We start from the raw sequence: 144179 nt of genomic DNA on the forward strand, positions 1-144179 counted from the left end.
GCTGCCATATATGGATATGAGGATTTGCTTTGTTGTTAATGAATAATGACTGACTTGAATGGACTTATTTTATTTTAGCAACTAACAGTTTCATTTGGCAGATTGAAGGAGCTTTTGTTCAAGGAATTGGGTTTTTCATGCTCGAAGAATACGCAGCAAATTCAGATGGGTTAGTGGTTTCAGAAGGCACATGGACTTACAAGATCCCTACACTAGACACCATACCTAAAAAGTTTAATGTTGAAATATTGAATAGTGGACATCACAAAAAACGTGTGCTCTCTTCGAAAGGTATGCCACAGATTTTCATCCAAAATCAGCATCAAATTGTATATGCACGGTAGCCAATTGCGTCGCATATTGAATGGTTTTTGCTGAGGGATGGTAAATCCTGTTTGTGCATTTACTGAATAAGATCTTCTGTACTATCAATGTCTAGATGTCTTCTAAACCGATCAGCCTCTTACTTTTTACAATCTCATTGCAAATGGCTGCGGTTCATTCTCATCATTACTTAACATGTTGTCCACCTCATCCTTGTTAGATTTACTAGCGCATGGACTAATTGGCATGATAAATAAGAGAATCTAACTTCAACTGCTCCAGAAAGGAACTTTCAATATTTTAGTTTATACTGCTTCCTCGTCGGAGCCACAGAGAGTTTTATCAGATGATAATATCATGCTTAAATTGTCAATTTGAATTTATCTTGTGCAGCGTCTGGTGAGCCACCATTACTTCTGGCAGTTTCAGTTCACTGTGCTACGAGAGCAGCCATTCGAGAAGCTCGGAAACAGCTTCTTTCATGGAGTCAGCTAAATGGGTCTGATTTCACAGTCAATTTGGAGGTTCCTGCCACCATGCCGGTAGTGAAGGAGCTCTGTGGACTGGACAGTGTCGAGAAATACTTACAGTGGAGAATGGCGGAAATGAAAGGGACTCAGCCCCAGCGCAATGCAATGGTCCATTCATAAAAAGTGTCTCTGTATTCACAGGGCAAATACATTTTCCTGTTTCTGTTTTGGCCTCTGGCCAGTTAAACAAAAACAAAAAATGGTAATATAGTTGCCATCTGTTGAATTATATAACATCTGTTTTATTGATTGGACAGTGTTTATAATGTTGAATCTGTTTGTATAGTACCAACAGGACAATGTAGATGAAGGCTTTGTCCTCTCCCCTGCAATTTTTCCTCATAATTCTTGTATTATACGCATTGAAACAAAATCTCTCACATTTAGAGGAACACAAAGAGTAATCATTTCAGTTGGGGTACTTATTTTTGATATGATGCTCCAGATGAGAAGAAAAGCAACGATGAACCTCTGAGAAATGAGGCATCATATTACTGCCGCAGGCTCCATAAATTTCACAATCAAACTTATTTTGCCATGTACGCAAGGAATTGAAGAAAAATATTGTTCTTTAACCCTGAAAATAAGGATACCATGCAAAGGAGTGATACTTATATAGCAAAAGAAAAGTCATTAATCCAACAACTAGACATCTCCAATTATCATCAAATTTACATGATTGTAGATAACCTTTAATGCATGATAAAAGTTAAAAAAGAAAAAAAAATCATTCAATATTGAACAATTCTGAAATAATAACTAATAACAATCATCCAAAATAAATCCAATTGTATCACTGCTATACTAATTGGAACTTCCATTTCTTCATAAACAGTCAAACATGGCAAACAAAATGTAATCAGATGCAAAGAATAAATAATCATCGTGATTTTGGTCGTACCTTTTAATAATAAAATTCAACTAATTTAAGAAAAATCAAAGAAATCAAGTTGGTTGCTTTCGTTTGTAGTCTATGGGTAAAATATAAAAGCAAGTAAAAGAACTCTTTGATTTATAAAATTTAAAAAAGTCTCCGGGCGTAGTCCAAGGTTTAACTGTACTAACAGAGCTAAAACCGTTGGGCTAAAAGAAAAAACAGAGATTTTTTAAATTTTATTAAGATTGCAGACTCTCATTTCTGGGCATAACTTTTAAATTTTATTTTGTATTAAATATAAATAGCAGTCAAAATGGATTTTTCTTTTCTTAATTGATTATTACCTTTTTTTTTTACCAAAGAGATATTCGATGTCGTTCTGATATAGTTTTGGCCAACATGTCTCAAATACAAGAAAAAAAAAATAGCTGAGAGAAAACATTAAAAAAAAAAAATCCTAAAGAGAATCTTAAATATTATTAATGAAAATTCGAGGATAATAACTAAAATAACAAATATATTTATACTAGTAGCTATTAAATTCTAATCTCTGATAGGAGAGATAATTAAAAATTTTGAAGAAAATTAGAATTACAAATATAACTCCAATAAGCATATAAAACAAGATAAATCCTAATATAATATTAAATGTTAAATTTACTCAAAATCTAGAACTCTTAATTTATCCTACCCCATATATTTCTTATGTCAAATTGAATTCAGTATTGAGCCGAGATTTGTCTTAGAATTTTTTTTTTTTAATAATTATAATCGATAGTAATGGAAAAAAAATTAAAAAAAAAAGTAATTCAATTTTAGCCGTACAATACTATAAGATAACGTTTACTTTTTGGATTGGATTGGGAATCATGAGGAGTGGGAATCCTAGGATTGGGAGTGTGGAGTGGGAGTGAGAGTAGGTTGTTTACTTACACTGGAATGGAAGCATGGAATAGAGATCAGAATCCAATTTATGTGTTTACTTTGTCTTGGATTGAGAGTAAATAGTTTCAAATTACAATTTTATCCTTATTTAAAGAATTATAGTTTTTAATTACAAAACTAATAAAAAATATATTTAATGAATAATATTTATTTTATTATATTTGTAAATTTATTATAATTATTAATATTCTTAATTATGAACAATAAATTATTAATTTTAATACAAAATGAAACCTTATTTTATTTTATTTAATATAATTATATTAAATTTATTATTATATAAAATAATAATATAATATTATTTAGTACAAAATTAATATTTTCTTAGAATAAACTATTTATTATTATTAATATTAAATAAATATAGTACTATTATTTTTAAAATAAATATAATAATATTATATTTATTAATTCTCTATTAATATAATAATATTATTTTAAAATAATTTTAACTTAGAATCAATGCACATTATTATTTAGTTAAATATAATATTATTATTCAAATAAATATAATAATATTTATTTTATTTTATTAATTATAAAATATTAAATTAAATTAAAAAAATAAAAGGGTAAAAAAGGAAGAGGTGGGAGTGGGAATGGGAGTCCCACTCCCACTCCCCACTCCAAAAATGGATGGGGCCCATGGAGTGGGATTCCCACTCCCTTCTCATTTAGAGGAAGTAAATGCTGGAGTGGAAAGAATCCACACTCTTCACTCCCACTCCAGCAAGTAAACACAGCATAAATACAGACATAACGAAAGATTAGGAAGAGCTCAACGTATACAGTTCAGCTTAATTGTCAATACTTGATCCAAATTTATTTTCCTTATGAATTCAGAAAAAGCAACACGATGAACAAAAATTAACAAAATGATAATGATCAATTTTCAATGTATACGAATTCTATATTCGATGAATTTTGTTATTTTATTTAAAGACAAAGAACTAACAGTCACCTTCTTCACTGGCTTTTTGTTCACAAAACTGCAATTAAAAGCGCGGGAATATCTTCAGATTGTTTAATGCATGCATTTGCCCTATGTGTTACATACTCAAAATTCTCTATAACCAAAGTGTTAAGATTACGTAAAGATAAAAACTAGTTTTTAAGTTATAATTGCGGTAAAAAGAATTATATAAATATATTTTTAGCTAATAATTTTAACAAAATAATATTTATCAAATATTTTAATAATTTTAACTTAAAAATTACAACTTCAATCCAATCATTAAGCGCATAGGAGCAGGTGATTGATTACTTTTTGTCGTTAAAAAAAAAAAAAGAAAAAAAATCACTCCTTACACTGCATCATTGCTGACAGCTGACTAGCCACAGTCCCCGGTCATTACTTTTTAAATGAAAAAGTGCAAGTCACTGGATGGCAAGATCATGGTCTTGGCAGCTTTCAGTGTTGCAACAGTATTTAGTTAGTGTTGCTTTATGAGTAATCCGTTTCACTGTGTGTATAGATTAGCTGTTAGTGATTATAGAAAATGGGTGAGCAGGAGCAGGATAGAGGAACAAGACACAGTGTTGTGTTTGCTGTTAATGGAGAGAAGTTTGAGGTCTCAGGCGTTGACCCTTCTACTACTTTGCTTGAGTTCTTGCGTTATCACACTCGCTTTAAGAGTGTCAAGCTCGGTTGTGGTGAAGGCAAGTTAGCTTTAATCCATTGAGAGTTGACTAATTTTAGCTAGTTCATTTTGTTTTGATTTACTTTCTTCAATCCTGTCCTGTGCAAGTTTAATGTTTAATTTGACTTTAATAATTGGCTTTTGACCCTTTTCTTAGTTTTCTAATTGTCCTTATTTATCAAAAATGGGAAATGGGTTATTCATAGGATTATTCTTACATGAGGCAGAAAAAAGAAAGTTATTTAAGCTTTTGGAAAAATTTTGAATTGTGAAGTTTCCTATTGAATTTCTTGGCCGCCAAACAGAGGATTCAGGAGGTTGTTTCAGTAATGTAAGCCTTTTTCAGATTCTACTTATGTCCAAGTATGTATCATCTAATTGTTTATCTTTTGAGTTCTTTGTTTTGTAATTGCAGGTGGTTGCGGTGCATGCGTTGTCCTACTGTCTAAATATAACCCTGAGCTTGACCAAGTTGAGGATTTTGCAGTAAGTTCATGTCTCACACTGCTTTGTAGTGTCAACGGATGTTCAATTACCACAAGCGAAGGTCTTGGAAATAGCAAGACAGGATTCCACCCAATTCACCAAAGGTTTGTTGGCTTCCATGCTTCTCAGTGTGGGTTTTGTACACCTGGGATGTGTATGTCGCTGTTTTCAGTTCTTGTTGATGCTGAAAAAACCCATCGGCCTGAGCCCCCACCAGGATTTTCCAAGTTGACAATTTCAGAAGCAGAGAAGGCTATTGCTGGCAATCTCTGTCGCTGTACCGGCTATCGACCCATTGCTGATGCCTGTAAAAGTTTTGCGGCTGATGTTGATATCGAGGATTTGGGGTTTAACTCTTTTTGGGGGAAAGGGGAGAGTAAAGAAGTCAAGATTAGTAGATTGCCTCCATATAAATGTAATGGTTAGTTTTATACTTTTCCGCAGTTTCTGAAGAAGGAAAGCTCCTCTGCAATGCTTTTGGATGTAAAAGAAAGTTGGCACAGTCCAGTTAGTGTTCAGGAACTTCAAAACCTGTTTGAGTCCAATGTGGGTAGTAGTCAGATCACAAGCAAATTAGTTGCAGGAAATACTGGAATGGGTTACTATAAGGAAGTAGAGCATTATGATCAATACATTGATATTAGGTACATTCCTGAGCTATCAGTGATTCGGAGGGGTCAGACAAGAATTGAAATTGGAGCAACAGTGACAATCTCCAAAGCCATTGAAGTTTTGAAGGAAGAAACCAAAGAATTTCACCCTGAGGCTGTGATGGTGTTCAAAAAGATTGCTGGACACATGGAAAAGATTGCTTCAAGATTCATTAGAAATTCTGCCAGTGTAGGTGGAAATTTGGTCATGGCACAGAGTAAACACTTTCCCTCAGATGTTGCTACAGTACTTCTTGGGGCAGGTGCAATGGTAAATATAATGACAGGTCAAAAGTGTGAAAAGCTTATGCTTGAGGAATTTTTGAAAAGGCCTCCATTGGATTCTAGAAGCGTACTCTTAAGTTTAGAAATACCATGTTGGGATCCAAATAGAAATGTTACTTCTAAAACCAATAGTGTGTTACTGTTTGAAACGTACCGAGCTGCACCACGACCCCTTGGAAATGCATTGCCCCATTTAAATGCTGTTTTCTTGGCTGAAGTTTCTCCCTGTAAAACTGGTGACGGAATTAGGGTAAATAACTGTCGGTTGGCTTTTGGTGCTTTCGGGACAAAACATGCAATTAGAGCAAGGAGGGTTGAGGAATTTTTAACGGGAAAAGTGCTTAATTTTGGTGTTCTGTACGAAGCTATAAAATTACTTAGAGACTCTGTGGTACCTGAAGATGGTACTTCAGTGCCTGCTTATAGATCAAGCTTGGCTGTTGGTTTTCTTTTTGAGTTCTTTAGCTCATTAGCTGAAATGAAAAATGGAATTTCTAGGGATCGGTTGTGTGGATACAGCAACAGTGTCTTGTTGAAGGATTCACTCATGCAACAGAATCATGAACAGTTTGATAAAAGTAAGGTCCTAACCTTGTTATCATCTGCCGAACAGGTTGTGCGGTTAAGTAGAGAATATTTTCCAGTTGGTGAGCCGATTCCTAAGTCTGGGGCTGCTTTACAAGCTTCTGGTTGATAACATCTTACTTGTTAATGAATGAAAACAAAAGTGTAGATTACTTGAATATTAAACTTTTATGTTAATTCAACAGAAAGTGTATGCTCATATAACAACTTCTGTAGGTGAGGCGATTTTTGTGGATGATATCCCTTCTCCAATAAATTGCCTTTATGGAGCATTTGTTTATAGCACAAAGCCTTTGGTACGGATAAGGAGCGTAGAAATCAAGTCTAAATCATTGCCGGGAGTCTCTGCATTTTTATCATATAAAGATATTCCAGAAGCCGGGCAGAATATAGGTTCTAGAACCAAATTTGGTCCTGAACCTTTATTTGCAGATGAGCTTACTCATTGTGCTGGTCAGCCTATTGCTTTTGTGGTAATCTATGACTTCAGACTTGTCTAGTCCAGTCAGTAGAAAACTGCCTGAGTTTTCATTAAGTGAATTCTGTGTTTAGTTTAATGCATTAAATTACTTTTTAGGTTGCAGATACGCAGAAAATTGCAAATAGGGCAGCAGATCTTGCAGTGGTTGATTATGATGTGGGAAATCTAGAACCCCCCGTACTATCTGTAGAAGAAGCCGTTGGAAAATCTAGCTTTTTTGAGGTCCCTTCTTTCTTATACCCCAAATCGGTTGTTGATATATCAAAAGGAATGAATGAAGCAGATCATAAAATTCTCTCTGCTAAGGTGATTTCATTTATTTCTGCTTCCTATTATGCCTTTTCTGTTAAAATACTGAAAAATTTCCTTGGTTGAATGCTGACATTGTTACATTGACTTATCATTTCTGTAAAGTCATCTGTTAATCCTTTTCATGCAAGCTAGCTCTCATAATTTTGCTAAATTGTTCCATCCAGTTAAAACTTGGGTCACAATATTATTTTTACATGGAGACTCAAACTGCCCTTGCTGTACCAGATGAAGACAACTGCTTGGTGGTTTACAGTTCAATTCAGTGCCCAGAGTATGCTCATGCCACAATTGCTAGATGTCTTGGTATTCCTGAACACAATGTTCGTGTGATTACAAGAAGGGTGGGAGGAGGTTTTGGTGGAAAGGCCATAAAAGCCATGCCTGTGAGTATGTTGCATGAAAATTTACATTTTAAATTGGTTGAGTAGATACTGAGAAATTATACATGCACTAACCAAACATCAATTTATGTACTTTAGCAATTGGTAACTTTATTTCTTAGATTGTTTTTATCCTTATTTAATATCCGTACCACTGTAGTACTTTCACTGTACTGTTTACAGGTTGCTACAGCATGTGCACTTGCTGCCTACAAATTATGCCGCCCGGTCAGGATATATGTCAATCGCAAAACTGATATGGTTATGGCAGGGGGAAGGCATCCAATGAAAATAGAGTACAATGTAGGGTTCAAATCCAATGGGAAGATTACAGCCTTACAACTTAACATATTAATTGATGCTGGACAATATCCAGATGTAAGTCCAAACATACCAGCATACATGATCGGTGCACTTAAAAAGTATGACTGGGGTGCTTTACATTTTGATATTAAGGTATGCCGAACAAACCTTCCAAGTAGAACAGCAATGCGAGCCCCTGGGGAGGTACAGGGGTCATTCATTGCTGAAGCTGTAATTGAACATGTAGCGTCTACCCTTTCGATGGAAGTGGATTTTGTCAGAAGTATCAACCTCCATACGCACAACAGCCTTAATTTGTTTTATGAGAGTAGTGCAGGTGAACTTGAGGAGTATACCATCCCCTTAATATGGGATAGATTGGCCCTGTCTTCGAGCTTCAACCAAAGGACTGAAGTGATAAAAGAGTTTAACAGGTCTAATTTATGGCGAAAAAAGGGCATTAGTCGCGTACCTATCGTGTATGATGTGCCACTTATGTCAACCCCTGGAAAAGTAAGCATTCTAAGTGGTGGGTCTGTTGTTGTTGAAGTTGGAGGGATTGAGCTGGGCCAGGGACTCTGGACAAAAGTGAAACAGATGGCTGCATTTGCTCTCAGTTCTATCCAATGTGGTGGAATGGGGGATCTGTTGGAGACAGTAAGGGTTATACAGGCGGATACCTTGAGTGTAATTCAGGGTGGATTAACTGCAGGAAGCACTAAATCTGAGGCCAGCTGTCAAGCAGTTAGAAATTGTTGCAAAATACTGGTTGAGCGCTTGACTCCTCTCAGGGAAAGGTTGCAGGCGCAAATGGGTTCTGTAAAATGGGAGACACTGATACAGCAGGTATGTATTTGCTCATTTAAAGCACCATCTACTGACTTGAGCCCGTTGTCTTAGATATTTTACCTGTAACCTATTAGAAATTTATGGAATTCTTTCAAAAGTCATCTCTTGTGCAGTTAGTACTTTTTCTTCAAATGATTCGGAGAGTCTTTCATTTCTATCTTTGTAGACAGTAACCACCATATTATCCCCTTTCAATCTCATTATTTTAAAATCATATTGCAGGCATATCTCCAATCTGTGAGTTTATCGGCAAGTTCTTTGTATTTGCCTGACTTTACTTCCATGAAATATCTAAACTATGGTGCTGCAGTAAGCGAGGTAAGTTTCTCTATCTCCATGGACTGCTTTAGTCACTTTTTTGCTTTTAAAATATTTTTACTTTCAAGCATACTTGAAAAGAGGTCCTTAAATCTAATTTATCACCTTGATCGCCAAATTATACTACCATATTGCAGTACTCTGAAATATATTTATGGAGCTCTGATGTCACAGGTGGAAATAAACCTTCTCACAGGAGAAACGACAATTGTGCAATCAGATATTATTTATGACTGTGGACAAAGCCTCAACCCTGCTGTGGATTTAGGACAGGTCAGCCTTACCCTGATTATATTTACAAAATAATGATTTTATGATAACCAAGCATTGGCATTTCTGCACTCCAGGCATGTGCTGTATCCTTGCTATGGACCTCAGCTTCTGTATATGGATTTGCGGATTTGCTTTGTTATCATTTGATTGATTTGAATGGACTTATTTTGTCTAAGAAACTAACAGTTTCATTTGTCAGATTGAAGGATCTTTTGTTCAGGGAATTGGGTTTTTCATGCTTGAAGAATACCCAACAAATTCAGATGGGTTAGTGGTTTCAGAAAGCACATGGACTTACAAGATCCCCACACTGGACACCATACCTAAACAGTTTAATGTCGAAATATTGAATAGTGGACACCACAAAAAACGTGTGCTCTCTTCGAAAGGTATGCCACAAGTTTTCATCCAAAATCAACGTTAAATTGTAGATGCATAGTTAGCTAATTGCTGAGGAATGGTAAATCCTGTTTGTACATTTACTTTTAAGCTTTTGCTACTTTACATGCAACGTAAGGTACAGCCTCTCACAAGACTGATGGGCCCAAGTGGGACCCACATTTAAGTTTGTGAGAAGCTGTACCTTACGTTGCATGTAAGGTAGCAGCTCCCTTACTTTTAATATCTGCCGTACTATCAATGTCTAGATGTCTTCTTAACTGATCAGTCGCTTAGTTTTTACAACCTCATTGCAAATGGTTGCAGTTCATTCCCATCATTACTTAACTTGCTCATCCACCTCATTGTTGTTAGATTTACTGATACATGGGACTAATTAGTTTAGAACTTTGATGGCATGATAAATAAGAGAATCTAGCTTCAGCTGGATATTTTAGTTAACGCTCCTTCATCAGAGCAAGAGACCGAGTTTTATCAGATGATAATATCAGGCTTAACGTGTCAGTTTGAATTTGTCTTGTGCAGCATCTGGCGAGCCACCATTACTTCTGGCAGTTTCGGTTCACTGTGCTACAAGAGCAGCCATTCGAGAAGCTTGGAAACAGCTTCTTTCATGGAGCCAGCTAGATCAGTCTGATTTAACATTTGATTTGGAGGTTCCTGCCACCATGCAGGTAGTGAAGGAGCTCTGTGGACTGGACAGCGTCGAGAAATACTTACAGTGGAGAATGGCAGAAAGTAAACGAGCTTGCCACCAGCGCGATGGACTCGTTCATTCGTAAAATGTGTCTCTGTATTCACAGACAAAAACTATTTTTCTGTTTCAGTATTGGCCTCTGTTCAGTTAATAAAAAATAAGACGAGATAATATAGTTGCCAGAACATTTTATACCAAAAGTTACATAATATTAAAAGTGCATTGTAAATTGAATCTATTCTATAGAATCTGTTTTTAGTACCAAAGTGATGGAAATCCTAGTACAAATTAGACTAAGGCTTTGTCTTCCTCCAGAATTTTTACTCATAATCATAATATTACACATTGAAACAAAATCTCTCACATTTAAGGAACAAAAAGAGTAATTGTTTCCATCACGTATTTTAGATATGACGTTCCAGATTAAAAGAAAAGCAATAAAATGTTCGCATGAAGGTATTAATCCACAGATAAGCTTATGCACGTACAAGACGAAGAACCTCTAAGAAATGAAACATCATATAAATACTGACTCAACAATCTTTAAATATCAAGCAGGCAAGTCTTCAACATGCAGATTAGCTAACACAAACAATGAATTTCCATGAGGTATGTAAAATAAAGAATATGTTAAATCCAATTATCATCAAATTTCTTTTGGCTGCAGCTCTGATTCAAGATCAGGCCTGAAAAAAAGCCAACTTGAATCATGAAAACCTGCAAAATAATCATCTGAAACTGTCTTGATACCAAATTCATGTGTGAATCTTCTAGCAGCTAAGATGTGCCTTGCAGTATCAACAACAATCGAGCCCTTAAATTCCAACACATGTTGGTGGTACATCTCAAAGCTATTTCCAAACAGTACCATCTGTTTTAACATCGCTCCCCAGTTTGCCTGTAAGAGATTGTTGTACAGCTCTGCCTCACAGTGTGGCATGTAGAAAAGAGTTGGCTTTATAGCACATCGGCGACCTTGCTCATTTACTGATAGAACAGAACAACCAAGGGCTTCTAAAACCCGAGCTTCTGTTGAAGAAAGAATTGGATCAAACACCTCAATGTCTCCAATCCAACTGAACTTTCTTTTCATCAAGATCGCAAGGCTAAGCTGTAATCTAGGAGGTCCATATGATTCAAGGCAGCCAATACCATAGATCACCATCTGCATATTTGACTCAGAGCCCAAAACATTATAGAATGAATTTAATACTTCTGGAGTTTGTATTTGATCCAACAAAGTTCGATAGAATTCAGAGCTCTCCATTTTTTTAATGGACATTTCTATCCTTTGCAATAATTTTGATACTCTGTGCGGATCAGATTCAATTTCAGTCGGGAACCAAGGTTTTTGTTGCTCTTCTGGAGATCTAATTCTGCGCAAATTTCTTCTTTGTTTGCCACGACGAGGTAAAACAATGGTCCAATCTTCATTTAGCATATGTGTTTCAGGGCCAATAACTTTTGAAGATGCAGCCATCGTTAAACAAAAATTATACCTTCCCTCCAATTAATCCTGCCCTCTCTTCATACAACAAAAATGATAAGGTCAACCGCTGCACATGGTTAATTCAAATTATAAACATATAAAATAGTACAATTTATTCTCTTAATGAAACAGTTGTAAGGTAGGGATGTAGAATTTATTAAATCCTACTTGCCATCCAATAATAAAAATCGCTTATTGGACAAATTATATCAATTATAAACAATCCAACGGCCAGCATTTCATAAATAATCGAATAAAAATATCTTTGAAGTCGATCACCGCAGGAACGTAGTAGAGCGCCGCCCCCGCCGGCAGATTTCGACGCTATCACCGCCGATTGTGAGCTCATTACTTCAAATTACTCTCATTTCTCTATGATGACGCACCAATTCCGGTTGATTTGCTTGCATATTTGCATTTGAGCTTATTTTGTTCTCTATTTTTTTATTCATTAATTTTGTTTAATTATTGAATTTGCTCTTCTGGGTAATTGGGTTGTAAGTTAATAGTTAATTGGGTTTACTGCTACAAACAGGGAAGTCAACTTTTTGCAGATTGGTTGAGAAATTTTTGTCTGTTTTTGCATTAGTCAATTTGAGATCAGTGTTAATTTCTTTTATTATTATTACTATTGTTTATTTATTTTTATCTTGTATTCAATTTAAATCTCTGGGAAAGTTGAAGCTTTGGTAAAATCTTTGGGTTTGAACTAGGCTCACATGTCTGGGAAGGGGCTTTAACTACCAGGATGCTATGCAAAAATCGGAAAAACAGTGTAGATTGACCATTTTAGAAAGAATCCTCCTCTAACATGCAGATTTTGTTGAGAACTTATAGTTTAAAAAAAAAATTAATTTAATTTTACGTAGCATTGGCCTGACAATTTGTGGAATGCTTAAAGTTGACAATCATTGTAAATATGAGTGAGCTCAAACGTTTCATGTTTGTGTACATGTAATTAAATATATCGATTTCTTTTTTATGGTGAGAGGAGGAGAGATTAAAAAACGAATTGTAAAATCTTCAACTTTCTTGCTAGTCTAAAAATGTGTTCTATTTTCATGAACTGCTTGATGCTTTGCATTAGTAATTCTCCCAAGTGCTGCTTGCAGTCTGACAGGAAGATTTTTTTCTAGACATTTACTGCATAACACTTCTGGAAACATTTCTTTCCCCTCCTATGGTTTTTTGGCTGATTTAAAGAACAGTTTGTGCATGGCTCAAATGTAATACTTTTTTTCCATTAGCATTTACAAAATTCAGTTGCTTATAAAAAAAGGAGTATGAAGAACTTTTAATCCTTTTTTTTCTTATTTTAACTGTTTCAAAGTTGTAATCCTATTTTGGTTACTCATCCTTGCAAACTTATTTTACAAAGCATTGACTAGCATTTAAAATCATCATTTTCATTTAATAAACAAAATTTCGAAAACACCATTCTGAGAGTCATAAGAAATGTGCCCTACTATCTAACTCTAATGTTACATATTTACATGTTTGTCACGTGGGGTGGGCCTTTTCTAATCTCCACCACTATTGTTTTTGGACAAGCAGGAGACCCATGGCCAAAGAACATGAAAATATCCTAATTGGTTCAACTCCTTAACTCGAAGTCCCCAGAGAACAAAAAAGAAAAATACGAAAAAAAAAAAGATTGTCATTCAACTATCAAACAAATCATGGATTGTACATTAATTCAGCAAACGCTGGTAGCTGGCGAGATAAGGAGAGCAAGACTGAGTGGTGGGAATGCAGACCCACTATTATGATACCTACAAATGAACCTCAATTGGTAAACTGAAGTTTGCTAAGGCTGCAGGTCTCAAAAGCGCACATCTCAGCCTCCCTGTGTAACTTTCACAACCCTCAGCTATTGCCCTCAGCAAATTTATGCAAACAGATTATCATCTAATTGATCTCTATATTGGCAGAAGTAACCCCAATAGAAAATGGAAGCCAAGTTCAAATGAAAACTTCTCTTAGACATGCTCAGACCCTTTATTCTACAAAGTTAAAAAGCCATTATAAAAGTTCCAGAATCAATCAAAAGTCGCCCAGTTCCTGAACACCCAGCAGCAAACACAAAGAACCCAGTACAGAACAGAACCTATGTTGCGACAAGATAGCATTATCACTTACTCAACAAAAAGGGCAGAAACAATCAAGTAACAACCCGGAAGCAAAAATAAAAATAATCTTCTGAAAAAGTTTAGCAGTTGTGCAAGCCACCTCAAGTGAATATGGAGAAGAAAACGAAAATGAAAAACACTATTATCATTTCATATAATCAAAGTTTCATATGCTCACATGGAATGCAAAGTTCTATCACAATTGAACCACATAGTTTCGTCGGTATTTTGAGAGACTACACTAAGAATCCATTATCAATTACCACAGATCAAACAAAATGAATCAAACAAATCGGGGAGTGCAAGTGAAGAAAAAGAGAGAGAGTTACATACACGCAGGTTCGCCTCCACTTGCTCCTTTTCCTCAGTGACAGAGAGAAAAGAGAAGAGAAGCGACGAGCGGCTGAGCGAGGAGCGGCCGATGAGCGACGAGCGGCTGGTGAGTGGTGACAATGTTAGGGTCTGCAAATCGATAACGTTTTTATTTTTTCATTTTAGTTGCACGGTCGGGTAAATTAATTGGATAAATATCCATATCCAACTAATTGGATATCTTTTAAAATATCTATATCCCTATTTAAAAAAATTTCAGATAGATATTACTCAACAGCGCTGCTATTTACCCTGAGTCAAACCTCGAAAATCTCCAAAACGACGCCGTTTTGCTGTGATATGTTTTCTTTTAATTTCCAACGAATCGTTTTGATTCAGCCGCGAGCCTCTCCAACCACAATTGCCATCACGCTAGCCATCACCCAACCACAAAGCTAACACGAAAACGGTTGTGCACCGTTACGTGCTTGCACACTCCTGCTTATATTCCTCATCCTAAAATTTTATTCGCACGCAATTATGAATTGATTTGCGTTTGGGATTTGTTTTCTGAATGATATTTTGTCACAAACGTAGATGGTTTTGTTCCTATATGATAATAATTTCTGTTGAAGGGTTTGTATGATGCAAACTAGGTGTAGAAGAATTTAGTCACGAATCTTGATCATTTACACCTTGTTTCCCGCATCTGTAAATCTTGTTCTATAACCTTTTGATTCTAATAATATTGTATGATCTGTGGCTGGAGAACTCAAGGATGCTAACATTTGTTGAAGAAGAAAGAAGAATTCGGCAGCAGTAATTTTAGAATGAAGAAAAAGGAAGAAAGAAGAATGAAGAAGATGATGCAGAAGTTGATCTTGACAAATGGTGGTTGGCACGCTGCAGCAACCATTTTTAACAGAGGAATGCTTCATGAAAACGGTTCGTTTTGGAGCTTCATTCGGGGCGTTTTCAATTTAGCTAAAGTCTTTCCAAACGAAGGAAAAAAGTTTCCAAACGGTGCGTTTCCAATTTTAGTAAAACGGTGAGTTTCATTGGGGGCGCAAGTTGGGGCGCAATTCAGGATAAATAACTTTTTCCATTACCCAATCCAATTAGATTGGATAGGTAATTATCCAATTTAGATAGACTAATTTACCATCCCTAATTCATCTTATATCCAAATTCAAAAATCTTTATAATCTATTATATGGAAGGGTAATAGGGATAGAGATTGGTAATTGATTAATGAATATCCATTACCATAAAAAATGAAAAAGGAGGATTAAACACAAAGTTATCATCGTTTCGTGATCCATAAAAAGTGGAAAAAGAAAAATGTAATAATTAGAAAAAAAAAAAAAAAGAGAGGGGGGTAGAGAGAGGGAGAGCGCTTCTCTCTTTGAAATTATTATATATTCAAACTTTCTTGTTTGACTACGGACAATTTTTCTAATAAAATCATCATTAAAAGCATGTGATTCTAATCTAATTTTTTAATTAGGAATTTGTGGGAATATGAACGCAAATTCTCTTTCAATTAAGCAGGATTGAGTAAAGTTAATTTGTAATTTTTTTTCTATACAAAATACAAGTGGATATATGCATCTCTCTAATATTTATAATGATTATTTTTCTTAACGAATGTTTCATAAAATTTAATGTAAAGTTATAATTTCAGTTATTTATTTGATTGTAAATATCAAAAATTATTATCAATTATCTAATTGTAAGATATAAATATCTAATGAAATATCAGATAAAAAGAAATCTAATTTTTTAAAATTTCAAATCCGTTTTTGACCACTAAAGAAGCCCTGCGTGGCGCCTTCGTGCCCTTGCTTAATATTGAACTCTCCACTTGCGATTTTCCAATAATTAATCATCTTCAGGCGCAGATCCATAAAATATAATTAATCCCACCATGTTCCTCAATTAATTGATTAAATGATTTTAATTAATGGATTTTAAGGCCAGCGACGGCCCATGCACTCATCTCTCATTAGAGAGTTGGGGGTTCCGTTGTACGGGTCTCGTAATGAGAGCTCTTTCTCACTTCCCTCTAATTAATTAATTTCTTATAAGTTCAATTATAATTTTGCAACAAACCTTGACTAAATTTTACCTAAAATTTAATACTTCATGATTTGAAGTAGTTAGATAGTATTTTGACCATCAATCAACTTTGCAAGAAAATTAGCTCAAAATCATGCGCTGAATCAATTTTTTTTTTCTCTTTTAGATTATGTTTGGAAAGTGTTACATGCATAGCATGTAATTAACATTTACATTATTTCAATTATTTCAATCTCCGTAGGAGATTTGTCACTGTACGAGTTAATACGATGTACTCAAGTGACAGAACAGAAGATAATGCAAAAATACTAATTAAAGAGTACATATTCTTACCCATCTACGTACTATAATAAATCTTAAATCATATGTAATGTTTTTTTATTTATTCTAATTCCTTTTTGTTTAAACAAAAATAATTTCTTAAACAAAAACTGTTCAAATAACAAGTTTCTATTAATCGGATTCATCAATTCATCGTACGGAGATAATTTAGTGTGCTGACCCATCTAAATTTGTCGTCTCTTCTTGAAATTTTTTGAACTGTCTGGTACTAACATGATTAATTATCCTAACATAATCAAACACAAAAAAAAAAAAAAAAAAAATTGTTTTAATAAAATCTCTATCATACGCATTCGTAACGGCACAATTTTAAAATTTTGAAAGTTTAAGCCCGTCTGTCGAATAAAGGAGCTGCACATGTCGGCAATGTGCCCACCAAGGTTTTATTATAATTTACCAATAAAAATTATTATTAATCTTCTATGTGGGTAAATGCTTACATAGTCCTTGTATTTTGGATTAAATGATTGTTTAGTCCTCATATTTTATAAAAAATCTAAAAATATTTTTATTATTAAATACATGTCAGTCATGCCCTTATATATATATATATATATTTACTTTTATTATACTACCCTTACTACAGTTCTAAAGCAATATTTGATAAATTTACAATAATCTTGCTAATAATTATTTATAAAAAAATAATTTACTAAATTAATCCTGAAAGTAAAATAATAACAAAAAATTTTATATTTATATTTCTTTTATTTTTGGGGTTAATTTTTTGAATAATTTTTTATAGGTAAATTTATTAATGTTTCTAAGAATATTGTTGTAAATGTATAATTATAAAAACAAATAAAAAAGAGTGATGATATAACCACAAATTTTTATACAAACTTATCTTATATAAACTAATTTGGTATTAATTCATTAATTAAATAAAAATATAAAATAATAAAAATATATTACGTGGGTTAATAGATATTTAATTCAAGTAATTTTATCGTGCCATATCAGTTTGTACAAAATAAATTTGTATAAGAATTTATAACTATATTATTACTTAATAAAAAAATATGAATGTCACAAATTCAATTATAAAAATATTTTGAAATATTTTTTAAAATATAAAAACTAAACAAATAATTAACTTAAAATATAAGAACTAAATAAATTTTTATATTTTTTTGTAATTACTTTTAGTAAACGTGATTTTGTTTTGTGATTTTTTTATTTTATTTTGACTTTGGCTACTAAAAGTGCCTGCATTTGTGCATTAAATTATGTACACATGTGAGACTTCTAATTGAATAATTTGTTTGTTTATTTATTTTTGTTCAATTCTTTTTCTTTTAAATTAGAAAAATAACACTATCGCTTCTGCTTTGCCTGCGCAGATGATGCAATCTACAAATCTACCCACGTGAAAGATGATAAGAAAATATGGGAAGTCATAATCAGGGTCCCTATTCTTTATGTTTTCTCAATTAGGACATGATTTCTACATTTGTATTAAACAAGTCCTCAAACCTAACCTTTGTTTTGAAATTAGGTAGGTAACCTTCATTGAAACTGAATATTAAGGATGACGAAAATCTTGAAAAGGTCCTCAAGGACCCTTCCCATAGGATCAGAGATCGAAGGATGAAAAACTCAAAATACTAACATAAAAAAATAATTAAAAAGATTACTTTAACGTCTATTTTTTATTTAGAAAAGGAATAAGATTATGTATTAATTCTCATTTTCTCTTCACTTTTATTTTTTAATTTTTATGAAATTTTTTTCTATTATTTAAGATTCATATATCCTTCTCTTAAATAATTACGAAGAAGACGGAAAGGTACGGAAATATAAATAAAACTTCAAAGATAAATAAAAGGGAGTCTCTATATTGATATTCCTACTATATTATTTACTATGAGCATGTCACTATTGACTATTCCCACTCAAAATTCAACAACCTGACTACCTGAGGGTGCTTTGGCCATTTCTACGTCGGACATAGGCATATTTCATACAAATGATAAACTATATACCATATACCATTCGAAACATTATAAAACATTAGGGACCCATATGGTATTTACCACATCAGAAATCTTAAAGCAGTTTCTATAAATAGTGGCCCAATGCGCTTGAATTTTCTGAGCTTACCCTGTCCCAATCCCATATTCTCGAAGAAAGAGACTTGTAAACCAGCTGCAGTTCCCGCAGCATTTATTTTAAATATATAAATTTAATCTATTTATCTCTTTCAAGTCTCTTTTTCGCCCAGTTATTAGTTTCCCACTTCACAGTTCACACTTCACTGCTTCTGGTAACGTACATTTTTCTTCATAAGTTCCATTGTAATGCTCTGTTTTCTCCTCTGTTTTCATTGTAGTACATGCTTGAATTCTTTAAGTAATATACACTTCTGACTGTTTTTGAAAATATGCAGATTACAAACCAAAATGGGGAGATTTTCAGTACCCATGTTGGGGTTTCTGCTGTTGTGCTTCTTGGCAGCGGTTACAGAAGCCACTTACATCAAATACAAGGACCCAAAACAGCCATTGGGTGCTAGGATCAGGGACTTGATGAGCAGAATGACTCTAGCTGAAAAGATTGGCCAGATGACTCAGATCGAGCGCGCTGTTGCTACCCCAGATGTTATGAAGCAGTTCTTCATTGGTATGAATATGAACCAACTTCATTAGTATTTATGTGTTTGTTTATGAGGTCATTATGTTAAAATGTGGCGAATGGGGGATTTGGTGTAGGGAGTGTGTTGAGTGGAGGAGGGAGTGTGCCTGCTCCTAAAGCAACTGCTGAGACGTGGGTGAACATGGTGAATGGGTTGCAAAAGGGGGCTCTTTCGACCCGTCTTGGGATTCCTATGATTTATGGGATTGATGCTGTTCATGGCCACAACAATGTGTATAAGGCCACGATTTTCCCTCACAATGTAGGGCTTGGAGTGACCAGGCAAGTGTGTCAACTTTTTTGCGAACTCGTGCTTATCAAATATTTTGTTCAATCTATGTGGTAGAATGTTGATTTCTTGAATTTGCGATTACTATTTTGCTCAAATACTCTCTCTGTTTGATTACTGGAGATGAAATTTCTGTTCGTTAATACTAACATACTGGTCACTATTAGATCAGATAATTGATCATTTGATTTGTTTTCTTGTTGAATAAATGGTGGTGCTGGGATCTTTCTGTGCGCGTAATTTTGACTATTATTGTTGACCAGGGATCCTGCCCTTGTCAAGAAGATCGGCGATGCAACTGCTCTTGAAGTGAGAGCTACAGGAATCCCTTATGTTTTTGCTCCGTGCATTGCGGTAACTAAAGACTGATATTCTTTGATGTCTCATGTTGTATGTTTAACAAAGTGTGCTCTAACCAACTGTTTCTGCTGTCATAGGTTTGTAGAGACCCGAGATGGGGACGGTGCTATGAGAGCTACAGTGAAGATCATAAGATTGTTCAAGCAATGACTGAGATTATACCCGGTTTACAGGGAGACCTTCCAGCCAATTCTAAAAAGGGAGTTCCCTTTGTCGCTGGAAAGTAAGATCCCTTGTTACTAATAGCTTATTTGACCCATTACTTATTTCTTCTTTGTGACCCAGTTGTGATGCTTATCACTTTTGTTGCCGTGAACAAATTTGTTTCTGATACTTTTCCAATCTGACTAGGTTTGGTCCCCCGTCTAATAGTTATGTTTCCTTGTAAATTTTCTAATTAGGTGCTAGTTATTCTGAAGTTATGTTCTAAAAGCTCCGATTATCCAATTTGCCATTATTAAAGTGTCAAAATTCGGCGAGTATTATCTGTATAGTTTCGATGAGAGGATAAACTTCTTTTGGACATCTTTATGTGATGTTACTCAAGAGCTAAGACCTGATGATGGGCCATTTTAGTCTCTATATTTTAATAATAAGTTGATTATAGAAATGAAATATCTAGTTCAGCAAGCCCTTTCCCTTTTTCTAGCTTTACCTGTAAATGAGATCACATTATTTGGTCTGCAGTATGGTTATTACCTAGACAGCATCAGCATTTCATTTGTTTTTTTTATCCTCTTAGTTTCAGATTCATATGGAAATATAACTTCTTTTGGAATTTTTTGGATAAAAAATTCATTGTGGTGGGCCTTATTGCATTAGTGGCCGGCCAAGTTGTCCTCTAGATTAAAAGCTGATTTAAATGGTACAATTCAAAATCCCCCTAACCTTTTCCCATGTGATGCTTTCATATATGTAAAGTTATTGCTGATGTAGGACTAAAATATCAGTAGACTATTATCTGATTCAGCCTAGTGTTGGTCCAACATCAATGATTATGCAAGGCAAGCTGAGATTGTTTTGCTTCTTCCCCACTATTTTTAGTGGAATTAAGGCAGTGATTGATGATTACCGGTCCACTGCCAGTGATAGGCAGATCCTGCTGTAATAGTTGCTCCAGTGTGTAATGTTTGTTAGATCTGTCAGTTGTGTTACCTTATCATGTGATATATCTTATCTTAGAATTAATTGGACGGGAAAACTCTTTTGATCAAATGAGTTTAGATATTTTGGTTGTGATTATGAAACTTAATTATGGAAGACATAAGATAGCACTAATCTGCCTAACCAAGATTATGGAAGATGTTTCGATGGATTGTGAGTCACATCTGAGGTTGAGAGCAGGCCAGACCATCCATGATCCAAGTTAGTGATTAAACGACTCCATGTATCTGTATTTTATGACACAGCTGCTGTGAACTGAAGACAATTTTCATTGCTGAATCATTGTTACTTTTCTACCGATTTTTACATATTAGGAAGCATTTTATGGTTAAATCTTTAATACATTGTAAATGAAAATTTAATTAGTAACCACGAATGTATGATGAAAACCTTGGCAGTGACAATTTTTTTTCCTAATTCCTTGATTACTTTGTTTAGAAAAAAGGTGGCGGCCTGCGCCAAGCACTATGTGGGAGATGGTGGCACGACCAAGGGCATCAATGAGAACAATACTGTAATTAATTTAAATGGATTGCTCAGCATCCACATGCCTGCTTACTATAATTCCATTAGCAAGGGTGTCGCAACAGTTATGGTTTCCTACTCAAGCTGGAATGGCAAGAAGATGCATGCTAATCATGAACTTGTCACCGGATTCCTCAAGAACAAGCTTAAGTTTAGGGTAACAAAATTTATATGAAAATTCTAGTAACTTGCTTACCTTTTACCAATTTTAAGGTAACAAGGATAGAATTAATGTGTTTGTTGGGTAATTTCAGGGTTTTGTCATATCAGATTGGGAGGGTATTGACAGGATTACCGCTCCTCCCCATGCTAATTATTCATATTCTGTCCAAGCCGGAGTTAGCGCTGGAATTGACATGGTGAGTAAAATTTTCGTCATTTCAAAATATAATATTACAAATTTACTAGGACGTAGTATATGGAAGTTATTGCTTCCCTGCAGTGAGCATCTAAGATCTTACTATTTTATTTCTTTTTCCATTTTTTCTAACAAATCCCTGTGTTCCAGGTAATGGTTCCCAATAACTACAAAGAGTTCATTGATGACTTAACTGATCAAGTAAAGAAAAATATTATCCCCATGAGCAGGATTGATGATGCAGTTAAGAGAATCTTGAGAGTTAAATTTGTCATGGGACTCTTTGATAGCCCTCTGGCTGATACCAGCCTGGTCAATGAACTTGGGAGTCAGGTATTTTGTTGTAGAAGGCTGTAATTTCTCTCACATGTTTTCAAATTCGGCTAATGTCAATTTAATAATGCAATTGGACAGGAACATAGAGAATTAGCTAGGGAAGCTGTAAGGAAATCACTAGTGCTGCTGAAAAATGGAGAAGCTGCTGATAAGCCTTTGGTTCCCCTTCCTAAGAAAGCTTCAAAGATACTGGTTGCAGGAAGTCATGCTGACAATTTGGGCTATCAATGTGGTGGCTGGACAATCACATGGCAGGGTCTAGGCGGCAATGATCTCACAGCTGGTAAATTAAATCAGCCAAAATTTGAATATAATTAGTTAAAGTTTTATCATGCAGTAGATTCATCTACTACGCTGCACTTTTAATGAAATGATATCTGTACAAACAGGTACCACGATCCTCCATGCGGTGAGTAATACAGTTGATCCTACTACCCAAGTTGTCTTCAATGAAAACCCTGATGCAAACTTTGTGAAATCCAACAAGTTCTCCCATGCCATTGTTGTTGTTGGTGAGCAACCCTATGCAGAAACATATGGTGATAGCTTAAACCTGACCATATCCGAGCCTGGTCTGAGCACCATAACCAATGTGTGCGGAGCTGTCAAATGCGTTGTTGTTGTCATATCTGGTCGCCCTGTTGTGATCCAGCCCTATCTAGCACAGATAGATGCACTCGTCGCTGCTTGGCTTCCAGGAACTGAAGGCCAAGGTGTTGCTGATGTCCTTTTTGGAGATTACGGGTTCACAGGCAAGCTTGCGCGTACATGGTTCAAGACAGTTGATCAGCTTCCAATGAACGTTGGAGATCCACATTATGATCCTCTCTTTCCATTTGGATTTGGTCTGACAACTAAACCTACCAAGGGCAACTAAAATACCCACCGCGGCAATTTATCCTTCTACATGAGATGTATTGTTCAAAAGATTGCTTGTGATAAGATTTAAACGTAGTTTTGGTTTCTATTACTTCAAAACTAGTGTTAAGGAATGTCAATTCTAAACCTCAGAATCTATTGAATTGAATGAATCACCTATTGAATCACGCAATAAGAGAGCCGATAATTGTGGATACCACAAGGGGAAAAAACACTCACCGTTGTAGAGATCGATGGCTAAACTGCCATAAATTTATCCCTCTATTTCTCTCGGAATTCAAAGACGGGTGGATTCTGCTATCCAGAGCAATGCATTCAAATAGATAAAATTTACTAATGAAATAGGTTTGTATATATATTTCTAGAAATTTTTCTAAAACGGTGGGGTCTATCTAATTGTTTGAGTTATAAACGAGGGTAATTTTCAAGATATTGCAAATGAATCATACGTCCGGGCATTGGGCTGTATTTATCAATTTTTATATTTTATTTACTCAAAATTAAAAAATAAAATTTGATGCATTTATAATTCTAAAATTTTGAAGCTTTCTCCCCTCAATCTAACGGCTATTGGATTTTTTTTTCATTTGTTGTACTCTACTCTCCCGACCTAACCCGTCGTGGAAAGTCAGAATCTAAGTCCGTGTAGGACTAACTATATTGTTACGACTCAGAATTCTGATTCCTAACACAGTTCCGTCCTAAACCAAATAGAACAGTAACTATTCTATACAACTCTGAACAAAATTCCGTCCAAATCCAAATGAGACAATAACTATAATATCCGACTCCGGACAGAATTCCTCGTGCACATTAATGCCCCTTCTCAAGGCGTTTTGGTTCAAGCAAGAAAATAATGACAGAGCTCTTTCTTTCTCTCCCGCAACTCTTTTTTCTACACTATCAACTCCGAAGCACCAAAAGGCTACACGGCACTGTCCCAAGGAGATTTTGGTCTCAACATCATTAATTATATTTTCATACGTAAGAGCCGTTACGTAAGAGACGTTAGTTTCTGAATAGAAGCTGATTCATGATATATGAAGTGAAAAAAAAATAAAAATCAAACGCATAATTTTGACGTGTTTAAAAATTAATACACAATGAAATGAAAATCTATCTATTAATTCCATTCAAATAAATGTATGGAAGAATATTCTCCAATATTTGAGTCCTAATTAATGTGGCATTCAAATAAATGTATGGAAGAATATTTTATGAGCAGTACTAGGTATTCTAATATTTAAGTAATTTTACCATATATGGAATCCAATCATCCAATGAGTGAAACATAGTATTAGGACTCAAATTGAGACTCAAATGTTGGGATCCATAGCACATTTTATAGACTGAAAAGATTAATGGAATATTTACCTATTTAAATATGATTTTTTGGTTTATCAGTATTTTGTTTTTCAACAAACTTTGAAGTAGTTTGATCTTGACCGGATTTCTTCCAATTATATAAATATTTGACATCCCGCATAATCCATAATAATTCAAATTTGTTCTTATCTAGAATTACTTATCTGTAATCTTTATCTTATGCAATTAACGTTGTTAATTTCCTATTTCAGAAACTTACTTATCCAATTAAAACTGTGCACGTATACTTGACATATTCGATTATAAATAAAATAAAACTCCATGAACTTCAAGATATCTCTGACACATGCACATAATATTCTTGCCTAATATAAACTTACAATAATACCCATCTTTTCAAACTATATATAGTTGCTTGATTCTTTTCGTTTTTACTCACTTTTCAGTGTTAAAGTTTCTGTGCTAAGCTGGTATGATTTCAAATTTTTTATCATCTTGCTTCTTCTTTCTCCCCCTGATTTCTATACTTTCACATGTTCTTCTTATGTAATTCTTGTAGTATTTGTCAAAATATATTACAATCTATATATTCGAATATTACCATTATTGTTACTAAATTTTTTGTTACTATTTCATCATATAATTTATGTAAACTAATTGTATTCTTCTAATTTGTTTTACAGAAACAATACAAAGATGAGGATGACTTCACTTGCTACATTAGGGTTTCTCCTATTATGCTGCATGGCATTCGCAATTCATGCATCAGACCCAGGTTACATGAAATTCAGAGACCCACAACAGCCATTGAGCAAAAGAATCAGAGACCTCATGAACAGAATGACTCTAGAAGAGAAAATTGGTCAGATGGTGCAATTAGACCGCGCGGCCGCAACCGCAGAGATCATGAGGGATTATTCTATCGGCAGCTTACTTAGCGGTGGTGGGAGCGTGCCGCGCCTTCAGGCCACGCCGCAGGAATGGATTGACATGGTCAACGATTTTCAGAAAGGTTCATTGTCAAGCCGGCTAGGGATTCCTATGATTTATGGCATTGATGCGGTTCATGGCCACAACAATGTTTATAAGGCCACGATATTTCCCCACAATGTTGGCCTGGGAGCTACAAGGTACTTAAATAACTACTAAGCGTGTCATATTTACATCGATAATTTATTAGAGCTAATGTTGGTACATGTATTTGAACTTTTTAATTAATTGTGACATATGATCAATGTTTGGGAGAAATTTTCAATTAATATATCGTAAGGTCTTGTATTGAGATCAACTTCTTTATTGTAGGGACCCTGACCTTGTGAGGAGGATTGGAGCTGCAACCGCTCTTGAAGTTAGAGCTACAGGCATCAATTATGCATTTGCTCCATGCATTGCGGTAATTACATACATATATACTTCCGATTCCTGAAAGCATTTTCATGTAATATTTTTAATTTTTTATGTATTGAAACTTAAAAGATTAAAAGAAAATCATTGTACAACGTCAATAATAACAGGTCTGTAGAGATCCGAGATGGGGGAGATGTTTCGAGAGCTACAGTGAGGATCCTAAAATTGTTAAACTGATGACAGAAATTATACCTGGTTTACAAGGAGATATTCCCAGTGACTTACCAAAGGGCATTCCTTATGTCGCCGGAAGGTATGCTATTGGCTGCATTTATGATGATTTTGAATTTAATTATGAGTGTCAAGTATTTTGGTGTTATGACCTGTTTCAAGTTATCTTTTCTCCATTATGGACCTGCCAGAACCCAAAATTCTGTTTCCGTCACTATTTGAGGATATTTAATACATTAAATATGATGTCATACAACGAACAGGGATAAGGTTGCTGCTTGTGCAAAACACTATGTTGGGGATGGAGGTACAACGAGAGGCATCAATGAGAACAATACGGTGATTGATAGGCATGGATTGATGAGCATTCACATGCCAGCTTACAACGACGCAATCATCAAAGGCGTGTCCACAGTCATGGTATCTTACTCTAGCTGGAATGGCCTGAAGATGCACGCCAATCGCGATCTTGTTACCAATTTTCTCAAGGGCACCCTCAAGTTCAGGGTACTAATTATATAGCTTTCAGATCATAGTACTGAAATTATGCAGATGATTTATTTATTATTATTTTTTGGTGGTTGGCAGGGTTTTGTAATCTCGGATTGGCAGGGAATTGATAGAATTACTACACCGGAACATGCAAATTACTCTTACTCAGTTCTGGCTGGTGTTAATGCTGGTATTGATATGGTCAGTGTAGCTTCAATTAAATGGTTTCAGTTTTGTTTATTTGTTCATTGTTTTTAATTTAAATTCTGAATCCTTAAAATAAATTGGTGTGTTTGATCAGTTCATGCTTCCATTCAACCACACCGACTTCATAGATATTCTGACTGATTTCGTGGAGAGAAAGATTGTCCCAATGAGTCGTATAGATGATGCTGTGAGAAGGATATTGAGAGTGAAGTTCACAATGGGTTTGTTTGAGAAACCAATGGCTGATCAGACTTTCATCGATAAACTTGGAAGCCAGGTATAAAACCGAACTTTCACTATTTAATGGTTTTTCACAGATGGATTTGAATTCAGTGTTGATTTGAGCTTTGGTGAACTAACAGGCTCACAGAGATTTAGCCAGGGAAGCAGTTAGAAAATCTCTGGTATTACTGAAAAATGGAGAGAATGCAGATGGTGCAGCGCTTCCTCTTCCGAAAAATGCAGCCAGGATTTTAGTTGCCGGAACCCATGCCAATAATTTGGGCTACCAATGTGGTGGCTGGACTATCGCTTGGCAGGGACTTAGCGGCAATAATAACACTGTTGGTAAGATAGAAAAAAGAATTAATCACTACCTTATCCGAAATTGCAGATCTTTCTAATTTTTCAATTTTTTTACATAGTTCAAATTGATGTGACAATATTATACTGCAGGGACTACTATCTTGAATGGTATCTCAGCCACAGTCGACAGTGACACAGAGATTATTTTCAGTGAGAATCCGTCAATGGATTATGTCAAGGCCAGCAACGTTTCCTACGCCATTGTTGTCGTGGGAGAGCAGCCGTATGCTGAGACACAAGGTGACAGTTTGAACTTGACGATAAGCGAGCCAGGGCCGAGCACGCTCACCAATGTATGTGCGGCTGTTAAATGTGTCGTTGTGTTAGTTTCTGGCCGGCCTGTTACAGTTGGACCTTATCTTCCCCAAGTAGATGCTCTTGTTGCTGCTTGGCTTCCGGGGACTGAAGGCCAGGGAGTTGCTGATGTGCTTTTCGGAGACTATGGATTTACTGGGAGGCTGCCTCGTACTTGGTTCAAGACTGTTGATCAGCTGCCCATGAACTTCGGTGACGAGCAATATGACCCGCTTTTTCCCTTGGGGTTTGGCCTCACTACTGAGCCTGTTGGTTCAAGTTAGAAATTTGTTCATAGAATTGTTTTAAATTTCTTTTATTGATTCATAAAGTGTGAAGACAATGGATTTATTAAGAGTAGTTTCTTCAGTAAAGTGCGGTTTAGATCAGCATAAAATCTTTTTAGTAGAGTAAGTTTTGAAGCAAAAACTTTTATCTGATACAAATATTTTTAATTGATATTGGGCAGATAGGGATAGTAATTGGGATTGTTAAAAAATTCACGTTTGGTTAAAAAAAAAAAACTTCAGAAAATCAACGGCAAATCTTTGGAAGCATTAAAGAAGTTGAATTTCAAAATAATTTTTTTTTTGAGAATCACACTTGATTTCCCAAATCTTTATAATTAATGTAAAAAAGTTAGAATACAAATTTACGTGAATGCGTAAATGAATGAGCAAGGGATTCTCAACCATATTTGGGGCTTAGACAATGATTTTTATTAAAGTTTCTTAATATTTGAGGTAAAAAATTTATATTAGTTATATTATAACTTTTTTTATTTAAAATCAATTCTTCTAACTTTCTAAGATGTAAAATTATATGTGGTTCAAATTAGACAATGAAATTTTCATTAAATGTTTCATGATCTTTTAAGGTTCAGCTATGTTGCAACAGTTGAAAGGAGGTGCCCCACTTTTTGTCTTTTGTGATTTGACATCTTTAACTGATGTCAAATTTAATGGAATATCTTATACTCTATTTTATTCATAAGATATTAAGAAATATTATGATACTTTTTATTTACATGCACTATTAAAATTCTATTTAGCACCTTATACTCTTTTTATTTATTTATTTATATAAATATGAAAGTACTTATTTGTTTACATCCAATACTAATATCAATGGAAAGACCAACACCCCTAAATTTATAAATTAAAAATAAAATTTTAGATTTTTTTTCTCTTCCTCTCACTTTCATCTCTATCATCATCAGTCAATAACAATTAAAAAAGAAAAAGAAAAACAAAATTTGAAAGACTCACCCATCACCTTTATTCTCTCAACGATTCATGAACAATACGCAATACCAATACCAATACTAATACCAAATAAAACATAAGAACACATTTTGATTCTTGTTTCACTAACAATATCACCGCAAATTCCGACTTTAAAAGGTTTCATTAATACTCTTTCAAAACTTGACATTCTATCATGGTAAAAGAGTTTACTGTTAATTTCTACAAACTCTTTAAAGTAATTAGTAATTACGTTTGAACGATATCTTACCTGGCGGTTCTTCTCCTTGATGTTGATAACTTAACTATAAAATACTCTCTTCATGTTGGTACAAAACAAAACCAGTGCAGCCATCACAAATTCCAAAGGCCTCACATCCTTTGTACCAAATATTCCAAACTATCATAATTATATCAAGGAAAATGAGATTCACACCACATTTAGCACCACAAGTAGCACCAAACGGTGCGTTTCGAGGTAACTATAAATTACCACTGTTAATTGACAATTGCAACACACACGCTGTTCACAACACACGCGCTCTATCCCCACACTCCGTTCTTCCGTTCTTCTCATTATCGGCTCTCTCTCTCTCCTGCCCCCTTCAAATCCAGTAGCCGTGTATCACTTTCTCTCTACCGGCTAAATCCAGCAACCCAGGTCACTCTCTCTGTCGCCCCTCCAAATCCAGCACCGGTGGGTCACTCTTTCTCCCTCCCAAATTCACAGCAGTCGTGGGTCACAGCTGTAGTTGTCTCGTCATCGACAGCTGCCGTAATCGACTCATGGAGGTAATTTGCTTCATTAGAATATCCTTATTTTAATAATTTACTGGTTAGAAACTTAAGTCTAACCAGGTATTTTCCTAAACTAATTTTTTATGCACCAATGTAAATAGCTATCTCAATTCTATATTCTGAGTAAAATGCTGGATCTGATATATTGTTTGCTTTTGTGGTGAAAATTTTGCAGCCAGAAGAAGCAACAATAATTGAAATTAATGAGCCAGTGTCATTGACTTTGGCTCTAAGATACATAAATTCATTCACAAGGGCTACTCCATTGTCGAATACTGTTACCATCAACCTGTCTTCAGAACTGCCTGTTGTGGTCGAGTACAAGATTGCGGAGATGGGTTATATTAGATTCTACTTGACACCAAGATACAAGAAGATGAGGATGAGACCAAGCCTCTAGCTTAAGTGTCATTTGGTACATATGCTATGGCATTTTAAGTTTGCTTTTAGAATATTTCTCGTAAATTTTCATGTTGAAAAACCAATCATTTGTAGTTCAGTAGATTGATAAGAATTCGTTTCTTGTGCTTGGTTTTTTATCCTACTGTTGTACATGTAATTGATTCATTTGTAATCTTTGTTGCTTTCAAAGGTAGGCTTCAATTGAGTTGAAACTTTCAAAAATTTATAAAAAAATGAACCGTAAATAAAAGATAGCATCATATTGGGTGACATAATGTTTTCGTGGATGATCCTGATTAATGCTGTGTATTTCGCATTGTAATTACTTGTTGATCAATTTAATTGAATTGATTAACACATTGGTTTGAGTTTTGATATTGCTGCTCTGTTTTTGGGTTAATTGAAGATCGCATTTTTGCAGGAACTGGTAAATTGGACACGTTAACAAAAAACTCTCACGTATTACTGAAATAATAACTGTTATACTTCAGCCCTTATGGACAGTACACAATGGTTGCAAGCAAATCAACTCATAACTTACACAATGGTTGCAAGCAAATCAATTTATAACTTGTAAATAAATAAACCCCAAAAAAATTTTAAATGATGGGTAATATGAAGAAATCAAATTCAAATTTTTTCTGCAATGAACTTCCCTGAAACAAAATTTGGTGATATTCCTCAAAACCGAGAACACAACCTAGTGCTATTTTCTTTGTTTGAGGTTTCTTTTTTTCAACATTGATCTAGGTATCTTGTTGCTTTTGTCAATGTGGATAAAATGAATTAATATTGTTTAAATTAATTCCTACATATATATTGGCGAAAATCATTTGCTCTGTTTCTTGGCTTCTTTGTAGAGGATGACCCCATAACCAGACATCCCAGTTATATATACCAGATTTCTGAATATAAGAATTGATACAACCACTGCAATAGCTCCTTTGCATTTCCAAGAACTTGAAAGCCAAACACACATGGTATGTCTTAAAATGATGTACTCGATTGAACTCAATTTACAAAAATATTAGCTGAAGAGTTAAGGCATTGGTGTGCTTGGTGACAAAAAATTGGTCAATTTGACAAAATATGCAAGCGAGGAATTGAAGATCAGATACCATACGAACTCCACATCTTGTTTAGCAAGTGCAATTGTGATTCCAACTACATCTTTTTCCATTATTAGTACAGCAGGAATAAGGAAAATAGCAGCTACTGGAGCCATGTACATGAGAAGGTTCATAGAATTAACTTTTCTCTGAGATATCAACCAAAGTACACAACTATAGGTAACAAAATTACATGTGAAAAATGTTCATATTTCAAGTGGGTAAGCTCAAAGAAATCTGATATCCTTCAGACGAGAGCAAAATCCCTTGCAGGACTGTCCTGAGTGCCCAAGCTGGGATGTCTGGTTATAAGTCTTACCCTACTGGCAATAATAATGCCAATAACAACAGGAATGAGGGTCACATAAGTAAGTCAACCCTTTTTCTTGAGGATCATCAGATAAGAAAAAACCGCTGTGAAAAACAATGTTGCAGACCCCACACAACAGGAGAGTGAAGCAGCAAGTCAAATTTTTGAGACAGCCGCGAGACTGAGGTGCCATGAGAGATGCAATCGACGGAGAAGAGAGAGAGGGAGCCGACGGTGAGAATGGTGAGGAAGGACGGAGCGTGGTAAGATTGGTGGCTTGGTGAGATTCGTGGCGTGAGGGAGAGAGCGTGAAAGCGTGTGTGTTGGAAACGGTGCGTGTGTGTTGCAATTGTCAATCCACAGTGACAATTTATACTTATCTCAAAACGCACCGTTCGGTGCTATCTGTGGTGCTGAGTGTTGTGTGAATATCGCTACTGTTATATCAAATATGGGTTTGGCTACAATGCCGGGCTCTCAAAAAGAGAGCCCGGCTGTCTTTGGCAGCCAAAGACTTGGTGCAGCCGGTTAACAAACCGGTTGCACCATATTTTTTTTAAAAAAATATATAAAAAATAAAATATAAAAATTAAAAAATTAAAAAAAAGTTAAAATAATTTTTTATAATATAATTAATAGCAAAAGATAAATAAATTAAATAATATAATACAAACCCTATAATACAATATAATATAATGAAATAAAATGGCAAAAAATAAAGAAATTGAAAATGAAAAAAATAGTATTTTAGGTTTAACGTCAGTTGTTGCATGTCTGACGTCTCGATTGCATGTTTGACGTAAGATGTTGCATGTGTTAAATAAAGCCAAAATAAAGAATATTCTCAAATATTCTCGTCTGTTTCATGTTTGACGTCGAAGTTGCGAACTTTACGTGATAAGTTGCATATTTCATGTCAAGTGTTGCAAGTTTCATGTTTAACGTCAGTTTTTGCATGTTCGAGGGTTGGATTTCATATTTGACGTACGATGTAGCATGTTTGAATAAAGCCAAAATAAAGAATATTCCCGAGTATTCTCGTCCGTTACATGTTTGACGTCGAAGTTGCGAACTTTACGTGATAAGTTGCATATTTCGCGTGAAGTGTTGTAAGTTTCATGTTTAACGTCCGTTGTTGCATGTCGGACGTCACGGTTGCATGTTTGACGTAAGTTGTTGCATGTGTTGAATAAAGCCAAAATAAAGAATATTCCCGAATATTCTCGTCCGTTTCATGTTTGACGTCGAAGTTGCGAAATTTACATGATAAGTTACATATTTCTCGTCAAGTATTGCAAGTTTCATGTTTAACATCAGTTGTTGCATGTTCGACGGATGGAGTTTATATTTGACGTAAGGTGTTGCATGTTTTGAATAAAGCCAAAATAAAGAATATTCCCGAATATTCTCATCTGTTTCATGTTTGACGTCGAGGTTGCAAACTTTACGTGATAAGTTGCATATTCCGCGTGAGGTGTTGCAAGTTTCATGTTTAACATCAGTTGTTGCATGTTCGACGGTTGGATTTCATGTTTGACGTACAATGTTGCATATTTTGAATATAGCCAAAATAAAAAATATTCCCGAATATTCTCGTCCGTTTCATGTTTGACGTCGATGTTGTGAACTTTACGTGATAAGTTGCATATTCCGCGTGAGGTGTTGCAAGTTTCATGTTTAACGTCAGTTGTTGCATGTTCGACGGTTGGATTTCATGTTTGACGTACGATGTTGCATGTTTTGAATAAAGCCAAAATAAAAAATATTCCTGAATATTCTCGTTCGTTTCATGTTTGACGTCGAAGTTGCGAACTTTACGTGATAAGTTGCATATTTCGCGTAAAGTGTTGCAATTTTCATGTTCAACGTTAGTTGTTGCATGTGTGACGGGAGGATTTCATGTTTGACGTACGATGTAGCATGTTTTGGATAAAGCCAAAATAAAGAATATTCTCTAATATTCTCCCCCGTTTCATGTTTGACGTTAATGTTGCAAACTTGACGTGATAAGTCGTATATTTCACGTGAAGTGTTGCAAGTTTCATGTTTAACGTCAGTTGTTGCATGTCTGACAGTAGGATTTCATGTTTGACGTATGATGTTGCATGTTTTGGATAAAGCCAAAATAAAGAATATTCTGGAATATTCTTGTCCGTTTCATGTTTGACGTCGAAGTTGCGAACTTTACGTGATAAGTTGCATATTTCGCGTGAAGTGTTGCAAGTTTCATATTTAATGTCTGTTGTTGCATGTTCGACGGTTGGATTTCATGTTTGATGTACGATGTTGCATGTTTTGAATAAAGCCAAAATAAAGAATATTCCTGAATATTCTCGTCCGTTTCATGTTTGACGTCAAAGTTGCATTATTTACGTGAGAAATTGCATATTTAACGTGACTTGTTGCGGGTTTCATGTTTTACGTCTATTGTTGCATGTTGGACATCGCGGTTGCATGTTTGACATTAGATGTTGCATGTCTTGGATCAAGCCAAAATAAAGAATATTTCCGAATATTCTTGCTTGTTTTATATTTAACATCAAAGTTTTGCATACTTCACGTGATAGGTTGCATGTTTGACGTAAAATATGGTAGGGTAGGTTTATATAAAATAACTAATTATAAAATGAGAGTGCATTTCAAAATTCCTTGACAAATCAAGTGATAATTTATAACTAAACTTATTTTTTTCAAATTTTTTATTATTAATTAAGTTTAATTAAGCCAATCTTTTAAGAAACAAATGAAAATATATTAAAATTAAATTAAATTCAACTTTTACCCAATAAATATATTTAGGAATATATCTAATTAAATTGGTACACAAATTACAAATGTTTTCATGAAATTACACACATAAGTTTAATAGTCTAACTATTTTTACATGATTGATAAAATGATGGCTTTGGAAAGAACTTGTGATTTGAAAAGAAAAATCTAGTTAATTATAATAAAATTACATATCTAATCCAACCTTTTTTTCCTTATTTTAGTCAGATAATAGTTTTGAAAATAATTTGATAATTCAAGTGATAATGTCTATTCTTATTTGTTGTATAATATTTTTTTAGGTGCATTTCATTTTATTTTTATTTTTTTAGAGAATCTAATCATGGTGGATATTTTAAATTACTAAGTCATGAAAATTTTGAATTCAATTGAAATTTACAATCTTTTATGAATGAAAATATACGGCAAGACAAAAAAATTGAGAGATAAAAAGAAAATGTGGTAGAAAGAAAAGGCAACATCAATATGATCATTTTCTAAGAAATATTAAGGCAAAATCTTCCAAGTAATATGGTTAATTTCAATAAAATTACAACTTACTAGAGTAAATCCATCTACTAAACATCCAAAGTTCACAACATAATATTTGAATATCACTAATAACATCCCCAATCCGATGAGTTGAGCATTGGAGGGTTTATGTTAGAAAAATCTCCGACATCCCCTAACTAGTTGTTATGAACGCAAGCATCCTTGGAGAAAGAGCTTGAGGTCCCAAGAGCTTATTCGATAAGAAAGATAGAAGTACAAACCGACTCCCCAACAACTACTAATTTAAGTGTTGGCGTGGTTGTCTGGTCGCTTCACAGCTCGACGAGAATTCAACATCAACAAATATTTTAGAACCTAGTGTATCTTCAATCATTTTGGATTAAATTGTATGACACTTTTTTCTTTTCTTCTCTTTTTTTGTGAAAACAAATTTTAATACACTTATTTTAAAAGAAATTTGTTAATGAAAAACAAAATAATGACAATGAAGAACACTCATTTATAAAAATAAGCTACAAATAGAAAAACAAAATTCATATAAGTAGAATCTCCCAAAAAATAAAAGCATTGTCGAATTGAGTTACAAACTAATAATAATTTCATCAAAGTTTGTAAACCAAAGATTGTTCTAATATCAAAAAGTTTCCAATAAAACACTTATGCCAGATAATTTATAGAACCTAGTCATATCCAACTGAATTCTCCCCTGCAAATAATTAAAATTTTCAAGTTAGTCAATAAGAAAAAACAGCCATCAATCATAATAAGAAGCAACAACAAATTACACTAATAAAAGGCAGAAAAAAGCACCAAAACAACAAATATAAACAAGAAACAACAATAAAAAAAAACCCAAAAATGGCATAAAAAGATGCTCAAAGCAGCAATAAATTTATAAAAAATACCCTAAAATAGCAGTGAAAAGTGCTTTAAAAAGCATTAAAAAAATCCAAAAACAATAGTAAACATGCCTAGAAACAGTAGAAAAAAAACCCCCTAAAATAGCAAGAAAACTGCCTAAAACTAGAAAAAAATTCTAGTAGCAAAATCATCCATTGCCAGATAAAGCTATGAAAAAAAAGAAATAAAATTCATAGAGTCAAAGCTAACATACTGACCACTTGCTAGAAATTAAGCTATAAATCCCAAATTTTTACACAAATTAGTATCTGAAACAAGATTGGTTTGATATATGATAGTCAAGTAAAATACCTATAAAGTAGTACAAATTCAGCAAACCTAATGGCTTCACTCCACTCATTTGCTTAAGACTCCAGTGATGAGAAGCTGCCAACAGAATGATAAATTGAGGTTTGACATGAAGCACTCAAACTAAACAAGATACATAACAACTTTGTTATCCATGTTACACCCTAGAACCATTTCTAGGAATATTTGTTAGAATAGCCACCATAACAGTTGATGAGCAACATAAAACAGAGACAACAATAAAACCAGCAACCTGCAAAGTGCCAAATCTTCCATAATTAAATCAGATACACAATATAAATAATTTACTATTAAAATCCCAAATTCATTTTATCTTCTTCCTGCATTTTCTCATCAATCAAACAGAAAAGAGAGCTCCTATCGACACATGCAAACAGCACCCACCATCTTGTCACATTCAAACACAACCCAAGATCACAAAAGTTAATTTTCCAGATTTAGTTAACCAAAGAAAATATACCATCAACTGGATCACCTTATAAATCAAATACAATTCCACGATATTACCAACCTCCCAAAAAAAAAAAGGCACAAACTTTAAAATGCAAACAACAAGACCGTGAAAAATAAGCAAAAGTGGGTATTTAAATCAAACATGATAGAATGCAACAAAAGCAAAAAAGCTTTCGATAGAAGCCAGAGCCAGATGGGGTACAAGCAAGCTAGGAGGTACCAATTAAAGATGCTTCATTCAAGAACAGAAAAGCTACCAGAATGATAAAAGTAGATAAAATGAAACAATAAACAGAAAATTGGGTGAAAGCTGCAACAATAGTTTCAATCACTTAACAGTACCAGCAAACTTATAGTAAACTTTAAGAACTAGATGTTTAAGCCACAGATAACGGGGACGTACCCATGAGGATAAAGACACAAGCGTGAGACCAGCAAAGCCGCCCATCCTTAACTTGTGCAGCAGACAAAGTCGAATGAAAAAGGAGGCAACGACGGTAGCGACGAAAACAACGGGATCGGAAGCGAACAGCTCAAGATGAAAGCAACAAGTTAATGGATTGGATTGTGTGCGCGAGATGTGGCTTCGATTTTATTTGATTAGTCAAGAAATCGAAGAGAGAAATTAGAGAGAAATTTGTGATTTCTGAGAGAGAGGCAAGAAATTGAGAGAGATTGGGCACGGTTGAAACACCTAAATTATAAAAATATAAATTTTGCAGCCTTTGGGAACTGGTTGCTTCGGTTGCCCTTTTTTTTATTTTTATTTCTTTTCAATGTCAGCCGTTGGATTCATTTTACTTGAATCCAACGGCTGCGTTTACAAGCCGGCACGATGCGGGGCCTCAATGCCCGGCATTGTAACTTTAGCCATCCAATATAACTTAAGAACCTGTAATTCATTTTTCACAAGATGGGTCTCCTGTAAGAATGTTGCAAAAGACAGCTTCAAACTTCTTTATCGAAGTTCCGTCCTTGACGACCAAAATTCGTTGATAATCGGTGTTGGAAACCACCTTAGTCTTGCCCTTCTCCATGCTCTCGAACTCCAACTCATTCTTTGACTATTTGTTGTACTCTGTTACCGCAAATTGTCCGATCTCTATCCTGTGCGGCTCCTTGGGGTCTTCTATCGACTTCTATCCCCCACCCAAGACGACCAGGAGAGGGATTGTTGCCATGACTTTTCATAACCTGAAATACATCACTTTACCCATTTTCTTCAACCTTTGTCAAGAATGATAATTTTGTTCTTTTAAGAAGGAGTGCAAGATGCTTAAGGCTCTGTTTAGTACAGCTTATTAAATAGAGCTTATAACAGTAGAGCTTATAGCAGTAGAGCTTATACCAATAGAGCTTTTGGACAAAAAGTCATTGGGTGTTTGGTTGTCAATAAAAAAACAGCACCGATATTCTCACAAAGCTAAGCACAAAGCTTTGCACAAAACAGTTCGTTTTGTGCAAAGTATAAAAGCCATTTACACTTGCAAGCAGCAACACCACACACGCACAGAACAAAGAGTGCAGCAATGTTTCTCCCATCTCTGTCTCTCTCATTCTCCCTCTTTTATCCCCCACCACACCGTAGTGCAGCAACCATACTAATGCTCATGATGTTGCGAATGATACAAAGCTTCCCATTTAGAGGAACAATTGCTGTAGCCCTTGGCAATCATAAGCAATTTTGAAGAACCCAATCAAACCAAATTGAGAAGGTCCCTCATGTAAGAACAAAATTCAAGCAACCATAAGCAAAGTAATCAACATTAATCACCAAATTAATATATGCTCTGTAAAATAATTTGGTTGTCAATAAAAAAACAGCACCGATATTCTCACAAAGCTAAGCACAAAGCTTTGCACAAAACAGTTCGTTTTGTGCAAAGTATAAAAGCCATTTACACTTGCAAGCAGCAACACCACACACGCACAGAACAAAGAGTGCAGCAATGTTTCTCCCATCTCTGTCTCTCTCATTCTCCCTCTTTTATCCCCCACCACACCGTAGTGCAGCAACCATACTAATGCTCATGATGTTGCGAATGATACAAAGCTTCCCATTTAGAGGAACAATTGCTGTAGCCCTTGGCAATCATAAGCAATTTTGAAGAACCCAATCAAACCAAATTGAGAAGGTCCCTTATGTAAGAACAAAATTCAAGCAACCATAAGCAAAGTAATCAACATTAATCACCAAATTAATATATGCTCTGTAAAATAATTTGAAGACCATGATATCCTTAACAAGAACAATAACCATTCAAAATCTATGAGACCTCAAAAACATATTAATTAATCTTTAGCAATTAAGCAGTCTGTATCTTTAATTACAAATTAATCTTTAAGCAATTAAGCCGATTGTGTTGGGTGTTAAAGAGCGATGCAGCTGAGATCGACAAAATGAAGACAACGGAGCCGAGAGAGTGAGGGAGATCGAAGCCCAGGGAGCCAGCTAGATGCTTCAAGCGAGAGACGAGAGAGCTGTTACTGTTGCTACGTCGTGAGGGAGAACGGAGCTGATATCGAGCTTGTGTGCACATGGGAGAGAGAGAAAGATATTGCTGTGTGGTGGGGGAGAAAAGAGGGAGACGGGAGAGAGAGATGGGAGGAACATTGCTGCAGGATTTGTTGCGTGCGTGTGTGGTGTTGTTGCTTGCACGTGTGAATGACTTTTATACTTTGCACAAAACGAACCGTTTTGTGCAAAACTTTGTGCTGAGCTTTGTGAGAACATCATTTTCCATAAAAAAACACTTTTGAACCATTAAACTGTGTGATATTTTTTATATTATATATTTTTAGAAAAGCTCTATAGCCTCTACTCCCAAAAGCTCAAATTTTGGGCTTTTACTAGTAGAGGTAAATTAGCTTATTTAAGCTAAAAAAACTCTATTAAAAAAATAACCAAACACCATAAAAAATTTTAAAAAGTGCTTATACGATTAAATAAGCACTTATGGCTCTTAAATAAGCCATACCAAACAGGCACTAAGTAAATTTGATAATATTTAAATCATAAAAGATAAAAGTTGGGGTACAGTACAACAGTTGCAATATAGCAGGATCCATTGTAAGATTTTCACTTATTAATTCTTCATTTGAATTACATTTTTTTTACCATTCCATTTTTTAGATTAAACTACCTTTTCTATTCTTCTATGTTATTAAACTTTTTTGATACAACTTTCCTTTTTTCCTTATTGAAATAGATATAAAGCAAGCACACACAAAAAAAATTAATAAATGAAAACAATAATATTCTAAAAGGAATAAAAACAAATAAATAACACAATTATTTAAGAAAAGAATTAAAAGATAAAACTTGGAATTTGAGATGAAATCACAAAATAAGTGTTGGGAGGACTTAGCATAAGATTTATAGGTATCCAACCCAAAAGACTAGCCTTTTAGGTGGAGTGACCTACTACCTTATAAACCCAAGCATCTCCCATTTACTAGCCAATGTGGGACACAACTCAACAATCCCCTCCTCGGACGAAACCACCACCGGACTCCGATCCTTTCGTCTGACACACCTAAGTTGTTCCACCACCACATTTCGGCTACTAGGGTCTAGCTCTGATACCACTTGTTGGGGGGACTAAGCATAAGATTTCTAGGTATCCAACCCAAAAGGCTAGCCTTTTAGGTGGAGTGACCTACCATCTTATAAACCCAAGCATCTCCCCTTTACTAGCCAATGTGGGACACAACTCAACAATAAGCTTATCTTTAATTGTTTGAGGATTTGATATGTAACCAACAACCTTGGAGAATAGAGAAAACTATAGGATTTTGATTTTTGAACGGAAAGTAGAGGAAACATTTTTTTTTTCCTTAAGCGCCAACCATATCTTGTCTTGGTTGTTGGAGAAAAATATTTAATGGATAAGTAACAAAATGTGGGACATTTATGGTGTAATTTTTTTAATTACAACATATTAATTTTAACGATGAAATAGAGATTTTGTAGGACTAAAACTATTAATTTCAATGGTATTGTAGAAAATTAAAATTAAATACACATTATAAGAATTTAAAAATTTATTTAGGAAAAGATAATTACAAAATAATAATAAATTAAATGAATAAATAGTGAATTTAAAGTTCACATTCATTTTTTATATACAAAATAATTGTTTAATAGAAATATAAGGGCCCTTCACATATAACCGGCCTTAGGCGACCATCTAAATTACCTAAGGGTTTAGCTGCTGTTGTTAATGAGTGTGCTATATATATATATAGATATATACATACATACATACATATATATATATATATATATATAAATCAACATTATAAGTGTAGCATTATTTATAACAATCATCATTCTTAGGTGTGGACTTATAAAGAATGGACTCAGGCACTTTACAGGTAAAACCCCCTTAGAATTATTATGGCAACCTCTATATAATTTTAAAATTCTTTAACTACTCTACAAAGAGTGGACGTCCACATGAGAACGCAACCTAATAATTAAAAAGATTATATAAACTTTAATTTTTCTTTTGTCTTTAACTATTTTATCCAATAATCAAAGTTGTAATATATATATATATATTGATAATTTTTTTTGACACTTCACACATTCTTAATTTACCTCCATAGGTCATTTAGTTCCTCTATTTCAGATTAAGTGTCTGCTTAAGCCGGCCGGGGATTTGACCAATCTGCTTTGAAACATAAACATGCAAGTAGCTTCCAATAACTCTGTGGATTTTCTATATACGTGCTTTTCTCACGTATATCAGCCTATAAATCCCTCATTTTCTTAAATTGATAATAATGACTGTTTAATCCTAGATTTGAATACACTTCTTATTTATTTATTTGTATTTGTGGCTTTTGGTCCCCACATTCAAGTCCAGCTATATTTGATAATAGGTGTTATATTATACAAAATTGAACGAGACGACAGTCTCACCTAATAGTATCTCATAAAATTTGTAAAGTGGCTTTCACATACCTGCAAGTAGGCAAATTGTCAAGTTGTCCCAAGTTATGGGAAAGGTTATGAAATACGAATCGAGCTTCTGATTGCATGAATAAAATTTCTTTAATACTTAATTGACAAGTATTACTATAGTTTGAATTGCATCGTTGGAGAAACTAGAGGTGGTGACTATACAATTAGGGAAAATGCAAACTAAATAAAAATTGGGTTTTTATTCAGTTTGGTTTGATTTAGAGATGGTAATGGGGTGGGTTGGGGGTGGGGAGACCTCCTTCACTCCTTACCCCATTTAGAATTTGGTCCTATCTCTCAGTAAATTTTGTGGGGGAGAAGATGGAGTATCCTTACTTGGGAACCAGTTTACCCGTCACCATCCTATTTCCTATTTAACTATTTTATAGTAAATTTTTATATATAATTTGATGAAATAAAATTTAAAATGGCTCAAATAAAACTGTCACTAACATATTGTGAAGTTTTAAATTATTAAAAATTAAAAAAATATCTCTAACATATTGGAACGATATCTTGAATCGTATAAAAATGTAAAATCTTTGGACAAATAATAACTAAAAAGTTTACATATTTATGTATATGGGGTTTGGGTTGGGGGGTGGACTATGTAGGGAGACAAAACTAAACCCCACTTGACGTGAGATGGTTGTGTAGGATGATCCTAGGGTACCTTTTTGGGATTATAACTTGAGGTATATCTGCTAGTTTGGAGCGTATAATATATTTTCGATTCATAGCTTGCAATAGACAAATCTAATCCAATATTCATATGCCATATTGCCCCATGGTTCGGCTCAAAATTCCACTTCTTTCATGGTCATTTTGTAATTTAATTTTATTTACTTTTTTATTTTTCCTATTACTTTTAGAATTTTTATATTTTTCTCTATCTTTCAAATTTGAGTGTCGTTTATTTTTTTCCCCTTATTTCAGCTAGTAGTGAATTTTATTATGTAATAATAATTTAGGTTTGCTTACATTGTAAATTTGCATCATTTAGGGTTAGTATAAATGGGTGTTAAAACCTTAGTTTTGTGGTTCAAACTTTTATCAATAATATTTCAAATTTTCAAAAACTTGTGTTTCTTTAACTTTTATCAATCTATATTCCATAATGTCAACATCCTATTAAGAACTTGGGTATCATTTCCCCCATTTTCCCGCCCCATTTCCCAAAAACTAATTAAAATTTATCAATTTAGTGTGGGATCCCGTGGAGCCCCATTTATCGTCCTTGTTTTATTCAACTTACTTAGTTTGATTTTTCTATGTATTTTTCCCTAATTTGGTTGTTTTCCCGAGTATCGAATTGAACAAAATAGAATTCTGAAGCATTTAATTTCAAAAATTTTGAAACTGAACATGAACCAAATTTAATTCAGTTCTTTTTATTATGGTTCAATTCACCAAATGCCCTGCTCTACCTCATAATAATTAGATTAAGTGAATACTTTATCATTGGGTTGTTTCTTCTCAAAGTTTATTGGGTTCTTCCTTCTCAAAGTTTTCTCTGAAAACTTTAGAATGAAGGGTGAATAGGGTCTTTATGACTCTTGTTTTTTTACATACTGGTGGGGTTTTATCTTACCAAAATCTCTTTCTTTCCAGTTAAGGAGGTTGTTATAAAACTCCCTAGCATTAAATAGCGAGTTGGTGAGGATTTTAAGTAGAGGTTGGTGTGATTTTCAAGTAGAGATTCCTTTGTGTTCAATATGGATACATAGGAGTTGATACAAAAATGTAAAGCTATAACCTTAAAAGGAGGTGAGGAAGGAAAAGTGTTTTTTAAGAGCACAATGAAGTCAAAAGAAGAGAAGATAGTTGCTGGATGTCTTGTGGGTAAAGTGTTGACAAATAGAAATGTGAACAAAAAGGGACTAAAGTTAGCAATGTAACAGGCGTGACAGACAATCAGAGAAGTGAAGGTAGATACCATGGGGGAAAATACGTTCATGTTCAGGTTTGCAACAAAAGCAGATGAAAGAAGAGCGATAGCGAGTGGCCCATGGCACTTTAATGGCGCACTTATTATCTTCACAGAACCAAGTGGGATTGGAGAAGTGTCAAAGTTGTCCTTTACATATGCATCATTTTGGGTGCAACTAAAAAATGTGCCCATTATGTGTATGGATAAGGAAACAATATCCGAATTGGGAGCAACCATAGGAAAAATGGAAGAAGTCTAAATGGATGCGAATGGAGAATGCATTGGTGTCGTTTATTAGACTTAGAGTATTAATTGATTTTACTAAGCTCTAATGACACTTTTATCATTTAAATAAGAAGAAGGTGAAAAAGAAGATATCCCAATCACGATCCAATATGAAAAATTGCCTTATTTTTGCTATTGTTATGGTCACATTGGCCACCAATACAAGGAGTGTAAGGGTTTTGAAAACTAGGCTAAAGGGGATTTATATGGACCATGGATAAAGGATACAATCATGGTCGAAAACCTGAAGCAAAACAGGGGAAGAGAATGATGGAATGCAATAACAAATGAGTAAAGAGCTGAATTGTCATAAAATCCTATTGATCCAGTTGCTACAAGTCTGTAGATTCAAGCTATTACAAATAAACAGGGTCTAAAAGATGATTTGAACCAGCCCTGAAAGTGAAAGGGTGCTGAAGAGCATTCAATGCAAGAGAGAGGCTTTTTGAGGCCACTAAACAGTAATGTTCAAACATCAAAAGTGATAGATAATAATCTCAATACCACCTGGAATCAAGATCTAGAGGGGGGAAAATGGAAAGAAATGGAGCAATGGAGGGAAGGTCAGAATTCTAAAGAAAAATTGAAAGGGGAAAATGGAAAAAAAAAGGAAAAAAAAGAGTGGGAAAGAGCAAATGTTTTAGGGCATTCTCAAATTATGGCTTTGCAGCAAATTATAACTCACATCTCGGCCCAAAATGACTCTATGATAGAGGAGGTGGATAGTGGGCCAAGGAATCATAGAGCAAAGCCCAGAAGGAGAAAATAGAAGGCTCAAGCAAGAGTTGGAGAGAAAGGTAAAGCTATTAAATACAAGAATACAGCAAAAACAAGACAAGCAAGTGAATCTAATTGGCAAAGCCTAGAAACAAAAAGGAAGAAAATAGGCGGCCCAATTATGACACCACCATTTACATCGCCAAAAGCAAAACAAATGCCAAGTTTGGAAATGGACGATGGAGAAGATAAATGAGACATGGAGAAGGCAGTTGAGAACTTTGAAATTTTAACGGCAGAGGCTGATTGCCAGCCCCGCCGACAGCAATGAGGATTCTCAGCTGGAAAGTTCGGGGTTTGGGGAAGGACCGGACGTTCCGTGAAGCAAAAAAAGTTCTCCAAATTTATAGGTCTCAGATAGGTTTCTTTTGTGAAACAAAACTGCAAAGCAAATGAAAATAAAAAGTGAAAAGCTAAATTTTGAAAATTGTTTTTTAGTGGGCAGAGAAGGTATGGGTGTGGCTTGGCAATAATGTGGAGCTCAGATGTCACGGTTCATATAGAGTCTTACAACAAACATCACATTGATTCAATTGTGTACACTAAACGAGAAAGCTATTGGAGGTGTACAGGAATTTATGGGCATCCAGCTGCAGGACAAAAGCATCATATGTGGAGTTTGTTAAAGAGGTTAGCTACACTTTTTTTTTTTTTTTTTTGCCATGGCTTTGTTTTGGTGATTTCAATGAAATCCTGCTGCCAAATGAGAAAATTAGAGGAAATAGTAAGGAGGTTAGGCTGATGCGTGAGTTCAGCGAGGCGATTAGAGAATGTGATTTGATTGATTTGGGTTGAATGGGACTGCCTTTTACATGGTCAAATATGAGGCATGGTCATGATTTAATTGAAGAACATTTAGATCATTTTTTGTGTAGGAAGTCCTAGGGTAGTTTTTTTTTCATGAACCTGCAGTAGAAACTCTAATAACATTGATATCGGACCATAAACCATTATGAAGATTCTTGGAGTTATTACGACTAGTGCAAGCAAATAGTAAGTGGTTAGATAATAGAGGATGGGGTAGAGGAGATGTAGTCGAGATGTTTAGAAAAGCTACAAAGGATTCTGCGGCGCATTTGAAAGTTTGGAGCAAGGGAGAGTTTGGAGGCCGAAAAAAGAAGCTGGAGTTACTAATAGAGAATTAAAGTCCCTATAGTTACAAGGCTTGCAACATTAAAATGGGGATCGAATAAAAACCATTGAAAGACAAATCGGTGTTTTTCTCTTCGATGAAGAAACTATTGGAAGCAACGGTCCAAAGCAGATTGGCTCAAAGAAAGGGATAGAAACACAAAGTTCTTGCATGCAAAAGCTTCATCAAGAAAGAAGAAGAACACAATATGGGGGATCTTGAATAAACAAGACAAATGGACTGAGGAAGCTGAGGATATCGAAAGGATGTTCTATGATTACTTTGCTAATCTGTTCACATCAACAAACCATTTATAAGACCAAATTCAAGTAGTTCTGCTGGACATACTGATAACTCTATGAAATGAGAGTTGTCATGGCACTTTTAGACTTAAATCAATACTACTTAGAGAGTAAATTATGTGTTTCTATTGTATTTTTTGTTACATTTTGCATAAATAATCATTTTAGTCAATCTTAATAAGTTTTGCTCGATTTAAAGTAATTTGTGCTCAAATTGTGTGCATAATTGTAGGTTTCCAGAAGCTTATAATTCATGGAAGGAATGCTATGTAATATGCTTGCAAAAATAAGGAAAGAACATGGCTACAAAAGAGTTTAAACAAATCTGGAACAGTGCAGTTGCTGTAGCAACCGTTGCTGTAGCAATCCTGGAACAACGACAGAGAAAATTTCGTGCGGGATACTTGCAGAATTGTGATATGCAGTTTCCTAATCTGACTTATGCGCGCCCTAGGCTTCCGTTTATCCTAATTTTCAACTATAAAAGAAGCACACATCATAAGGATTAGGGAGGGCCGTCTCCCAAGGAGAAAAACACAAAGAAACAAAAGAAAAACAAAATTCAAGAGAGAGATTGAAGGCTACACGAGGAAAAATTATAGAAATCAATTGGGAGCTCAATCCTTCTTATTCTTCTCTTGTTTTCTCGTTTTCTATTTATTTATGGGGATGTGTTTCATGGCTGAAACTTTGTTCTTTATTTTTCTTTTACAAACCATGAACTAAATTTATTTGTGGTTGAGTGATAAACAATCTTGATGGTTTATTAACTGAATATATGTGTTGCTGCATGTTTGCTGTAGCAGTTTGTTTTGATAGTATTTTTTTTTATTCATTATTTCGGTTGATCACCCATTTAATGATACAAGTTAGGAAAGAGCCGCAAAAGGGCCTATCTTAGTGGAACATATCAGAACAATACTTGATCTTAAATTGAGTTTCCCGGATTGAGTTTTACTTGAGTCCCAAAAGGGCTATGCTTGATTTAAGATTAGTGATGAACTAGACATAAGGATTCACCTTGTAGGGTAAATAGAACCTAAGCGTGTAATGCTATATCTTATGTTGGCATAACAACTGATCACTGTTAGGTTGCATATAGATATAAGATATCCAACATGCGACGACTGAGGATACATAAGGATTCTGCCCAGTGCTGTAGCAAATACTGCAGCAACCGAGCCAACCATTAGAAAATAGTCAATACCATTAAGAGAGTTTATTCACTCAACTACTTTATATTCTCATTGATTTTATCCTTGAGCTTGACGTGATAGTTTACTTTGTTGCATTTTATTTATTGCGTTTTTATTTTAATTAGTACATTAGTTTCATTAATTGTTTATTTTATTTTAGCACAAAATATGCACTGTTAAGATTGCTGTAGCATATCTGATAACATCGATCCCTGTGGAGACGATCTTGAATACTCATCACTTTATTACTTGTTGTGTACACTTGTACATTGACACCAATAGCATTAGTATTTATACACCAACACATGTCAAATGAAATGATAGAAGAGATGAATGAAAAGTTGGATCAACCTTTCACTGAAGATGAAGTCTCAGCAGCCTACCTCAATTGTGCCCTACAAAAGTTCCGGCTCCTAACGGTCTTCCAGATGCCTTCTTCCAAAAGTGTTGGCAGTCTGTAGGCAGATGAGTGTTGACAACCAGCCTGAACATCTTGAATGAGGGAGGTACCATTGCTCCACTAAACCATACTTTTATTGCCGTGATTCCAAAAATTGAAAAGCCTAAGAAAGTAACTGAGTATAGGCTTATTAGCTTTTGTAATGTAATTTATAAAATTGGGGCAAAAACCATAGCTAATAGGGTTGAGAATGTGCTGCATCACATCATATCACCAACTCAAAGTGCTTTAATTCCCAAGAGACTCATTTATGATAATATTATCATAGGCTATGAATGTCTCCACAAAATAAGGCTTAGTACAGGAAAAAAGAATGAGTTTGTGGCTTTGAAACTTGATATTAGCAAAGCTTATGAGAGAGTGGAGTGGAATTTTCTAAATTATACTATGCAAAGATTAGGTTTATCAACAAAATGGGAGAGCTTGATAATGAGATGCAGATCGACATCTTCTTTTTTTGTTTTGATAAATGGAGAGGCTAAGGGTTTGATTCATCCTCAAAGGGAACTGTGGCAAGACTGCTCTTTATCACCATACTCGTTTATCATATGTACAGAGGTGTTCTTATATCTTGTGGTGCAAGTAGAATCAAGACATCTGATCCATGGTTTAAAATTCAGTAGAGACTTGTCCATTTCACATCTTCTCTTTGCGGACAACAACCTTATCTTTACAACGGCCACTACTAAAGACTGCACCAACTTAAAAGCCATTTTTTATTGTTATGCTATAACATCCTGAAAAATTTTCAATTATGATAAATATTCAATGTTTTTTAGTGGAAAGGTTCATGTAAATCAAGTTACCACTATAAAAAAATATTTTCAAGCTTCATGTTGTGTCCAAGCATGAAAAGTACGTAGAGCTGCCTTCCAAGGTTGGTAGAAAAAAAAGGAGTTTTTTCAATGATATCCAGCTTAAAGTCTTAAATAAGATTTTTAGTTGGAACAACAAGTTCTTTTCAAGTGGGGGAAAAGAGGTGCTCATTAAAGCTATAACTCAAACAATTCTTGCTTTTGCTATGAGTGTGTTCAGGCTTCCGTTAGGTCTTTGTATTGATATTCAAAAGCAATAGCAGAATTTTGGTGGGGCTCGAAGAAAGAACAGAGGCACATTCATTGGGCTAGGTAGGACAAATTGTGTAAAGCAAAAGCAAGGGTGGGATGGGGTTTAGAGATCTAACATGTTTTGATCAAGCTCTAGTAGCAAAGCAAGGGTGAAGGGTGATTCACTTTCTAGAGTCTCTGATGGCCAGAGTTTTGCAAGCAAGATATTTCAAGCATTCCAATTTTTTGCAAGCTAAACTTGGATATAATCCCTCCTTTATTTAGAGAAGTATTCTGTGGAGAAGACAAGTGTTTCACAACAGGATGTGGTGAAAAATTAGAAACGGAAAACATGTGCAAATTTATTATTGTGTAAATTTTATTGAACTCATAAGTGCACGAATCTATTGTAGAATAGATTAATGGTGATGAGTGTCGATTCCACAAGAAGACGGATTTTAATTGTGTGTAGAATTAATTTTCTAAATGGGTGGTTGGATTTCTAGTGAAAATGATTTAGAATATTCTAAAACTTAAATTAAAATGGCGAGAATAAATTGAAGAGAAATCTATTGAAATGAAGCATTTGGGTATCTGGATCTGTATCAACATGCACCATGGGCTAAATATTCCTTATTAGTGCCAATTAAATCATGAGGGGGGAATCCATACCTCATGAACCACACTCTAATCAATATGGTGCTAAGGGCTTATCGTGCCAAATAATAATAACCTTGCACTAGGGAGCCGGTGAAATTAGGGCGGTAACTATACAAGATTATTATTATTTGTCGACGAAAAGTCAAAACATCCATAAAAATTAGAGGGAAAGAGAAAATAAATTTACCAAAAAAAGCTCATGGCACATGTTGAGACCTCACCTTCAACCTAAGCTTGAAAGAAAATTAGCTACTCATAATTGAACTAAGGGTAAATTAAAAATTTATTAAAATACGTAGAAAATACAAGATGGAGAAGGAATTACAGAAAATTGAGCCCAAAAATGAATTCAGAGATGTAAAATTAGGGGGGAAGAGCCCCATTTTTATAGATACATTGAGTAAATCATGGCCATCGGATCAAAAATATTTCGGACGCTCAGGATTGCGGCACGTCATTAGTCAACAGTAGGTGGTTTGACCACACGGTTTGAATAGTGACGCGGTTTGGTTGAAAATAATCCTGTGTATATGCATGTACTGTACGCACGATTTTTGGTCCACTAATATGCTGCCATGTCATCGATCAACAGTACATAAGAATTTTAGTCCAACAGGATCATGACACCTCATCAGTCAATGCCACATCATCGGTCAATGCCATATCATCGATCCGTCTATGTGAACAGTGTCGTGAACAGTAACGTAAACAGTACCGTACATGTAAACAATGTCATTTTTCCTTTTATGCTCCTCCTAAGGTTTTCGACCGTCCTGAGTTCAAAAGTGATATCCGTTTTGCTGTTCGATCTCTCGTTCATTGTAAAATAACCATGATACCCCTAAAATACATAAAATACTTAATTAAAATAAAACACACATAATTAAATCATAAGAGAATTAAATACAAAAAAGTAGGAATGTTAGTAAAATTTGAAGTATAAAATGACGATTGTCTCCTTTATAAATATACACTTTCTGACACTCAAAACACCCCCCAACCAGCTTATTGGTAGTCCCTAACAAATAAAGCGAAAACAAAATTCAAATCCAAAATAATTTTTTTTTAAACACTCGTGTTTATTCAATCAGACTAATGATATCAATCAAATAAAAGTATAAGCATTATCTCCAGTTTACAAAAACATCACACCCACATCAACTATCCACATGAATCCCCCAGTAGATTTTGTCATAACTACTTTCAAGAATGACATGTCAAACCCTAAAATCTTACTAGAAGTAGTGACACTCTTACAAGGAAATGAAACTCAATAAAAATAGTCACTCTAATGAATGGTAATTGAGAGAAAATAATAAAAAAGTAATATCACACGCTCTCCCCAAGATAAAAGAAATATGCCCTAAGCTTAGAAATAATATGATCTCAAGTCAAACAAAGTGCTAATCAACCCAATTTATTTATTTATTATTTTTTCTCTTTTTTTTTATGCACAACTATATGTTTTTAGCTCATATAACTAGCTTCTACTTCAGATTATAGTTCCCTAAAATCAAGAAAGACTTTTATTAGGACTTAACGTAGGCTAGGGACATGGCTAACAAAGGAGGGGAAATAAGAAAAACAAAGTGTATGTTTGAGAAAAATGTAGAGATGTTTTTTTGGGAAGTTGCAAGATGGATTTCACCTATTATTATTATTTTTTTCTTTTTTTTTTAAACAACAAATTTTTGTGTTGTTGTTGTTGTTTTTTTTTTTTTTTTTGCTTTTGTTTGGCATAACTTCATTGAACAAAATAATTATTTACATTTTTCTCAAATATAAATAGGTGATATAACTTATAAGATATCGGGTAATACTCCAAATCGGAGTGGGTCAAGATGATAAGTTGATAAAGAAAAGTTTTTTTTAAGACTCAAAATGGTTAACTATGGATATTTCACAAAAGGGATGACTAGAAAGACTCAAACGGGTCAAAGATGACCTTTCCATCGTCTTTTAGGGTTCTAAATAATCTTCCATATCTACTAGTTAGATGAACCTCCAGATGTAGCAACACATGTTTTTTCTTTTTTATTTATTTATTTTATTTAACCTTTTTTTTTGGATTGACTCAAAGAAAATCTAGAGATCGTATATAAAATAATAAACTGCTAAGCTGTATAAAGAATTGGCAAAAGGGTTACTCTCCAAGAAAAATGATAAGCTTAAAAACTCACTTGATACTTATTATGACATGTACATTCCTTCAAGCAACTCATATTTGTCTCCGACATCAACATGTAGAGTAGCAAACAAGGCGTAACATCACTTAAGACCAAAGATAATACAAATACTAAAATTTGAAAGTCATCATGTCATCCAATGTTAAAACAAATCACACAATTTATTTATTTATTTTTGGTTCAAACAACATTCTATCCCCTAACCTATTCTAAACATGAAAGGAAAATATGCATGCAAAAAGGTGAGAAATGATGCAGAAAAAATTAATTAGAAAAGTTATACTTAAAATGATAGAAAAAGAAAATGATTTTTTTTTAACTAAGAAGATGCTTTTCTAGAGGCACTACACTCCATATTCAGTCATCTTCAACTTAAAAATTTGAAAATGTATATTTATAAAGGAGAAATTAGAAAGAAGAAGAAAAATAATTATCAAAACTTAATAAAGAAAAAGGAAATGTCTAGAATTTTTTTATTTTTTTATTTATTTTTTTTAAAACGAAAAAGATGCATTTCTAGAGTTATTACACTCCATATTCAGCCATCTTCAATACAAAAAGTTGGCCACGGTTAGTCTCTACAACAAAAAATTAGTAAAAACTTAACCAAGATTCCATAATTGTCGACTATTCCTTCCCCCTAACAAGAACGAAACATTGTCCTCAATGTTTGAAAGGAAAAAGGTAGAGTTTAGAAGACATCACCTAGGTGGTGCATCACAGAAGAAAATATTTATAAGCGGAGAGTTAAATTTATTTTGTACTTGTTACTGCAACTACTGTTACCATCATTATTTAAAGACTCTAACACCAAGGTCCTGGGGTCTAGCTCTAGTTTATAAGCTTGTAACAGATCAAGTAGCTCATTAGTAGTGTAAGCACAAATAAAAAGTTTTTTCGCTGTGGAAGGAATGAAATAGTTTTTTATTGCATGGTTAAGAAATGCGATGAAACCATCATAAAAGTTATCGACATTTAACAAACCGATGGGTTTCTGGTGAATGTGCATATGAGCCCAAAATGCTAATATGATAAGTGCCTCTAGAGTTGTAAGATCTCCTGGTATGAAAATAAAAGCATCAGCATGATTAAGCATTTCAGTTATTCTTTCTTACATACCTGAGACGACTAACTCTTCTCTAGTCGGTGAGTCAGACAAACTGCCCAAAGGTTTTAAGGCTCTTGGGATGATGCATAACACTTGACTTCTTTTGACAAAAGCAGCTTCTGAGATCAATTTTGATAACCCTCGGTTACCTCCTCCATACACCAAGTGTAATTTTCTCTCTATTATACTTCGATCAAGATCTATGGCTGTCTCAACGAACTCTTTATGTTTGCCATAGTTAAATCCATAAAACACACAAATGTTCTTGAATTGTTTATTGAGAGTAGCTGTCATTGTGATACTTCTCAAAAATAATTTGTGAGTGCTTAACAAAAAGTCATATTTAAGAATCTTGGTGACAGAGGGTCACAGCTGTGTATAAGGTAGCATGTCAGTGTCAAATAACGCGTAAAGCACATGGCTTGCGAGTAAAAAAGAAAACAGTAAAAAGAAAAAGAAACAATGATAAAATAAAATTATTAAAGACAATAATGCAAATGATAAAAAAACAGTGAAATAAAATAACAGTGAAGTAAAATGATATTTACAGGTAGTTGTGACTGTGGCTCACATCTTCCTCTAGTTTTACGTCCAGAAACGGCTTGAACGCCCTCTATGGGTCGAGAATAGGCTTCCCATCCAGTTTTCTTATAAATTTGCAAACAAGGTCGTTTATAGTCAGATTTCCGAGACTATATCGTGCATTCTCTGTCAGGAATAATGGCTATAACTGGAGAATCGCTCCTTGCACATATCCACTGAGATGTGTTTTAAGAGTCAAAAGGATATCATCCAAGGACTCCTTATTCAAGCCATTCCTAATGAATTGAATCTTATCTTCCCTGTTATCAGACACCATTCCTAAAGAACATGATTTTTTATCACATCTCATTCTGGCACACTTATGACAAGCAACATAAAGTCTTCGAGCTCGTCGTTTTCATGCATAATTTTCTTTACCACAACCAGGCATGTATGCAATAAATTTAGGAGGAAACTCACCTGCCAAACGTATTTTGGCCTCGATTAACCAGCGGATGTCAGCAGGTATGTTATTCCTCATAAGCAATCGCATGCGTTCGGACCAAGCTTTATAGATTGTAAGGAGGGCATCTCTGAGGAAGTGAAGGGAATCGATTGTGAATCTTTGCTAGAATCTTATTTCTTTCCATGCCTTCGCCTCATAATATCAGTTATTATGGGAAACTGAAGTAACCGACTTGATTGTCATAGAGTACTGTTATCCGTCACTTCACCGGGGTAACAAACTAAAACACACAAATAAAGAAAAACAAACTAAAATACATAAAGAAAATTACAATCGTCCTCTTATTGAATTTACCCAAGCTCCAACTGGATGTTGTAGACACCTCTTTGAATGTCTCTGAGTTGGCTTTCTAAATCCTCAACATGGGATACTAACTCTGGTATTTGCAAAGCCTAAATATGATGTGTTTTACAAAATCAAATTTGCTTTTTGAGATGAGATTTTACACGTTGAAGTGGTCTAAGAATGTCTAGGAGGAACTGTTTAGCTATGGCACTCATGATTAACAATGATAAGAAAAAACTTAATGGTTAAACAAACACACTTATGAAAAATTAATTTCAATTAGCAAAAGAATAGTAAAAAGAAAAAAATCAAATCACCGAAAAGAAAGAAAAAAACTCAATTCAAATCTGCTAGGTCACTCAAATTTCTTTCGGTGTTCTCTCCACATGGTTGGTACTCTAGATATGGCTTTAATCTTTGACTATTAACTTTAAACGTGATATCGTTCTTTAGGTCCTTAATTTCAATTGCCCCATACGGAAAATTCGTGTGAACAATATAGGAGTCAGACCATCGAGAACATAACTTACCTAGGAATAGGTGCAAGCGAGAATTGAATAAAATCACTTTCTGACCTGGAGTGAAAGATTTTCTCATAATTTGCTTGTCATGAAAGACTTTCATTCGCTGCTTGTAAATTTTGGTATTTTTGTATGCATCATTGTGAATTTCTTCAAGTTCTGCCAGTTGTAATCTTCTTTTTGAGCTAGCTTGCTGCATGTCAAAGTTGAATTTCTTGATGGCCCAGTACGCACGATGCTCGAGTTCCATAAGTAGGTGGCAAGCTTTTCCATACACTAGCCTGTAGGGTGACATCCCAATCGGGGTCTTGAAAGTCGTTCTATATGCCCATAATGCGTCATCAAGTCTTAATGACCAATCTTTTCTGTCCGGCCTCATTGTCTTTTCTAATATGTGCTTTATTTCTCGATTGGAGATCTCAACTTGGCCATTGGTTTGTGGATGATATGGGGTCGCCACTTTATGAGTGATAGTATACTTTGTCAAAAGAGCTTTGAATGCTTTGTTACAAAAGTGGGCACCACCATCACTGAAAGTATTATGCAGATCAAATTGTTAGACGATGTGTCCCAGAAAGTGAAATTCAGAATATTCTTTCATTCTGCCATGATCAAGCTTGTGGAGGCCATTTCAGTGCTAAGAAAACAACTACTAAAGTTTTACACATCCCAAAAGAAATTCTTTATTTCCGCAAAAAAAATAGCTTTGTCTTGTTTGGTCCAATGCTCTAGAAGTTGACCTGTAACAAGATAATTCACGGTGTCAGCATACCATGGTAATACTTTCACACTCATCAATTGTTCATCTGGAAATGACTCAATGTTAATGGTTCTGTAATTGTGTCAAAATAGAGACGAGAAAGATGGTTAGCCACGACATTTTCTGTGCCTTTCTTATCTTTAAATTTCAAGTCGAATTCCTGCAAAAGTAACACCCAACGAATTAGTCTAGCTTTTGCATATTTCTTTGTGAGAAGATATTTAAGAGCAGCATGATCTATGAACACAATTATTTTACAACCAATGAGATAAGATCAAAATTTCTCTAATGCAAACATTACTACTAGCATTTCTTTTCCAGTAGTTGAATAGTTCAACTGTGCATCTTTCAATGTCATACTAGCATAGTAAATAACATGGAGAATTCAATCAACTCTTTGTCCTAATACTGCTCCTACTGCATAATTAGATGTATCACACATGAGCTCGAATGGTAAGCTCTAGTTTGGGGGCTGAATGATGGGTGATGATGTCAACAACTACTTTAAGTTTTCAAATGCCATAAGACATGAATCATCAAAGATAAAAGATACATCCTTAGCAAGTAGATTGCATAAGGGTCTATAAACTTTGCTAAAATCTTTAATGAAACGTCTATAGAAACCAGCATGCCCAAGGAAAGATCTTACTTCTCTGATTGTTTTAGGTGGAGGAAGATTGGAAATGAGATCCACCTTAGCTTTGTCAACCTCAATACCATTGCTCGAAATGATGTGACCGAGAACAATGCATTGTTTTACCATAAAATGATACGTTTTCCAATTTAAGACTAAGTTCTTTTCAATACATCTCTGCAGAACTAGTGTTAGATGATGTAAACATTGATCAAATGAATCACCAAAGACAGAAAAGTCATCCATAAAGACTTCAAGGAATCGTTCAACCATATCAGGAAAAATGCTCAACATGCATTGTTGAAATGTAGCAGGTGCATTACATAATCCAAATGGCATCCTCCTATATGCAAAAGTACCAAAAGGGCAAAAAATTACAAGAAAATAACTAAAAGAAATTATTTACAAAAATTAATTTTACGAATTAAAATAACCTACCTTCCCGGCAACGGCGCCAAAAACTTGTTGTGCAAATTTTATTGAACTCGCAAGTGCACGAATCTATTGTAGAATAGATTAATGGTGATGAGTGTTGATCCCACAAGGAAGTGGATTTTAATTGTGTGTAGAATTAATTTTCTAAATGGTTGATTGGATTTTTGGTGAAAATAATTTGGAATATTCTAAAACTTAAATTAAAATGACGAAAATAAATTGAAGAGAAATCTATTGAACTGAAGCACTTGGGTAAATGGATCCGTATAAACATGCACCATGGGCTAAATATTCCTTATTAGTGCCAATTAAATCATGAGGGGAGAATCCACACCTCATGAACCACACTCTAATCAATATGGTGCTAAGGGTTTATCGTGCCAAATAATAATAACATTGTACTAGGGAGTCGGTGAAACCAGGGCGGTATCTATACAAGATTATTATTATTTGTCGACGAAAAGTCAAAACATTCACAAAAATTAGAGGGGAAGAGAAAATAAATTTACCAAATAAAGCCCATGGCACATGTTGAGACTTCACTTTCAACCCAAGCTTGAAAGAAAATTAGCTACTCATAATTGAACTAGGGGTAAAATAGAAATTTATTAAAATACGTAGAAAATACAAGATGGAGAAAGAATTACATAAAATTGACCTAAAAAATGAATTCAGAGATGCCAAATTAGGAGGGGAGAGCTCCTTTTTTATAGATACATTGAATAAATCATGGTCATCAGATCAAAAACATTTCAGACACTCAGGATTGCACCATGTCATCAGTCAACAGTAGGCGGTTTGACCACACAGTTTGAATAGTGACGCGGTTTGGTTGAAAATAATCTTGTGTATATGCATGTACCGTACGCGTGATTTTTGGTCCACTAACATGCTGCTACGTCACCGATCAACAGTACATAAGAATTTTAGTCCAACAGGATCGTGACACCTCATCAGTCAATGCCACATCATCGGTCAATGCCACGTCATCGATCCGTCTATGTAAACAGTAACGTAGACAGTACCGTACATGTGAACAATGCCATTTTCCCTTTTATGCTCCTCCTAAGATTTTCGACCGTCCTGAGTTCAGAAGTGATGTCTGTTTTGCTATCCGATCTCTCGTTCATTGTGAAATGACCATGATACCCCTAAAATACATAAAATACTTAATTAAAATAAAACACACATAATTAAATCACAAGACTTAAATACATAAAAGTAGGAATGTTAGTAAAATTTAAAGTATAAAATGACGATTTTCTCCTTTATAAATATACACTTTCTGACACTCAACACACCCCCCAACCAACTTATTGTTAGTCCCTAGCAAATAAAGCGAAAACAAAATTCAAATCCAAAATGTTTTTTTTAAACACTTGTGTTTATTCAATCAGACTAATTATATCAATCAAATAAAATTATAAGCATTATCTCCAGTTTACAGAAACATCACACCTACATCAACTATCCACATGAATCCCCCCAGTAGACTTTGTCATGGCTACTTTCTGACACTCAACATTTATCAGAGTAGATGGATCCCTAGACCTACTTCTTTCAAGATTCTCTCCAATGCTTCCTTGCCTCTGGAATTGACTGTTTCAATTTTGATTGATAAGGAGCATAAATGGGATGAAAATATTATCAGGCAGCATTTTGATCCTGAAGATTCTAGAAAAGTTTTGAAGATCCCCCTCCTAAGAACTCCAAAGCCAGACCATATGATATGGGCTTACGATAGGCAAGGCATGTATTCTGTTAAAAGTGGTTATTAGGTTGCTAATCACTTAATGTTTAAAGACCAACCAAGCTCTTCAAAAGCGCGGTCAATAGAATGAAATGAAATTTGGATGCTGGAAATTCCCAAGAAAGTGAAGATTTTCATGTGGAGAGCAGCCCGTGATCTTCTACCTACTGCGGGAAATCTGTGAAAAATGAAAGTTTTATAGGATCCTTTGTGCCAAATATGTGGAAAGAAGAGGGAGAATATTTTCCATGCTCTTATAGAATGTAAGTTTTCCAAAAAGGTGTGGAATCAAAATAGTTTCAAAGTGGATCTTGATGGCCTGGCCGACCAAAACATATTAATGGTTATGCAAGAAATAGCAGGAAAAAGAAACACAAAAGATATGGAATTTTTTGTGACCTTCTGCTAGGCAATTTGGCACTCAAGAAATCTCCTCATTTTTTAAAGAAAGAAAGAGGACTCTGCAATTCCAGTGGCCAGAGCTGAAGCAACAGTTGAAGCTTATAGAAGAATCAAGACCCCCATATGAAGACAGAAGCAAGGAAGAAAAATGAGCTAAGTTGGAATCCTCCCCCTGAGGGGTGGTTTAAAGTCAATACAGATGCAGCAATTCAGATACAAGAGCAGAGGATGGGTCTGGGAATATTGATCAGAGATTTAAAAGGTGGTTTTGTAGCTGCAACTATGAAAACATCCAAATTTTACGACAACATAACATATGCAGAAGCTGAAGCAATAAATTTAGGAATTGAAGTAGCAGAAAGAGCAGCAATTCGGTCGTTGGTTATTGAGAGTGACTGTCTAGAGGCAGTTAATCAAATTTCTATAAAAACTAGGAATGTCTCAGAGCTTTCATGGATCATATCGGAAATCCAAAACCAGATGCAGAGGCTTAAAGCTGTCAAAGTGCAATTCTCTCCACGTAGTTGTAATGGCATTGCTCATGAACTAGCCAAGAAGGCTTTATTTGTTATTGAACCTGTTCAGTGGTTGGGCACATGTCCGCCTCATCTATTGTATCTTTGTTTCTTAAGTTATGAAAGTTTGCTTTCCGAACAAAAAAAAAAAAGTGAATACTTTATCGTTATATATATAAGTATAGTTGTTCATTAATTAATGGGTAATATAAAGGGAAAAGGACGGCAACACACTTAAGGTTTTGGAAAATAGTCATGTAGATTTCTAGGTTTTCCCTAAAAAATTATAAAATCTTTTTTTTGACCATAATATCATTTGAATATATTAACAAAAATAATTGACTTTAAAAATCTTTAATAAATATAAATAAAATATGAATAATTTAATCTATCCAGTAAACTAATAATATTAAAATATTTTAAATACTTTTAAAATTTAAATTATTATATTATTTTAATAGTCTATTTGTATTTATTATAAACCAAACCAAATATCCATCTCTACCTCATAATAATTAGATTAAGCTAATACTTTATCATTATAAAAAAGTATCATTATTCATGAAATTGATAGATATTATAAAGGGACAAGGATGACTACTTTATCAAGGTTTTGGAAAATAATCATGCAGATACCTAAGTTTTTAATAATGAATACCAAGGTCCTTTTTTTACCATAGTATCTTTTGGATATAGTAACTAAAATAATTGATTTTAAAATTCTTTAATAAATACAAATATAATACAAATAATTTAATATATGTAGTAAACTAATAATATTACAAATTTTTAATATTTAAAACGCCTTTAAAATTTAAATTATTATATTATTTTAATAGTATATTTGTATTTAGTATAAAGATTTTAAATAAATCATTCGGTTAAATAGATTTTACAATTAATAAAATATATCTCACGTATTAATAATGTTAAAATTATTTTATATAATAATCAATATAATTTATATTTTTATATACTTATTTTAATATTATATTTCTATTTATTCTAAAATTTACTTTAATATAATAAACTATATCTACTAGATTGTAAAGTATTGTTGTATTTTATGAATATTGAAATCATTTCAAAATGTATATATTATCCCTTTATTGAAATTTTGTGGGTCTATGTAACCTAAGTTACGTAACCATTTTCCCATCCTAAGGGTGTAGCCGTCCTAGTCCCTATTATAAAAATATAATTACTAGTGCTGTGTTTAAATCCTCAAATTCCAAGAAACAAACACCCTAAGACTGATCGCTGGCATTATATTCTGAGTTATCAGCCCTTCATAATTCTTTACCATCTCCAGAGCTAAGCAAACTGAGTCTTATATAATTGATTGCAAACTTTTGCTTCTGGTTGATGGATCGTTTGGTTCGGTTTTACTGATATAAAGTTTCTGGAAGAGAATGTGGCAGCACTGATAATCAAATTCATCCCAAATATCTGGAGCGAGATCCCTGCGGATTAGCTGCCACTTATATTCAAAAACTGGCTCAGGATCTAAAGTCGCTTAAAGGTTATACTTTTAACCCAGTCCTTATTCTTAGTCAATATGGAATAATTCCCTTATAACACTTACCACTCAACCACCGAGTGGTTTCATATCTTAAACGCATTTAGTTTCAATTTTCAAGGCATTGTGGGCTTTTTCATTTTTCCAAACCTGACCAATACTTGTGTATGTCATAGGCAAAGTACATTAGGCAAAATATAATGTACGTGTATTTTTGCCAAGTTTCAAAGAGTATATGTCACTAGCCCTTGGAAATTAAGCAAGACTAGTCCTTAACAACTAACTACATATCATTAATACATAGGAATTAAGTAGCAACATGTCAACACACTAAGTTGATGAAAATTTTTCGAACACAAAATATTTGTGGGAAAAACCCAATCTTATTAAAACCCAAACTTATTTATTTGAAACTGATCTGATTGATCACATACTGTCGCCGTAGTTCTCAATATCAAATGACACCACAGAATGAGTTTCTGGATGGGCAATCTCAGCCGTCGCATGTTGAAACCTATTGGAGACTGATGAATCACCCAACAAATGCTCGGTCTCTTCACTGTTCTCCTGAGCCCATAAATTGTCATGCAACTTTTTTATCCTGTCAAGCTCCTCAGAAACTTGTCTCATTGTCGGCCTATTTAAGCAGCTACTTCTTAAGCATTTACTTGCAAGCTCAGCAACAATTTCTATCTCCTCCATTTCTGTTTCATCAGCAACCTCAAAGCTCAGAATCTGACGCAAACTGTAATCTTCAATCGAAGAGAGAAAATATTGAATAATGCTAATCTTCTCATTGGATGCCAATGTCTTGTGAGAGCCAGGTTTCACGCCGGTTAACAATTCCACAAGGACAACTCCAAAGCTATACACATCACTCTTCTCAGTTAAATTACCTGTCGTTAATTGGTACTGGTTAGTTTAATTAGTAAAACATTTTGGGATGGTATAAGAGGTTTGCAATTCGAACCCTTTCAGCAAAGGTGAAACTTAAAAATCACTAGTCTAAAAAATTTCTTAGTCCCAATAAATTTAAAAGTTTCCTATAAGCCATAGTAAAATAGATAATGTTAATATTGGTCCTTAACACATTTTCTTATAGGCTAAATAAAACTAGAAATTACTAGTTCATGCTAAACAATATTTATACATATAACTAAGGAAAAATTCATGCATATATATAAATAAGAAAAAATCATTATAGTCTCAATGAATAATATTTATTGAAATATTATTTAGAACTTGGATTAAAATAAATTATTAGTTTCACCACCGCCTCTCACATCGAGGAGAAAATTGGGTTGCACATTAAGCTATCAAAAAAAAAAAAAAAAAATACCTGTCATTAGATACTCTGGATCTAAGTAACCAAAAGTCCCTTGCATTTTCGTGGCCATAGCTGCTTGATTTGGAGAAATCAACACTGAAGCCCCAAAATCAGCAACCTTCGCCGTATAATTGTCATCCAAAAGTATGTTGGTAGACTTTACATCTCCGTGGATGATTGGAGGGCTTGCTAAAGAATGGAAATAGTCAAGGGCTGAAGCAGTTTCCGCCGCAATCCTCAGACAATTTTTCCAAGTTTTTAAAACTTGTGAACTCTTACTATGGATATGGTGAAATAGAGTTCCATTGGAAACAAATTCATAAACCAGTAGAGGCACTTTTGTTTGCAGACATAGCCCTAAAATCTTGACCACATTCTTATGGTTTATTTGTGAAACTATTCCCATTTCGTGCTGAAATTCTTGGCTTACCCGAATCTTATCTGCCTCTTTAGGCTTCTTCACTGCAACTTGGGTATCGTCAGATAAGACACCTCGGTAAACGGAACCAAAGCCGCCTTCACCTAGAAAGTTGCTCTTATCATAATTTTTGGTAGCTTTTATTAGCTCTGCCTCACTGAAAATCCTCACTCGTTGATGCTTTAAAATCATACCACCATTGTTGAAGAAGTTTCTCTTCTTTCTTCGTTCTCTACATGCAATGAAAGCCAAAATTCCGACAGTCACAGTGAATATAGCTGCTCCTATCACTGCACATGTGAAAAAATAGAGACAAAAAATAAGATATATAAAGTAACATGATCCGTTGTTTTTGCAGAATTCCAACTTCACATATGTTGTACTATACAAAAGATTTTACTGGTTGAAACTTCATTTCACCACTCAGCTACTAATCAAAGATTTTATCAGTTAAATAAATTGAAGATATCTAACAAATCCAATTAGTATTTGTTACCGACAATTTATTAAATTAAACTCATGGATGTCCTCCTGAACTGTAGTGAATTCTTTTTTTTTTTAAATCATGATTTCCGAAGCAAGTGAATTTATTAAAATAAAATGATAAAAGAATAAAATTAAGGAACATAATGAATCTCACTTTTTAGTAAGACCGTCACAGTAAATGAAAAAAAGACTCATGCTAAAGAAAGCCAAAAACAGGGGAAAAATTTAAAAAAAAAAAAAAACCATAAAAGCATAGGCCACAGATCACAAAGTAAGGCCTATCAAATGGTGCTCAGAGCACTCAAGACATTTTGCTTTTTGTAGTCCGCAGGAAAACGATAGTTTGTAGATTGTAATCTAACAAATTCATATAACCGATAGTGAAAATCGAATTTCACTATATAATATTACTGGAAGGAGTTAGAACTTAGCGGAGATTTAGTTAAAAATTTACTTTTTTATCCCTATTTTGTGAAAAAAAAAGTCATAAACTAAACAATATAGATTAATTAATACTGGTAAAATTACATTTGAAATGATGAAATTGTCAATAAACTAAAAAATTAAGGGTGAGACTATTTGAATCCGTAAAAGTATTCTTTGCACTCAATTATAATAAAATAAACATGTGTAAATAAAATTACCAAGAAGACAAATCATTAGTTATTTAAATCTGACTCACTCTTTGCATAAAAAAAAAAAAAAAAACTCAAGCTCTCTTCTCCTATTAGCTTGACTTTTATATTTGAACTGTTGCGTAATTAAATAGATAATTTTGTACTATTGTCTTTATAATTCAAGACCAGATTCAGATAGCAATATTTTTCAACAAACTTCACTTGTCTTGGCATCATGCACAGAAAAGATTAATTGAGTACAGACAATAAGAAAAATAGAAGATGTAGTGAGTTTAAATAGTAAAATACGCTAAAAAAATTTAAGGTACATGTAGAGTTAGTTTTGGGATACAGAAGGGTTAGTTGAGCAAAATTTTAAAATTAAAAATTTTAACGGCGAGTATATTAAGTTAATGAGTGTTAAGAACAATTTAGTAGGTTTAAATCGTCACATTAAAAATTAATGGCTGTCATGTATCTTAATTAAAAGAAGGAAAAAAAAAAACATAAACACAAGCAGACGAAATCTAGATGATCAACATCTACAACAAAAACAATAATTAAATTAATAAATTATTTTGATAGATTATTAATTGCCAAAGGCCTTGGACTTAAAGTAACTGAAGATTTAGAAAGAGGACATCACCTGCAGCAATAGTGGTGATACGAAATCCCTGGCAACTGACTTTACCATCGCCGTGCATGCCAATTGGGCAATCGCAAGTATAATTCCCGAATGTGTTCTTGCAAGTTCCTTCACAATGGTACCTTTCTTTCTCTTTGCACTCGTCAATGTCTGTCACACCCACACACCCACACACATGTATGGTGACAAAGTTTTAGTAAAACAAATTACTTAAAAGATTGATTATTAAAACAAATATAGGAAGAAACGTACCATGACATCCAAGATAGGGGTTTCCCTGAAATCCAGGCTTGCATAAGCAACGGTACCCTTCGCCATTTTCAGAGTAATCACAATTGGTATTGTCACCGCAGCGATAAACGTTTGAATTTTGATCATCTGGGCACTTCCCTTCTTTAACAACCCATTCAATCTTTGCATTTGAACTTGACTTATCATAATCAGATAGCTGAAAATCTAATAAATTAAAGGTTTCGTCTGCCAAGAATGCGTAATCACACGGCATGAAATTTCCTAATCTACTGTGATTATATGCGCTACGAAGAGTGACATTCAACGACTTGGTGCTTTTGGGCAGGGGGGTGTGGCAGCAACCGATGCCTGAGCAGGAATTTTCGGTTATCTTGGCAGATTCATTATTGCATATAGAGATACAGCCACTCCAAAAACTCCCAACAAGGTCACCCATATAGGCATAGGTGTCACACCCGAAAGCCGTGAGCTTGTTTCTGGTGTCTGAAAATTTGAATGGTCCCTCTCCTAAGTCGATACGAACATCTGTATAGTTACAGCCTCCCAAGTCATTGTAGCAGCGCTGTGCCGTCCAAATGCTTCCGATCATGGTGCCATCTTCAATTGATATATTGAAAACCTCAATATTTATTCCAAACAATAGTTGGGGAGAAGAGACGCTTCTGTTGCAGTTTAGAAAGAAATATTTGTCCATTGCACACTTGGGGTCGTCGATTCCGAAGGGATAAGGAACACTGACATCTCCACATTTTTCCTCACAACCAGGCCTTGCATTCGAGCTGCTTGCTGCTGCTGGCCAAGATAAGAGCAGCATCAACCAAAGCATCGACATTATTTTCTCAATAATATTGATCATCGGACTCTATAATTTTTTTTTTAATACATATTATTGGCTCCTCATCATCTTGCTTTAATACTAAGAACAAAAGCATGCACCAGTGAATTTGTCTGAGAAGATCGCGCGAGTTAGAAAGACTTGATCGTCGTTGTTGACATTGACTCGCTGATTAAGTCATGCACGTTCATTCAGCCGTTTACTTTGAAAAATCAAGCTTCCATGATGATAAGAGCGATGTACTAATGTACACACAGTCTTTCGGGTGAAGTGATTGACACGTGGCATGTTATTATTACAGGATGGTGTAATTTTTATCATATTAATGATTTGGTAATGGAATAAAACACCTTAGATATATAATGAAAAACTTGATAAATTCAACAATTGATAAATCCAATACACTGTGTTGAGGAGAATATCACAAATCAGCTGAGAATAGTTTTTGAGTTAATGATATAAGTTTGATCTTTCCACCTAAGAAGGACTGTGCATAACCCTGTATGAGTTTACAAAATGTTACAATTATTTTTGTTACTATTTAATCTAGTCTTAAATATTAGTACTCTTTTCTGTTAAAAAATTAGTATTCTTATTATTACAATTATTTCGTGAAAGTAGTTAAGCTTGTTAATTACGTATCGTTAATGCATGGACATGGTTCCAGACCTTGGCTTTGTTGAAAATCCACATTGGAGCAGAAACTGCACAAATCCTTTGGGACAACTTCGAAGATTCTGATCTGAATCTGATTTCATAATGTAACTAATTCTAAAAGAATAAGCTAATGAAGTGTGTTAGGAAGAAGGAAAATGGGATTTTTTTTTTTTTAATTTTTCTCCTTCTCATTCCATTTTGCTTCTTTATCTAATTCTTTCCATTCCTTTGTTTTCCTCTGTCAGTTCTTTTTTTTTTTTTCGTTTCCTTCCTTTTTTTTTTTTACTAAATTTAATTTGCTATCTTTTCTATCCGGTCTCTTTTCTCTTCTTTCTCTAGTTTAGCATATTTCTCATAACTCATTCAAAGAAAATAATATTCTTGTTGGAGACTCAGTAATGTTTCCACCGCGGGACAAATTTTGAAGACAAAGATCGATTGTATCAAAGGCCAAATGCTATTGTTGACTTAATTCAACCATGACTCATCGAAAATGGGGCACAACACGACTATTAACTCTCATACCGCCAAAGATTCCACAAAAAAAAAAAAAAGGATTAATAAGTGGGCACAACAAAATAGTGAACAGACCAAGCATAACAGCTATTATGAAGTAGGGGTGTATTCTCTATATTTTGCAAAGTTTATTATTTTAGTTAATTTTATTTATTTATTTTTATAGGATGCTTATAATTATTTTGATTTTCTTAAAACAAGTTTGCCATCTTTTGTTAAAGTTTAGTGAAATAATTAGTACTAAAGTACTGCGGGCAGGACCAACGAGGTGTTGGTTCAGCTGGCGCTGGTTGAACTCCTTAGGTGACTCGATTGGGTTTGTTCCTCAATTCAAGTTCCTTGGGAGTCGCCCTCGTTGGGTGGGCTTTATTGGCACCCGGCCCAAATCCGGAGTAATCGGGGCCTAATGTGGTCTCCGGACACCGGATGGTTAAGACAAAAAAAAAATACTGCGGGCAGGTGTGATAGATAAAGGACAATTTATGCCAACGACGACTCATAATGATCAAGTCTTTGCAGGCTTGAAATGTTAGATAAATCATTTATGATAGACAATGAAAGGACCAAACAGTTGTTAGGTGCCTGAAACATTTTAATATGATGGATTTTGAATTTTTGTTAAATCTCTCACTTTTGATCATTTGTTAAATTATTCTTTTTATCTAAGAAAACAAACTCATTAACATAATAAGAGGAGTTTTATTGATAAAATAATAATTATAATAATTATCCAATTATTAGAAAGCCACATGGAGGAGAAGAGGGGAAGATGACACGTAATAAGACATAAAAAATTTCACTTTACTTACACTTGAATTTCATTGTATGATGAATAGAGTGTGGGTACAAAAATATATCTATATAATTTTCTTTTATATAAAAAGTTCAATTCATTATTGCTTATGTGATATAAAGCAAATGGATCTTAAGGAAACAAGGAAGTAGCTTCAATGAGAATGTCAAGTTTCTTTTATTGATTGCAATTGGTTGAGTACATGTTTAATTGAAAATGGAAAAAATCCGGAAAATTGTAGAGGTGAGGGGTTGAAGAAAGAGAAAAATGAAATCACTTTAATAAACTGTAAACACAGAAGAGATTAGGGGGTGCAGTCAAAAAAGACAAAAAGAAGGGGTATGGTGCACCCGTTACACCGTAGCTCAATCCCTATTCCAGGGGCATTTGGTATTCAAGCAGATTTTTCCAGCTGGCGACCATGTTCGAATTGTGAGATAGGTAAGAGTTAAAAATCAATTTACATTTTATCCAAACCTTAATTTTACCCCAAAAAAAGTGATTAAGTTTTTCCTTTTTCTCTTTTTTCTTTATGGATCAATTGCTCACCTTTGTGCAGGTAGGTGCCACCAATTGATTAATATTCTAAAAGTCATAAGTTTGATTACAAGGGTAAAATTGTATAAGATTTAAAAAAGGAAGGGAAAATGACAAACACACCCCCAACATTTAGGTAAAAGGGATAAAAAACCCCCATAATATTTTAAAAAGGATATTTACACCATAATTTATTATAATTTTACCATTATACCCTTCTAGAATATAAAAAAAATTATTAGATTATCCAATTTATCTATATATTGTTAATAAAATTATAAATAGACAAATTGGATATTATAAAAAAAATTATAAATATACCCTCATTGCCCAATTTCTCTATTTAAATTTTTATCAATAACCAATTTTTTAAAAAAGACATCTATACACCTAAAAAAATTGTAAATAAATTATAATTTTAAAAATAAAATTAGTTATTAATAACCAATTTTATTTAAACTTTAAACTTGTATATTTAACAATTCTCCACATGTCAATCATTTAAACTTGTACATTTATAACTAATTTTCTATGTTATTTATTATGATATTAATAACCAATTTTATTTTTAATATTATAATTTATTTACCATTTTTTTTAATTGTGTAGATATATTTTTTGAAAATTGGTTATTAATAAAAATTTAAATAGAGGAATGAGGCAATGAGGGTATATTTATAATTTTATCAACAATATATAGACAAATTGGATAATCTAATAATTTTTTTAATATGCTAGAAGGGTATAATGGTAAAATTATAATAATTGGGGTGTAAATGTCTTTTTTGAAATATTAAGGAGTTTTTTATCCCTTTACCTAAATGTTGGGGGTGTGTTTATCATTTTCCCGAAAGGAAATTGAAGTTTACAGAAAATATCCTTTTAACTACTATAGGGGTTTTGATGAGTACTTATGAAAACACAAGGCGAGAAAACGATTAATTAATTGGAATACTATAATAAAATGATTGAACAACAAACGTCGTAGAGAGTTTTTGACAAAGTAATAATCCCTTGATAATTTTTATCGAAAGTAAAACACAACATATATACAGCAATTATCAAGGAAACTCTAGGAGCCTAAGAAAACAATCCCTAAATTATAGCTAAAGATGCCTAAAATGATGCAGTATCTAAAATGAATTAGGGGCTAAATATTACAACATAAAGAGTGCTTATACGGGGATCACGCGTAAGGAATCTGAAATGAACAATCCATTAAATGGCTTTAATTAACAAGTATATTAGTTGTGCTTGACTCTGAATGGCTTGATCATTCTTAACTACACTGCCGTCTTTGGATAATCTAGCATTCCTCCTAAAGTAATGAATAAGGACTACGAGCAGAAATTAGAACTACAAGCAAGACCTCAGGCCTTTGTAAGGCTAAAAATGTTGGACAAACATTTGTTAGATAACTGGATGTTCTTTATTTTAGTAAATACTTTTTATTATGCTGTTACTTTAGTTGGAAAAAGTCCTCGTTTACTTGTATATATATGGTAACGTAATTATATATATTATTACATGATAATCATATGGTGACATGAACGAAAATGGCAATCTCACCTAATACTCTTGTAAATTAGTGAAGTCACATTCACATACTTGCAAGCCGGCAAATATACAAATTAAATATTTTTCACCTATAATTTATAGAAGTTCAAGGGTTAACTCGTACCCAAAAAATCAAATTAAATATTTTTATCTACTAAAATTTATAGAAGTTCGTGAGCCTAACTTATAGTAAAAACTTAGTGTGGTTTGATTTGTTTGGTTTCTGTATCATATATAATCCCATGGGTCTTCCTCAGACCCATAAATAATTCAAGAGTTGAAGGGATTGCTCAAGCCTTATATACTAAAACCCAAGGTTCATTACCAGCCAATATCGGATAATAATGACTCTAACAAGCGTGACAAGAAAATTAATTTCTTAACCAAAGTTGGTTGGTGTGAGTGGTTCGGCACTCTCACTCCTTAAGAGAGGTTAGGGTTCCAGTCCCGCTCTCATATGGAGTCACCACTTTGGCCAGCACTTTACCCTTTATGGGCCGACCCGGTGCGAGTGGAGATTAGTCTGGATTGTGGTACGGGCTTAAAGGTGACTCTCACAGTTGGGGCCCACTCAGGACCACCTCTTGGTTCAAACCAAAAAAAAAAAAAAGAAAATTGATCTCTTAACCTTTCACTTCCACATTGAAAGCTAAGCCAATTAAACTATTCCCTTTATGGAAGATTTCAAGGCATTTGCAAGACTTCAAGGCACAATATTTTTGGAATTCAAATTTTATTTCAGTTGACTTGATATTCTTTTTTATAGTAGAATACATTTTATTATGCTTTCATATTTGAGTTGGAAAAAGTCCCTTCATTACTTATTCTAGGATTTGTTTTGGACTAAGTAAATAACTATATGGACGCACGGTAATTTATCATTAAGTCTACTACATATGATAATATGGTACTATATTATATATAATTGAACGGGACAGATTCACCTAATACTCTAGTAAAATTTGTGATGTCGCTTTCACATGCAAGTAAGCAAATTATCAAGTTGCCCCAAGTTTCTAAATAATGCTAATAAATAATTAAGTTAAGAATTGCAATGATCCTTGTTCATGAAAATGAATTATAGAATCTTTTTCAATCAGCAAAATGAATTATAGATTAGTCCTTAACATAGCATAAATAGATAATTATTGCACCTAGCTTAATTAATAGTATTAGATACCGACAAATACACTCTAAAAATTCATAGATGTGCTCCTGCATTTCATAGTGAATGCTAATATCATGAAACAGAGCATGAAAGATGACCCAACATATTAAAATTCTCTAACATAACAATATATATATATTTTTTACACATCTTAGAAAGCACTTGGAACATCTATATTCTTATGTAATGTCCAAAAAAAAATAATAATTATGTAATGCTACGTTAGTTTACGCGAAAATAATTTGTAAAGCATTTGTAGTTGAAATATTACTCATATTCTCATGGGTGCTCGAAAGAAATAAAAGTATTTAGTAGAAAAGTTTTTTTTTTTTTTTTGGTTGAAATAAGCAACCTCTCATAGGAGGGCTAATTAGTAGTTATAAATGAAACGAAGCATAGATAAAAGACAATGAATCTTTCCCCTTACGAGAATCATAGTACAATGGCTTGCAAAAGTAGCAATCAAGGACAAAAGATAAAGAAACCACAAAACATGGCTAAAAAAATCTATACTTAGGAAAACCATTAGCATCTTGGGAGAGGAACTTCTAAATATTAGCAGGGGGATCACTTTAGAAGAAAAGCGTTTTGTTAGTCGTATGCACTTTGGTCATAAGCTAGGTAGTTGACCAATAATTACACTTTTGACATTGACAAGACGCAAAAGGGTGGAAAAATTACAAAACAAAAATGAAGTAAAAGAAGCTTGGAAAATTAATAAATTAAACCTCTTAATTAATTAATTAATTACGTTTACCCTTTTTTTTAATTAGTTTTTTTTATTATCTTTAACCACAAAGGTTGCTTTTATATAGGTTTAATTTGATTATTTTACCCTTTTGAGGCAAAAGTTTCAAAATAACTTCTGAATATTTAACTTCATTAATAATTTGTTCCTGTTTTATAGAAAAATCAACATTTATAAATGATTTATCCATATTACTTTGTTAGTATTATTATTAGTTTATACTTAAACTAAAAAAATGTCTTTGCAACAAATTAAATACCCATCAATTATTATAAAAAAAAGAATCTTATTAAGTATCACATAGATTAATTAACAGGGGAATAGTTTAGATTTGAAAGGACCAAATTATCACATAACTAAGCTGAAAAATATAATGGCTGTCGTGCATCTTAAAAATATAGAAATTATAAGGATCCCATATTTTAAAAAAAGTGCGAGATGAACTTTTAGCATTAGAAACCCACCCTTTAAAAACACTAAGAAATATAGACAGTGAACAACAATGGAAACAACAATAATAAATAAATAATATTGATAGATATTATCAGTTTATAGATATTGTAAAAAATAGAGGCTTTAACTTAGTGTTGAAGTGTGAACCAGAATCTGAGTTCCAGAGCAAACGACACTGTCGGGAGAGTCAGATGATGGAAGACGATCTGTTGGCTGAAGGCCTTAGATCACATGTATGACATCTGACTAATGTCGTGTGGGAGAAACAAGCAAGGCATGTGTTTAGCACGTGACTTGCTTATAACCAAATATGCTTAAAACGACAAAGTTGGATGCTGTTTAACTCACTTAAGCTTCTCACATGTTCTGCACGTGAGACAGAGGCTGTTAAAGGTAGTTAAAATGGGCGGGAAAATTCTGGGTTTGTTAACGCAAGCTGGTTTCTTAACAGCCTTTCTGGATCTATCTGGACTTTGTATTCTAGTGTATTCTATTCTTTGGAACTCTCTCTGTAATCTTGTAGCTTGATTTGCATAATAAAAGAAGCCATAGCTTTGTTTCTCAAGAGGATGTAAGCCAACATGGCTGAACCTCTATAAACTTGTCTCTGTTATGCTTTTGCTCTTCATTTCTGTTGCGTTTTGTTTTTGGTATTCAATTGTCTTTGTTATTCATTCTTGATCATATAATCAGTGTGTTGCTATAGTTCTTGGGCTGAGGATCGATTTGTATTGATCTTGTCTCAACACTTAATGAAAGACGTAATGTAAGTCAAAGTTAAGAAAGAAGAGATCTTCATTGTAAATAGGAACTAAAAAAGGTTACTAATTTTAACATCTACATTGGTAACAGCACGGGGTAATTGGCTATTTTTGAAAGAAAGTGGATACTATAGTTCAAATAATAAAAGGAAATGAGAGTTTTCCAATTAACAAACAAGAGATCACCTGCAACATTTTTGATTCATGTAACAGGCAGTCATCGCAATCCAGCCACAAAAATTTGAAGCTAAATGTGAAATCAACCATTTTAAATGGCGAGCTGTAAGAAGAAGTGTGCATGGAGGCTGGAGCAACGTCCACAAGGCTACATCCAAGAGAGCAAGGAAGAAAAATTGTATTGCCTAAAAAAGGCATTATACGGACTGAAGCAGGCATCACAAGCTAGGAACAATAAAATTTATCAATACTTCTGTCAGCATAGGTTCGAGAGAAGTCCAAGCTAACCATCACTCTATTCCAAGAAAACAAATAAGAAGGATCTCCTAATAGTTTGTCTGTACACAGACGATTTAATCTACACAAGCACAAATCCAAGAGTTGTAAAGCACCATCGCTTTATCATCTATAGAAGCCGAATACATTTCAGCCACAAGAGCAGCGTGTGAAGTAGTTTGGTCAAGGAAAGTCTTAACAGATCTTCAGCTAGGACAAGAATCACAAACAGTTATCTACTGCGACAACATGTCAACAATCGCTATGATAAAAAATTCAGCGTTCCGCTCCAGGTCAAAACACATTGAGCTTCGACATCACTTCATCGGAGACTTAATTGAGAAAAGAGAGATTGAGATAAAATTCTGTACTGCTCAGGAGCAACTTATAGACATCTTCACTTTATTCCTGCAGAGCAGTTTAGAACCCTCGGAGAGCAAAATGAAGATTACAGATTAAGAGCGGGTGTGGAAAGTCAATTTGTAATCTAGAAGAATTAGTTTCGGAAATGTCTAAATTAAAATCTAAGGTTAAATCACCTGTGTTATTTGAATTGTGAAAATCAAGTGGGTAGTTATAAAATGTGGTATGAAAATAAGCCAAATGACACGTGTGAGTGGCCAAGTCAGTTAAATTATGTGGCTTGTGTTCATTTGCCAAGTCGGAAGAGAGTTGAATTAATAGATGTAAGCCCCAAATTAAAGTAAGTGCTTTCTTTTATAAAATCTCCATTATTTACCCTCGTTTTTAGCCAAATATTCTTAATTACAAATACTTGCCATCTCACTAATTCTAGCCCACTATTTTCCCTTGCTCCAACAAGAATAGAAGGTAGAAAATCTAGCCAGGGAAGCAGTCGGAAAATCTCTAGTTTTTTAAAAATTGGAGAGAATGCAGATGATCCAGTCTTCCTCTTCCGAAAAATGTATCCAGGATTTTAGTTGCCGGATCCCACGCTAATAATTTGTGCAACCAGTGCAATGGCTGGACTATCTCTTGGCAGCGACTTAGCTGCAATAATAACATTGTTGGTAAGTTAATAAATTCGGATAAAATAACTAATCCCTACACTATTCAAAGTTCGAGATTTTTTTTTTTTCTGTTTTCTTTTGTACATAGCTTAAACTTGTGTCACAGTATTATATTGTAGGAACTGCTATCTTGAATGGTACCTCAACTGTAGTCGACCAAGCTGCATATTGTTTTTAGCGAGAATACCAGCTACGTTTCGTAGTATACGTTATTGTTGTGGTGGGAGGGCCCCCATATGCTGAGACACAAGGTGAGAGTTTGAACTTGACGATAAGCGAGCCAGGGCCGAGCAGGATCACCAATGTATGTGCGGCTGTTAAATGTGTCGTTTTGTTAGTTTCTGGCCGGCCTTTAAAATTGGGCCTTATCTTCCGCAAATGGATGCTTCCGTTGCTGCTTGGCTTACTGGGACTGAACGCTAGGGAGTTGCTGATGTGCATTTCGGAGACTATGGATTTACAGGGAAGCTGCCGCGCGCGTACTTGGTTCAAGACTGTTGATCAGCTGCCCAGGAACTTCGGTTATGAACAATATGCTTTTTCCCTTTGGATTTGGTCTCACTGCTGGGCCTAGTAATTCAAGTTAGAAATTTGTTCAGATATTTACTCTAAATTTCTTTCATTGATTCATAAGATGTGAAGACATTGGATTAGTTTAATTTCTTGAGTAAAAGAACATGAACTTCTATCGGGCTTAATTTAAACAGTGTGGTGCTCTTAAAACATTTGCTTCTTATCGTTTGATTGTTTGTCACGTGTGTATAGTATTATCACAATTTGATGGAGTGCATTGTGTTGCAGAAACGCGGGTGGAGCAATTACTAATACTGTGACTTCTAAAGAAATATAAATGTGATGATAAACAAATGCAAAAAAAATAGGACACAATAATTTACGTGGTTCGGCGTAATGCCTACGTCCACGGGCAAAAAACTAGAAGATAATTTTACTAACAAATGTGAATTTACAAAAGTGGGAAAAACTCACAAAACCCACAACCCCAATACACTCAAATGGAACCTCACTAAAATACTCAAGTGGAAGCTCTCTCAAATTCTCTCAAAGAACTCACTTGCAATTGCTCTCTACTTCTCTCAAATTGGGATGCACTCAAATGAATAAATGGCTTGGTATTTATAGCCAAATATCATGCATGCATTTAATCCTTGTTCCCAAAAAGTCTTCAAAAAATGGTAACCAAAATCAACAAATTTGAAAAAATGATTGGCTTCTAGAAAACCATCACATTTTTCTCCATGCAACTTCAACAAAACCGTGTCACCAACCTTGCTTTTTGAAATTGGCAAACCCACCAACTTTGCCTTTTGAATTTGGCAAGCTGACCAAATTTGTTTCTTCGAAATTGGCTTTGAAATTGGCAAGCCATTATTTGACTTTTCAACAATTCTCCACCTCAGCGAAGATTTAGTAAATTTGAGCCGATTATCAACAAATCATCTTCCAGTCTCTGCCTTCTTCGATTGCTTTTAAACTTGTAGGACATTAGACAATGCTCAAACTTGATCGTCGTTACTACCTTGGTCAACATATCTGCGGGATTATCTGCAGTCTTAATTTTCTGAAGAAGAATCTTCCCCTCATCAACAATTTCCCGCACAAAGTGAAATCGTACATCGATGTGCTTCGTACGCGCATGATAAACTTAGTTTTTTTGTTAAATGAATAGCACTCTGACTGTCGCAATATACATTTATGTGCTCCTGTGCCAATCCCAAGTTTTCAAGCAAGCCTTGTAACCAAATAGCCTCTTTAACAGCCTCTGTAATTGCCATGTACTCAGCCTCTGTGGTCGACAGTGCAACTGTAGACTGTAGTGTAGACTTCCAACTAATTGGCCCTCTAGCAAAAGTAAATACATATCCGGTAGTTGACCGTCGTTTGTCCAAATCACTAGCATAATCAGAATCAACGTACCCGATCACACCTTGACCAAGTGTATCGTCTCTCTTAAACAGTAAACCAACATCCACGGTCTTCTGAATGTATTGTAGAATTTATTTCACAGCTTGCTAATGTCCTTTACCAAGATTATGCATATACCTGCATACTATACCAACTGCATGTGAAATGTCAGGCCTTGTACACACCATTGCATACATCAAGCTACCCACTGCATTTGAATACAGAACTTGTAACATGTATTCTCCTTTCGCATCTGTTGAAGGAGATAATTGTACAGAAAGTTTGAAATGAGAAGCCAACGGGGTACTTACAGGTTTTGTCTGCTCAGTCATGCCAAACTGCTGTAGTATCTTCTTCAAATATTGCTTCTGAGACAAGCTTACTTTGCCACGAGCTCTATCTCTGCATATCTCCATGCCAAGAATCTTTTTAGCTTCACCTAGATCTTTCATTTCAAACTCTTGATTGAGTTGAGTCTTCAACTTCTCTATCTCATCTTTGCTCTTCGATGCTATTAGCATATCATCGGCATACAATAGCAAATAAATGAAAGATCCTTTTTGTAGCTTGCGAAAATACACACAATGATCAAATTTATTTCTTGTGTATCTTTGCCCTTTCATAAATCGATCAAATCGCTTGTACCACTGCCCCGGAGATTGTTTCAACCTATAAAGCGACTTTGTCAATTTGCAAACCCAATTTTCTTTTCCAGCAACCTTAAATCCATCTGGCTGAGTCATGAAGATTTTCTCTTCCAAATCAATGTGTAAAAATGCAGTTTTTACATCAAGTTGAACTAGTTCAAGATCAAATTGTGCAACCATGGCTAGCAAAATTCGAATAGACGAGTGTTTCACAGCTGGAGAAAATACCTCATTGTAGTCTATTCCTTCCTTCTGAGTGTAACCCTTCACTACCAATCTAATCTTGTATCGAATTTCATTTTTACGAGGAAATCCTTCCTTTTTTGCATATACCCATTTGCACCCAATTGCCTTCTTTTCCTTGGGCAATGTAACTAACTCCCAAGTTTCATTTTTGTGAAGAGACTGCATTTCTTCGTTCATTGCTTTCTTCCACTGTATACTTTTTGGGTTACTTACTCCTTCTCTGTAAGTGGAAGGAATATCATCATCTACAATTGGAAGTGCATAGGCCACCATATCAGCAAAGCGAGCAGGTCTGCAAATTTCTCTACGTGGCCTTCTATATGCAATTGAATCTTGTTGTTGTGAAGGTTCCTGGGTCAGAACCTCTTCATCATCACCGGTCGATGGAGAATCACTATCCATCTCATCGACACCAGCTGGATCAGCTTTAACTTTTTCAAACTCCACCTGCTGCAAATTGCTATTGGTCTTGTCATCCTTTTGAGAATCTTTTTGTTTCAACATGGCTGATTCATCAAAAGTTACATCTCTGCTGAAAATAATCTTCTTCGTAACAGGACACCAGAGACGATATCCTTTTACTCCACCAGTTATACATATGAACAATGCTTTCTTTGCTCTTGGGTCTAACTTAGATTTCTTTACATAATAATAAGCAGTGGAACCAAAAACATGTAAAAAATCATAATCAGTAGCAGGTTTACCAGTCCACATCTCCATGGGTGTTCTGCCCTCAATTGTAGTTGATGGCAAATAGTTGATCAGATGGCACGCATATACAACTGCCTCAGCCCAAGACTCTTTGCCCAATCTAGCATTGGACAACATACACCGAACTTTCTCCAATATAGTCCGGTTCATGCGTTCTGCCACCCCATTCTGTTGTGGTGTATCTCGAACAGTGAAGTGTCGCACAATACCCTCATCTTGGCATATTTGAAGAAATAGATCATTTTTGTACTCACTACCATTGTTTGAGCGAAATCTTTTGACCTTGCGACCAGTTTGAGTCTCGACCATTTTCTTCCATTTCAGAAGTATGCCCAAAACTTCATTCTTATTCTTCATCAAATACATCTACACTTTTCTTGAATAATCATCACCAAAAGTAACAAAATAGTGCATACCTCCCAAAGAAGATGTTTTGGTAGGTCCCCACACATCACTATGAACATATTCCAGAATTCCTTTTGTATCGTGAATTGCTGAACCAAACTTTACCCTTGTCTGCTTGCCCAGAACACAATGTTCACAAAATTCTAATTTGTACCTTTCAATAAGCCTTGCTTCGCCAAAGTCCGAAAAGCTTTTTCACCAGCATGTCCCAAATGCATATGCCACAACTTGGTTGCTTCTGAATCTGCATCTTTTCCAAAAACTGTTGATGCTAATCCAATAACTGTACTTTCTTGGAAATAGTTCAAGTTATTTCTTTTTGTGCCTTTCATCACCGTCAGTGCCCCAGCTACTACCTTCAACAATCCATCTCTTAAAGTGATTGTGAGCCCTTTAGATTCTAATACTCCTAACGAGATGAGATTTTTCTTCAACCTTGGTACATAGCGAACATCTGTCAAAACTTAGATTGAGCCATCACGATCCTTTAATTGGATTGTACCTATTCCCATGGTTTTACAAACATTATCATTGCCCATAAAAACAACTCCATCGTCTAGCTCCTTGAAGCTAGAAAACCAGCCCTTATTAAGACAAGTACAACCCGAATCCAAAATCCACTCATCTGAGTGACATATCAATGTCATGCCAACCAGACTAAAGTCTGACTTCTCATCATGCTTTGCTACACATGCATCAGAAATAGCCTTGGCCTTTTGTAACTTAGGACAATTCTGTTTCCAATGCCCTTTCTCGCGACAAAAAGCACACTCATTTTTGGCAGGTCTCCCTTTAGACTTGCTCATTTTTCCAGGTTTGCTGCTTTGCGAATGACCTCTTGCTGTCAATACTTCTGCAACTGTATCTCTGTGATCCTTTCTGTCTTTCTTTCTGGTCTCAAGGTTGTACAATGCACTGCATACAATATCGAATGTGACACTGTCCTTCCCATGAAGCAAAGTAGTGGTGAGATGATCATATTCATCAGGAAGGAAATTCAACAACAATAGTGCCTTATCTTCATCTACAAATTGCTCATCCAAATTTAGCAAATCTACTAATATTTTGTTGAATGAGTTCACATGGTCATTCATTGACATGCCAGGTGTATATGTGAAACGGTAGAGTTTCTTTTTCATATAAAGCCTATTTTCAAGGCTTTTCTTCATATACTTTTCTTCCAGTGTCTCCCACAATTTCTTTGCCGATGTCTCCCTTATGACAGAGTATTTCTGATCTTTAACCAAACATAGGCAAGTACCACATGCCTGTCTATTGATCTTTATCCACTCCTTGTCATCTATCATGTGAGGCTTTTCTTCAAGAGCAACGTCCAACTCTTGCTGACATAAGACATCCAACACCTCACATTGCCACATACCAAAATTATTGGTACCATCAAATTTCTCCACTTCAAACTTTACATTAGTCACAGTAGTCCTCGTTGATGAAGACGACGACGATGCCTCTGCCATCCTTTTTATCTCAAATGATCAGTTTCTTCAACAACTATTTACAGTTAAAAAACAGCCTCTATGATGTTTATTTCGCGTGAATAAATGCACCAGAAAAGTTCCCAGGAGACTGGATGGGAACTCGGTCCCAATTAAAAACCAGAATCCTTAGACTCTTATCGCATTGTTGACAGAACTTTCATAGACATGCAAAAATACATACCACTTACAATAGGTTGTCTCCCAAGTATAAATGGCCGTCTCCACTGTATTTGTGAACAATACCGTATATGAAAATAATACCGTATACGTGAACAGTACTGTATCCCCCCAAGTACGAACCGTCGGCTCTGATACCACTTATTGCGGAAACGAGGGTTGAGCAATTACTAATACCGTGACTTCTGGAGAAATATAAATGTGGTGATAAACAAATGCAAAGAAAATATGATACAATAATTTACGCGGTTCAGTATAATGCCTACATCTACGGGCAAAAAATTAGAAGATAGTTTTACTAACAAATGTGAATTTACAAAAGTGGGAAAAACTCACAAAACCCACTACCCCAATACACCCAAATGGAACCTCACTAGAACACTCAAGTAGAAGCTCTCTCAAATTCTCTCAAAGAACTCACTTGCAATTGCTCTCTACTTCTCTCAAATTGGGATGCACTCAAATGAATAAATGGCTTGGTATTTATAGCCAAATATCATGCATGCATTTAATCCTTGTTCCGAAAAAGTCTTCAAAAAATGGTAACCAAAATCAAAAAATTTAAAAAAATGGTTGGCTTCTAAAAAACCATCACATTTTTCTCCATGCAACTTCAACAAAACTGTGTCACCAACCTTACTTTTTGAAATTGGCAAACCCACCAACTTTGCCTTTTGAATTTGGCAAGCTGACCAAATTTGTTTCTTTGAAATTGGCAACCCATTATTTGACTTTTCAACACACTGGTGATAATAAGTCGATGGAAAAGAAACAATTCTCCTAGAGACACCCAAGACTTTTCCGTTAGTGCTGTGGAGGAATTACCAAAGCTGCTGCTGCCATAATTCCAACATAATAGGCAGAGTGATGCCTAAAGGAAGTACAAAATCTGTCTAATTAAATACTCTCCACTGTCACAGTTAAAGCATCAGTTTATCACTCGGTTAAAGGCCTGGGCGGCAAGTGATACTCAAAAGTATCATACATATAATTTTCATGCATGCTAAAAATTACATTAAGTTAATTAGTACACTGAAATTTGTGGTCACTCCTGACGAAATTCTGCTTCACAATAACAACGTAGGAGAATTGAATTCATGACATCATTTACCTGGCTGAATTGCTGCATCACACAGGCAGAGCATAGACTAATTTGTCATGCACGTGTGAAGCAAACCTCACAAGAGATTTGCTTATTTGGTTTGAAAACTAAAATTCATGCCTATAATTAATAATAAAACCTTTTGCATATAACAAAAAATTAATTAACATAAATTCTCAAATTTCAAAATTTATTAATGTCTAATTTATTTACTCGGTATCATTAATTTTAACCGTCTAATACACAATTTTACTTATTGTTTCTTGTTCTCTATTATATTGAATTTCCTCTCTATTTCTAACATCAATTTCTAGTTTTCTCTCTTTTTTATCTTTCCTAAGTTGCTCTTTGACTCTGGATTCTTTGAATGCTTGAAAATGAAACAAATCTCCATTCTTTTAATTTCTATACTCAAATCAAACAAGAAAACAGGTCGTCAATTTGCTTGAACTAGCCAACTACCTTTATTTTCCTCGAAATTTTTCCACGGGTACAACTTATTTTAATGTGTCACAATCTTCCACTCCAATAATACAAATTGAGAGTCTATAGAGGGACCCAAAGTGAGATCATGTGTACTTTTCAAATATCCTAGTACAAATTAATTAGAATATTGAGCCGAACATATAATTTGGGCAAACAGAGGACATTATAAATATCAAAACAATGTGATAACAATATGATAACATATTCTCATAAGCACACTTCCTTTCCTCGCAATTATTTAATTTATATCCATAGCAATGAAATCAACCGACACGACCTGCCCCAACCTATATGTCGAATCCGAGGCGAATCGTGCGATCTAATGACTAAAATTTGTGGCACAATTTTAATTTTAATTCATGAATATATGTATATAATATGGCCTTTACTATAAACACATAACAACCTCTGTGCCTTTTTTGAAAATATATATGTATTCAAAACTTGCATAGCTCATGTCTCATTATACATACTTACATTACAAGTATATATACATATAACACATAAGCAACATAAACGTGCTCAAAATGCAAGACATGCAGCAATGCGTCTCGTGGCCCAACCTCAATTAACTAGAATTGATCGACATGAAATCATGCGGAATCCTAGGAGAAAAGGGGTAAATAGGAAAATAGTGAGCTTGCGGCTCAATTAGTGGATGCAAATATATATATATATATATTAAAAAATAATAATAATAAAGTAGTGTACTAGTGCTTATGCATAATTATGTGACATAACTCTACATTGAATATCATACACCAGCAGATATGGTATTCATACATACATAACATGACAAAACTGCACCAAATAGTATTCAGGGGAAAAATAACTCTCAATACTCGCTAGGATCATCATCGCGTGAGTAGAGCAGGGAAAAGCCTCTCAATACCCGGCATAATTAAACTATCTCGCATGGGTAGAGTAACCTAACTCTCAATACGCATGCACATAACTTATGGGGAAGGGTACATGTTGTTAACATGTATATGTTCATTAAAATTGATTTTGATGATAACAAATTCTAATTATTTTTTATTAAAATGTTGGAGTTTCCATTAATAAACAATTTCTCAAAAGCCATATAATCTTTCTAAATGTGTTCATGAAATATGGATCATCGTTAACTTTAATCGGAAAATCATTCCCTACAAATTTTTGGTTAAAACTATGATTCTGGAAGTAAACGGTGAACCGTTAACTTTGAAACGGTAAACTGATGATTTCCAGAGAGGAATAAATCCTTAAGCTTGAACCAGTTAGCAAAAACAGACAAGGGAAATGAGTTTTACAGGTTACTGGAATTAAACGGCTAACCGATAAATTTCATAATGTTATTCCATGCTAACCTTCAACTGTTTAGCAAGAACGTATAGCAGAAATTTGTTTTGCAGGTCTCTGGAAATTAATGACAAACCGATAGTGACAAACGGTCAATTGTTTATTTGAAATTCAGCTCAACGGTCACTTGAACCAGTCAAAATGGTTAACCGATAACGGTTAACGGTGATCCGATTTCGAACAGAAAGTCAACAACGACTATTTTTCAGCTCCAAGTATAAATAACCTCAATCAAATTCAAACAGGGCTTGATCACAACGTTATCATTGAGCTTATAATCGAGAATACAACATTCATTGAGCTTTAAATTTCTTCTTGTTCATTTATTCACACATTAAGCATTGATTTGTAATCTCATATATTGTGTGAGAGAAAAAAAAGTTTATAATATTTGTTTTGAGTGATTATAAGTGTTGGAATACACTTGGGTTAAGAGATTGGGGATAATCTCTAGATGTAAAGGTTAATTGACACCTAAGAAGTCAATGGTAAGTATTCTTGAAGCCTTGAAGGCTTGACTAGTGGAATCCTCAATCTCGGTGTGCTTGGAGGCGTGGACGTAGGCAAGGTTGGCTGAACCACGTAAAATTCTCTGTGTTTGAATTTCTCTTCTCTTATATTTTTATATTTGGTTGATTTATTTATTATTGCTTTAAATTCATTTAAGAATTGCATAATTTTTAGAAACCCAATTCACCCCTTCTCTTGGGTTGCTTAGATATTATTTCATTTGGTATCAGAGATAGGTTCTCTTATTAGGACTTAACCGTCTAGAGTAAAAGATTCATAGCAACCCAAAATGACTCAACCTTTAGGGAAGGACAATCCACAACTAGATCACTGTTCTTTGACGGTAATGACTACCCATATTGGAAAACTAGAATGAGAATTTATTTGCAAGCCTTAGATTATGAAATTTGAGAAGTTGTTTGTGATGGTCCATTCATGCCTATTACTAAAAATGAAGTAGGAGATGATTTCCCAAACCTTTTAATCAATAGAGTGAGTTAGAAAAGAAAAAGATGTGTTTAAACTCCAAGGCAATGAATGCTCTGTTTTGTGCTCTTGATATGAAAGAATTTCATAGAGTATCTAGTTGTGAGAGTGCTCAAGAAATATAAAATAAATTTAAGGTTGTCTATGAAGGGACAAATTAAGTTAAAGAGTCAAAAATCACTAGGTACACTCGTCAATACGAATTGTTCAAAAAATTCTACAAGAAAACCAGTGAGCAGAGAAATTTCAGAAACTTCAAGAATCAAAAGGAGAATAATGAGTCAATCACTTACTATGAGTGTAAAAAGCCTAGATGTTGAGTGTTAGAAAATGCATATTTATAAAGGAGAAAACCGTCATTTTACATTTCAAGTCTTACTAACAACCCTTACTTTTATGTATTTAACATTCTTGTGATTTAATGACGTGTGTTTTATTTTAATTAAATAATTTATGTATTTTAGGGGCATTATAGTCATTTCACAATAAAGGAGAGATCAGACGGCAAAACGGACATCACTTTTGAACTCAGGACGGTCGAAAACCTTAGGAGGAGCATAAAAGGAAAAATGACACTATTCACATGTACGGTACTATTCACGTATACGGGACTGTATACGTTACTGTTCACGGCACTGTTCACATAGACAGATCGATGACATGGCATTGACCGATGATGTGGCATTGACTGATGAGGTGTCACGATCCTGTTGGACTAAAATTCTTATGTACTGTTGATGGTGACGTGGCAGCATATCAGTGGACGAAAAATCTCGCGTACGGTGCATGCATTACACAGGATTATTTTCAACCAAACCGCGTTACTGTTCATCCGGGTCAAACCGCGTTACTATTCAAAGTCGGGTCAAACCGTGTTACTGTTCATCCGCGTGGTCAAACCGTGGACTGTTGACTGATGACGTGGCGCAATCCTGAGCGTCCAAACTGTTTTTAATCCGATGGCCATGATTTACTCCATGTATCTATAAAAAGGGGGCCTCTCCCCCCTAATTTGATATCTCTGAATCCATTTTTGGGATCCATTTTCTGTAATTCCTTCTCCATCTTGTATTTTCTTCGTATTTTAATAAATTCCCATTTTGCCCCTAGTTCAATTATGAGTGGCTAATTTTCTTTCAAGCTTGGGTTGAAGGTGAAGTCTCAACATGTGTCATGGGCTTAATTTGGTAAATTTATTTTCTCTTCCCCTCTAGTTTTTGTGGATGTTTTGACTTCTCGTCGACAAATAATAATAATCTTGTCTAGTACCGCCTTGGTTTCACCGGCCCTCTAGTATAAGGTTATTATTATTTGGCACGATAAGCCCTTAGCACCATATTGATTAGAGTGTGGTTCATGAGGTGTGGATTCCCCCCTCATGATTTAATTGGCATTAATACGGATTATTTAGCCCATGATGCATGTTGATACGGATCCAGATACCCAAGTACGTCAATTTAATAGATTTTCTCTTCAATTTATTCTCTCCATTGCAATTCCAATTTTAGAATTTATTCTCGCCATTTTAATTTAAGTATTAGCATATTCCAAATCATTTCCACCATAAATCCAATCATCCATTCACAAAATTAATTCTACACAATTAAAATCCACCTCCTCGTGGGATCGACACTCGTCACCATTGATCTATACTATAATAGATTCGTGCGCTTGCGAGTACATTAAAATTTGCACAACACTAGACACATAGGGTCTGAATGTTCTCTTCTCAACAAGCTCAGGAAGAAAACAATAGTAGCCACATGGGATGATAGTGATGAGGAAACGAGTGACGATGAAGAGCATCAAGAGATGACAAATTTAGTTCTCATGGCGATTGGGGAAGAATCATTAGATGAACTTGATGAGGTAAGTGATCTTCCTACATATGATGAACTACATGATGCTTTTAAATAATTGCATGATGAGCGGATGAAAATTGGTAAAAAGAATGCATGTTTTAAAACCAAAATATTAGAACTTACTAATGAAAAGGATGTCATGCAAAAATGCAATGATTCTTTGAATAAGAAGATAAAAGAATTAGAATTAGAAAATAAAATGTTGCATGATAAGATTGCATCTTTTAAAGATAAACAAAGACTTCATACGAGCATGAAAAATCATATGTTGATGAATTGATAAAAGAGAATGAAGTGATTAAGAAGAAAAATAAAGAGCCAAATGAAATTGTGCTAAAATTCACAAATGGGCAAAAGATGTTGGAAAACTTGCTTAACTCACAAAAATGTGTATTTGACAAAAGAGGTATTGGCTATGAGCCAAATTTGAAACAAAAGTACTATAAAAATTATTTTGTGAAGAGTACCTCCATTAATAATCAAGTTATATGTCATTATTGTAATCAAGATGGTCACATGAAAAATAGATGTCTAGTGAAAAAAAATGCATATTATGGTGTGAAATGTGTTTGGATTCCAAAAGGAACCATTGCTAACACTTAAGGTCCCAAAAAGTTTTGGGTACTTAAAACTTTGAAACTTTTTCTCTAGGGATCAAAGAAAAGGAAAAATAAGTGGTACTTGGACAGTGGATGCTCAAGACACATGACAGGGAATTACTCTTGGTTTTCAAGTTTTACTAAGATCGAAAATGGCGGAAACGTATCCTTTGGAGATAACTCAAAAGGAAAAATCAATTCTATCGGAAATGTCGGTAATGTATCCTCGACTTTTATTGAAAATCTGTGTTTAGTTGAAAACTCGAAACACAATTTGCTTAGCATTAGTCAATTGTGTGATAAGGGTTATAAAGTTGTTTTTTTATAAGAATAGATGTGTTATTGAGAATGCATGTGATGGCAAGATTTCGTTTGTAGGAAATAGATATGTTAATGTTTATACCATTGCTATAGATTCTATATCCACCAATAATAAACGTTTTTCCACATTGTATAATGATGGTTGTTTATGGCATAAAAGACTAGGACATGCAAGCATGGATTTGATTTTAAAGATTTCCAAAAATGATTTAGTTAAAAGTCTTCCAAAAATCGGTTTTCAAAAAGATAAAATTTGTGAAGCATGCCAATTTGGTGAACAAATCAAAACCTCTTTTAAAAGCAAAAATCATATTTCTACTTCAAAACCACTTTAATTACTTCATATAGATTTATTTGGACCTTCAAGGTATGCTAGCTTGAGTGGAAAATAGTATACTTTTGTAATTGTTGATGATTTTTGAAGATACACATGGGTATTATTCTTAGCTAATGAGGATGATGCTCTTAATACATTTAAAGTGTTTTGTAAGAAAATTCAAAATGAAAAAGGGTATGGTATTGCATGCATGAGGAGTGATCATGGAGGAGAGTTTGAAAACCATGCATTTGAAATCTTTTGCAATAATTTAAGCATTGTGCATCAATTTTCATCACCTATAACTCCATAACAAAATGGAGTTGTTGAGAGAAAGAATAGATCGATTCAAGAAATGGCTAGGGCCATGTTGAATAAAAATTCCTTACCTAAGTATTTTTGGTCCAATGCCGTTAACACTACTCGTTATGTTTAAATCGTGTGTTGATTAAACCTCATCTCAATAAAACTCCATATGAGCTTTAGAAAGATAGAAAATCCAACATTGATTATTTCAAAGTTTTTGGATGCAAATGTTTTATTTTGAACACAAAGGATAATCTTGGCAAATTTGATCCAAAATCTAATGTTGGCATCTTTCTTGGGTATTCAAACTCAAGCAAAACTTATAGAGTTTATAACAAAAGAACTCGAGTTGTGGAAGAATCTATGCATATTACTTTTGATGAATCTAACCCGTCCTTTGTGGAGAAAGTTGTTGTTGATAGTGATGCAGATAAAGAACTACAAGAAGAGTCATCAAAGGATAACCAAAAAGATGCACCACGTGGAAATCAAGAGGAGCAACATGAAGAAACGAATGCAGAACAAAATGAAGGTACTTCTCAATCACTCCCCAAAGAGTGGAGGTATGTTTCTTCTCATCTTAAAGACTTGATCTTAGGAGACCCCTTACGTGGCATAACAACTATATCATCATTTAGAAATACTTGTGAGCATGCTGCATTCATATCTCAAATTGAACTAAAATCCTTTGCGGATGCGGAAAATGATGAATCTTGGATTATGGCAATGCAAGAGGAATTAAATCAATTTGAGAGAAACAATGTGTGGGAATTAGTTCTTAAACCGGAACATCAATTCATTATAGGCTTTAAATGAGTATTTAGAAACAAAATGGATGAATCCGGTGTGGTTGTAAGGAACAAAGTTAGATTAGTGGCTCAAGGTGATGGGTGTCGAAGCCAACAAAAATAAATTACTACTCTAAATAAATTGTGTATAGTGATTGAGCAGGGTCGTGTCCACAGAGATCGGTAATTATTTAAATCCTTTTGAAACGTAAAACGTAAAATAGGGGAATTGTAGACAATAATAAAAATCAAATAAAAATAACAAGAATGCAAATTAAAGTTGTAATTCAAATTGGAGAAAGCTCTGGTTGAAGGAATTAACTCAGCTTGATTCGACTACTGATCATTGATTAAAATATAGATTATTATTACTCATGAATAGACCGGTTATAGCTACTGAGACCCTCTAATAGCCAATCTCTCCTTAACTAGTCGATAACCAAGGTACGACCGTTGGTTATTTCCCTAATCAATAGACAACCCTAGATACGATCATAGAATTTAATCAATTGACAGCCTGAAAAACCAGAGAGACCCAAATCCTAATCAACACATATGATGATTCATTTAAATTAGATTGTTTATTCTCACAACACAACTCTCTGCTATGTTATTTGTCACAAGCATTAAATTCTTCATACGATGAATCCTTTAATTGACAATAGATTAAGTTGATAATTAAATAGTGGCCAATTACCTAATTAACAAACATAATCATGAAACTAATTCAGAGAATAAACAAATACCCAAAAAGCAATAAAACAATTAAAGCACAAGAAAGATCTCACAGTAGTGATGAATCAAAGCTTCGTTATCCTTCAACCAGAAAAATAGGTTTAGTTCTTCATAGAGAGAAGATAAAAATTAAGATCTAGGGTTTCTCCAATCCAAAAAAAATCCCCCTTTCCACAATAGATTCCTCCCTTAAATACTCTCTCTCTCTTCTCTTTTAGAATTCTATTTAAAATAAAATCCTAATATCTGAAATATTAAATTCGTAATTACAAAAATAACCAAAAATACAAAACACGTTAAACTAAAAACTGCAGGTCCGCAGTTGACAGCACGCGCCCACGCCTTATCAACAAAGTTCTTCTGCCGCTCATAATTTCTCCAAGGGAACAATAATCCTTAAACATCATCTTATAGCTCAATTTTATCATCAATCAATAGAATTGCACCTACAAAAGTAAAACACAAGTAAATCACTATTATTAAGTGCAAAACATTGATATTAAGGGAAGTAAATAATGCAAAACTAGTGCATAAATTGCACTCTAACAAATTCCCCCACACCAAGATGATGCTTGTCCTCAAGCATATAACTCAAGATTAATCTCAAATCTCCACTCAATTCTCATCTCAACTCATCCAAAAACAATTTTAAGCAAGCATACCTCAAGAAATTAAGTCGTTCAACGTTCGAGAGACAAGGATTTTAAAGCATAGAATTTCATAAGATAGAATAAGAACATTCAACCACCAAGAAGATCCATTCAAAATTCAAGTGCAGCAAGATTTAATAGCCCTCTCAATAACTTCACTCCATGCACTCAAAGTGTTTAGGGTGTCATTTATCCACTCAAATCAAATCAAAGAATGCTATTACCATAAGCTTGCTTATATATCACATCTCAATCCACAAAACATGAATAAAATGCAAAAATCTAAGGGTCTTAAAAGGGTTGTAATGGGGTTAAATGAAAAAGAAAGGTTTACGAAAGAAAAAGAGATCAAAACGAGAAGAATGAACTCATTGAATGAACTTATGATATCAAAATGCTTATTTCTACTCAAGTCACCAAGAATGTAAACATATATTTTTTTTTTCGATTTTTCTTTTTTTTTTCTTTTTTTTTCTTTTTTTTTGTTTGTTTTTTTTTTTTCGAATCAAACAAAAGAAACGAACCTTGCACAATTTAATTCAAGCATAATGCTTGTTGATCTAATTGAGAAACTTTAATACAAGGTAGAAAAAGCAACAAAATATATCCATACAATGAGTCCAAAAAAATCTCCTTAAATTGAGGCTCAAAAAGAAGAAAAATGGTTAAGTAGACGGAGAGAATTAGATGGGTAATGGTTAAGGCTCAAACAAAGGTAGCAAATAAAGGTCTTCGGGTAAAGAAAAAGGAAAATGCGAGAATAGAAAAATGGTAAATGGTTTGCCCTTATCATTTTAATGCATAAAATCCCGTAATGTGGCTTCAACATGCATAATAAAGCAAGTTCTAGAATAAACAAACTAGGATTGATATTCACATAACAAAAATAATTAAAGCAAAGTGGTTGCTCATAGGCTCAAATCCTCACAAAGTTGGTAAATTTGCCATCAAATCATGTACACTCTTCAAATGAATCAATCATCAATAGTGGTGTAGAATGAGAAGAAGGTATGAATGAGATATAAAAGGAAAGGTAAAAATGATAATAAGCGAGAAAGATGTATGTAGTAAAAAAAATGAAAGATAAAAATGTGAGTGATGAAAGAGTATGATAGGAAAAAAAAAATATAGATGTAAATAATTTGAGATAGATGGGAAAAAAGTAGTGAGAAAGAAAAGAAAAGAAAAAATAATAATATATAAGGCATACTAACTCCAAAATCATTTAAGGATGAGTAGAGTGAAAATAAATGAGTAGAGTGAAAATACTACTTCCCGACATCAATAATGCAAAAATCCCTCCCCCACACCAAGAACTTACATTGTCCCCAATGTAAGATAATCAAAGCTCACATAAAAATTAAAGCGTAAGGATAAAAGTTTAAGGGCAAAAAGAAACTTCCCTGAATTGTGAGCTTTGATCCACATAACGTCTATGGGCTTGGCGGAAATGGTGGGGTAAATCCCACACTCTCGAAGTAGGCGGCCAAATTCTGCTCCATTTTGTTCAACTTGTGCTCCATTTTCTCTAACTGAATGCTCAAAGGTGGTGCGGATGTAGAAGGAATAGTTGGCGGGGCAGCAGTGTCGTCGTCAAACTCGTCATCAGAGGTAGCACCACTCCTAGCATAAAGCTTCTTCGGAAGTTGAGTGGGTCCTGGTTCAGTAAACTGAAATCTCCCCTCCTTGAATTCGACCACACCTGTTCTTTCAAACACAGACATATCCAAAAATTCCTTTTTGCAAGCAGGATGCAAATCATTATTGTCAGGATCAAGCACACATAGGTTTATAGCTAACAGAGTAATGTATGGACCAAGAAATAAAGTCCTATACCGTTTAAGCACACTTTGAAATTGATCCGCTAACCAAAAACCTAAATTAGGCCTCACATCATTTAACATGCACCAGATAAAATAAAATTCAGTTTTAGAGAAAATTCCTGAGTGATCTTTCTTGCCTAAAAAATTATATGCTAAGAATCGATGCACACATTTCAAAACAGGATCACGTAAGAAAGAACTCTTTGATTTACTCGGGTCATAGGCATTGTGATCAACAGATAAATTACGCCAAAGACCATAAGGCTCAAAATTTTCGCTAAAGTCACAAGTTGTTCCTAAATATTCATCACTAGTAGAATAATCATCATCAATGAATCCTAAAGCTAGGTTAAAATCTGTGATAGAATGTGAAAAATTTCGTCCCATTAACCTAAACTTAATGACATCCGGGGTATGCAAAGTAAAATCATTCGGCATAGTGAATTGAAAAGTAGCATAAAACTCCCTAATCAACTCAACATAACCCAAGCAATCAACATCAACAAACTTACGCAACCCAATCTTATCTATCAAAGAATCAAAATTATCTTTAACATTTAATTTTTCAAGAGTCGAGTAATGAATATACTTAGCTGGAAGTATTTTGCGCGTGGAAATATCTTTGTACCTCTCTTTCTCTTGTTGAGTCGCGAACGCGAGGCACCCTCCGAGATTGGATTCCGCAAGTGGCAAAACACTCATGCCTTTTCCATGCTTCGATCTTTGTCTCACGGCTTGGCGTGAATCTGAAATTGTGTTCCATGGAACCGTAGTGGGAGCGGCAATCTTAGATTTCTTTGCGACGGGTGTCTTTTTAGATGACTTGGAAGTAGATGCTTTCCTCTTCGGCATTGTTACAATGATTGCACTCACGGATTTCAATTTACCCGGCTGGAATACAGGGCGTAGGCTGGTTGCGTTGCGTTGCTGCTCGGCTTGGGGCTGGTTACGCACTGCTGCTGCGTGGCTGTGTTGCGCGCGAGAGCTGGTTCGCGCTGCTGGTCTGCTGCTGCTCGGCTACGTTGCACGCGCGGGACTGATGCGCTGCGCGATGGTGCTGGCTGGATTGATTTAGGCTGCGCGCGCGGGCTGGAGCAGTGCGTTGGAGCTGGTTCTGTGTTGCTGCGTTGCGCGCGGCTGGAGCTGAGAATCTGCGTTGCTGGGGCTTGCGTTGCGGGTCTGTTGCGTGCTGCTCATCTGCGTTGCGCGTGCGGAATGGTGGTCGATGCTGGTGCTGCGCGCGCGGGGCTTGCTTTGCGCGCTGCTGGAGCTGAGAATCTGCGTTGCTAGTTCAGGCGGGCTGGTTTGCGTTGCAGGTGGGACTGATGCGGCTGCAGCTGGTTGTGCGCGCTGGAGCTAAGGGTTGCTGCGGGAAAACGAAAATCAACAGTGAATTTTTTTTGAATTAGGGATTTGTGAACAGTGATTTTCGATTTTTGGTTTTTTTTTTTTTTTTAAATAAATAAATAAATAAATAAAAGAAAGAACAAAAGAAAATCTTTTTTTTTTCGTTTTTTTTAAATAAAAAAAAAATTTAAATTAAATAATTTTTTTTTTTTTTTTTTTTTTTTAGTGATGAAACACTTTGAGACACCAAAAATTTCAGAAGTACTTTTTTAATAAGCACATGGGCACGCCTTAAAATTATTTTACTTTAAAAATTACAGAAGTACTTTTTAGTTAAGACGTGGGCACGCCTTATCAAAAATTTTCTTCTGGCCAAAATAAGCAAACACATTAAATTTCAGAAGTATTTTTCTAATAAGTACGTGGGCACGCCTTAAAACTTTGAGACATTAAAAATTACAGAAGTACTTTTTAGTTAAGACGTGGGCACGCCTTATCAAAAATTTTCTTCTGACCAAAATAAGCAAACTCATTTTTTTTTTTTTAAAGAAGATAAAACAAAAACCAAAATAAACAAATCATTTGGGTTGCCTCCCAAAAAGCGCCTTTGTTTTATGTCTTTGGCTAGACACATTTATGTATCAATCTCCATAAATAGGATTCTCGAGAGCCAATTCCTCCACAATATTCACCGAAAAACCTTCGTAAAAAGGTTTTAAACGATGACCATTAACCTTAAAGGCTTTATTAGAGATTGGACTCCGAATCTCAACTGCACCATGAGGAAAAACATTAGTAACAATAAAAGGTTCTACCCAACGAGAACGTAATTTACCAGGAAAAAGTTTAAGTTTAGAGTGAAAGAGAAGAACTTTTTGACCAACAGAGAACTCCTTTCTCAAAATCATTCTGTCATGAAATGTCTTCGTCTTTTCCTTGTAAAATCGCGAACTCTCGTAGGATTCATTTCTAATCTCCTCCAACTCTTGCAGCTGCAACTTCCTCTGCTTTCCCGCTTCATCCATCCGCATATTGCATTGCTTAACCGCCCAGTATGCTCTGTGCTCAAGTTCTACAGGTAAATGACAAGGCTTACCAAATACTAAACGATAAGGAGACATACCTATGGGAGTTTTGTAAGCGGTGCGATATGCCCATAATGCATCATCTAATCGCAAACTCCAATCCTTTCGATTTGGACTAACTATCTTTTCAAGAATAGACTTGATTTCTCTGTTTGATATCTCAGCTTGTCCACTTGTCTGTGGATGATAGGCGGTAGACACACGGTGGGTAACATGATATCTTTTGAACAAAGCTTCCACCACTCGATTACAGAAATAAGTGCCTCTATCACTTATCATCGCTCTCGGTACACCAAACCTGGCAAAAATATTAGACTTGACAAAATCTACAACAACTTTAGCATTGTCAGTCCGGGTGGCCTTAGCCTCTACCCACTTAGAAACGTAATCCACTGCTAAAAGAATGTAAGAATTGCCAAAAGATGAGGGAAAAGGTCCCATAAAATCAATGCCCCACACATCGAATATTTCACATACAAGAATAGGGGTAAGTGGCATTTGATTTCTATGACTTAAATTACCAGTCTTTTGACAATTCTCACACGACTTACAAAACATATATGAATCACGAAATAAAGTAGGCCAAAATAAACCACATTCTAACACCTTGGATGCTGTCCTTTTGGGACCAAAATGACCACCACATGCATATGAGTGACAAAATTGAAGAATAGAAGGAATTTCAAACTCAGATACGCACCTTCTGATGACTTGGTCAGAGCAATGTTTCCACAAGTAAGGGTCATCCCAAACATAGTATTTAGCATCGCTCTTAATTTTATCCTTTTGAGCTCTCGTCAGATCACTAGGTAGTGTTCTTGTAACTAAGTAATTGACAATGTCAGCGTACCAAGGAACCATACCTTGAGTTACAAAGAGATGCTCATCTGGAAAATCATCTTTCAAAGGTGCTGCTTCTTCACTCGTGGTCAATCTACTAAGGTGGTCTGCAACTAAGTTTTCTGTTCCTTTCTTGTCACGGATCTCCAAGTTGAATTCTTGAAGCAATAGGATCCAGCGGATAAGTCTCGGTTTCGCTTCCTTCTTGGCGAGCAAATATCTGAGAGCTGCATGGTCAGAAAAAACAATCACTTTAGTACCCAATAAATATGAACGGAATTTTTCTAAAGCAAAAACAATAGCTAAAAGTTCTTTTTCCGTTGTTGAGTAATTGCACTGAGCACTATCAAGTGTTCTTGATGCGTAATATATAACATGAGCAGCTCTTCCAACCCTTTGTTCAAGAACAGCACCAACAGCATAATTACTGGCGTCGCACATTATCTCAAAAGGGAGGCTCCAGTCTGGTGGCTGTATAATTGGAGCTGAAGTCAACAACTCCTTAAGTTTATCAAATGCTACCTTGCATGCTTCATTAAAATCAAACGTCACATCTTTCTGAAGAAGCTTGCATAAAGGCTGAGCTATCTTCGAAAAATCCTTGATAAATCGTCTATAGAAACCTGCATGACCAAGGAAAGAACGAACTTCCCGCACACATGTGGGATAAGGTAAAGATTTAATAACATCTATTTTAGCTTTATCTACCTCAATTCCTCTAGCAGAGACTACATGACCCAAAATAATGCCTTGATCTACCATAAAATGACATTTTTCATAATTCAAGACAAGGTTTGTTTCAATGCATCTTTCAAGCACTTTCTTCAGATTATAGAGACAATCATCGAAAGAATCAGCATAGACTGTAAAATCGTCCATAAATACCTCTATAGTGTTTTCTACATAGTCTGAAAAAATACTAACCATGCACCTCTGAAAAGTGGCGGGAGCGTTACAAAGACCAAATGGCATACGTCGGTACGCAAAGGTTCCAAAAGGACATGTGAAGGTAGTCTTCTCCTGATCCTCAGGCGCAACTGGTATCTGATGAAAACCTGAATAGCCATCAAGACAACAAAAGTGAGATTTTCCTGCCAACCTTTCAAGCATCTGATCAATAAAAGGAATAGGAAAATGATCCTTCCTAGTGAGTGAATTAAGCTTTCTAAAATCAATACAAACCCTCCACCCATTCTGAACTCGGGTAGGAACTAACTCACCATAAGAATTCTCAACAATTGTTATACCAGTTTTCTTTGGTACCACTTGTACCGGACTTACCCATTTGCTATCTGAAATTGGATAGATTATACCTGCATCAAGAAGTTTTAGAATTTCTTTCTTCACTACTTCCATCATGAGTGGATTCAAACGTCGTTGAGCTTGAATTGAAGGTTTGGCATCTTCCTCCAGCAGTATTCTATGCATGCACGTGGACGGACTTATCCCTTTAATGTCTGCAATTGTCCACCCAATAGCCTTTTTGTAATCCCGTAGCACTCTAATAAGTTTCTCTTCCTCTAAAGTACTAAGCTTTGAAGAGATGATCACCGGAAGTGTCTCATTATCTCCTAAAAACATGTACTTTAGATGACTAGGCAATGGTTTAAGCTCTATTTTTGGTGCCTGCAAAATAGATGGAAGAAGTTTCGCATTAGATGAAGGTAATTCATTATTAGACATATGATGAGTTAAAGTTCTCAAAGAATTTAATTCATAAATTGTCTCTTGCAATACAAAATTTAAAACAAACTCATTTTCATCCTTTTGCAATCCTTTGAGGCCCAAACTGTTATTTAAAGCAGCTACCAATGAATCTTCAACATCCAAATAAAAAACTTCCTGCACTATAGGGTTAACAACATCCATAGAAAATACCGAATGTTCCTCACTGGGATATTTCATGGCATCATACATATTGAACTCTATAACCTCTCCATCAAACTCCATAGTAAGAGTCCCTTTATGTACATCCATTTTAGTTCTAGCAGTCTTAAGAAAAGGTCTTCCTAGCAAAATTGGGACAGAATTAGAGGAGTTATCATCTTCCATATCAAGTACATAAAAATCAGCAGGAAAAACCAACTCATTAACTTGTACTAAGACATCTTCTAATACCCCATCAGGATATGCATTAGACCTATCAGCTAGTTGAATTATCACGCCAGTTTCTTTTAATGCACCAATATTCAAAGACAAATAAATAGAACGAGGCATGACATTAATAGAAGCTCCTAGATCTAACATAGCCTTCTCAACTCTAACACTACCAATTTTGCAAGGGATAGTAAACATACCTGGATCCTTGCACTTGGGAGGTAATTTCTTTTGGAGAACTGCTGAAACATTCTCCCCCATGTGAACTCTTTCATCTCCTCTTAATTTTCTCTTGGAGGTGCACAGTTCCTTAAGAAATTTAGCGTATCGAGGTATTTGTTTTATAACATCTAATAAGGGAATATTTACCTCAACCTTGCGAAATGTCTCAAGGATGTCTTTCTCTTGTTCCTCCTTCTTGGATTTTGCAAATCGGCTTGGAAAAGGAGGAGGTATCACAATAGGTAGGGGTTTCGCTTTGGTGGGTTGTGCATCTTGAGATTGAGGCATCAATTCATTCTTCTCAAGCTCATCTTCTACATGCTTTGTCACTTTCTTACTAGGCTCTTGCAACTCCGTCCCACTTCTAAGGATGACGGCATTGGCGTTTTGCTTGGGATTCACCTCAGATTGTGAAGGCAATCTCCCAGATACTTGAGACTCTAAACGGCTCATCGTAGTCGCTAATTGACTCACTTGGCTCTCCAAATTCTGAATGCTTGTTGTAGTTGCCTGCTGAAATTGTTGAGCGTTAGTTGCAAGTGATTTAACAATTTCTTCAAGAGATATACCTGACTTGGAGGTTGACTGTGGAGGTGCTGGTTGTCTTGGTGGATACTGTTGTGGGAATCCTGACGGCCTAACTCCATAGCTGAAGTTAGGATGATCCTTCCATCCCGGATTGTATGTTTGTGCATAAGGATCATACCTCCTCTGAGGCATGCCTGGAAATCCTCCAACTGCATTGGCTTGTTCAACGGGTTCTTCTTGAAGTGTAGGACACATATCGGTTGAATGACCCATATTGTAACAAATGCCACAAGTCTTCACCTGTTGCACATTACCTACAACAAACTTTTCCACAAGAGAAGTAAGTTTATCTAAACGTTGTTCAACAGAAGAAATATTTACCTCATTCACCTTCCTTGAAGTGAGCTCTTGCCTGCTGCCAAATTGTTGTGCATTGGCAGCCATATTTGATATCAACTCCCTTGCTTGAGTAGGGGTCTTGTTCACCAACACGCCTCCACTAGCAGCATCTATCATACTCCTATCCATCAATGACAGTCCTTCGTAAAAATATTGAATAAGAAGTTGATTAGAAATTTGATGCTGAGGACAGCTGGCACACAATTGTTTGAATCGCTCCCAATACTCATACAAAGTCTCCCCAGGAAGTTGTCTGATCCCACAAATATCTTTTCTGATGTTGGCAGCTCTTGAAGCAGGAAAGTACTTCTCGAGGAACTGCTTCTTCAAATCATTCCACGTTGTAATCGATCCAGGAGGCAAGTAATACAACCAGTCTTTAGCTAGCCCATCTACAGAGAACGGAAAAGCACGCAGCTTAATCTGCTCTTCAGTCACGCCTTGTGGTCTCATACTTGAACACACAACATGAAATTCCTTAAGATGTTTATGAGGATCTTCACCTGCAAAACCATGAAACTTGGGTAATAAATGAATAAGACCAGACTTTAATTCAAAATTCACCTCCAAGTCTGCATATTGAATGCAGAGTGGTTGCTGATTCAAGTCTGGTTCAGCTAACTCTCTAAGAGTTCTTTCTACAGGTGCAGCTCTATCCATCACTTGTTCTTCTGAATCGCTAGATGATTCAACTAAATCAGGCACCGTATCTATTTCAGAAAGCAAAGGCGACGGGGATCGTTGCTTAGCTCGCTTCGTCTGCTGTCTCAGCTGGCGAGCTGTCTTCTCAATTTCAGGATCAAACGAAAGTGTACCTGTACGAGAAGAACGAACCATACACAAAGTAAAACGTAAAAAGGATTAAATAAATGACACCAATCCCCGGCAACGGCGCCAAAATTTGATGGGTGTCGAAGCCAACAAAAATAAATTCCTACTCTAAATAAATTGTGTATAGTGATTGAGCAGGGTCGTGTCCACAGAGATCGGTAATTATTTAAATCCTTTTGAAACGTAAAACGTAAAATAGGGGAATTGTAGACAATAATAAAAATCAAATAAAAATAACAAGAATGCAAATTAAAGTTGTAATTCAAATTGGAGAAAGCTCTGGTTGAAGGAATTAACTCAGCTTGATTCGACTACTGATCATTGATTAAAATATAGATTATTATTACTCATGAATAGACCGGTTATAGCTACTGAGACCCTCTAATAGCCAATCTCTCCTTAACTAGTCGATAACCAAGGTACGACCGTTGGTTATTTCCCTAATCAATAGACAACCCTAGATACGATCATAGAATTTAATCAATTGACAGCCTGAAAAACCAGAGAGACCCAAATCCTAATCAACACATATGATGATTCATTTAAATTAGATTGTTTATTCTCACAACACAACTCTCTGCTATGTTATTTGTCACAAGCATTAAATTCTTCATACGATGAATCCTTTAATTGACAATAGATTAAGTTGATAATTAAATAGTGGCCAATTACCTAATTAACAAACATAATCATGAAACTAATTCAGAGAATAAACAAATACCCAAAAAGCAATAAAACAATTAAAGCACAAGAAAGATCTCACAGTAGTGATGAATCAAAGCTTCGTTATCCTTCAACCAGAAAAATAGGTTTAGTTCTTCATAGAGAGAAGATAAAAATTAAGATCTAGGGTTTCTCCAATCCAAAAAAAATCCCCCTTTCCACAATAGATTCCTCCCTTAAATACTCTCTCTCTCTTCTCTTTTAGAATTCTATTTAAAATAAAATCCTAATATCTGAAATATTAAATTCGTAATTACAAAAATAACCAAAAATACAAAACACGTTAAACTAAAAACTGCAGGTCCGCAGTTGACAGCACGCGCCCACGCCTTATCAACAAAGTTCTTCTGCCGCTCATAATTTCTCCAAGGGAACAATAATCCTTAAACATCATCTTATAGCTCAATTTTATCATCAATCAATAGAATTGCACCTACAAAAGTAAAACACAAGTAAATCACTATTATTAAGTGCAAAACATTGATATTAAGGGAAGTAAATAATGCAAAACTAGTGCATAAATTGCACTCTAACACAAGGTTACAACCAAGAAGAGGGAATTGATTTTTATGAAACATTTGCACCTATAGTTAGACTAAAATCCATTTGGATGCTCTTACCATTTGCATGTCACAAAGATTTCATTTCAAATGGATGTCAAGAGTGCTTTCTTAAATGGTTATATTATGGAGGAAGTTTATGTGAAACAACCCCCTGGTTTTGAAAATGAAAAATTTCCAAATCATGTTTACAAGTTGTCAAAGACATTGTATGGATTAAAGCAAGCACCTAGATCATGGTATGATAGGCTTAAGAATTTCTTGTTGGATAACGATTTTACGATGGGTAAAGCAGATACTACTCTCTTTATTAAGCATAAGAACCAAGATATAATTGTTGTTCAAATTTATATTGATGATATTATCTTTGGTTCTACTAATGAATTGTTGTGTAAAGAATTTTCGTCTTGTATAAGTAAAGAATTTGAAATGAGTATGATGAGAAAGTTGAAGTACTTCCTTGGGTTGCAAATAAAACAAAATGAGGAAGAAATTTCCATAAATCAAGCCAAGTATGTGAAAGACCTACTTAAGAGATTTGGCATTGATGACTCAAAGACCAAAAACACTCCAATGAGCACAACAACCAAGCTTGACAAAGATGAAAAAGGTAAAGAAGTTGATATCAAAATGTATCAAGGTATGATCGACTCTTTACTTTATTTAACTGCAAGTAGACCCAATATCATGTTTAGTGTATGTTTGTGTTCAAGATTTCAATCATGTCCCAAGGAATCTCATTTGCTTGCTGTAAAAAAATATTTTTCGTTATTTGAGTGGAACCATAGATCTTTGGCTTTGGTATCCTAAAGGAACTCATATAAATTTAATTTGTTATTCGGATACGGATTTTACCGATTATAAAATCGATAGGAAAAGTACTAGTGGAACTTGCCATTTATTAGGCTATTCACTTGTCTCATTGTTTAGTAAGAAATAAAATTTGGTTGCACTTTCAAACATCGAGGCAGAATATATTGCCGCAGGTAGTTGTTGTGCACATGCGCTTTGGATGAAACAAACACTTAGAGATTATGGCATTAGTCTTGAACAAATCCCTATTAAGTGTGATAACACTAGTGCTATAAATCTTTCAAAGAATCCCATGCAGCACTCTAGAACCAAACATATAGTAATTAGACATCATTTCTTGAGAGATCATGTTCAAAAGGGAGATATTGCTTTAGAGTTTATTTATACGAAAAAACAACTTGCCGATATTTTTACAAAACCTCTTTGCGAAGATCAATTTTCAAAAATTCGACATGAACTTGGGATGATGAAATTTTCGCATTAACATTTCTACTCATGTTATTGAGTCTATTAAAATTGATTGATTGATGATTGTTGATGCCTATGAAGTGTTTAAGCATGATAGATAAGTGATGTGTTTGGATTATTAATTTTTAAATGCTTATATGAATTGATTGTTTGAATACATGTGAGTTCATGAATCATGCATTAAATTGGCCCTTAAAACATTTTGAATCAATGAAATGATCTTAGAGTGTATTATTTATCGGCCAAAAATTTAGAAAAAAAATGCGAAATCATAGATAAAATAAACAGATAACCGTTTCTCCATAAACGGTGTACCGTTTAAATCGAGAAACTAGGATATGATATCTGCAAATTATCGACAAACAGTTTTGTTGAAAACGGTAAGCCAATTAAAAACAAGGAGCTCACTGGAATTTACTCCTTTACCGTTAATGACTACCCGTTAACCGTTTTCTATTAAGTGCTCTCTGAAATTTATTAGTTCGCTGATTACAGAAAACGGCTTGTCGTTTTCGTGAGATATAAATTGTTCCTGGGGTTTTCTTCCTCATCTTTATTACCCTCTCACCGTTTTCTCTATTAATGCGAAACCGAAGCTTTCTCTCTCTCCAATCCACCATTTTTCTTGTATTTTCTTGCCAAATCACTCCATTAGAATAATTTCTAATCATCATTAGACCACTTTTACTAATTTAAAACATCAAATCAAGCCCTAAATTCAAATTTCCCAAATCAAAACCCTAAGGGCAGCTGAATGGGTTTCTTCGATTTTTTCTGGATTTTTGTCCTCTTTTGGCCAAATTGAACCTGCCAATCACTTCTTTTACTCTCTCTTAACCACTAAATCGGTTTATTTCCTCCATTTTTATCTTTTTCAAATTTTCTCCACTTCTTTCAGTGTATCCATGGCTAACTCGTCTCGTCGAACTCGGAAGAGAAAAGCTACTCCCAGTAGGACTCCTATACCTCCACAGGAAACCTCTGAATTCGAAGGAATTCATTTCCCCATAGCCCCGTTGGCCAAGCGCTTTAAGGAACGCTTCATAGGACGTAAGGTACTTGACTCTTACTATGTTGATATATAAGACTTTAAAGAGTTGATAGTTTGTGGTAGAAGTGTTAAGAATATGCTACTACATTGGGAGTCGGCTATAAATTTTGATAAAAGAGTGTATCATAATCTAGTTCGTGTTTTCTATTCGAATATGGAAATTTTCGCAACTCGATTAAATAGGATAGTTACTCATGTTGGGGGTGTTTCTATTGAATTTGATGTTGAGGAATTAAACAACATCCTTGGAATTCTGAATGTCGGTCATAAGATTTAATCATCTAGGAATGCTTTTTCGTTTGCCAGTTTTGCTCATCATCTTGGTATTCGAAACATTTGTTGGCGTCGGGATTTTACTGGTGATATTTGTACTCTTCATTTTCGGTCTCAATTATTGCCTCTACAAGTTCAAATTCTTCAGATCATTTTACAGCACATTATCACTCCTAGGAGTGATCATTCGGATAAGGTAACGAGGTTGGATGTTGGGTTATTGGATAGTCTTCTTACAATGAGACCTATTAACCTCAGGTATGTCATTTTGAGACACATGTTGAGTACCCTTGTGGTTAACCACCGCTTGCTCCCTTATGGCAGTATCATCTCTAAGATACTGTGGCACTTCTAAGTGCCTCTTCGAGATGCCGTGTATAAGGAGATCAAACAGATTGGTCTGGAAGCTATGACTAGTATTGGCTTTTCTTAGAAGAACGACGAATGGCTCAAGACCTCCAACTCCAAGAACCGAGACACTTTGGTTGCTCCAGAAGATGATTAGATGTTTAACGATGTTTATTTCCCCGATCAGCTTCCCGACTTCAGGCTAGGAGCTCACCCTCCACCTCGTTATCGTCGATTTGTACCCTAGCCTCCAGCTGATTCGGACAATAAGGAGCGTGAGATGAATACTGATCATCCTCCAGCTCCCGAGCAGTCTCCAGCTCCAGAGCAGCCTCCAACTCTTGTGCAGTTGATAACTCTAGGAAATGAGAGTTATTACATCAATTCTAGACTTGAATCAAGATCATTTAGAGAACAAATAAGATGTTTTTATTACATTTTGATTACATTTTGCTTAAACATTCATTTTAGTTGAGTATTAATAAGTTTTGCTTGAATCATAGTAATTTGTGCTAAAAACATATGCATAATTGTAGGTTCTTGGAAAGTCTTAATTCATGAGGGGATGTTGAGACATTAGATGAGCAAGAGAAGGAAAGAAGAAGGCCATAAAAGAAGAAAAGCACAATCGAGAGCAATGCAATGCTGTTGCGGATGTTAAAGCAACCCGTGCTGTAGCAATTTGGAAGTAAATGCGGGAGAAAACTTAGGCGCGGGTCATCACATGTTTCCTAATTTATCGTATGTATGCTCATGGGCTTGTGTTTACCCTAATTTGCAATATAAAAAGGAGGCAATACCACAAAGAAAGGCGGCAATGGAATTATCATTAGAATAATTAGAAGGAACGAAGAAGAAGAATATCAGAATTGAAGAGTGTTGTTTCGGCAACATTGGAGAATCGTGCAGAATTACTTGGCTTTGATTTTCACCGTGCTCAACTTATATTTATCTTCTTCCTTTAATTGATTTGATGTATTCCGAGACCAATATGTTTATGTTTATTTTTCTCACCCAGATTATGAACTAAATTTACTTGTAGTTGAGTGACAAATAATCCAATGGGTTCTTGACTGTTCTTATATGTTGTTATGGTATTGCTGTAGCATTTTACTCTAATAGCTTTTATGAAATAACTGTTATTTCGGTTGACCACTCATTTAATAGTTTCAGTTAAGATAGAGCAGCAAAAGAGCATGTCTTAGCGGACATTATTAAAGTATTACTTGTTCTTAAGTTGAGTTTCCTGGATTAGGTTATCCTGAATCCCATAAGGGCAATACTTGAAGTTAAGATTTGTGACACTCTAGATATAGGTGTTCACCTTGTAGGGTAGAAAGATTAAAGGTTATAATGCCGTACCATAAATATATGAGCAACTGGTCATTGTTAGTAGATTTAAAGGTATGAGACTTCCAACATGCGATAATTGAGGATGCCGATTTATTCTGCCCGGTGCTGTAGCACTTATTCTAACAACTGGTGCTAATTTGGTAAACAACAGTCACCCCATTAGGAGAGTTTGATCATTCAACTACTATATTCTCTATTGAATCTTAGACATAGTTAATCTAGTTTATTTCATTACAGTACTGTCCTATTTAGTTCTTATTTCAATTATTGATTACGATATAAATTATTTGACAATTGTTTGTTTTGGTTTCAAGTTGAGTTGCGTTATTGTGAGTGCTATAGCATTCTGAATAACATCAATCCCTGTGGAGACGATCTTGAATACTTATCACTTTATTACTTGTTGTGTATACTTGCACATTGGCATTGATAGCTATTGCTTATAAAATTTACCAACAGCAGCTACCAGCTTCAGACACTCTGCAGCAGTTGGTTGATGATATTCGCAGACTTTCTGAGCAGCAGCAGTAAATTCTCGACAAAATAGATGTCCTCTCTATGCAACAACAGCAGCTTGAAGAAATCTGCAGACTTGTTCTCTCTTAAATTTTGCTCCTTCCTTATTTTTCTCTTGATTTCTTCGATGTTATTCACCGTCATTCTTCCATATGATGCGTGCTCCTTTTGTAATTGACAATTAGGGTAAACAGAAGCCTAGGGTGCGCATAAGTCAGATTAAAAAACTGCAGATCGTGATTCTACAAGTATCCCATGCTAAATTTTCTCTGTCGCTGTTCCAGGATTGCTACAGCAATGGTTGCTACAGCAACAGCTACAACACTATATTGTTCCAGATTTGTTTCAATTCTTTTGTAGCCATGTTCTTTCCTCATTTTTGCAAGCCTATTGTATCAGCATTCCTTCCTTGAAATATGAGCTTCTGGACACCTACAATTATGCACACTTAAAATAACAAAATGACAAATTCAATAATTTAAAAACTAAATTTAATGCTTTAAAGACTTAAAACAACTTCCCTTATTGGGTTGCCTCCCAATTAACGCTTGATTTTAGGTCTTTCAGTCTAACCATTTTTGTTCGCTCAACCTGGATCCTTCAAGAATAGATGCTTCTATAGGATGTTCACCTTAGTTCCCATGTAGTGCTCCACTTTCGGCACATTAACTTTGAATTCTTGTTGGTTTGGAGTGAGTTCCCTTTGTTGGATTTGCTCATCAATTTTCCAGGGTTGCTTCTCTCCTGACCATACTATGTTAGCTGCTCCATGATCTTCACAATCAAGTTCTTCAAATGTTACAACATTGATTTCTTCCTTACTGCAGCAACTGTGTAATCCCTCTGCTACAATAAAGTCCAAAACACTGATAAAATTACAATCTTCAATCTCATCGGAACTCTTTATGACATCCAGCACATTGAATGTAACTTGTTGGTTATTCACCCTCATTGTTAATTCTCCTTTTTGAACATCGATTAAAGTCTTTCCCGTGGCTAAGAAAGGTCTTCCTAGAATGATTGACACTTCTTTGTCCGCCTCAAAGTCTAGCACAATAAAATCCACTGGAAAAATAAATTTATCCACCTTCACCAACACATCTTCAATCTTCCCTTCTGGATATGCATGAGATCTGTCAGCAAGTTGTAAAGTCACTGTTGTTGGTTTACATTCACCAACTCTCAATTGCTTAAACACTGATAAAAGTATGAGATTGATGCTAGCCCCTAAATCACAAAGTGTTTTGCCACTGTATTTAGTGCCTATGGAGCATGGGATTGTGAAGCTTCCTAGATCCTTTATCTTTTGTGATATCTTACTCTGAAGCATTCAGCTGCACTCTTGTGTTGGAGCAACTATTTCAAACTCTCCAAGTCTTCTTTTCTTTGTCAGAATATCCTTAAAAAATTTCACATAGTTTGGCATTTGCTCTAGAGCTTCCACAAAAGGGATATTGATATGTAGCTGTTTCAGCACTCCCAAGATTTTGCTGAACTGCTTGTCTTATTGCTGCTTCTGAAATCTTTGAGGGAATGGTGGTGGGTGCCTAAACTGTTGTGCTGCAGCAGGTTGTGCAAACTGCTTCTCTTTTGCTCTACTCAGGTCTGTTGCTGTTGGTGTTGTAGCTTCATCACCACCAAGTGTTGGATCATAACTTTTTGCAGATGCTGTAGCAGAACTGTATTGATTTGCATTATGAAAAGTGGAAGATTGTGACTCCTTCTCTACTTGAGTGTCTTTTTGGCCTTGGTTGGACTCAATTATTCTTTTTGGTACACCAGTTGAACTATCAACCTCCTTTCTAGATCTCAGTGCTCTTTCCCTTCTCTTCTTAGGTTCTCTATGTTGCTGGGTAAACTGCCCTGAGGTATGTTGCTTACTGCTGTAGCAAGCTGTCCAATTTGATTTTCCAAGTTTCTCAAAGATGCAGCATGCCTTTGGATAACCGCTTCATTCTTCACAATATAATCCTTAATCAAAGCTTCAAGGGAGCTAAGTTGATCATTGTTGATGCTTCTTTGCTCTTGATTTTGCTGATAAAATCCAGATGGTTGAGCATGTCTATTCTGTCCACTAGGTATTGCAGCAGTCTGGTTCTGATAACTCCATGAAAAGTTCGGGTGCTGTCTCCATCCAGGGTTGTAAGTGTTTGAATATGAATTGTCCTGGTTCTGTCTATTGAAGCTACCCACATAATTGACTGAAACTGGATTCCCATGACAATTATCAAATAAGTGTCCCTCTCCACAATAAACACAAGAGATCTCGGCAACTTGGTTGACAGTTACTGGAGCAGTGGTCATAGCTTTCACCATATTTGTTAATGAGGTTACTTGGGCTGACAATGCTTCTAAGACATCTACGTTATGTACTCCTGCTGTTCCTCTTGCTGCAGCTTGTCTAGTTGATGGCCACTGATAATTGTTGTTAGCAATCCTCTCTAAAATTTCATAAGCCTCATTGTAAGACTTAGATAACAAAGCCCCATTTGTCGAAGCGTCCACCATTAATCTAGTGCTTGGGTTGAGACCATTATAGAAAGTTTCCAACTGTATGCAATAAGGAATACCATGATGAGAACATCTTCTGAGTAACTTCTTAAATATCTCTCATGCATCACACAAGCTCTCATCTTCAACTTTGCATTCTTGGCTGGTGGGAAGTATTTCATTAAAAATTTGTCAGCCAAATCATTCCATGTAGTAATAGAATCTGGTGGTAGAGAATTCAACCATACTCTTACTCGATCTCTCAAAGAAAACGGGAAAAGTCTGAGTCTCAATGCTTCATACGATGCTCCAGCAATCTTGAAAGTATCACTTACTACTAAAAATAACTTAAGGTGTAAATGAGGATCTTCGGATAGCAAACCATTAAATTGCCCTACTGTTTGAAGCATCTGAAACATCACGGGTTTGAGTTCAAAATTGTCAGCTTGAACGTCAAGTCTAATTATTCCTGGATGTATGGCTTGAGGAGTCAACACTGCGTAGTATTGAATGGCTCTATCTCTATCATTCGCCATGTGAATAATGTTGTTGTTCCCTGGTTGCCTTTGAACACATTGTCCATTCAGACCTTCATGTACATTGACTGGTTGTATCTCCTCTCTACAGTTCAAGTTTCTCAAATCTTGCAAATTATCCATTGCTACAGCAGCTTGTAATTCCCGATGCTCTCTTCTCAATCTCCTTGCAGTTATTTTAATTTCTAGATCAAACTGGAATTCAATAGATTTATATTTGCGCATGCAAGTGTTGCTAGATCACCTATGTCATCAAAATAAACAAATTAAAATAAAATTAAAAATTAGCACCGTTAAAATTAATTTCACAAATCACAATGAATAATTAATTCCCGGTAACGGCGCCAAAAATTTGTTGGATTTAAATATTAATGTTATTGGTGTCAATGTGCAAGTGTACACAACAAGTAATAAAATGATGAGTATTCAAGATCGTCTCCATAGGCATTAATGTTATCAGACTTACTACAATAATTTTAACAGTGCAGATTTTGTTATACATTAAAATAAAACAATTAATGAAACTAATATACAAATTAAAATAAAAACGTAATAAATAAAATACAACAAAGTAAATTATCACGTCAAACTAAAGGATAAAACCAATGGGAATATAGAGTAGTTGAGTGAATAAACTCTCCTAATGGTCTTGACTATTTTTCTAATGTTTGGCTCAGTCGCAATAAATAAAATGCAACAACTACAAATAAATTTAGTTCATGATTTGCAAAAGAAAAATAAACAATAAAGTTTCGGCCATGAAACACATCCCCATTAATAAATAGAAAACACAAAAACAAGAGAAGGATAAAAATGATTGAGCTCCCAATTGATCTCTGCAAATTTTCCTCTTGTGCAGCCCTTAATCTCTTTCTTGAATCTTGTTTTTCTTTTATTTCTTTTTGGTTTTTTTTTGCCCTTGGGTGACGACCCCTTTTATTCCTTATGATGTGTGCTTATTTTATAGCTGAAAATTAGGGTAAACAGAAGTCTAGGGCGCGCATAAGTCAGATTAGGAAACTGCAGATCACAATTTTGCAAGTATCCCGCGTAGAATTTTCTCTCTCGTTGTTCCAGGATTGCTACAGTAATGGTTGCTACAGCAACGGCTACAGCAACCACACTATTCCAGATTTGTTTCAATTCTTTTGTAGCCAAGTTCTTTTCCATCTTTTGTAAGCCTATTGCATCAGCATTCCTTCCTTGAAATTTGAGCTCCCGGACACCTATAATTATGCATATGATTTAAGCACACAAATTATTCTAAAACAATGCAATTTATAAAAAATAAACTAAAATAGTTATTCATGCAAAATAAAACTAAAATGCAATAAAAACATGTCATTTACTCTCAAAGTATTATTGATTTAAGTCTAAAAGTGTCATGATAACTCTCATTTCATAGAGTTATCAAATAGTCTGCAGAAGCTATAACCTAGGGCTTTGATACCAAAATGACACAATCTGCCCCAACCTATATGTCAAATCTGAGGTGAATCATGCGATCTAATAACTAAAACTTATGGCACAATTTTAATTTTAATTCATGAATATATGTATATAATATGGCCTTTACTATAAACACATAACAACCTATGTGCCTTTTTTAAAAAAATATATGCATTCAAAACTTGCATATCTCATGTCTCATTATACATACTTACATTACAAGTATATATACATTTAAAACATAAGCAACATAAACGTGCTCAAAATTCAAGACATGCAGCAATGCATCTCGTGGCCTAACCTCAATTAACTAGAATTGATCTGTACGAAATCCTGCGAAATCCTAGGAGAAAAGAGGTAAATAGGAAAATAGCGAGCTTGCGGCTCAGTGAGTAGATGTAATTATATATCTTGTGTTTTATTTTGAAGTTTTGTTTTTGTGGTGAATTTTTATTGGTTGTAAGTCCCGTTTTAGGAAAAAGATTCCGCTGAGGGCTGTAAATCCATACCTGTAGCCATTCTGACCAAACCAAAAATAGACCACAAGGTCTTGACCATGGACCCTCTACTCGGTAGAACATCGTCCTTTTCTAGCTCTTCTTCCGGGAAGACTAGTGATTCAAAGCATGTTGTGAGTTCAGAAGAATTCATTATTGAGAACTTTGATAAAGCAATTGATTGTTGGGAACTTCCAAAAATTTCCAAAGAAAAGATTTACAAAACAAAAATGCTTGATATTTTAAAACATGATTATATTATAAAGACTGAAGAACGTGATATAACTCTTTCAGAGCCTTTTGAAACAATTTATTTGTTTTCAGAAAAATCTTTAAAGAAATTAAAAGAAAAGAATTTCAAATATATTCACATTGGTCTTATCCAAGTCGGAATAAAGCCTTTAACAAAAGAAGGTCTAGACACTTCTATTTTAGCTGTCTTAAGAGATGGGCGATTCATCTTTTTTGATGATTCATTGCTAAGTAGCATGAATCTAGTCTCTGTAAAGGTCCAATTTCTTTTGATTGTTATCCTAATATAATAATTTCTCTTAAAGACAAAAATATTTTAAAAAGTATGATTTTACAAATCAAAACCCATAATTATAATATGGTCAAAGGGTCTATCCCAGTTGCTTTAATTTTTAAAATTTCATACAAAGCTATGGTCTCTGCGTTTAGTACCCAACACAAATTCCAGTCAAAAAGAGATGAAACTCTCCTCTTGCAGACTGACTTGTCTAAAGCAAACACTGTCATTCCAAAGCCAATTCAATGGAAAGATGTCAATCTTCCAGAGGAATGGATTCTTGAAGGAGCCGCCCCACCGGTGATTCCGAAACAACTTGAGCCAAATACAGAGTTACAAAATGTGACTCAGTATTCCGATGGTAAAATCAAACTATCATTCAGAAGGTCTACCTCATCCAGATTTTCTGATAAAGAGTCGTGCTCAAGCATTCCTTCACTAGAAAGGAAATTTACGAAAATACCCTCTGTTATAAATCTCCCTTTTCAAAATACAAAGAGTCAACCTAGGTTTTCTACTTCAGATATACCTAGTACCTCCATTCGATCAGTTGATTACACCACTAGTGTTCCTCATCCGATCTACACTAGTAATCAACATGTACAAAGTCAGGAAGAGAAGGAATCTTCTCCTCCAACATCACTTACGTTCTCTGCTGTTACAGAAAATGTCATTAATGTCATTGAAAAGGAATTTGAATTGGATAAAGCTTTTCTGCATAACGATTTTTATTCTGATTTAAACAAAGAGAAAAGACTTTGGTTTTTCAAACACTTTTTAAATCAAAGAAAAGAAATCCAACAAATCTATTATGAATTTGTGAATTTTCATAAAGTTCATATATTGTTTTTTGATTGGTTCGAAATATATTCTTCTGAAAACGACGTCTCTTATCCCTTCAAAGAGTCACACCCTATTACCATTAGAAAGAAAATCCCTGAATGGAATCTTACTGATAGTAATAGATCCATCGAGTCTGAACATCTACCTCTTAGGAGTATAGCCATAAATCATGGTGAACCTCCTGTTGAAATTAGAGCTTCACCTTACAAAATCCCAAAACCTAATGACACTGATGCGAATTTAAGTAGTATTATCAAACGGAACAATTTCTGTAATACTAACTTAAATACAATCGGAAAGCAGTTGACTAGGATAGAAAACCAATTCCAAAAGTCAACCATTACTGTTCCTTCAACTACTGTTCAATCAAAATCGGATTTTGACAAAAAGCTTAAGGAACCTATTTTCAAGCCTTTTCAGGTTTCGAAAACTAGCCAAAAGCTTGTTCAAGAGTCAAAATCAGATTTTGCTAAAGCCATTAGAGAACAACTAGATAGGATAGAAGTTTTTCATTGAAAGAACTTTCATATGGCAAATCCACTAAATGCTGTTTTCGGTTCCAAAAAGCAAATGGTAAATCAGCACAGATTTCTTTTTCAATAAGGCTTTTGAAATCGGAGATTTTTCTTTGTATAAAATCATTTTGTAATTGATTTTCAATTCTTTGAAGAATTAAATCTTTTTTAAACAAAATAAATTATCTTTTTATGAATTAAGTACGGCATTAACATGGTTTTGATAAACAGAACAGGCTTTAACAATATTCAAATTCCTTGTTTTTGGTTTTTCAATAAATGGGAAAACAAGTTTTTGGTCTTTTGCTTTGAAAGATATATTGTTATAATTAACAGTATAGGGGGTAATAAGGTTTATAAATGGAGTTCCTAAAATGACAGCATGGTGTATGTCATTTGTAAGAACAAAGGAAGTTTTAAATTCAAAATCATTGTTATGGATTGAGGCTTCAACTTTAGAACTAACTTTGAGTTTTGAATTATTGGCGGCAGAAAGCCTTTCTTTTGTTTTTTCATGAAACCTTTTGGGGACAATGTCCTCTCTTATGCAATTTAAATCGGCACCAGTGTCAAAAAGGGCAATGGCGTCAATAGCAAAATCTTTAAAACAAACAAAAAATCATTTGTTATAGATTCGATATTACCAACATTTTGGTCATCACCATCAGAATCAACTTCTTTATCAGAATTATCATCTAAATGTTTTTGTAAAGAAGTTGGATGGTTTCAGAATCAGTTTTCTGTTTTTCTTTTAAATCCTTAATCTCAAGTTTAGTGTCCTTGATTTCCTTTTGGAGATCTTGGACACTAGGAATAATCTTTTTTGTTTTCTTTTTGTCCAAAATTTGAGTAAGATCATAAGAATTCTTTTTAACAATTGGGACTTTAAAAGTCTCGGCTTTATTAAAATCCAAAGTTTTCAGATTTTGCTTCTTCATCTTCGATCATGTCAATCCAAGATTTGATTGGCATGGCAGATGATAGTAATTTTTCTTTAGGAGGAGAAGATTGAGAGTCTTTAAGAGTAGCTTTAGGTTCAGAGTCTTTGGCGATGCCCAAATCTCCCGAGCTTATGCTCGCCCTACAAAGCAATCAAAGTTTGTCAAGATATTCTTTTTGAAGATTCGGATCAGAAATATGCTTTACAAGTTCAAGAAAAGTTTCTTGGTCTTTAGTCAAAACATTGATTTTCTTTAAAAATAAATCAAATTCAGATTCACTACTGCTAGATGCAGAGTCATCTGAGTCAAATAGCTCATCAACTTGATATGGATCATTGTCTCCTGACATAGAAGACTTGGAATCAGAAGACTCGATAAGAAGAGGGGCTAATTTAGAGAGGATCTCATCATCAAGGTCAAGCTCATGAAGTTTTTTGTTCATTCTGCAATATTTTGCAATATGACCTTTTATGCCACACTTGTGACATATAGCTTCTTTGTAATTGAAAGGAGTCTTTGGTTTGGCTTTAAACTCTTTTTTAGAGAATTTGGGTTTCTTAAAACGCCTCGAAGGTTTCTTATAAGGAAGTTCTCTAAAATTACGAAAGGGTTTCCTAAAATTTTTAGATTTGTAATGTTTCCTGCGAGGTTTATTAGAACACTCACTATTACAATCTTTGGAGATAAAAGTTTTAAAAGGGTCATAATTGAATTGTTTACAGAAACCGCCTAATTCTTGTTTAGACCTCTTAAGCTCCCACTTAAGTCGTTTCTGTAATTTCAAATCTTGACAAATCTTTAAACCTTCTTTATTGACAAAACTGACCAGTTCACCGTAGGTGAGCTCATCATAAGGAATACGGTTATCATAAAGGGCTTTGATGGAATTTCTTACCTTTTCACCTAAAAGGGTAGGTAATCCAGCAAGAAATTTTTCTTTCCAAGTTATATGATTTGCATCATCCCTTAGAAACAGTCTGGTAAAAAAGGAGGTTTTGTAACTTTGAAATTCACTAAGTTTCCTACATCTTAAATTATGTAGTAACTCAGCGTTTTTATCACGAAGGTGTGAAGGGTCACCAATGAAATGGAGGGAAATGGTTAAAATTAGAGTAGCAACAACATCCTGGATTGGATTGTTGAACTCATCAAGAATAGGGGCTCCATTTTCATCTACTTGAATGGAATTTAGAATGTCTAATTGTTGCTGATTAGTGAGAAGATGATCCCACCAACCTTTTAATTGACCAGTAAAACCAGCAATGAGGATTTCTGATATGGCACGATTAGAAGTTCCTGCTTGGGTTTTATAAGCATTGGCTGCCATTGTCATTTGTTGCAATAATCCTAGGATATTGTATTCGGACATACCGTCAATATTCCACTCATAGACTGAAGATGCATTATATCGGGATTGATTTAATGCACTTGGTCTATTATCTATTGCTAGATCCCGAAGCAAAATGCTTTGATAGTAAGGCTGGGGTTTTGTTAAATCCCATGGTTTAAAAAACCAGCCTTTAGGGAAAAACTTTGTAAGTGTTTGAAATGGATCAGAATGGTAAAACCATTCTTCTATAGTTAAAACGTTTTGGGAATGGGTTTTATCAAACCAAACCGAGGTTTTTTGTGTTGGTTGTGAAAGAACAATCTGAGACGACGAACTTTCACCAGAAACAACAACATTTTGGGAAAAGGATTTTGTAATTTCTTTTGGGCTTTCTTTTTCAGAAATGTCTTTAGAGGGCATTTGGCTTTGGGAAAAACTGCTTTGTAGGGTGAGCATAAGCTTGAGAGATTTGGAAATGGATTTCATCAAGTAAAATGGTGGTCGAAATTTGACGAACAGTCAAAATTGACTGACATTTTGGTCCGTAACTGGCTCTCTGCCAAAGGATTTCTTCAACCAACTATTAAACAATCCAAAGCCCAACAAACCTTCTTGAGCCAAAAATCCAAAGCCCAATATCTCCTTGCCTGCGCCAAGACTGAAGAAAAATACTTCAATGTCATGCAACAACTTCTCGCCACAAGGTCTGAGACATCTGTTGCAAGTTCCTCTTCAAGCACTTCAGGAGATGAAGAACCTTTATTCTGTATTATTGTATTTTTGTATAAAGCTACAGCTCTGCTACAGCACAGAGTTACAAAGATTACTGTGCACTCAAAACTCCGCTACAGTGAACAGTGCAGAGTTCCAAAGATTACTGTGCACTCAAAGCTCCGCTACAGTGAACAATTTAAAAATCTTTTGTATTTAAACCGAGAGGAAGACTTAGACTCCTCAAGTTTTTCATTTCTAGGTTTAGAAATTCTCTCTCTTCTTCTCTTCCTTCTCTCTAGAATTCTCTTCTCTCTCTCTCTGGATTAAAGAAAATCTTCTGTATTCAAGGAATTTTCCCTAAGTTCCTTGTTTTCAGACTATTTTCTGATTTTCCATTCATAAAGCTGTTGGATCAAAAGAAATAAATGTAAAGAATTAAAATTTAAATTTAAAGCAATTTCAATTTCATGTACTTTTAAATTTCCGTACTTTAAATTTCTGCAATTTACTTTTCTGCAATTTAATTTTATGCACATTTAAATTTCAGCAATTTATTTATTTTAAAAGCATGCTCTGCAGACTGATCTCTATCAGATCTGCCATATAAATTGTACATTCCTCTGAGGCAAAGAGACCAGATCTCGATCCTCAGTTGTAAAATTTATCTTCTCCCTCCATTCCTTCAGAGCACCATTTCTGGGAACCAGATCTGGTACTGTGTATGCACCCAAGCCTTTAGATGTATTTTTGACTCATTGTAAAGTCCAGATCCCCATGGTCTTGTGCTGCTTTTTATGTGAATAAAAATTCTGAAATTGAAAGAGGCATACCAAGACTTGTAATAAACTATAAACCTTTGAATAAAGCTTTAAAATGGATTAGGTATCCCATACCTAATAAGAAGGATTTGCTACAAAAATTATGTTCTGCTCTTATCTTTTCAAAATTTGATATGAAATCTGGTTTTTGGCATATTCAAATTCATCCAAAAGACCGTTACAAAACTGCTTTTACTGTCCCATTTGGACAGTACGAGTGGACTGTTATGCCCTTTGGATTAAAGAATGCACCCTCAGAATTTCAAAGAATTATGAATGATATTTAGACTTTCTACCTTGTCACCAGAAATGCTGGATTGGCAATTTTCAGTTCTAAAGTTTCTTTATTTCAAACAAAAGTTAGGTTCCTTGGTATCAGAGCCAAGGGGAGGAAAGTGTTTTATTATTTAGAGTTTTTGTGTTTTAAAATCTTGTGTTTTATTTTGAAGTTTTGTTTTTGTGGTGAATTTTTACTAATTGTAAGTCCCGTTTTAAGATAAAGATTCCGCTGAGGGCTGTAAATCCATACCTGTAGCCATTCTGACCAAACCAAAAATAGACCAAAAGGTCTTGACCATGGACCCTCTACTCGGTAGAACATCGTCCTTTTCTAACTCTTCTTCCGGGAAGACTAGTGATTCAAAGCATGTTGTGAGTTCAGAAGAATTCATTATTGAGAACTTTGATAAAGCAATTGATTGTTGGGAACTTCCAAAAATTTCCAAAGAAAAGATTTACAAAACAAAAATGCTTGATATTTTAAAACATGATTATATTATAAAGACTGAAGAACGTGATATAACTCTTTCAGAGCCTTTTGAAATAATTTATTTGTTTTCAGAAAAATCTTTAAAGAAATTAAAAGAAAAGAATTTCAAATATATTCACATTGGTCTTATCCAAGTCGGAATAAAGCCTTTAACAAAAGAAGGTCTAGACACTTCTATTTTAGTTGTCTTAACGGATGGGCGATTCATCTCTTTTGATGATTCATTGCTAAGTAGCATCGAATCTAGTCTCTGTAAAGGTTCAATTTCTTTTGATTGTTATCCTAATATAACAATTTCTCTTAAAGACAAAAATATTTTAAAAAGCATGATTTTACAAATCAAAACCCATAATTATAATATGGTCAAAGGGTCTATCCCAGTTGCTTTAATTTTTAAAATTTCATACATAGCTATGGTCTTTGCGTTTAGTACCCAACACAAATTCCAGTCAAAAAGAGATGAAACTCTCCTCTTGCAGACTGACTTGTCTAAAGCAAACACTGTCATTCCAAAGCCAATCCAATGGAAAGATGTCAATCTTCCAGAGGAATGGATTCTTGAAGGAGCCGCCCCACCGGCGATTCCGAAACAACTTGAGCCAAATACAGAGTTACAAAATGTGACTCAGTATTCCGATGGTAAAGTCAAACTATCATTCAGAAGGTCTACCTCATCCAGATTTTCTGATAAAGAGTCGTGCTCAAGCATTCCTTCACTAGAAAGGAAATTTACGAAAATACCCTCTGTTATAAATCTCCCTTTTCAAAATACAAAGAGTCAACCTAGGTTTCTACTTCAGATATACCTAGTACCTCCATTCGATCAGTTGATTACACCACTAGTATTCCTCATCCGATCTACACTAGTAATCAACATGTACAAAGTCAGGAAGAGAAGGAATCTTCTCCTCCAACATCACCTACGTTCTCTGCTGTTACAGAAAATGTCATTAATGTCATTGAAAAGGAATTTGAATTGGATAAAGCTTTTCTGCATAACGATTTTTATTCTGATTTAAACAAAGAGAAAAGACTTTGGTTTTTCAAATACTTTTTAAATCAAAGAAAAGAAATCCAACAAATCTATTATGAATTTGTGAATTTTCATAAAGTTCATATATTGTTTTTTGATTGGTTCGAAATATATTCTTCTGAAAACGACATCTCTTATCCCTTCAAAGAGTCACACCCTATTACCATTAGAAAGAAAATCCCTGAATGGAATCTTACTGATAGTAATAGATCCATCGAGTCTGAACATCCACCTCTTAGGAGTATAGCCATAAATCATGGTGAACCTCCTATTGAAATTAGAGCTTCACCTTACAAAATCCCAAAACCTAATGACACTGATGCGAATTTAAGTAGTATTATCCAACAGAACAATTTCTGTAATACTAATTTAAATACAATCGGAAAGCAGTTGACTAGGACAAAAAACCAATTCCAAAAGTCAACCATTACTGTTCCTTCAACTACTGTTCAATCAAAATCGGATTTTGACAAAAAGCTTAAGGAACCTATTTTCAAGCCTTTTCAGGTTTCGAACACTAGCCAAAAGCTTGTTCAAGAGTCAAGATCGGATTTTGCTAAAGCCATTAGAGAACAACTAAATAGGATAGAAGCTGCTTCTTCCTTATCTAGCAAAGTTCAGATAGCCCCTGATACTCCTCAATCTAGCAAGATTGGAGTACTGGAACAAGACCAAATGTCTATAGCCTCTTTTGATATAGAAGCTTTCAAAGAAGAACCACCTACTCCTAAAGCAAACAAAATTCATTGGGATTTAGACTTTCCCACTGTCAAGACTCCACCGGATCTAGCAATAGATAATAGACCAAGTGCATTAAATCAATCTCGATATAATGCATCTTCAGTCTATGAATGGAATATTGACGGTATGTCCGAATACAATATCCTAGGATTGTTGCAACAAATGACAATGGCAGCCAAAGCTTATAAACCCCAAGCAGGAACTTTTGATCGTGCCATATCAAAAATCCTCATTGCCGGTTTTACTGGTCAATTAAAAGGTTGGTGGGATCATCTTCTCACTAATCAGCAACAATTAGACATTTTAAATTCCATTCAAGTCGATGAAAATGGAGCCCCTATTCTTGATGAGTTCAACAATCCAATCCAGGATGCTGTTGCTACTCTAATTTTAACCATTTCCCTCTATTTCATTGGTGACCCTTCACACTTTCGTGATAAAAACGCTGAGTTACTACATAATGTAAGATGTAGGAAACTTAGTGAATTTCAAAGTTACAAAACCTCCTTTTTTACCAGACTGTTTCTAAGGGATGATGCAAATCATATAACTTGGAAAGAAAAATTTCTTGCTGGATTACCTACCCTTTTAGGTGAAAAGGTAAGAAATTCCATCAAAGCCCTTTATGATAACCGTATTCCTTATGATGAGCTCACCTACGGTGAACTGGTCAGTTTTGTCAATAAAGAAGGTTTAAAGATTTGTCAAGATTTAAAATTACAGAAACGACTTAAGTGGGAGCTTAAGAGGTCTAAACAAGAATTAGGCGGTTTCTGTAAACAATTCAATTATGGCCCCTTTAAAACTTTTATCTCCAAAGATTGTAATGGCGAGTGTTCTAATAAACCTCGCAGGAAACATTACAAATCTAAAAATTTTAGGAAACCCTTTCGTAATTTTAGAGAACTTCCTTATAAGAAACCTTCGAGGCCTTATAAGAAACCCAAATTCTCTAAAAAAGAGTTTAAAGCCAAACCAAAGACTCCTTTCAATTACAAAGAAGCTATATGTCACAAGTGTGGCATAAAAGGTCATACTGCAAAATATTGCAGAATGAACAAAAAACTTCATGAGCTTGACCTTGATGATGAGATCCTCTATAAATTATCCCCTCTTCTTATCGAGTCTTCTGATTCCGAGTCTTCTATGTCAGGAGACAGTGATCCATATCAAGTTAATGAGCTATTTGACTCAGATGACTCTGCATCTAGCAGTAGTGAATCTGAATCTGATTCATTTTTAAAGAAAATCAATGTTTTGACTAAAGACCAAGAAACTTTTCTTGAACTTGTAAAACATATTTTTGATCCAAATCTTCAAAAAGAATATCTTGACAAACTTTTGAAAACTTTGGATTTTAATAAAGCCGAGACTTCTAAAGTCCCAATTGTTAAAAAGAATTCTTATGATCTTACTCAAATTTTGGACAAAAAGAAAACAAAAAAGATTATTCCTAGTGTCCAAGATCTCCAAAAGGAAATCAAGGACATTAAACTTGAGATTAAGGATTTAAAAGAAAAACAGAAAACTGATTCTGAAACCATCTAACTTCTTTTACAAAACTATTTAGATGATAATTCTGATAAAGAAGTTGATTCTGATGGTGATGACCAAAATGTTGGTATTATCGAATCTATACCAAATGATTTTTTGTTTGTTTTAAAACAAATCACCACCAGAAAATATTTGATTAAAATTTCTTTAATTTTTTCCAAAGATTTTGCTATTGACGCCATTGCCCTTTTTAACACTGGTGCCGATTTAAATTGCATAAGAGAGGACATTGTCCCCAAAAGGTTTCATGAAAAAACAAAAGAAAGGCTTTCTGCCGCCAATAATTCAAAACTCAAAGTTAGTTCTAAAGTTGAAGTCTCAATCCATAACAATGATTTTGAATTTAAAACTTCCTTTGTTCTTACAAATGACATACACCATGCTGTCATTTTAGGAACTCCATTTATAAACCTTATTACCCCCTATACTGTTAATTATAACAGTATATCTTTCAAAGCAAAAGACCAAAAATTTATTTTCCCATTTATTGAAAAACCAAAAACAAGGAATTTGAATATTGTTAAAGCCTGTTCTGTTTATCAAAACCATGTTAATGCCGTACTTAATTCAAAAAAAGATAATTTATTTTGTTTAAAAAAAGATTTAATTCTTCAAAGAATTGAAAATCAATTACAAAATGATTTTATACAAAGAAAAATCTCCGATTTCAAAAGCCTTATTGAAAAAGAAATCTGTGCTGATTTACCATCTGCTTTTTGGAACCAAAAACAGCATTTAGTGGATTTGCCATATGAAAGTTCTTTCAATGAAAAACAAATACCCACTAAAGCTCGTCCTATCCAAATGAATATGAATTTAGAACAACATTGTAAAAATGAAATAAAGGATTTAGAGTCAAAAGGACTCATTGTAAAGTCCAGATCCCCATGGTCTTGTGCTGCTTTTTATGTGAATAAAAATTTTGAAATTGAAAGAGGCATACCAAGACTTGTAATAAACTATAAACCTTTAAATAAAGCTTTAAAATGGATTAGGTATCTTATACCTAATAAGAAGGATTTGCTACAAAAATTATGTTCTACTCTTATCTTTTCAAAATTTGATATGAAATCTGGTTTTTAGCAGATTCAAATTCATCCAAAAGACCATTACAAAACTGCATGTACTGTCCCATTTGGACAGTACGAGTGGACTGTTATGCCCTTTGGATTAAAGAATGCACCCTCAGAATTTCAAAGAATTATGAATGATATTTATAATCCTTATTCTGATTTTTGCATTGTTTACATTGATGACGTGTTGATTTTTTCTAACTCAATTGATCAACATTTCAAACATTTAAAGACTTTCTACCTTGTCACCAGAAAGGCTGGATTGGCAATTTCCAGTTCTAAAGTTTCTTTATTTCAAACAAAAGTTAGGTTCCTTGGACATCATATTTCTAAAGGAACTATCACTCCGATTGAGCAATCTCTTTTGTTCGCAGATAAATTCCCTGATAAAATTCTTGACAAAACTCAATTACAAAGATTTCTTGGTAGTTTAAATTATGTTCTTGATTTCTGTCCTAATATTAATAGGATGTCTAAACCTTTGTATAATAGGTTAAAAAAGAATCCTTCTCCCTGGACAGATGAACATACAAAAGTTGTTAGATTAATAAAGCATTCTGTTAAAAACATTCCATGTTTATTTCTTGTAACCCTGCATTACCTAAAATAGTTGAAACTGATGCATCAGATTTAGGTTATGGAGGCATACTAAAGCAAAAAGAAAATGACAAAGAACAAATAGTTCAATATGTTTCTGCACATTGGAATGAATGTCAAAAGAATTATTCAACCATTAAAAAAGAAATTATTTCCATTGTTTTGTGCATATCTAAATTTGAAAGTGACTTATTAAATAAAAACTTTTACTTAGGATAGATTGCAAAGCTGCAAAACATGTTTTAGAAAAAGATGTTCAAAACATTGCATCTAAACAGATTTTTGCACGTTGGCAAGCTATATTAAATGTTTTTGATTTTAATATTGAATATATTAAAGGTGATACAAATTTTATTCCTGATTTTCTAACTCGGGAATTTCTTCAAAACAGATAATACCGGCAAAAAGAAGAGACAAAGGAAAAGGCATCGCCAAAGACTCTGAACCTAAAGCTACTCTTAAAGACTCTCAATCTTCTCCTCCTAAAGAAAAATTACTATCATCTACCATGCCAATCAAATCTTGGATTGACATGATTGAAGATGAAGAAGCAAAATCTAAAGCCCTCTCTACCCAAGGGCAAGTAAATCAATGGATGAAATCCATTTCCAAATCTCCCGAGCTTATGCTCGCCCTACAAAGCAGTTTTTCCCAAAGCCAAATGCCCTCTAAAGACATTTCTGAATAAGAAAGCCCAAAAGAAATTACAAAATCCTTTTCCCAAAATGTTGTTGTTTCTGGTGAAAGTTCGTCGTCTCAGATTGTTCTTTCACAACCAACACAAAAAACCTCGGTTTGGTTTGATAAAACCCATTCCCAAAACGTTTTAACTATAGAAGAAGGGTTTTACCATTCTGATCCATTTCAAACACTTACAAAGTTTTTCCCTAAAGGCTGGTTTTTTAAACCATGGGATTTAACAAAACCCCAGCCTTACTATCAAAGCATTTTGGACGCCACTGAATCCGTTAAATTCAAACATTTTTTCCTCAGTGACTCTCATTCTGAGCCGGCCTATTCAACGGCTACAATTTTAAAAGTTCTGAGCCCAAAACAATGGGGTGATCTACTCCATGATCAAAAACGATTTCCCTCCAATTTTCAAATGCGTTTACCACATTGTTTGACTTTCTCCTACTGGGATTATCAACAAGCCTGGTACAACACATTCTTCTTACAAAACCCTAAAAAATCCCATTCATAAATTCCAAAATAACCGTGCAAAGCCTTCCTAATTGGTTTAAACAATGGTGGAATCATTTTGGCCCAACTCCTGATATCCTTACACCAAATGCCACCCACTGTTTAAATTTGTTCAAAGCCCATTATACTCTCTCTAAATTAGAAAAAAGGTTTTCGCCTTTCTTCTGTTTCTGTACAAATTTCTTTCTTCCTTGGGTTTGGATGTGGAACCTCAAATACCATACTCAAGATGCCCAGACTATCCTACAAAGAACCTTTAAAGTAAAATGGTGGTCGAAATTTGACGAACAGTCAAAATTGACTGACATTTTGGTCCGTAACTGGCTCTCTGCCAAAGGATTTCTTCAACCAACTATTAAACAATCCAAAGCCCAACAAACTTTCTTGAGCCAAAAATCCAAAGCCTAATCTCTCCTTGCCTGCGCCAAGACTGAAGAAGAATACTTCAATGTTTGCAACAACTTCTCGCCACAAGGTCTGAGACATTTGTTGCAAGTTCCTCTTCAAGCACTTCAGGAGATGAAGAACCTTTTGTTTCTCTTGGTGATGAAAATGAAGATGACTGCTTCGGTATTTTCTCTCCAATAAAGCATTAAAGCTGTATTAAAGCCAATTTAAAACTTTACTTATTTGTATCTATGTGCAAGTTTTGTACTTAAAAAAAAAAAGGATGTTTATTTTCCCTGTTCTTCTTCGGGTGGTCCTCTGGACACAAGTGAGAGCGCACATGTCTCTTCACCCGGGGTGTATTCTGTATTATTGTATTTTTGTATAAAGCTACAGCTCTGTTACAGTACAGAGTTCTAAAGATTACTGTGCACTCAAAACTCCGCTACAGTGAACAGTGCAGAGTTCTAAAGATTACTGTGCACTCAAAACTCCGCTACAGTGAACAGTTTAAAAATCTTTTGTATTTAAACCGAGAGGAAGACTTAGACTTCTCAGGTTTTTCATTTCTAGGTTTGGAAATTCTCTCTCTTCTTCTCTTCCTTCTCTCTAGAATTCTCTTCTCTCTCTCTCTGGATTAAAGAAAATCTTCTGTATTCAAGGAATTTTCCCTAAGTTCCTTGTTTTCAGACTATTTTTCGATTTTCCATTCATAAAGCTGTCGGATCAAAAGAAATAAATGTAAAGAATTAAAATTTAAATTTAAAGCAATTTCAATTTCTTGTACTTTTAAATTTCTGTGCTTTAAATTTCTGCAATTTACTTTTCTGCAATTTAATTTTATGCACATTTAAATTTCAGCAATTTATTTATTTTAAAAGCATGCTCTGCAGACTGATCTCTATCAGATCTGCCATATAAATTGTACATTCCTCCGAGGTAAAGAGACCAAATCTCGATCCTCAGTTATAAAGTTCCTCTTCTCCCTCCATTCCTTTAGAGCACCATTTCTGGGAACCAGATCTGGTACTGTGTATGCACCCAAGCCTTTAGATGTATGATTGTTGCTAGGCTTGCTAAAGAATCTAATAAATATATGGTAAAGTTACTATAAAAATTGACTAACCACGTTTAAAGAATTTAATTATTATCTGGTAAAACAAAATTGATTTGGTATATCCGCTGGAATACTCGAGGATGCGGACTACTGGTCCAAAGCGCTATTAAAGATCTGCTCTAAAATAACTGAGCAGGAGCGATTCCTCAGATAACAACGCTACGTACCATATCAAAATTAAAACTTGACCAACCGCGATCCAATTTCTTTTATTAAAGCAACGAATAAAGAATTATTTTGAAAGCACATCCATCCTTCGATCATATTTCCTTCTGGTATAATAATAATAATAATAATAATAAAGTAGTGTACTAGTGCTTATGCATAATTATGTGACATAACTCCACATTGAATATCATACACCAGCAGACATGTGAAATTCTAGTTATGCAACCTAAGAGGGGGGCTGAATTGAGATTTTAAAATTAAGCTAAGCAAATCACAAACAATTTAATCTAATGCCTTAATGGAATAAAAAAATAATAAATTCAATAAAGCACAATAATAAATGAGTAAGGGAAGAAAGAGCAAACACAATGATTTTTACGTGGTTCGGCAATCCCCGCCTACGTGTACGCCTCCAAGCTCACCGGGCTTGAGGATTTCACTAAGCAAGCCTCCAAGGCTCCAAATGCTTACAATTGACTTTCAAGGTGTCAATGGACCTTCACAACAAAAGATTATCCCCAATCTCTTAACCCAAGTGTATCACAACACTTACAATCTTTTAACTTGATTTTACAAAAAGGATTACAAATGAATTTCTCTCACACAATGTGTTTGATCACAAACGAAAGCTCAATGTGTGAATGAATGAGATGAATACAAGGATTTAAAGCTCAATGAAAGTTGTATTCTCAATATTTTGCTCAATGATGATCGTTAGAATTTTTCTTGTTTGAATTGGATTTAACTTATTTATAGTTGGAGCTGAAAACTAGCCGTTATTAACTTTCTGCTCACTGTCGGATTGCCGCTAACTAGATGTTGGATCGCCGTTTGACTGGTCAATATAACCGTTGGGCTGAATTTTTAAATTGTCGGATCATCGTTTTATAGATGTCGGATCGCCGTTAGTGTCCAGAGGATAATCTTTCAATTCTGTGCAATGTCGGTTAACCGTTATCTAGATGTCGGATCGTCGTTAGTGTCCAGAGGCTAATATTCAATTATGTTAGATGTCAGCGAGCCGTTATCAAGATGTCGGATTGCCGTTTTCTACAGTGACTGCTACAGTGAACTATTTTGTAAAATAATAGTTTGACCCCAAAACTTTATATAACTATATTATGGCCCAAAACGTTATACATTTAGCAAATAAGTCCAATTTCAGAATTTCTAAATAATGCTTACTATTCTAAAAACTTTCTGAAATTATGATATAGCCCAAAATGCTATGAATACTTTTCAAATAAATCCTTCTCCAAAATTTCAAGCAATACTTGTTGATTTCAAAGTTTTCAAAACTCTTTCAATTAAACCATAAACTTGAAAAACAAATAATTTCATAAAATCATTTTCCATTAAATATAAAACCTTTAAAATGTGAAAATAATGATTTATTTAAAATGTATAAAAATAATTTGAGCTTTTAAAAACTGAATCGTTCTTAATTTTGTTTGTTATCATCAAAATCAATATTATGGATACATATATGCTAACAACATGGTATTCATACATACATAACATGACAAAACTGCACCAAATAGTACCTAAGAGAAAATAACTCTCAATACTCGCCATGATCATCATCGCGCGAGTAGAGCGGGGAAAAGCCTCTCGATACCCGGCGTAATTAAACTATCACGGGTAGAGTAATCTAACTCTCAATACGCATGCGCAGAGCTTATGGGGATGGGTACATGTATGGTGACTGGCAATCACATCTCATGACTCAATCAAACATATAATATGCGTACATGTAATCATAACGTGATATTAAATCACAATATCAAACATAAATGCTTCACGGAATACATAATAGTAATAATAGTATCCACTCATAGATCCTATTTTACTCCAGAGTTCGTTGGGGCTCTTGTGGGTTTTCAGATTCTCGAGTTCCTCCTAAAATACAGGATTCGAAATTAACGGTTAGAACTAATATAAAAACTTATACGTATCATGTAAACAATAACATAACTGCTCAAACTTTATAAATCTATTACCCACGAGTTTACTTGATATTAATCTAACTGTCCAATTCTATTTTCTGTAACTTTTCCTCTCAATTTCTCTTTTTAACTTATTTCTCTCTCACGGTCTCCTAATTTTTTTCTCTTTTTTCCTTCATTTTCTCCATTTTTTCCACCTTCGGCTTCTTCATTTTCTTTGTTTCTCTTTTCTCTTATTTTTTCTCCCGATTTTTCTTCTTTTCTTATCTCGGTCTTGCTCTGTTTTGGTTCTGTTATTCAAAATGGTAGACTGCTTCAATTTTGTCATTTTACATACATACATTGAGCATGCATGACCAAGCAGCTGCTATTGCTTTTGAAGATTGCCACGTTTGGCTTCTTTTTCATTTTTTTTCCTCCAAGCGGTGCATGATATCAACAATGAGTGTTTTTGTTGCCCTTGTTTTTGTTGCGTTATTTGCTACAGCTACCATGGTTAACATCAGCTTCTGCTATGGCAAATCCTACGTGGGTTGCAAGGAAAGTGAGAGAGAAGCACTTTTAAAGTTGAAACGCAATCTGAAAGATCTTTCCAACTGTCTTGCCTCTAGGAATATTGGTGATGGGGATTGCTGTAAATGGGTTGGTATTTTTTGTAACAACTTAACAGGTCATATCCTTGAGCTCAACCTCGAAAATCCTTTCGGTTATCTCAAATACTCTGATGCTGAAGATGATGATCATTACATGAGGTCAAAGATGGTTGGTAAGATGAATCCTTCTTTGGTTGATTTAAAGCATTTGATTCACTTGGACTTGAGCGTTAATGATTTTCAAGGAATTTAGATACCTAAATATCTTGGTTCTCTTGAGAACCTAAGATACCTCAATCTCTCTGGATCCAAATTCGCTGGAATGATTCGTCACCAACTGGGAAATGATTCCTCACCAAGTCGGAAATCTCTCTAATCTGCAATATCTAGATCTCAGTTGGATTGATTGTAGGTTACACGTTGATAGTCTTTCATGGCTATCAAGCCTTCTTTTGCTTGAGCATATCGACCTGGGTCAGGTGCACCTTGGTAAAGCCTCTGATTGGTTACAGGAGATAAACTTCATTTTTTAAAAGTAACAAAGTTTTCCTTCTGCGAACTCTATCACTTTCCTTATTTGTCCTCTACAAATTTTTCCTCCGTTAACGCCCTTCATCTTTCTGGAAAGTATTTTGATGACACTTTGTTTCAATATGGCAGCTGGATTTATAGTCTCCGTCATTTATTCTTCATTGTTCTAAGCTACAACCAATTTCAAGGTAAAATCCCTAGTACACTAGGAAACTTGACATCTCTTAAACAGATTGATTTATCTCATAACCAGTTCAATTTTACAAGTCCTGGCTGGTTGTCTAAGCTTAATGAATTGAGTTCCTTTTTGTTGAATTTAGTTTCTTGCATGGTACGGTTTCATCAATTGGTCTTGAAAACTTGACTTCTTTTATCAAAACACTCCACTTGGAGGGAAGATTCCAACATCATTTATAAGACTTTGTAAGTTGACATCCATCGACTTTTCATCTGTCAAATTAAGTCAAGACATATCACAAGTCTTAGATATTTTCTCTGCATATGGTACATATGCACTAGTGTCGCTGATTTTGAGCCATTGTCAGATTTCTGGTCAATTGACAAATTAACTCGGCCAATTTGAAAATCTGCGCAAACTTCTCCTAAATCATAACTCTCTTTCGGGTCTGCTTCCAGCTGCTCTAGGCAAACTATCATCTTTGAGAAATCTTGATTTTTCGCTAAACATGTTGAATGGTTCTATTCCATTATCTTTGGGGCAAATCTCACACTTGGAATATCTAGATTTGTCTAACAACAAGTTTGTAACAAAAAAAAATAAGTGCAGAAAATTTTATCCAGATACAAAAATAAAGAAAACAGAAGTGCCGTTGTTATTATATTCAATCTGACAGTACAACTTCAATTTATAATGAGAAAATACTCTAAGATATATCAACTAATCTTGACTAGAAAGAAAAAAAGTTCCTAAACTTATTCAACAAGCATATACCATAACGGACTCCTAAATAAAAAGAAAACTAACAAACTCATTGACTTGTTCAACTAAAATAAAATAAGTGTAGTAAGTGACTTAAAACAAAATCTATAATAGTAAGTTACTGCGCTAATTTATGACATTCCCCCTTAGTGCAAACTTACTGTCAACAACACCAAGAGCTTCTCGAAACACTTGAAGTTTAGCTTTGCCAAGTGCTTTGGTGAAGATATCAACCATTTAATCTTCTGTTCTTATCTTCAGCAGCTCAATGTCCTGAGTCAGCACCTTTTCCCGAATAAAATGGTAATGAGTTTCGATGTGTTTTGTGTGTGCATGAAAGACTGGATTTCCAGCAAGCTTTATTGCACTTTCATTGTCACAATGAATGGGAACTGGATGGTTGAGGTCAGAGACTATTTCCTGAATGAGCCTCTTAAGCCAAATACACTTTTGAGTGGCCATAGTAGCTACTACATACTCAGCTTCACAATTGAAAGAGCAACAATCTTTTGCTTTTTGCTACACCATGAAATTGCAGCTGAACCTATAATGAAACAATACCCAGTTGTGGAGCGGCAATCATTCATATCGCAAGCCCCAATCTACATCAACAAAACCACTAAAAACAAAAGGTGCATGCTGTTTGTACATTAGCCCAAAGCTCAAAGTACCTTTCACATAGCGAAGAACCCGCTTTGCTGTAGTAAAATGATACTCAGATGGTTTATCCATTAACTAAGAAATGACTCTAATGGAGTATGCAATATCTGGTCTTATGATAGTTAAATAAAATAAACCACCATTAGGTTATTGGCAAAATGTTGCATCTTCCATTGGCTGCCCTTCTTGTTTAGTTAACTTCAGCCATGGTTTCATAGGTGTGCTCATTACTTTTGACTCCCCCATACTAAAACGATTTAGTAATCTCCCTGCATAACCTTTTTTGAGATACAATATAGCCATCTGATCTTTCATCTTCCAAGCCAAGAAAACAACTAGCTTTACCCAAACCTTTTATTTCAAAACGGACAATCAAAGCATCTTGAAGACGAATTATTTCAGCACCATTGTCTCCAATAATTATCATATTATCCTCGTAAAGAAGAAGTATTGTGCATATTTTGGCTATTTTCTTAACAAATAGGCTTAGATATACATTTGAAGACTTAAAACCACGAAATTCAAGATATTGAGCAATCTGAAATACAAGTTATGCAACCCAAGAGGGGGGGTGAATTGAGTTTTTAAAACTTAAGATAAGCAAACCACACAATAATTTAATCTAATGCCTTAATGAAATCGAAAGTAATAAATTCAATAAATCACAAAAATAAAAGAGTAAGGGAAGAGAATGATTTTTTGAATCCGGTATGCCGCTTTTTTGAATCCGGTTAGCTGCTTTTATTCTAGGGAGTTTCTGCCCATAACCGGTTTGCTGCTTTCTTCAATCCAGTTGGCCACTTTGCTACAATGACTTTTTCCAAAATTATAATTTTGTCCCAAACCTTTATAAAATTATACTATGGCCCAAAATGTCATAAAACTTTACAAAAATGTCTAATTTTAAAATTTCTAAATAATGCTTGTCATTTCTAAAACATTTTAAAATTATGATAAAGCCCAAATTTATAGAAATTATAATATGGCCCAAAACGTTTCAAACATTTATAAATAGGTCCAAATTTAGAATTCAAAACAATACTTGAAAAATAACTAATTTCATAAAATCATTTTCTTATTATAAAAGAATAATGTGTAATTCTTTATTTATTCAAAACATGTGGTTTGTTATCATCAAAATCAACATTTTATAGCTATATAAGCTAACAAAATCTTACCATACCAAGCTCTTGGAGTTTGTTTGAGGCCATACAAAGCCTTTTTGAGCCTACACACATAGTCAGGGAACTTCTTAGAAACAAATCCATGTGGCTGTTCCATGTAAATATCACGATCTGACTTCCCATAGAGGAAAGCATTCTTGACGTCTAGTTACTATAATTTCCAACCTTTTGTTGCAGCAAATGAAATGATTATTCGAATTGTTACCATTTTAGCAACAAGACTGAAAGTCCCCTCATAATCATGACAATACAGCTGAGAAAAACCATGAGCAACAAGACGAGCTTTATGCCTATCAATTGTACCATCTGTCTTTTTCTTCAACTTATAAAACCATTTGCAAGTAACTAAATCAACATCTTTTGGTTTTGGAACAAGCTCCCATGTGCAGTTCTTATTTAAGGCCAAAATATCTTTCTTCATTACTTCTTCCCACTCAAAAAGCCCTTAGCTTTATTGTAAAATTTAGGCTCACTTTCATATGCATCTCCAATAAAAAAACAAGAGAAAACAGAGGATTGGTCTAGCTGAATTTCATAATAAGTTAAATAATAAGGTAGCTTTCTTTGTCTTGATGATCTTGAGTCACCCCATCAGAAATCTCATCTTGCTGGATGTTTTATTGGCATGAATAAATATTGCTCCCCCTTCCATTGGATGCAGCATCTTCAGAAAAAGGTGCAAGATCAATTTTGCCTTTAATTTGACAAGATGACACTTTATCAAACACCACATCATGGGAAACCATAATCTTCTTTGTTTCTTTTTTTTTTTTGAAAAGAAATTTCTATTAATTCAGAAAAGATAACAGATACATGACTTGAAGAGGGTAGGAACCCTTCCATACAACAGTTTCGCATTTCTCTAGTGCTAATTTAGCTAGAGAATGGGCAATGGCATTGCAAGATCTATGTGTATACACACAACTAACATGATCGAAGCTTTCTTTCAATTTCTGAATTTCCAATACTACCCAATAGATCTCGGATCTGCTGCCATGTCTGTTGTTTACTAAGCTAACTACTTCTTGCAAATCTGACTCCATAATTACATCTTTCACATGCACATCTTTTGCCACTTGCAAGCCCCATTCCATAGCTTCTGCCTCAGCATAAGCTACACTTCCATGGAATTTTGAAACCTTGATCGCAGCTGCTGTCACTTACCCCGTTTCATCTCTAATCACAGCCCCCAGCCCAACAAGATTCTTTTCTGAGTTGGTAGCGACATCAGTGTTGATCTTAACAAAACCTTCTTGAGGGGGATTCCATCCCAGCTGAGCCACTTTCTGCTGCTTTCCATGGCTTACATCAGCTGAAGGCTGCACTCTCTTAAAAATCTCCATCACAGCTTCAACTTTAGCCACAATAGATTGGGGGTTCTCTTGCTTGCCTTTGAACAGCCATTGGTTCCTTGCATTCCACTTCGCCCAGAGAATCGCAGCAAACAAATCTACATCATCTTCTTTGTTTCTAGATCCACATATCTCCAATCTTTCCTATGAGTATCATAACCAACAAAAATACTATGCTTAGCTTTTGGGTCAAGTTAAGTTCGATTATTTTTTAATATATGAACATAAAAAACTGACCCAAATACTTAAAAATAGCTTATATTGGGTTTATGATGGTACAACACTTCAAAAGGAGATAATACTTTTCCTAGCCATGGAGGCAGATGATTGATGACAAGACAATGTGACAGAATACCTACTACCAACAATTCCCTTGGAAGATTTTTTGCATGTAGCTACGACAAGCACATAGATGTAAAATGTGCCAACTTACGCTCAGTAACTCCATTTTGTTGCAGAGTCTTTGGACAAGTCATTTGACGTTGAATCCCATGTTCCCTACAATAATTTTGAAATTGATCAGACATATAGTCTCTTCCATTGTCAGTGTCAAGACACTTTATTGGAACCCCAAATTCTTTCTCCATATCCTGCTTGCACTGAATAAATTTAGATAAAGCCCCACTTTTGTGCTGTAAGAAATAAACCCTAGTAATCTAGAAAAATCATCCACCATAATCATTACATAATGACAACTAGTGTAGCTAGAGGTTTTGTCGGTCCCGTGAGATCTGAATGAATCAACTGTAATCCCTAGTAGAAGTTACACTAGCTGGTTGATTAGTAACTTCAATGAACAAACATTTCTCCTAATTTTGGTTGTTCTGATTCATTACTTTCATGTGCAATATTTGCTCCTGCTTCATCCAATTTAACACAACAGTTTGATTTGATATGTCTTGGTTTTCCACATCCATTACATACCACTTTAATCCGGCAATCACGCTTAACGTGTCCCATGAAGTACCCTTTAGTTCTGGATTGATCAGCTATTGCTTGCTTAGAAGAAGAATTCTTTTTCTCTTGGTCCTTGGTGTATAAAACATCCTCTATATGTTAAATAGACCTGCTGCTGTTGATAACTTGTTTTTGTATTATTCTTGATTTGAGAGCAAGTTTTCTAACTCAACCATCGAAGGCTAGTTTATCATAACACCCTTGTACTGAAGAGATGAAAGGCATAAACTCTTTTCGCAAACCACGAATAAGATAATGATGCAAACATGCATCACTTACAGGTTCCTTCATATCCAACTCTGAAATTTCAGAACACAAATTTTAATTTTCAAAAAGTATTCTTCAATTGAAAGGCTACCTTGAGTCGTCCCAGCAAGTTCATTCTCCAGATACTGTAGCTGCATTGTGTTCTTTTTAGTGAATAGTCTTTCAAGCGTCTTCCACACTTGTTTTAATGACTTTACATCACAAACATGCTCTATGTACTCTTTACTTATAAGTGTATGCAAAGCAAATAAGGCTTTCCTACTCTTAATATTCCATTTTCGACGCAACTCAACATTTTGGGGGTTATCCGTTGGAATTTTTGTTTCATCACCAGAGACGAGACTCCATAAATCGTGCCCTTGTAGATAATCTTACATGCAAAGCTTCCAATAATTGTAATTGTTACCAACAATCTACTCAACGGAGGTACAAGATAAAACACTTCCACCATTCATCTTTACTAAGTAATAAGATCAAACACATGGTGGGAAACAAGCTCTGATACCATGTAACAAAGAACAAATAAGTGCAGAAAATTTTATCTAGATATAAAAATAAAGAAAACAAAAGTGCTGCTGTGATTATATTCAATCTGACAGTACAACTTCAATTTATAATAAAACATACTCTAAAATATCTAAACTAATCTTGACTAGAAAGCTAAAAAAGCTCCTAACTTTATTCAACAAGCATAAACCATAACTAACTCCTAGATCAAAGGAAAACGAACAAACTTATTGACTGGTTCAATTAAAATAAAATAAGTGTAGTAAGTGACTTAAAACATAACAGTAAGTTGCTGCACTAATTTATAACAAGGTTGAATAGAACTCTTTCTGAAAGTCACTTCTTCAATATGACAAATTGACCTCATTTTATGCACTTGGAAACTCCCTAAACTTGGAAGTCAATTTGAATTGGGTTCCTCCTTTTCAATTTAAGACTTTACAATTAAGGTCATGTCGTTTAGGGCCATAATTTCCATCGTGGCTTTATTCACAAAAGTAGTTATCTTTTTTGGACATATCCAATTTAATAATTTCATATATTAGTCTTCATTGTTTTTGGAATTCCATTTTCTAGTATGAGTATTTGAATATCTCTAGCAACCAAATCTATGGTGAAATTCTAGATTTTGGTTGTACATTGCCTGTTATACCTTCCCAGGGGGTTTTACTTGATCTTTCCAATAATACTTTGTCAGGATCCATTTTCCATTTAATATGTAATGAGGAGAATAAGTCAAAGGAGTATTTATTATCTCAAACTCTCAAGAAATTATTTTTTGGAAATGTACCTCATTGTTAGATGAATTAGCTTGACTTGAGTGTGCTGAAGTTGGATAACAATAATTTCACTAGTGGCCTTCCAATCTCAATTGGAACTTTAGGTTTTCTTGTGTCACAAATGAAACACAAGTTATGCAACTCAAGAGGAGGGGTGAATTGGGATTTTAAAAAATTATACTTAACAATTTTCGCAACAATTCACTCTAATGCCCTAATGGAATTGAAAACAATAAATTCAATATAGCACAATAATAAAAGAGTAAGGGAAGAGAAAAACAAATACACAGATTTTTACATGGTTCGGCAATCATCGCCTACGTCCACGGCTCCAAGCCAACCAACCTCGAGGATTTCACTATCCAAGCCTCTCATGGCTTCAAGTTATTATAATTAACTTCAAGATGTCAATGAACCTTTACAATCAAGAGATTATCTCCCCAATCTCTTCACTCCAAGTGTTTCTCACACTTGTACACTCACAATTTGATAATAAATGAAGATTACAACAAAAACTCTCTTTAAGAGTGGATATGCAAATAATAGCACAATAATGATTCAATCTATGATGGTTTTGCGATTTGGAAGCTCAATATGTGTTATATGATTTGTTTATACTTGCATTAGTCCTTAAAATGAAGTTGAAGTTGAGTTTTTATAGTTAAAGCCCGAAAACTAATCGTTACAGACAAACTCTCACAACCAAGCGGTTAGCTGCTTGATTTATCCGGTAGCTGCTTGTAACAGTGATATTACCGTTATTTTTTAATTTGGCTACAATAATACTGTTCACTAAAATTACACTTTGGCCCAAACTTTCTATAATTATACTATGGCTCAAAAAGTTATAAAACTTTACAAATAGGTCCAATTTCAGAATTTTTAAATAATGATTGTCATTTCAAAACTTTCTGAAATTATGATATGACCCCAAATATATTATTATTTTTCAAAGAGGTCATTTTTTCCAAATTTTAACATAATACCCATATTTTTCAAAGTTCTCAAAACGTTTCACTTTAGTCCAAAATGTTCATAAATTATAGTATGACCCAAAATATTTCAAATATTGGCAAAAATATCCAACTCTGAAATTCAAAAGAGTACTTATTAAAATCAAAGATTGCAAAACTTTTCATTTAAGTCCAAATTACTCAAATCCACAAAATACTTTATCTTATAAAAATAAAACCTTTTAGTTTATGAAAAGTAATTAATTAAATTAATCTCTTGAGCTTCTCAAATGCTAAATCATGCATCAATTAAATCATACCGGCTTTATAAGAATTTATCGCAACAATTTGTCCGTTGAGTTCTAAACTTTATTCTTGATTTCATCATTGTCCGTTGAGTGTCTTGAGCTTGATTTCACTTGATTCACTTGCATAAATATTATTCTTCAAAAACTAGTGAAAATGTGAAATACAATATTTATTAAATCACTTAATACACATGTTTGTTATCATCAAAATTACATTATGTGTAGCCCTTTAGGCTAACAATCTCTCCCTTTTTGATGATGACAAACATCTCATGTATTTTGACATTTATACTCCCCTTTAATACATGGCATATATAATCCAACATATAAATTAAATGCAAAACAAGAACTCCCCCTGAATATATGATCTATGACAACTTGTAAGCTCCCCCTTAATGTTTCAAAACTATGCATAAATACTTCAAGTATAAAATATGTATTACATGTCTCCATATTCAAAAAATACATGACTTCTCCCCCTTCATCATCAAAATTACTATAAATCCATACTTATATCAAAACGAACACCTCAATAATTAATTAAGAAACATATATATAAATTAAGCATGCAGTAACTAAAATATTATAGCAATCCAAGAATTTAGAACAAACATCAACCACCAAACATAACATATCCAAATATCAAATAACAATATATCATCCGTAAATTAAAAAAAAAATAATGCATGTAGAGATGAAGTGCAGAGTGACAAATGACTGAAAATAAAATAGAGTTCTAAGGAGATGGTGGATGTGATGATGAAGATGGCGGTGGAAATCTAAGAGCTACAAAGAGTTGTTGCTAGCCATCAAGAAGCTGTTGTTGTTGAGCAACGAGGCGATGTTGTTGATCAAATAAGCGCTGCTGCTGCTGCTCAAAGAGTCGCTCTCGCTCGAAAATAGACTGAAGTTGAAAGGCCTCAAGCAGGGATTGAAGTTTTCCTTGCTGCTCGGAAAGAGAATCCACTTTAGTCAACAGTTGCTGCATCGGATCCTCAAAGTCAGCTGAAGTAGAGTGGGAAGGGCCCTCGGAAGGTGGAGGATGTGAGCGATGTGGAGCACTAAGATCAGGGAGCATGTGTGGTGGAAGGACATCGTTAAAGAAACGATGATCTGTAAGAGCAATTTCAATAACCTTTTTGTTTCTCCGATCTTTATTCCATCTATTGTCCATCCAATAAAACCCCAAATTTGCTATTGCTTCATCTCCTAATTCCCTCGAATTCAAAAAGGTCGGCTCGGTTATAGGTACTAGGAAATACTAGAAAATGCGGGTAATAATACTAGCATAGGGAAGAGATCGTTTAGCTATACTTGGAGTGCTAAGCATATGATGAAGGATAATATAACCAACATTGAGTACCCTTTCCTCAAGAATGCAGTCCAATATGGCTACATCTAAGCGATTAACTTCATCCGCATGTCCAAACCTAGGAGTTATAACATGATGAAGAATATAATAAAGGAGTCTAATTTGAAGAGGTAAAGCTTGTGATTTCAAAGGTGGTCGACAAAACACAGAGGACAAATCACGTCGTCAACAAATTTTTTGAACAACATTCTCAATTGAAAACCAAGGATAATTTATTTTGGCTTTAGCACTATATAGTTCCAATCCCTCATTTGGAGTTCCAAGAATACGATTTAACAGAGCAACATCAAATTCAATGTGGACTCCCCCAACATTAATAACGATTTTATCCGAGGTTTCCGTATCCATATTCAAATAAAAAAACCTTGACTAAATTTTCATAATATTGCTCCTTCACAACTAATACATTTTTCCATCCCATAGTAATAAGGAAATCTTTAAGAGATTTATCACAAATTTCTAAATTCGCCAAATTACTAAGATTAACAAAAAAGAGAAGAATGATCGACCTTGGCATGAAATTGTAGAGAAATCGTTTTTGAAGCAGGGGACGCGGACAATGAGTCAATATAAACTCCGAATAGTCGCCATAATTTTCTTTTCTCATCTTGGCCACTAGTTTCCCGTTGGATTTGTCACCGCCTGCCATTTTTGTAAAAAAAAAAAAAAGCTTGAATATGCAATTTCGGGTTTTTAGAAATTTGAGTGAAATGGATGTGTTTGAGGTAAGAAAATCAATCCTAGAGATGAATGAAGCTAATATATGATGTAGATTGAATAAAAATGGGCTAAAGCATTGAATCAAAAATGGAAATTGTTAGGATCAAGTGCTTACCATTGGGCTAAAAGCTTAAGCTTGAAAATGAAGAGAGAGAGACGGGTAGAATATGGTTTTTGATTTTGGGTTTTATGTGGAGAGTTGATGAAATGTTGTTTTGAGAGTGAAAATTGAAGGAGTAATGGATGAATAATGATTTGAGTGATTGATTTTAACAAGAAAATGAGTGAAAGATAAAGAGATTTGAAAAATAAAATAGAGAGGCACTATTTACGCGTGAGAGAGAGTGAGAAGAACAAGTGAAGAAAAGATTATTGATAAGTGTTTAATGAAGATGAAATGCATGGGTATTGGTTTAAATGATTGATTTTGGCATAAATATGGATGAGAAAAGAAGAGAAATTGAATGGAAATGGAGAGGGCTGTTCACGGTTTTGGTGAGAGAAAGAACAAGTGCAGAACATGGAAAGAAGAAAAGCAAACGAAGAAGAAAAAAAATGACAAACCCATGACCAAGCGGCTAGCCGCTTGCTCTCAGGTTTGAACCGATTCAAGCGGCTAGCCGCTTGGTTTCTGCTCTTCTGCACCAATTTGCTGTCCGGCTGAAATTTGAGCAATCCCAAGACCATTTCGTGATCCCAAAACATTTCAAGAGCCAATTTAATGCATGAATCATGATTTTAAACATTCAAAAGATGATTAATTCAAACAAATAATTCATCCATCAAGCATATATCATGAAGCACATAAGCATTTAATTAAGATAATACTTGGTTTTAGGTTAGGTTTCTCAAGTTGAGTAAATCTCAATTTGGATAAGGCCATGCTTGATCTAAAATTAGTGATGAACTCGACATAGGGATTCGCCTTGTCGAGTAAATAAAACCTAGATCGTTTAATGATATATTTAATGTTAGCATAACAATTGGTCATTGTTAGGTTGCATTAGATATAAGATATCCAACAAGCAACAGCTGGCAATGCATGAGAGATTCTGCCCAACACTGTAGCCGATGTTGTGGCAATGTTACTATAATTGAAAAATCCTCAATACCATTAAGTGAGTTTATTCACTCAACTACTCTATTCCCATTGGTTACATCCTTGTGTTTGTCAACCAGAGCAACCCCAAAGCTATATACATCACTATTCTATGTTAATAAACCCGTCATTAAGCATTCTGGATCTAAGTAAGCATTAGTCCTTTGTATTTTCGTATAGCAGTTTGTTCTGGCGAAACCAACACTGAAGCCCCAAAATCTGCCACTTTTTCCATGTAATTGTCATCCAATATATGTTGTCAAACTTTATATCCCCATGAATGATGGGGAGACTTGCCAAAGAATGGAAATAGTCAAGTGTAAAAGCGATTTCAGAAGTGATCCTCAATCAACATTTCTAGGTTCTTAAAACTTATGAACTCCTAACATTGATATGGTGAGATAGAGTTCCATTGGAAACAAATTCATAAACCAGTAGTGATACTTTCGTTTGCAAACATAACCCCAAAATCTTGACCACATTCTTATGGTTTATTCGTGACACAATGCTCGTTTCCCTTTGAAATTCCCAGCTTATCTAAATCTTGTATTCCTCTTTAGGCTTCTTCACTACAACTTGGGTGTTTTCAGGTAAGATGCCTCTGTTAACAACGCTTAACCGTTTGACTGGGAAAAGAAAGAGAAATTGAACTGACCCATGGACGGGTTCTAACAGCTCTTTCTTTTAAGCAACATTGCCTATTATGAGATGTTTCATGATAACGAGCAACTCTCTATCTTCTGAAATGAGCTTACTCCTATTAAGATTCTAAATTCCTACTAATGTAAAACGTACTATTTGTTACTTTCTTGGCTCGCTATCAATTCAATTGGATTACCTATTTAGACTCCAGCTTTCCTTAAAGTATTTCTTTGACTGAGACTGAATCGTTTGAGTAGGTGTTAATTCAATCACCTTCATCGAGAAAGTGATTATCATAATAATTTTTGGTAGCTTTAACTAGATTTGTGGCACTAAGGCTCTGTATGGTACAACTTTTACAAATAGAGTTTTTATTCAAAGAAAAAATTAGTTATTTGGTTGTCAATGAGAATTTTTATTAAAAATTTATAAAATTACTGTAATAGGCAAGTTTTTTTAAAATTATGTTATGAAAAGAATAAAATAAAATTGTCATATAAGTAGAGGATATTTTAGATATTTTAACATTTTAAAAAAGCTTTTTAATCTCTATTTTCAAAAGCTCAAAATTTGAGATTTTGCTAGTAAAGGAAAAATAGCTTATTTAAGCTTCAAAAGCTCTATTAAATAAACAGCCAAACAGCAATAAAAATTATGATAAGAGCTTATGAGACTAAATAAGCACTTATAATAATTAGATAAGTACTAAAAATCTTCACTTGCTGGTGCTTTAATATAAGCACTTAAAACCATTCGTTAAAAAATTTCTCTCCTCTCTTCGTTCACTCCATGCAATGAAAATCAAAATTCCAAAAAATCACAATGAATATAGCTGCTCCAATCACTGCACCAGAGAAGAAAATAACATATAATTAGAAATGAAAAAGAAAATATCAATTATGAGGATAATTAGATATTCACGCTAGTATGCCAAAGATTTTAATAGTTAGATCTATTAATACACAGTGGTCGAACTAGAATTTTGATTTGATGATGGGAGCCACAAATGCAGAAATCATAAACTTAAGCAAAATATAACATATAGTCAGTAAAACTGAGTAGAGCATTACGTAAAATCTATAAAACCGATGTCCCAAATCATAAATTATACATAAAAATGGTAATATTTCAATTTAGTCATTTAATTAAAATTTGTATTTTTGTATTTGAAAGGACCAAACTGTTAGATAAATTGAAAAACTAGTTTTAAAAACATAAAAAAAAATTATGCATTATTGGATCAACTTATAGATATTCTAAATAGTAATAACAATTTCGGAAAGCTGACAAGACATCACCTGCAACAATAGTGGTGATACGAAATCCTTGACAACTGATTTTGCCATCACCATGCATGCCATGTTGAAAAACCGAGGAGGACTAAACTGTTCAATTAAAACTATTTGGGCAACAGAAGAATTTTTCTAAACTGAAGGACTTTATTGATATTTTACAAAAGACACTACACACAACTCACTACTCACACTTCTTATTTATCTCTTATTCTTCACTCTTTACTTGATGCATAACCAAATGACATAAGATGATATTTATAGTACATGAGAACAAATATAAATCATTCAAATAAAAAATTACAAAAAAATTAATAACCAGTCATTTTCACCTACCACACCTACCACTAATAAGTTCACTTACTACACTTACCACCAATAATTTAAATCTCTTACCTACTCATGGAACCTTCCATAGGTTGGACTTATTAATTTGGGCTTAATGAAAGGCGGTGTTGGGCATATTTTTAACACTGCCCCCTCAACGCCAACTTTCATCCTTCAAATCATATTGAGTTGTTGGCAGAACTCTTCAAACTTGCCAATACTAAGACCTTTTGTAAACAAATCTGAAACTTAATCATCGGTCTTGACATACTGCATTTCAACTTCATCTTGCCAGAATTTTTTCTTGATGAAATGATAGTGCACCTTCCATTTCTTAGTTCTTGCATGGAAAACTGGATTTTTCGTTAGGCTGATCATTGCAATATAATGGTACTGGGTAATCTACAAGTTAGTGTAGATCATTAATCAATTGTATCAACCAAGCAGTTTCTTGAGCTGCCATCACTACTGCCCTATACTCCGCTTTTGTGTGAGTACATTCTAGGAGGGGGGCAATGGAATACACTTTGTGGTAACTGAAACGGCAGATTCCCCTGTTACGTTACAATAGCTCACTTCTTATACAGACACAACCCTAGCTGAATATTTTATGTACCATGTTAATAGTGATACAATCGGTTGTCTCTTACTACACCAAGAAACTACTCTAGACCCAATTCTAAAAACGTACCCAGTAGTTAATCTTCTTTTTTAGTGATCTCTGGCAAAGTCAACGTCACAATAGTTAGTCAGCTTGCAACTTTCACCTTTCTTATATAATGGGCCATAGTCAGTTGTACTTTTCATATATCGTATTCGCCAAACAGCTTACAAGTGAGGCTATCGCGAATTTTGCATGTATCGACTCATTACAACCACTACATATGAAATGTCTTGTCGAGTCAATGTTAGGTAGATTAAACTACCTACTAATTATCAATACATCGTTCCATCTCATAAATCTTTACTTTTGTGTGTGCACAATTTTGCATTGACTTCCATTAAAGTTGAGATTGGCTTGTATCACAACATTCCAAACTTCTTCAGCAAGTATTTGGCATATTTATGTGGGAAAAGAAATATTCCCTCTTCTGTTCAATCAACCTCTAGAATAAGAAAGTGCTTAAGCTAACCAAGTTGTTTCATCTGAAAATGAATTAATAGGTTCTGTCTTATTTTCTAAATCTCTTCTTCATCATTACTAATAAGAATCAAATCATCCACATACATCAGTACCATTGCCAGCTTTCTTTCACTAACTTTGACAAATAAGCTAGAATCTGCCTGTGCCACTGAATAACCACTTTGAGTTAGAAATTCAGTAAAAATAAAATCATCCACATACACCAGTTACTATGTACTTCTTGCTTACATTAAACTGTAAAGTGCCTTTCTTAGCTTACATGCATACTTGGTATGAGCTTCATTATCAAATTCTCTTGATTGGTTTATGTAGATCTTTCGATCCACTTCTCCTTTTTAAAAAAGGATTTTTTATATCCATCTGTCATAATTTTCATTCCTTACTGGCCGCGAGTATAAATATATTCTTAATATTGTGAGCTTTGCCACTAGACTAAAAGTTTCATTATAGTCTAGCCCGTATTGCTTTAAAAATCCTCGAGCTACCAACCAAGCCTTCCACCTCTTAACTGAACCATCTGGAAACCTTTTAATCTTGAACACTGTTGAGTGTTAGAAAATACATATTTATAAAGGAGAAAACCATCATTTTACATTTTAAGTCTTACTAACAACCCTTACTTTTATGTTTTTAACATTCTTGTGATTTAATTACGTGTGTTTTATTTTAATTAAGTAATTTATGTATTTTAGGGGCATTATAGTCATTTCACAATAAAAGAGAGATCAGACGGAAAAACGGACATCACTTTTGAACTCAAGATGGTCAAAAACCTTAAGAGGAGCATAAAAGGAAAAATGGCACTATTCACATGTACGGTACTATTCACGTGTACGGTACTGTATACGTTACTGTTCACGACACTGTTCACATAGACGGATGATGACGTGGCATTGACTGATGAGGTGTCACGATCCTGTTGGACTAAAATTCTTATGTACTGTTAATGGTGACGTGGCAGCATATCAGTGGACGAAAAATCTCGCGTACGGTGCATGCATCACACAGGATTATTTTCAACCAAACCGCGTTACTGTTCATCCGGGTCAAACCGCGTTACTGTTCAAAGTCGGGTCAAACTGTGTTACTGTTCATCCGCGTGGTCAAACCGTGGACTGTTGACTGATGACGTGGCGCAATCCTGAGCGTTCAAACTGTTTTTAATCCGATGGCCATGATTTACTCCATGTATCTATAAAAAGGGGGCCTCTCCCCCCTAATTTGATATCTCTGAATCCATTTTTAGGATTCATTTTCTGTAATTCCTTCTCCATCTTGTATTTTCTTCGTATTTTAATAAATTTCCATTTTGCCCCTAGTTCAATTATGAGTGGCTAATTTTTTTTCAAGCTTGGGTTGAAGGTGAAGTCTCAACATGTGTCATGGGCTTTATTTGGTAAATTTATTTTCTCTTCCCCTCTAGTTTTTGTGGATGTTTTTGACTTCTCATCGACAAATAATACTAATCTTGTCTAGTACCGCCTTGGTTTCACCGGCCCTCTGGTACAAGGTTATTATTATTTGGCACGATAAGCCCTTAGCACTATATTGATTAGAGCGTGGTTCATGAGGTGTGGATTCCCCCCTCATGATTTAATTGGCATTAATACGGATTATTTAGCCCATGATGCATGTTGATACGGATCCAGATACCCAAGTATGTCATTTCAATAGATTTCGCTTCAATTTATTCTCGCCATTGCAATTCCAATTTTAGAATCTCAATTCCAATTTTAGGATAATTTAAATCACTTCCACCACAATTTCAACCACCCATTTACAAAATTAATTCTACATATAATTAAAACCCACCTCCTCGTGGGATCGACACTCGTCACCATTGATCTATACTACAATAGATTCGTGCGCTTGCGAGTACATTAAAATTTGCACAACAAACACCCATTTGCAAGATATTGGTTTTGCATCTTTTAGTTTTAAAACTAGATCCCAAGTCTGATCTACTTTAGTGCACCTTCATCCAATAAGAATTTTGTACTGGTTCTTCAAACGTCTCAGGTTCTTTTTTTTTTTTTCTTTTGCAAACACTACATTAGTGTACTTAAGATTTGGCTTTTTCACTTTTCTGGATCTTTTAAGTTGAGATTTAAAAGTTCTTGGTTTTACTTAGTTTGTCGTCTTTAATAGGACTCTATTGAACACTTGTCTTCTAAGGACTTTATGCCTTGTCATGCTCGTTGTTATCATCCCTAAGATCATTAGAATCTTTAAATTCTTCTTGAATTAGGCAAATTTCGACAATTGATTCATTTATTTGATCTTTAATTTCTTTTGAATCTAGTAGCTTTCTTTTTCTGAAGACCACTATAAATATGCTTCGTTAAACACTATATTTTTTTGTTGTATAGCATCGTCTAGTGTTAGGATCACAACACCTTCATTTTTTCCTCTGGCTGTCATACCTAACAAAGATACAACAAATCATCTTCTTGCAAATTTGCTTTGTAAGTGGCTTAGCATGAAGACAAAGCACTCATAGTTGAATACATAAAAGTCGTTGACTGTAGGTTTAACATTCCATAGTTTCTCGTAAGGTGATACAAATCCCAATTTCAGTTGAGGAAGTATGTTAATCACATGAGCTGACATCCTCATAGTTGCAGCCTAAAACCTCCCTGGTACATTCTTTGTGTGAATTATGCTTTGACGGATTTTAGCTAAATGCCAATTCTTTTGTTATGCTATGCAATTCTAGTTAGGTGTATTGGCATAAGTGAACTGATGGCGTATCTTATAGTCTTAAAGATGCTTAGAAAATTCATGTAATGTATACTCTCCTTCATTGTTGTTCGTAGGTAGCAAACATTTTTCCCTATTTCTTCTTTGGCTATATCTATAAATTCCTTAAGCTTTGAAAAAGTGTCAGGTTTTTCTTTCATAAAGAAGACCCAAGCATACCTAAAGAAGTCATCGATAAAAGTGACCATGTATTACCATTGATAGAGGATTACTTAACAGGTCCAAACACTTCAGAGTGTACCAGTTCTAATAGTTTTTTACTCTGAACTTCGACTCTTCATATGAGAGTTGATGAGCCTTGCTATATCGACACCCTACAAATATCATATTTATTCTCACATGAAGCTGATGTAGACCTTTGAGCATTGACTTGTTCATCATTACTTTCAATTTATGATAACTAACATGTCCCAACTGAGAATGCCACAAATCTATAGTCTCAT

At 34.6% G+C, this 144179-nt stretch overlaps 6 protein-coding genes, 1 long non-coding RNA gene, 1 other non-coding gene and 1 pseudogene across 11 annotated transcripts in view; 5 read left to right on the plus strand and 4 right to left on the minus strand.

Moving 5' to 3' along the window:
• The window catches only part of LOC102613694 (indole-3-acetaldehyde oxidase-like), an 8557-nt gene extending 7454 nt beyond the window's left edge, over nucleotides 1-1103 (plus strand). Inside the window, exons 9-10 of the mRNA XM_006487737.3 lie at nucleotides 102-291; nucleotides 718-1103. Coding sequence (XP_006487800.2) covers nucleotides 102-291; nucleotides 718-974 — 447 coding nt within the window. The 3' untranslated portion in view covers nucleotides 975-1103. The remainder of the gene's footprint in view (nucleotides 1-101; nucleotides 292-717) is intronic.
• A 3268-nt stretch (nucleotides 1104-4371) lies between these two features.
• LOC102613995 (indole-3-acetaldehyde oxidase-like) lies at nucleotides 4372-10631 on the plus strand. The gene is made up of 10 exons (XM_025101915.2): nucleotides 4372-4647; nucleotides 4732-6426; nucleotides 6539-6795; nucleotides 6900-7109; nucleotides 7280-7498; nucleotides 7679-8644; nucleotides 8870-8965; nucleotides 9140-9238; nucleotides 9438-9627; nucleotides 10163-10631. The coding sequence occupies exons 2-10, from the start codon at nucleotides 5274-5276 to the stop codon at nucleotides 10417-10419; spliced, it is 3447 nt and encodes a 1148-aa protein (XP_024957683.2). The 5' UTR covers nucleotides 4372-4647; nucleotides 4732-5273; the 3' UTR covers nucleotides 10420-10631.
• Nucleotides 10632-10835: 204 nt separating this feature from the next.
• Nucleotides 10836-15227, minus strand: LOC102614293 (protein SENSITIVITY TO RED LIGHT REDUCED 1). 3 transcript variants are annotated; one of them, XM_006487739.4, is made up of 2 exons: nucleotides 14286-14479; nucleotides 10836-11859 (listed from the first exon to the last, which is right to left on the minus strand). In XM_006487739.4, exon 2 carries the CDS (start codon nucleotides 11812-11814, stop codon nucleotides 10981-10983), a length of 834 nt encoding a protein of 277 aa, XP_006487802.2. In that variant the 5' UTR covers nucleotides 11815-11859; nucleotides 14286-14479; the 3' UTR covers nucleotides 10836-10980. The 3 variants fall into 3 exon arrangements, 2 of the variants coding, with proteins under 2 accessions (XP_006487802.2, XP_015388706.2); XM_015533220.3 differs by having other exon boundaries at nucleotides 10836-11890; XR_371746.4 differs by lacking the exon at nucleotides 10836-11859 and adding an exon at nucleotides 13209-13930 and having other exon boundaries at nucleotides 14286-15227.
• A 3556-nt stretch (nucleotides 15228-18783) lies between these two features.
• On the plus strand, nucleotides 18784-23397 carry LOC102614874 (uncharacterized). 2 transcript variants are annotated; one of them, XM_006487741.3, is made up of 10 exons: nucleotides 18784-18982; nucleotides 19075-19307; nucleotides 19397-19601; nucleotides 19872-19962; nucleotides 20046-20191; nucleotides 21571-21814; nucleotides 21912-22016; nucleotides 22166-22348; nucleotides 22430-22634; nucleotides 22741-23397. In XM_006487741.3, the coding sequence occupies exons 2-10, from the start codon at nucleotides 19088-19090 to the stop codon at nucleotides 23226-23228; spliced, it is 1887 nt and encodes a 628-aa protein (XP_006487804.2). In that variant the 5' UTR covers nucleotides 18784-18982; nucleotides 19075-19087; the 3' UTR covers nucleotides 23229-23397. The 2 variants fall into 2 exon arrangements, with proteins under 2 accessions (XP_006487804.2, XP_006487803.2); XM_006487740.3 differs by having other exon boundaries at nucleotides 18784-18951.
• A 1513-nt stretch (nucleotides 23398-24910) lies between these two features.
• On the plus strand, nucleotides 24911-28094 carry LOC102614195 (uncharacterized). The gene is made up of 9 exons (XM_006487816.3): nucleotides 24911-25026; nucleotides 25240-25686; nucleotides 25859-25949; nucleotides 26071-26216; nucleotides 26398-26641; nucleotides 26723-26827; nucleotides 26928-27110; nucleotides 27196-27400; nucleotides 27509-28094. Exons 2-9 carry the CDS (start codon nucleotides 25253-25255, stop codon nucleotides 27994-27996), a joined length of 1896 nt encoding a protein of 631 aa, XP_006487879.2. The 5' UTR covers nucleotides 24911-25026; nucleotides 25240-25252; the 3' UTR covers nucleotides 27997-28094.
• Nucleotides 28095-30985: 2891 nt separating this feature from the next.
• On the minus strand, nucleotides 30986-31710 carry LOC127899405 (probable sugar phosphate/phosphate translocator At3g11320; annotated as a pseudogene).
• A 3666-nt stretch (nucleotides 31711-35376) lies between these two features.
• On the minus strand, nucleotides 35377-37409 carry LOC102624925 (uncharacterized). Its single transcript, XR_008050813.1, has 2 exons — nucleotides 36944-37409; nucleotides 35377-35563 (listed from the first exon to the last, which is right to left on the minus strand). It is a non-coding gene; the product is annotated as an uncharacterized LOC102624925 (long non-coding RNA).
• Nucleotides 37410-60732: 23323 nt separating this feature from the next.
• LOC102615354 (wall-associated receptor kinase 2-like) lies at nucleotides 60733-65139 on the minus strand. Its single transcript, XM_006487742.3, has 4 exons — nucleotides 64207-65139; nucleotides 63955-64104; nucleotides 61800-62495; nucleotides 60733-61356 (listed from the first exon to the last, which is right to left on the minus strand). The coding sequence occupies exons 1-4, from the start codon at nucleotides 65060-65062 to the stop codon at nucleotides 60887-60889; spliced, it is 2172 nt and encodes a 723-aa protein (XP_006487805.2). The 5' UTR covers nucleotides 65063-65139; the 3' UTR covers nucleotides 60733-60886.
• A 32199-nt stretch (nucleotides 65140-97338) lies between these two features.
• On the plus strand, nucleotides 97339-97445 carry LOC112496668 (small nucleolar RNA R71). Its single transcript, XR_003063192.2, has one exon. It is a non-coding gene; the product is annotated as a small nucleolar RNA R71 (small nucleolar RNA).
• Nucleotides 97446-144179: the final 46734 nt, after the last annotated feature.

Source organism: Citrus sinensis, chromosome 8 (genome assembly GCF_022201045.2).
Source record: "Citrus sinensis cultivar Valencia sweet orange chromosome 8, DVS_A1.0, whole genome shotgun sequence".
NCBI classification, from domain to species: Eukaryota; Viridiplantae; Streptophyta; class Magnoliopsida; order Sapindales; family Rutaceae; genus Citrus; species Citrus sinensis.

Coding starts and splice junctions, on each gene's coding strand:
- LOC102613995 (XM_025101915.2), top strand. CDS start 5,274: ATGCTTTTGGATGTAAAAGAAAGTTGGCACAGTCCAGTTAGTGTTCAG. Junction 6,796..6,899: donor GTCAGCCTATTGCTTTTGTG/GTAATCTATGAC, acceptor ATTACTTTTTAG/GTTGCAGATACGCAGAAAAT. Junction 9,628..10,162: donor ACGTGTGCTCTCTTCGAAAG/GTATGCCACAAG, acceptor TGTCTTGTGCAG/CATCTGGCGAGCCACCATTA.
- LOC102614293 (XM_006487739.4), bottom strand. CDS start 11,814: ATGGCTGCATCTTCAAAAGTTATTGGCCCTGAAACACATATGCTAAAT.
- LOC102614195 (XM_006487816.3), top strand. CDS start 25,253: ATGAGGATGACTTCACTTGCTACATTAGGGTTTCTCCTATTATGCTGC. Junction 25,687..25,858: donor GTTGGCCTGGGAGCTACAAG/GTACTTAAATAA, acceptor TCTTTATTGTAG/GGACCCTGACCTTGTGAGGA. Junction 26,642..26,722: donor AGGGCACCCTCAAGTTCAGG/GTACTAATTATA, acceptor GGTGGTTGGCAG/GGTTTTGTAATCTCGGATTG.
- LOC102615354 (XM_006487742.3), bottom strand. CDS start 65,062: ATGATCAATATTATTGAGAAAATAATGTCGATGCTTTGGTTGATGCTG. Junction 62,496..63,954: donor TATCACCACTATTGCTGCAG/GTGATGTCCTCT, acceptor TCACATGTGCAG/TGATAGGAGCAGCTATATTC. Junction 61,357..61,799: donor TCCAGAGTATCTAATGACAG/GTATTTTTTTTT, acceptor AATTAACGACAG/GTAATTTAACTGAGAAGAGT.
- LOC102614874 (XM_006487741.3), top strand. CDS start 19,088: ATGGGGAGATTTTCAGTACCCATGTTGGGGTTTCTGCTGTTGTGCTTC. Junction 21,815..21,911: donor AGAACAAGCTTAAGTTTAGG/GTAACAAAATTT, acceptor GGGTAATTTCAG/GGTTTTGTCATATCAGATTG. Junction 22,349..22,429: donor TCAATGAACTTGGGAGTCAG/GTATTTTGTTGT, acceptor GCAATTGGACAG/GAACATAGAGAATTAGCTAG.